The sequence below is a fragment of the Eleutherodactylus coqui genome, chromosome 10 (genome assembly GCF_035609145.1).
Source record: "Eleutherodactylus coqui strain aEleCoq1 chromosome 10, aEleCoq1.hap1, whole genome shotgun sequence".
Lineage (NCBI taxonomy): Eukaryota > Metazoa > Chordata > Amphibia > Anura > Eleutherodactylidae > Eleutherodactylus > Eleutherodactylus coqui.
In genome coordinates, this window is record NC_089846.1 from 114,836,340 (window position 1) to 114,980,518 (window position 144,179).

The following is a 144,179-nucleotide window of genomic DNA, read 5'->3' on the forward strand; positions in this document are numbered from 1 at the left end:
CTGCCGTTATACAATAGCGCTGTCTGCTGGCTAAAGCCAGTACTGCATGAGGTGACACATTGGATAGGCTCCGACAGCAGAGAGGCTGGCAATATACAGTAAGAGAACCCCGACGGATGTCTTCCAACATCGGAGCTGTACAGCCTTAAATCATAATGTCTTAAGACGTCAGACAGTGGATTGGAAAGGGTTAAAGCTTTTTTTGTTGTTGTTGAAAAAGTGACAAGATGAACTACTGCTAGTTTGTTACTTCGGCTAAGGCTTACATAGCAACATTTAGTCACCTGTGAGTCACAAAAAATTGCAACTTTATTGCCCGCAGCCTCAGTGACTCCATACGAGGGTATAGTTGTGGGCAACTTGTAACAAGATGAAGAATCCTGACCACACTAGAATTCTACAGATTGAGGTTCTCGTTTTCCAGTCAAAAAGGAACAAAAAAAATCAAAGGTTTCAGTAATGCCGTAACTTTATCATGACGCATGCGTGATCAACTGCAGCCAGAGAAGATGTTACCAAGATTAAAGTTGGATGGCTTCGTATAACACGACGTACCAGAAGTAGCTTATATACATCTATGCATATTCATGACCCCGATTATACAGTTCAGGAGACAAAGATTATGACAAATTTCAATTAGTTTAACTGAAAGAAGATCAGTAATGGTGGGACGACTGTAATCATTGATGAAGTATATCCCAATGTAGTCTAGGAGCCCAGGCTACAGCCAGGGATACTGGTCCTGGCCAGGATATACACCTGGGAACCTGCAGGTAGGTGCATTCTCTGCGCTAATGACCAATATCTTGCATCAAATGTTCCCATTGTGGCTGATCGGTATTCAGATTCATTGTTTTAAATTAAAATGAGCATAAAGGCCAGATCGCGTAGTGTGACCCTGGTCTAGAAATCACAGTTCATGTCATTTAGTAAATTGGGCATGTACCCATCCAGTACCTTTGAATTAGGACATAGGCACAGAGAATCTTGTCAGCGCAGTCAGCTGTGATAACAGCCTGCTCCCCTAATAACAGCTGATCGCTCAATTCTAGCAAGCTAGAATTCAGCGATCAGCGACTCAAAAACTGCACAATGTCCCTGCATTTAGACAGAACGAGAATCGCTCAAAAGACGGCTTTGAGCAATTTTTGAGCGATTCTTGTTGTGTCTAAAAGGGCCTTTGCTTGTATGCCAAGTCTGTATGTAAGGCTGCCTTCACATTTAATTGGAACCTCCGTTCAAAGGTTTTGTCGCAGATCCGGCACAAAATACCGGAAGAAATTGCGCTGCATGCAGAGGTTTTTCTTCCAGTAAAATGACAAGCAGCCAAGTGGAAACCGAATGGTCCCCATTATAGTTAATAGGGTCTGTGCGGCGCAGTTCGGTTCCGACACAAGACGGACCCGTTCGGCCAGGAGATTCGAACGGAGCAGGAAAACCTCCGATTGATATTGCGCTTGTTAGAATGCGATTTTCACTGCAATTGTGATACAAATTGCAAGAAAATCGCATGGTTTTTCAATAGGAAAATGGATTCACATGTGCGAGTTTTGTGTGTTACAAGACGCAGAAAAGAGCCCGTTGTTTCCAATGCATCTATTTACATGATCATTCTTCTTCTTGCTGCGTCGCTGCAATGCACAAAACTTGCAACGCATAAATATCGCACAGGAAACTTGCCCGCCTCGGGCTGGATTCACACGGTCAAGTGCAATATCCGTCCGAGAAACTCAGGCCGATATCGCACTCTTAAACCCACGATGACTGCGAGTGCAATGTGTTTTGTAAGAAAATCGCCCTGCGTTGCGGTACTTTCACGCGTATGAAAACGGCATGTTGTTTCAACAGTAAAAATCGCATCGTACTCATAACTCTCCCGTAGCAATTAATGGACGCGTTTCCGCAATATCGCAAAAATTAAGAAATGCTGCAGCTTTTCTGTCTCGTAACATTGAGAGAAAACGTGCAAATGAAAATGAACCCGCTTAAAGTAAAGGGTCCTATTTTTGTGCGTCTCGCAACGGATAAATCACACGTGTAAATACGGTCTCTGAGAGATATCAAAGAATACAGCAAAGTCATAACTGTCTGTTACATTCACAATTGGAGTGCTTCCCCGCAAGCCTTCTCGGCACTGATTGACAGACTGCTCTCTATCTGTGTATATACATGCAGCCTGTCAAGTACTGCTGACAGATGGGGGGTAAGTGCTAGACACTAGATGTAACTATGAGTTGTCCCATCAAGACACCCCTATACATATAACCTGGACATATGGATTACAATGTAGAGGGTCCCTTGTTAAAGACCCTTGTCTATTAGCCAGAGAGCTTTGGGGGACTTTGGAATATCCCCATGTCCCTGATTTCAAAGGGTGCTGGGTAGAGATGAGCAAGCATACTCGCTAAGGACAATTAATCGATCGAGCATTGCCCTTAGCGAGTACCTGTCCGCTCGGGAGCAAAGATTCGGCTGCCGGCAGCGGGCGGGGTAGAGCGGGGAGGGGAGCGGAGGGGAGATTTCTCTCTCCCTCTCTCCCCCCCTCCCCCCTGCTTATGGCCGCAACTCACCTGTCACCCGCGCCGCCACCCGAACCTTTGCTCCCGAGCGGGCAGGTACTCGCTAAGGACAATGCTCGATCGAGTAATTGTCCTTAGCGAGTATGCTCGCTCATCTCTAGTGCTGGGTAATCTTGCAATTTCCTTACAGCCAAGACAATTTTGCTAATAGTACAACCTATTTAAGGTAATCAGATTTGCATATTTGTCCAATAACAACTTGCATGCAGAAATATTTGCCCACTTTACCAACCCATGTTATATTCACCCCCTCTAAAAATTCTCCTTTCTTCTCCGACACGTCATTAAAAGTGCCATTGCATATTAATTTCACACCCAGATCCAGTCTTATTTTTGTTTCATTTGTCCAGTTTCCAAAAATGAACTAGTGCAATTTGCCAATATTATTATTTTTTTGGTTGCGATACCATAGTAGAAAAATTCACCAGTTCTTAAGAAAACTATAGGCGTTCCTTATAAAGTTCCTGAAGGGCGCTACTGACAATGCTACTTTAGATAGAGAATCCGTCTCATCATAGTCCCGTTGCGCCATCTTCTGCAGAGTGGCTGCACGACTGTTGTTATTATTGTTCACACCAGCCATTGCTCCCGCTTCCTCTTCTTCAGGACAACCTAGGAGTATCAGAAGGTTCCTATCCGTCTTCAGCCTTAGGTATTGCCAAGCTTTTTGGCCATTATAGTCCCGAATATGGATATCCGCATTGTATGCACCGACCAAAACTTTGATGAGCATGTCATGCCCCTGTAGTGCTGCAATGTGGAGTGGAGTTAAGCCACCACTAGCGCGAGTATTGATATCCAAAGAGTAACCGCTAGCACTTGCAAAATCCATGAGTTTTATTAAATCCTCGTGGTGACCATGTTTGGCAATCCAATGGATCACAGAGTAACCAGTTACAAAATCTCTTTTGTAAATCAAATTAGGATCCTCCTGTAGCGAATCCTTTAGTTCTTCGAAGTTGCCTTCTGCAACCATTATCATCCATGCATGCTCCACAGGGTCTAGTACTAAATCGCTGACCCCTGAATCTTGAGGCTGCTGTTCTGGACCATCAAAGGCATCAAAATTAGCTGCTGAGATCCATGCTCCACCAAACGGCAGTGATCCGGTTGCACTCCACAAGCTTCCTCTCATTCCTCTTTTCCTTTTGCTTATGGTGGCAGGTGACGGAGTCCTGCTCATGCTTTCCATCCTCTTCATGCTCCTTGCATCTCGTATAAAGGAAGATCTGTTCTCCACATCTACTTCTGCACTTGAGGTTGACTTCTTCATGCTGGTCTATAGTGACTGCCTCTTCTCTCCGGCTTTTTTCTTTAGGACTCCGCCAATCTAATACGTAAGAATTAATTTTCCTGCGCAGGTTTTCAAGAGGACTCAGTTGCATCAGTGACAAATATTCATATTTTTGGAACTTTCAAGTTGTCTCCTGCCTCCGAATGACAGGACATCAACCGACGTCTACAGGCATGAATCGCTATGACTTCTTCTTTAAGATGTTGCAAGCTGCTTCCGTTATCTGTTGGCATGTGACAAAGATATAGAAAAGCAGGAACAGTTATTTTAACTCTTCATTGGCAAAAGAATAAGTGTCCTCTGCAAGTTTCTTCTGTAAGAAGTCGAATTCTAAGTATTTAATCCCTACCCAAATCACCTACACTATCATCAATCAAGGACTGGATATTGAATACTGTATCTGTGTTAGGAAATCTACAGTTAGCTAATGAGAGATGAGGGGAAAAGAGGGAGCGGACGTGTACTTGAGAGTTACAAAGTCTATAAACCGATGTTTTGGTTTGGGGATTTTAGTTTAGTTTCTCCAAACTTTTTTCTAGATATGGGATCAAGATTGATCAATTCTTGATGAGTCTGAGAGGGTGCCGCCGGTCCACGAAACGTCACATGAGGACCTGCAAATACATGGAATAAAGGTAGGGGAAAAACTGGTTGATGGGGCAATCCCTTTTCTTAAAGAGGCATGAGACATATTTCTGAGCTCGACTCTTCAGTTTGTATTAAGAATGAATCCTGGATACAATAGACGCGTTTCAGAGCCGTTGCGCCCCTTCATCAGTATTTTAGCTGGGGACGCAAAGCCAGTATTGGTGTGTTCTCTTTACTCCAGTCCTCTGTAAAGAGAACACACTAATGTTAGCTGTGTCCCCCCAGCTAAAATATAGAGGAAGGGGCACAATGGTCCTGAAACGCGTCTATTGTATGCTGGATCAATTCTTAATAAAAACAGTCGAGCTCAGAAATACGTCTCGGGCCTCTTTAAGAAAAGGGATGGTGTCTACAACCATTTCTTTCCTACATTAATTCCAAGGAAATCCACAGTGGCTCTTGCCAAAACTGGTTTGTAGCACATTGTTTGCCAGGTTTCCTTGAGTCAAGTGAGACTTTGAAATTTTACAGTTTCAAAAGTGGTTGGTGCACAAATGTGTGATGTGGGTGCTGGTTAGGCTACTTTCACACTTTGTCTTTTCTGCATGTCTGAGATTTCCATCAGGAAGATTCCTGATGGAAATCTCAGCCGTATACCATTAACAGATGCCACTGCGCTATTTCATGCACTATAAAAGTAAAAATCACTCGCCAGTTGATTGGTGCGGGTGGGGGTTATGGTTCTGTATACCGTATGCACTAAAGACTAAGCTAAAGATGAAGTCTAGCCTTATTAGTCCAAGCTCTACAAAATACAGTACAGTGCAACAGTTTTAGGCAGGTGTAGAAAAAATGCTATACTGTAAGAAGTTTTTCAAAAATAGGGGATGGAAAACCGCAGAAGGGCTACGGGACCGAAAATCGTACAGAATAGAGCATGCTGTGTTTTTCTTGCCACAAACGGTGCTCCATAGAAGACCATTAGCGGTATTTGCTGCGGAATCCGGGGACAGCTGCTGGTCCCAGATTCCGCAAATCAAATCTGACCTTGTGCAGAAGCCCTTACCATGCAGAATTTTTTCCACATCTGCCTAAGGCCGCCTGCAGACGGGCGGGTCGGATCTGGCGGCGAGGATTCTTGCCGCGGGACCCGACCCGAGCGCCTACAGGGACCAGCGCGTACTCACCCGCGCCCCGCAGCTCCGGCTCTTTCATGTGCCGGCTGCCGGGCAGCCGGCGCATGCGGAGACCGGAGCCGGCGGCCGGGTGAGTGACGAGATTTCGCGCGGCCAAACCGCGGCCATCTGCATAGGATTGCGTGTGTTAACGCAATCCTATGCAGTCTTTGAGCGGCGGAAATCCCGCTGCGGGATTTCCGCCCGTGTGCAGGCGCCCTAATTAAACGTGTGCACAGTATGTATTTATCAAAAAGGTGTCCTCAACTTTTCAAGTGGGTCACAACTTTATATGTCATTGCAAACTAGAGTCCTTAGAGTTATTATTTTCGCTGATGGCAATAAGTCCACATACTCTTTTCCCAACCTGGTAGGCGGCAGTATCAGTAAGTGCGTGAGATGCACATCATGTAGACCGAGAGATGGTGGTAGAAAAATAACCATAACCCCTCCATGAGCCACCCGGATGGGACCCACGAGCTGTAGGGGACCACTGGTCTGAAGACACATGCAGCTCCTGATTCATTACAGTTTGTACTATTCTCCATGCGCTCACTATAATAAACAGTCTCCTCATCTTCTTATTGCCAGTTCAAAGACTATGGGGCAGATTTACACCACCTATTAGTTGACTTAGTTCTACGCAGGTTTTGCGCATTTTTGGTGCACAAGGTCCCATTAAGGCAACGCCCTCTTTCCCAGTAAGCCACACCCCTTTTCACATATGCAAAAAAAAAAGGGTCCAAAATGCAACATAAATGTGCAGCAAATTCTGGTGCAATTTTCAAAAGTATTTGTGCCAGAATTGTGCCCAACATATAAATGATACAAAATGTAGAAGCAACATCCTGATGGCACGAGCTCTATGGAACAAATAGATTGTTACTCTATAGGGTTTCCCTACGTTCTTTACTGCCACTATTCACAGTACTAGATTGAACATAAGATGATAGGAAAAATACTTCAATGTTTTAAGAACTGTTCATTTTGATTGGCAAGGACTTCAGGATAAGCTACATTGTCAATATACCAACTTCCATCTGAGCGTACCCCTAAAATTAAATCAGGGTATATTTTGACTTTTAAGTTCTGTTTCTTGGTGACTCTCGAAAATGCTACATACAACCTTCCATGAACGAACGCAGGGCACTAAAGATAAATTCCAACATTGTTGAAAGTCTGTCCCTGAGATTAGTTGATAGTAATCGCAAAGGCCAGTCGAAGTGGGCTGGTTACGATTGGTCCATCCAGCGCTGCTACATTTGGCTGAGCAGACCTCGATGAACCAATCACAGCCGTCCTGGAGGCAGGATTTTTGAATTGGATGAGCTGCGGCAGTCTGGTGATGAGTCGCGGCTCAGCTAATTCATAAATGCCGCCTGCAAGACACGCTGGTTATAATTGGTCCATCCAATGCTGCTGTGATTGGCTAAGCAGTGCGTGATGAACCAATCACAGCCATCGTGGAGGTGGGATTTTTGAATTGAATTCTCCCTTCAGCACCACCCCTCACCTTCAGCATCGCCCTGCTGCCCCTTCAGCACCACCCCTCTCCTTCAGCGCTGCCTGCTCTCCTTCAGCACTGCCCTGCTGTCCCTTCAGCACCGCCCATCTCCTTGAGCACCGCCTGCTGCCCCTTCAGCACTGCCCTACTGTCCCTTCAGTACCACACACTCTCCTTCAGCGCCGCCCGCTGTCCCTTCAGCACCGCTTGCTCCAGTGTAGCACTGTCTACTCTCCTTCAGCGCCGCCCGCTGTTCCTTCTGCACCGCCTGCTGCCCCTTCTGCACAGCTCGCTCTTTCCTTCAGCGCCACCAGCTCTCCCTTCTGCGCCACCCACTTTCCCTTCTGCACTGCCTGCTTTCCTTTAGCGCCACCCACTGTCCCTTCTGCACTGCCTGCTCTCCTTCAGCACTGCCTGCTGTCCCTTCTGCACCGCCTGCTCTTCTTCTGTGCTGCCCGCTGTGCCTTCTGCACCGCTTGCTCTCCTTCAGCGCCACCCGCTCTTCTTCAGTGCTGCCCGCTGTCTCTTCTACACCACCCCGCTGTCTCTTCTACACCACCCCACTGTCCTTCAGTGCTATCCCACTGTCTTTTATCGGATAACCTATTGGTTGCTATAGAAGAGTGATTTTACACACTGCTGTAGCAGCCTGTAAAACACGTTCGTCTGACCAAGCCCTTAGGGTGTATTCACATAGGTGAATGCAATGTAGGTCAGTGAAAAACATATTTTTTTATATGAGACTTAGCTGCGATTTTCATGCATGTCCGATATGTTTTTGCTATAAAGACGCAGGATATGCATCCGATTTAAATCCATTTTTCACACGTGTGAAAAAGATCGCATGAGGTTCCAATAGTAAAATGCTTTAAAAACGGATTGCCGTCACAGACAAACTTTCATAGCTTGTGAGTGCGATCTGGGTTTTTTTTAACACTGCCATGGAAAATAATAATAATTTGTGAACAAGAATCACCCCAAAATAAGACAGGCTGCGATTTTTCAAACTTGGACTATTAGTTTAAGAAAAAAATTGCTTGTGTGAATGACCTTATTCAAATGAATGGGTTCTTTTCGTGTGCAAGTTCTCAAAATTGGATGAAACTTGCATGGGAACATCACCTGCGTGAATAATACACCCTGCTGGGTGACAATATGACTAGGGCAATATCTTCTTGGGTTTTACATGTTCTTTCTCCATTCGCTTGAGCATATATTATCTACTCTGATTTACTCCTTCCTATCAATAACATGACATGGTTAATTGGCCTTGTATTCAATTGACCATAGAGTATCTATAAGTGCTTCAAATAAGAGAGACAGATTGTGAGCTCATAGGACAAGGCTGAATGTGAAGACATTTACTGAGTCCCACTCAGTGCTAGGTATACTGTATGCAATTGACTAAATAAATTAGACAGATAGATACAGGGGCGTAACTTGAGGCCGCTGGGGCCCTAATGCAAAATCTGTAATAGGGACCCCTAACTATAATACTTAAAGGGGTTGTCCCGAGGCAGCAAGTGGGTCTATACACTTCTGCATGGCCATAATAATGCACTTTGTAATGTACATTGTGCATTAATTATGAGCCATACAGAAGTTATAAAAAGTTTTATACTTACCTGCTCCGTTGCTGGCGTCCTCGTCTCCATGGTGCCGACTAATTTTCGCCCTCCGATGGCCAAATTAGCCGCGCTTGCGCAGTCCGGGTCTTCTCCTCTTCTCTATGGGGCTCCGTGTAGCTCCGTGTAGCTCCGCCCCGTCACGTGCCGATTCCAGCCAATCAGGAGGCTGGAATCGGCAATGGACCGCACAGAAGCCCTGCGGTCCATGGAGACAGAGGATCCCGGCGGCCATCTTCAGCAGGTGAGTATGAAGACGCCGGACCGCCGGGATTCAGGTAAGCGCTGTGGGGGTTGTTTTTTTAACCCCTGCATCGGGGTTGTCTCGCGCCGAACGGGGGGGGGGTTTAAAAAAAAAAAAAACCCGTTTCGGCGCGGGACAACCCCTTTAAGAATAGTGCAAGTCTATTCACATGAGGAAGAGAGACCTTATGGGCTCCTTAAGACTTAAGGGCCCGGGTGCAACTGCATCCTCTGCACCCCTACAATAACAGCCCTAGACAAATAGATAGATAGATAGATAGATAGATAGATAGATAGATAGATAGATAGATAGATAGATAGATAGATAGATAGATGGAATCATTTAGTTATAGCTATACCATTTCTACAATACATTATATGGCCAGGACTAAGTACTTACAGTTTTCCCGAGCGTGAAAAGGTGAGTCTGATCAGGAGTAGCCAGATTCCAACCTGTGGTCTGGACAATGTCCACGTCCCTCCCCTCCCAATCTAATAATCAAATGTCTTCCGTCTTCCTGTGAAGTTTGCCAATAGTCACTAACAGAAATAACAGCGGTTTCTTAGCTGTGACCTCTGTACCTAGAACAGGTCTGACTAGTCGACTGGTGTTCGCTCAGTCTCACATTCAGTATACATGAGCAGAGAACACAAGGGCAGAGAGGGAGGAAGAGAGCGAAATAACATGTATCCACAAGACAGAGGTCACAGGGAAAGGACCTTAGTGTAATGACTTACTTCCTTCATGAGTCCTTAGAGGAAAGAGCCACCCTTGTGAAACTCTGCATGGACTGTTGTCAAACTGCAACTTCTAGTGACACTTTATATGTATCATATTCATCGTGTTTACTGTGCAAACATTACTGGTAACACATAGCCGGCACGCCCATATAAATATTTATTTCCCGTTACTTATATAGCAGCGACATACTGCGCAGCGTGATTGTCATCAGTCTCACCGGGCCTTGTTCCCCCTGGAGCTCACTAATTAGCCTATCTTTAGGTTTTTGGAGTGCGGGAGGGCATACAATCTGCATAGCAGCGCCCAGTTGTCCATTTATTCAGACATTTCCAAGAGGAGTAATAGAGGGTCGGTACAATGTAAGGTTCTAAAAACATATTCTAGAGTAGTTATTTTATGAGAAATACAAAAATGTATGAAAAGAGACATGTCTATGGATCGGTGCGAACCATAGGCATACGCAATTAAGATTGCGTATAGGTGGCGGAATCACTTGCAACCTGCTTGGAGACCAGGCAGAAAAGCCAGAGGAATTCCATCTGGGGAAGGAGAGGAAGAGAGAGATTGTTTTCTGTGATCATTCGCAAGTAGTGATGAGCGAGCATACTCGCTAAGGGCAATTGCTCGAGCAAGCATTGCCTTTAGCGAGTACCAGCCCGCTCGAGAGAAAAGGTTCGGGTGCCGGTGGCGGGCAGGGAGCTGCGGGGGAGAGCGGGGAGGAATGGAGGGGAGATCTCTCTCTCCCTCTCTCCCCCCCGCTCCCCCCTGCTGACTGCCGCTACTCACCGCTCCTCCGCGCCGGCACCCGAACCTTTTCTCTCGAGCGGGCAGGTACTCGCTAAGGGCAAAAACTAGTTCCATGCAGCATGGCCTGGGAGGAAGAGTGAGAGAGATCTCTTTCTCTCTTCCCCCCGCAGCCCACCTGAGCCTGCTCGGATCACTAAGCAGTTACTCGAGAAGAGCGATGCTCGCTTGAGTGACTGTCTTACCGAGTAGGCTCGCTCATCTCTACTGATGAACAACCACTCACACCTACCCTGCATTGGGGTCGGTGCTTAGTATGATACTTGCACATAGATAAGGCTTGTATGGCTCCCTGCCAGTACCAAAGTCACATGTAGTGCCCCATGCAGGCTTACAGCCTATTAGTAATGCCCATATTATTAGACCAGACGGGCTGCCCCACCTTGGTACAAAGGGCAATTATAAAAACTAGTTTCATACAGCCTGGTCAAAGCCCAGACCTCAGTCGAATTGTGAATCTATGGCATGACTTGACTCTAAGTTAAAGGATTTAAAGCAGTGTTGCCTGGAAGAATGGGCTAAAATCCCAGTGTCTAGATGTAGTAAGCTAGTAGAGACAGACCCCAAGAGCGGCAAATGGTGCCTCTACAAAGTATTGACTTTCAGGGGGTGAATACTTATGCACATTAAAGAGATCTGTTTTTTTTTTGTTTTAATTAATATCACAACTACCCGAAAAATGCAATTTAATTCCAGGTTGTAAAGCAACAAAACAAGAAAAACACCAAGACGGGGAGGGGAGGAATACTTTTGCAAGTCACTGTATTCTTGAGCTGCATACCTATAAACAAACAGGTTTTCTTGCTCATAACCATCTATAACATTTTAACGACATTGTCCGCCTCATATATAACATTGCTGAACACAACTTCTGGTGCCTAAGATGTTAGAACATTTTTTTTTATATTTCTGGGTCGTAGATTCTGAAAATGGCATCCGTTTTTGCCCTCCTTTTCACTACAAACGAGTTGATTTCAATATTATATCACTATTAATAACTATATTATTTGAAAACATATGATATTGAAGGATATATGCCATGAAGCTTAGAGAGTGAACTACAAACACAAGTTTCTTCATTGGGACATGTCACTAAACTCTCGGTTCTGTGATTTCCGATGATGTCATGTTCCTGGACATTCACGATGGATGCTCCAACAGTAGGCTGTGTTACACGGCCGCCAGGCCGGGCCCCCACAGCTCCAGGATGAGGGCTCCGCCTCACCCGGACACCGTCACCCTTAGTGGAAACCCCATCTCTAACAGGCTGCCATCATATGTGTTTCCCATCGTCCACGGCACTGTTCTTCCATGATCCTTATTTCTTGGTGAAATCGTTCCCCATGTTCGCTGCTGACATCACTAAGACTCAATGGAAATCAATCCAAATAACTGTACAGATAGCGCAACTTGATATATATTCTCCATGAGTGCCCTGTAGTTAGCCGCCTTCTTTTCAAGAAAGTTCTCTCAATATTGTTTATAGCATCTTGAAAACGCTGGTCTTTCATGAGGTCCCTGATTTGAGGTCCATCAAATATACCTGCTTTTAGTTTCTCCATGCTCTCCATGCTCACCCCAGGAAACTTTCCAATATGATCTTTTCTCTGTCCACCAAATGTTCTGTGATATTTTTTTCCAAGAACCATGTTTTCTCCCAAAGGCCGCTGTCTTCTCACCAACTGTTAATCTTTGACTCTGCTGTCCCACAGACATAGACAACAAGGGCACTTCGTGTACCCACCCTGCTGCCCTAGAAGGAAATTTACCATTTTCAAATCCACACAGATGATCCAGTGGTGATGGCGATAGGCTATCCTCTCTAGGGCTGTGACTATTGTTGCCTGATCTTCCCTCATACTAACTGACTGACCAATAGGAATTGGCCTGAATCTGTTTCCATTATGCAGAAGTACACATTTTAGGCTGCGTTTAGAGCTATCTAAGGACAGCCGCCATTCGCTTGGTGTGGACTCGCTCGCATTCAGTTTCCTCTGTAACTTTTGCACCTTGTTGCAGAAAACAAAATAATTTTCTTTTGTGAAGAATGGCAGAAACTCTTCTTCTCTGTTGTGGTTTACTGAGATTTTAGATCCCGGTAGCAGTAAACTTTTTTCTGCCAGCCGGGAAGCTAACAACTTGGATGCTTTTTTGGGAAGATTTAGGTTTCTTATAAGGTCGTTCAATTCAATTGATTCAAACCCGATGCAGCTAATGAGGGTTCTTCAAAATCGCTGTCATGTTGCTCAGATTACTTTTTCACCAGCCGGTTCATCTGTTTTTTCGGAGAGCTCTGGAAGGCTGCTATATATTGGTACAGGTGTATCTGTGGTACAGGGCATTGAGCGGAGGTTAAAGGGGTTGTCCTGCGCCGAAACGTTTTTGTTTTTTTTTCAACCCCCCCCCCCCCGTTCGGCGCGAGACAACCCCGATGCAGGGACTTAAAAAAAAAACAGCACAGCGCTTACCTGAATCCCCGCGCTCCGGTGACTTCTATACTTACCGGTTGAAGATGGCCGCCGGGATCTTCTTCCTCCGTGGACCGCAGGTCTTCTGTGCGGTCCATTGCCGATTCCAGCCTCCTGATTGGCTGGAATCGGCACGTGACGGGGCGGAGCTACACGGAGCTACACGGAGCCCCATTGAGAAGAGAAGAAGACCCGGACTGCGCAAGCGCGGCTAATTTGGCCATTAGACGGCGAGAATTAGACGGCTCCATGGAAATGAGGACGCTAGCAACGGAGCAGGTAAGTGAAAAACTTTTTATAACTTCTGTATGGCTCATAATTAATGCACAATGTACATTACAAAGTGCATTAATATGGCCATAAGTGTATAGACCCACTTGCTGCCGCGGGACAACCCCTTTAAATCCTGATATGTCCACCCACTCCATTTTTTTTTCCATCTATGCCCTTTACATTCATCAAACAAAAGTAACAGAGTAATCGCTCTGGTTGCTCTGATCGTGCCAAACCATTGGTATATCAAATGTCATGCACTTCCTTTTCCCATTCCACCATTGTCGCAGGTGTTTTGCACACAATATATGGCGCCCAAGGCTTGTCTTGGTCCCCCAGTTTCACCGTGAAGTAAGCTAAATAAGCCCTTTTCACAAAGTCCGTGGTTATAACTCGTCTCTGCTGAGGGAATGTGTATTCCCTGCAAATGAAACAAAAAAACATCAGGATGACGGACACGTTCTTCTTGATGTAGCCAAATCTATGTCTGTAATGAAAACAAAACAGATGTGAACATCAGCAAAATCAAGGATATAAACACAAACAGTAAACAAATTCTGCTGCCAAAATAAAGTGATAATAATATCAGCAATATCTCAAAAACTAGAGATCGTACAAAGAAAAGAAAAGCATTTCTGGAATCAGCGGCACAAAAATACCCAGAATCAGGTAAAAAATTTCCAGGCACTAGGAAAAAAAATAATGTTTCCCGGTGTAATAAGTGCAGGGCAGTAAATATTGGGTATTTTGACAACTTACTAATAAAATGGGGCATCTTTACGTAGACCAGTGTTCTATGCACCAGTCTAAGTAAAGTTTGTACCAGAGAAACTATTGTATTAAGAAACGTAAGCCTCTTCATATATTTTGATTGTTCCCAGCAAGAGAAACCAGGTAATCTTGTAGATATGACACCTTTTAATGGCTAACAAAAATACATGATGCTATAGCGAGCTTTCCAACCTCTTAGGGTTCTTCATCAGGTATAATGAAATAGGTCCGAAGAGGCATGCATATATGTGACAAGGCACAGACATGGATGTGATTAATTTGCACTTAAAAGAATACCACCACAGGATGAGTAGAGAAATATATACATCAAAAAGTCCATCGTCTACAGCACGTGTCAAACACAAGGCCCGTGGGCCGAATCTGGCCTGCTGCCTTGTTCAATGTGGCCCGCGAGCATGGCCGGCATCGCATGCCGGCGGCCGGTCACCACAGCAGTGAATACCAGCGGGGAGCGTGGCTCCCCCGTGGGTATTCAGTCAGTGGCGCCAATCCCAGGCGCACACTGTAACATCGGTGTGCACCCAGGATCCTCCTCCCCCTCCCCTGGTTCCGCGAAAGCAGAAGGGAGGAGGCGTCGGACGTGCACACTGACGTCACAGTGTGTACCTGCAATCAACGAGCGCGACAGAGAGCAGCGGAGCAGCGGCATTTCTATAAGGAGGACGTAAGTATATAAGAGTAGGGGGTATAGGAGAGGAGGGTGGGAGCAAAAAAGGGATATAGGCAGAGTGGGGAATGGGTTCTTTCAGTGGCATAGGAGAACAGGGGGCGCTATTACTACTGGGGCTGATATAGGAAATACAATTAGTAATAGTGTCCCCTATATCGGCTCCAGTAGTAGTAGCATTACTACTGATGCCTCTGTAGGGGTCACTATTACTGCGGTGGCCACTGTAGGGGTCACTATTACTGCGGTGGCCGCTGTAGGGGTCACTATTACTGCGGTGGCCACTGTAGGGGTCACTATTACTGCGGTGGCCGCTGTAGGGTCACTATTACTGTGGTGGCCACTGTAGGGTCACTATTACCGCAGTGGCCGCTGTAGGGGTCACTATTACTGCGGTGGCCACTGTAGGCTCACTATTACTGCGGTGGCCGCTGTAGGGGGTCACTATTACTGCGGTGGCCGCTGTAGGGGGTCACTATTACTGTGGAGATCCCTGTAGTGGTCACTATTACTACGGTGGCCGCTGTAGGGGTCACTATTACTGTGGAGATCCCTGTAGGGGTCACTATTACTGTGGTGGCTGCTGTAGGAGTCACTATTACTGCGGTGGCCACTGTAGGGGTCACTATTACTGCTGAGGCCCTATGTAGGCGTCACTATTACTGCGGTGGCCGCTGTAGGGGTTACTATTACTGCTGATGCCTCTCTAGGGGTCACTATTACTGCGGAGACCCCTGTAGGGGTCACTATTACTGCTGAGGCCCCTGTAGGGGTCACTATTACTGTGGTGGCTGCTGTAGGGGTCACTATTACTGCGGTGGCCGATGTAGGAGTCACTATTACTGCGGTGGCCGCTGTAGGGGTCACTATTACTGCGGTGGCCGCTGTAGGGGTCACTATTACTGCGGTGGCCGCTGTAGGGGTCACTATTACTGCGGTGGCCACTGTAGGGGTCACTATTACTGTGGTGGCCGCTGTAGGGGTCACTTTTACTGCGGTGGCCGCTGTAGGGGTCACTATTACTGCGGTGGCCGCTGTAGGGGTCACTATTACTGTGGAGATCCCTGTAGGGGTCACTATTACTGTGGTGGCTGCTGTAGGGGACACTATTACTGCGGTGGCCGCTGTAGGGGTCACTATTACTGCGGAGACCCCGGTAGGGGTCACTATTACTGCTGAGGCCCTATGTAGGCGTCACTATTACTGCGGTGGCCGCTGTAGGGGTTACTATTACTGCTGATGCCTCTCTAGGGGTCACTATTACTGCGGAGACCCCTGTAGGGGTCACTATTACTGCTGAGGCCCCTGTAGGGGTCACTATTACTGTGGTGGCCGCTGTAGGGGTCACTATTACTGCGGTGGCCGCTGTAGGAGTCACTATTACTGCGGTGGCCGCTGTAGGGGTCACTATTACTGCGGTGGCCGCTGTAGGGGTCACTATTACTGCGGTGGCCACTGTAGGGGTCACTATTACTGTGGTGGCCGCTGTAGGGGTCACTTTTACTGCGGTGGCTGCTGTAGGGGTCACTATTACTGCGGTGGCTGCTGTAGGGGTCACTATTACTGCAGTGGCCGCTGTAGGGGTCACTATTACTGCAGTGGCCGCTGTAGGGGTCACTATTACTGCGGTGGCCGCTGTAGCGGTCACTATTACTGCGGTGGCCGCTGTAGGGGTCACTATTACTGCGGTGGCCACTGTAGGGGTCACTATTACTGCGGTGGCCACTGTAGGGGTCACTATTACCGCGGTGGCCGCTGTAGCGGTCACTATTACTGCGGTGGCCGCTGTAGCGGTCACTATTACTGCGGTGACCGATGTAGGGGTCACTATTTCTGCTGAGGCTGCTGTGGGGGTTACTATTACTACTGGTCCTGCTGTGACGGTCACTATTATGGTGGATACCTCTGTGGGAGTAACTATTACTACGGAGGTCTCTGTGGGGGTCACTATTACTACTGCTATTACTATGCAGGGCACCAAGGGAGGCATTATTTGGGACACAGGTGCTAAAGAGGTGGAAGGGGTTGGCTACTATCTAACCTGCTCCTAAAAGACATATTGGTCTTTTACGTAGGTGGCACACCGTAACATTGCTGGTGCACCAATTTGAAAATGTCCAGCAAGAGAAAAATTGATGCAGAAGGAAGACAGTTTAATGAAAGATGGGAGAGTGAGTACATGTTTGTGCTTCAGGGAGAAGAAACGCTATGTCTTTTGTGTCATGAGGCAGTGTCCGTGTTGAAGGAGTACAATATACAACGACATTTTGAGACCAAACATGGGACTAAATATGGTAAATATAGTTTGCAAGACAGACAACAAATTGTCCAAGAATTAAAAGGTAGACTGCAATCGCAGCAGAATATGTTTACAAAAGCTACACCCAAAAGTGATTCAGCGGTGAAAGCTAGCTTTATTGTGGCTGAAGAGATTGCACGAGCTTCGAAGTGTTTTTCGGAAGGTGCATTTTTGAAGCAGTGCATGCTAAAAGAGTGTGAGCAGGTGTGCCCCGATTAGAGATGAGCGAGCGTACTCGGTTCGGGTGTTTTTGAACTCAGGCACCGCTTTTTCTGAGTAACTGACTACTCGGACGAAAAGATTCGGGGGGCGCCGGGGGTGAGCGGTGGGCTGCAGAGGGGAGTGGGGGGGGGAGGGAGAGAGAGCTCCTCCCTGTTCCCCACTGCTACCCCCCCCCCCCCCGCTCCACCACGCTGCCCCCCGCATCTTTTCGTCTGAGTAGTGAGTTACTCGGAAAAAGTGGTGCTTGAGTGCAAAAACACCCGAACCGAGTACGCTCGCTCATCTCTAGCCCCGATCAGATGCAGAGTTTTAAAAATGTCAGTTTGTCAAGAAACACCATTGCAAACAGAGTTAAAGGGGTTGTCCCGCGCTGAAATCAAAAAAACAGACCCCCACTTAGTGCACATTTAAACAGCATCCATTTGTTATTTAAAAAATAAAAATTCGCTTACCTGGATCCCCGTTCTGCAGCTTTGAAGATTCTTCTTTTCTTCTTTCAAAGATGGCGCCACTGGTCTTTTCTCACGGTGCACTGCGGGTCTTCTCCCATGGTGCACCGTGGATGTTCTTCTCCAGTCTTGCATTCCACTGCCGATTACAGCCACCTCATTGGCTGATCGGCACCACGTGGCGGAGGCGGAGCTACGGTGACGCGGAGAAGAGGGAGGAGCCAGGACGCAGCTCGTGAGCCAGGAGGGAGACAGAAGAGGAATCCTTCAGTGCGCAAGCGCGACTGTTCGTGCGACCAGAGAAGAGGCTTGATTGTTGCCATGGAGACGGGACGCCAGCACCAGAGGGGGTAAGTGTATAACTTCTGTATGGCCAATATTTAATGCACGATGTATATTACAAAGTGCATTAATATGGCCATACAGAAGTGCATAACCCCACTTGCTGTCGCGGGACAACCCCTTTAATGAACTAGCAGAAAATCTGACAACACAGCTGGTTGAAGAGGCATGCAGCTATCTGGCTTTTTCGTTAGCCGTTGATGAAAGCACGGACAACACGGATACAACGCATCTATCTATTTTTATAAGAGGTGTGAAGGCGGACCTCTTTGTCACAAAGGAGCTCTTGGATGTAATTGCCATGCATGGGACAACAAAAGGGAAGGACATTTTTGATGTGGTGGAGAAGTCCATTACTAAACATAAATTACCCTGGGAAAAGTTGTTGGGGCTAACTACTGACGGCATGCCTGCAATGTGTGGAGAAAAAAACGGGCTTAGTTGGACTTATGAAGGAGAAAATGGAAAAAAGTAACTGCCACACACCTCTGATAACGTATCATTGCATTATCCATCAAGAAGCCCTGTGTGGAAAGGTTCTGGAACTGGATAATATCATGGCCACGGTCATGAAAACAGTAAAGTTCATTCGGGCCCTGTAGCTTGAATCATCGCCAGTTCCAGCTGTTTTTACAAGAGATGGACTCGGAGCATGGAGACGTGCCGTACCATACAGAACTAAGGTGGCTGAGCAGGAGCGCTGTCCTTAAACGATTTTTTGAGCTTCGAGAAGAAATTGCACGTTTCATGCAAAGTAAAGGAAAACCCTTGGCTGAGCTGTCAGATCCAAACTGGCTATGTGATTTTGCTATGTTGTGTGACATAACCGAACATCTCGCTCAACTGAATCAGAAGCTGCAGGGGCGCAAACAAGTAATCACACAGATGTCCGACATGACCACAGCTTTCCTGCGTAAACATCACCTATGGAAATCCCAACTGGACCAGGACAATCTTGCTCACTTTCCGGTTTGCCAGAGCATCTCAGCCTCAGTTCCTGGAGCTTTTTCAAGCATTCGATTGGCTATCAAAGGGAGTCGGTTAATTGATGAGTTTGATCGGCCCTTCTCTGACTTTAGAACCCAGCACTCAAGCTTTGCCATCGTTGACAATCCTTTCACCGCTGACGTCAACAGCGCACCCCATCACCTTCAGATGGAGTTGATTGATATTCAAAGCGATAGTGGACTGAGAGCAAAGTTCCAGGATGCTAAAATCGAGGACTTTTACCGTCTACTGCCCACTGCTTTGATGCCACAGCTCCGACTTCATGCTACCCGTGTTCTTTCCATGTTTGGGAGCACCTATCTATGCGAACACATGTTTTCAATAATGAATCTAAACAAGACCAAGCACAGATCACGCATCACCGATGACAACCTCCATGCAGTTTTACGGATCGCTGCAGCACAAGACCTAAAACCAGACATAGACACACTGACCATGGGAAAATGGTGTCAGACATCGAGCCAAAAAACAAAATAGGTAAGCATTTTTAAAAACTTGAGTTTGAATACATTTGAATGGTTGTGTTTGCATTTTGTTTTGTGTTTTGAATCGCTATGGTTCTCCGCTCGTGAAATCCGCGGCTGCGCTCTCCATAGCAACGCTATGGAAAGCGTTCACTGCGTTACCCGCGGTCAGATTATTGCCACGAATAACGCAATGAACAATTGCCTGTGGACAGGCAGCCTTACAATTACATTCGGCCCTTTGAAGACAACCATCAGGCTGATGTGGCCCTCCGTGAAAATGAGTTTGACACCCCTGGTCTACAGCCAGGCCATCAGATACAACTGGATCTGCTCCAACCCAACAGACAGACAGGAACATCTATGCCATCTTAAAAGGACAATTTTCCATCCCACCTCAGTTGATGACCAAATCACCAGAGCCACCAGGATACCCAGAAATCAACTACTCCAATACACAGAGAAGGAAGGAAACCCCTAGTAGTGGCCTGCAATTCACAGCTAGAGATGCTAAGGAAAACCACAAAGAAACTCCATCATACCCTACACAAGGCTCGGGAAATACAAGTAAAAAAAAAACGACACTGCGCATGAATGCCAGCAAATGTGCGCGGTCATCCAGAGTACAGTTAAGTAAAGTACGCAGGGTCACCGGCCAAGCTCACAGCCAGAATCCGCTGGTGCCTCCCACATGCGGAATCCAACCTGCTTAGTTGAGCCAGGCCTTAATGAATAAATACTGTAGCAAGGCAATACACAGAGTGGCCTGCAGGGAGCTGTAACAGGTCTTCTGTGTACTGGAAGGTGTGCTATTCAGCAGGGACAGCTGTTCAGTGTGTCTGGAGGAGCTTAAATCTCCAGACACATTCAGTCCCTATTTGGAAGCTGGGGCAGAGCTGCTGCTGAAAGCCAGAGCTAGGCTAGGCTCTGAGAAAGAGTTAGAGCTACTCCCTGAGAGGGAGGCTACAAGGAGGCTGAAAGCCAGAGAGAGAGGCTGCAGAAGCAGCATCAGAAGCTAGGAGTCTGAGGTCTGTCACAGACCTGACTGGGCCCGTCACAAGGTCTGACAGAGGAGGACGCCCTCTAGATGTTCCGGGTGGGGGATAGTGATAGAGACCCTGTGGGTTGTGAACCCTGCAATCATTGTATGTTACACAAGTGTTTGCTGCATATAAAATAAAAGCTTACAGACTCTAGAATTTGAAGTAATCCGGGTTTCCTGAGACTTTATGCAGGTAGTGCCAACCATCCTGAATGGAGAAGATGGCATTCCAAGAGCGAGTAACCCCCCCAGGTTGCCACAATACATTACCAGAAACAAGTGCATAACATAAGTACAGCATCAGAACCAAATTCATAACATAATTACATTACCAGAACAAGGCCGCCTGCAGACGGGCGGAAATCCCGCGGCGGGATTTCCCACGGGATTTCCGCAACTAAAAGCCTGCATAGGAGTGCATTACAATACGCACTCCTATGCAGACGGCCGCGGTTTGGCCGCGCGAAATGTCGCGCGGCAAACAAACCGCGGCATGTCCTATTTTTCTGCGGGGCTCGCACAGAAACGTCACTCACCCGGCCAACGGCTCCGGTCTGCGCATGTGCCGGCTGCCCAGCAGCCGGCATATGAAATAGCCGAGGCCACCGGGTGCGGGTGAGTACGCGCTCCTTCCTGCAGGCGTTGGGGTCTGGTCCCGCGGCGAGAATTCTCGCCGACTGATCCGACCCGCCCGTCTGCAGGCGGCCCAAAGCTTATAACATAAATACAGCAGCAGAATAAAGCAATTGTGTTGCAAGCAAGTTGATGGACTGACAGCAGTGCCTCGGAGAACCAGAAGGGTGAAAACAGCCAGGTGAAGGATAATTCATGTAGCTACTGAAGACGCTGCCGCACAGAGGAAAAATATCATCTGGACAGATGGACCTATGGAGACGATTGCCCCCAGCCTACATCCATCTGGTGCCTCCCCACAAGCTGGCATGGGGCCGTATGTAGCTAAAGCTGGCAATTGGCACTATTATATCACATGTCCCTCCATCAGTGGCCATTTGCAGGATGGAGCACCAGCGCTGTGCAGAAGTAAGACTTCATTGGCAAGGGGGTATGGCTTCATAATAAATGAGAAAGGTGCAGAGCGACCAAACACATTGGGGCATATATTGAATTTTGACATCAAAAAGTCACAATTTTAGCAGACGTGCCAAAATTAAGTATTCTAGAGTGTTTATGGAAGCCCAACCACTTTTTAAAGCACTCTGCCTGTCACATTTACTATCATTTACGCCAGAAGCTGGCATAGATTAACTGCAGTCTACGGCAGCTACCAACTGGCATAGATTGCAGTCTGGCACATGGAGGTACCGCTGGATGTTGTAAATGTATTGAGAGGCTTAACTATCTTAATACACTTGTCGCGCTTCCATATGCCACATTGTATCAGTAAGTTGCCAGGATACCCAATATCTCTTGTCCTGTACTTACGATGTAGAAGGCAGCCAACGTCTTTAACGATCAAGACATTTTTTGCCTTCAGTTCTTCACAATTTCTTGTTTTTATTTCCTTGTTGAGTGATTGTTCTCAGTAAGAGAAATCAAGTAATTTTCTTGTTGGCGTGGCTACGGAATATCTCATATTTTTGGAATAGTTGTAGATTTTTTAAAGAGATATAATTTTTTATAATAGCAGAACAGATTGAAAAAAATCCTAACTTTTATTTTTTGCTGTATCATTTTTTGTGACATGTAAAAAAAAGGTTTTATTTAAAAGTATTGTGTTCATTTTTTATTGTACCGCTTTGTTTACTTAATTACTATTTTGTTTGTTAAAATAGTCTCAGTTGGGGTGTTGAACTTCCAGACAGGATTCATACATGCAGCTGTTATTCCTTTCGGATCTGCTTCAGGCTGGGCTCACATGACCGTATGCTCATTACATATTACCTGCGCCGGTTTTGCACCCATAATTCACTGCAGCAAACTCCCATACACTTTCACTTTGCCGCTCCCCCCCCCCCCCATCATAAATTTTTTTTTTTTTAAATCGCACAATGTTCTATTTTGACATGTATTACATACGCATACTTGCCACGATAATGTATGGGGATTTGCAGCACGCAAAAAGTACGCATTGTCATTGTGAACTCCCTGCATGTTCGTGTACAGTACGCCGGAAACACGGTCGCAGTCTTCCAACATTATCTATAGTGTTGTAGAAGATTAGAACTTACTGTATTTGAACATCCATAAAAGGTTATATTTTGCAGAGCTTTTTAGCAGCAAAATGACAGCTTTATCTCCATTTAGGAATGTTGTGTTATGTACTGATAAACTACCACTAGAGGGCTCCCTAGAGACAGTGAAAGAAAGCGAGAAAATCTTAAAGGGGTGGAATGTTTTCAGTAAATTATGTTTATTGTGTAATTTTTTGTATCAATTTTGTATCGGTCTACAATTAAGGCCGGCTTCACACGGCCGTGACGGGCTCCGCCGCGGAATTCCGCGGCGGAGCCCGTCACGGCAGCCCCCCAGAGACCTCAATACTTACCTGCAGATCCGGCGTCCCAGGTCCCGCATGATGCTTCGGTGCGCATGCGCAATAAAGCACGTGACGCGCCGGCTGCGTCATATGACACGCCCACAGCGTCACAAGATAACGTGACGGACGGCTTCCATTGACTGCAATGGAAGCCGTCCGCGCGCATACCCGCGGCAAATAGAGCATGCCGCGGGTGAGTCCGGGTGATTTTATGGTGTGGAATTCCGCGGTGGAATTCCGCACCGTAAGCATTGTGCTATTAGGTTTAATAGAACCTAATAGCTGCGGGCAACGTATTACGCGGCGGAAATCCGTCTGTGGGAAGGAGCCCTAAAACGCTACTCCCGCAACGCAGCGTTTTACCGCTGTTGAGCCAAGAGCGACCCAGCCTATCACTGCGTATGGCAGCAAAATTGTACCTTTTGTGGCAGTGTATCTCACGCTCGCTGTCATGCGCAGTCCACCTGTGTGCTTTCACTGGCTGACGCCGGCGCTGGCTAGCCAATCAGAGCATTATCTTTGCTGGAGGCGGGAAATACAAGCCCCGCTTCCAGAAAGAAATGTTCTGCCGGCACGGAGGGCATCACGGCAGCCTGCAGGAGCGACGGGGACCCGCAAGTTGCATGTTCCCATCGCTCCTGCAGGCTGCTGTGATGTCCTTGAGCAACTTACAGGGTACAGCCAAATGTTGAGTGCCCGGCTCAGCACCCCCCCTCATCAGCAGCCTGGCACTGAATGTGGTACCAGCCTAACGGGGACCCTAGAGAAGGAGGACAACAACAGCCTGTGGATGAAGAAGCTGGTGTATGGTAACTGCAGGGGATGTGGGGGCTGCGGAGACAGGTGACAGTGGGGGAGGGGCTGCACTGTGGGGGGCAGCTGGTGGGAAGTCCTTCCTCAGTAACTTTGTCAGGTGTAAGAGAGAGTCAGCCAGTCCTATAGTCCGTCCATCCCTCAGTTATAATCTGTCTGTCCCTCAGTCAGTCAGTCCTATAGTCTGTACGTCTCTCAGTCAATCCTATAGTCCGTCTGTCTCTTAGTTAGTCAGTCAGTCCTTTAGTCCATCTGTCCCTCACTTAGTCAGTCCTTTAGTCGCGCTTGCCAATGTGTGATCCTCTATGGCCCCCTGTCCACGGCCGTCACGCTTGCGCAGAACGAAATTTTGGCACTGTGATAAGCCACGCCCCCAAACCACACCCCTTTTAAACCATGGCCAATATTTTTTCGTGACAAAGGTGGTAACTCTAGATGTGACAGGGAGGATTTACAGGATGATAGATGAGTCCACAGTCCTAGTTATCTGTGGGGTTCTGTTTCTGGCCACTCTTTTTCTCTCTCCAGCTCTCTACTGGTCAACTCTCACATTTGGAAGTAGCACTAAGTGCTGCATGGTGGCTCCTCTCACTCTCTCAGTCTTCCACATTAATAGCAAGGCGGCCTGGGTGAATAAGGCCCAGAGCACACATCCGGACATCGCTCAGCCTCTTCCATCATGGGGAACCTCATAGGACAAGGCACAGTTTCTCCTGCTCACTACCAGGCTTTCCCTTTCCCAGACTCCAACCAACTTGCAGACTTCTCCCTAGACTACCTTAGACTACTTTGCATTCCACCTTGCAAACACATATATGAAACATGATCACGTGACACAACAAGATACATTTTCCAGACATAACCCAGATGTTAACCCATTCAGTGCTGCAGAAGTGCAATACACATCACAAATGCACACACATTAAAGACACTGTCAATACCAATGCACAAGACAAACAATTAGCATTATGGAGGGGCCCTGTTAAATCTGGGCCACTACTGAATGATCGGTTCAAGAGAGGGTCGGTAGAGAAAGTGACTGTTAGGGCTCATTTAGACGAGCACTGTCTGCGTGCAGTATAGCTGCGTACAAAGATCGCAGCTATACTGCTCTAAAGATCGCGTGAATGGGCTAAATCCAGATACTTGGGGTAGCCCGTTCACACGATCTGAGGTGCGTGCTTTCCAGCTCCCATAAGAGTGTATGGAAAGCACACAGCAAAGATAGGACAAGTCCTATCTTTGTGCACACCATGAAGCACGTCCTGTGCGGGCCTCTAATGCAAGCCCTTCATCAATCAAATCCTGTTAATGTCCTATCCTCAGGATAGGTTATCAATCGTTGATCACTAGGGACCTGCCACTAGGGATCCCAATGCAGCAGGACCAGACATCCTGGAAATCAGCTGATTGTCCAACTCGCTGTCAGTGCAGCAGGGCCGAACACAGTCACCGGGGTTGGAAGTGTCATAGAGGGTTTCACTCCTTTTGATATCAATGGGAGTTGAAGCTTTCTATTACACTTTGGGTACTTCTGTCTCCGACTCCGGGGTTGAACATGGAAGTGTAATAGGAAGCAGCGCGCCCATTGATTTCAAGGGGAGTAAAGCTCTCTATGACACTTCCGCCAATGACCCCGATGACTACATCTGCCACTGCTGAGCTGACAGTGAGATGGACAATCAGGTAATCTCCAGGTATTCCAAGCAGTGGATCCTGTATTTGACCGAAAAACCACTTTAAGTGGAGAATGGCATTTTTCTCTAATAAGATATGTTACAAGTAGAGACGAGCGAACATGCTCGTTTAGAGCAATTACTCGAACGAGTATCGCTTTTTTCGAGTAACTGCTAGAGATGAGCGAGTATACTCGCTAAGGCACATTACTCGAGCGAGTAGTGCCTTAGCCGAGTACCTCCCCGCTCATCTCTCCCCCCCCCGCTCCCCACCACAACTCACCTGTCACCCGCGCTGGCCCCCGAATCTTTAGAGACGAACGGGGAGATACTCGGCTAAGGCACTACTCGCTCGAGTAATGTGCCTTAGCGAGTATACTCGCTTATCTCTAGTAACTGCCTACTCGGGCGAAAAGATTTGGGGGGTGCCAGGGTGGAGCAGGGTGTCGCAGGGGGGAACAGGGGGGAGCTCTCTCTCCCCTCCACTCCCCCCCACAGCCCCCCGCTCACCCCCAGTGCCCCCCGAATCTTTTCGCCCGAGTAGGCAGTTACTCGAAAAAAGCGATACTCGTTCAAGTAATTGCTCTAAACGAGCACGTTCGCTCATCTCTAGTTACAAAATTTCTTATATCCACTAGCACTATTGATTTACGGAACGTTTTTTGAAAGTACAGGGCATATTTAAGGGGAATCCTGAAAACAGTCTATATTGAATTGCCAACTTTAAAACGTGCTCAAAAATAAGACTCTTTCCACATTTTGTGACTGCAGCACTGGTTCCATCCTGGTCTTCGAGGACAGTGCTTTTCTATCCAGTTAAGACCAACATGGACGGAAACTATGGGAGACAGAAACCAAAGAGGTCTCCTCATATATTTACCCCTACGGTGCCCTTCTGGTTTCTGTCCCTATACAGTTTTCTACATAAAAGACTGAAATTGGGATTGAACCAATACTGGAGTCATAAAATGTAATGTGAATGATTAAGACATAGGTTGGAAATTAAGCTGAGGCCCTGATCTCTCGTGTGCCAAAGGGGATACAGTCAGATACACAATCCCACGGTATTAAACAAAGCTGGTAGCCTGTGCATAAATTAAATAATTTGGGTGAAAGCGTGCCTTGGCATAGTGAAATTGGGTCAGAGTTAAAGAAGCACTTGTGAACATACATTATTCCATCCTTGTACCCATCACCTGATTGTCTATCACACTTTGGACATCTTCTATGTATATTGCTTTTTTTCCATGTAGTGCAGCTTCCTGTCTGATGCTTCTCAGTCACCATCTTCATGTTGCTTTCAATTTGACTGTGTTCTGTGCTATCAATCCTATGATGCATTAGCACAGCATGAGCAACTACAGACTGTACCATCTTTGCCTGCTGGGAGGATAGTGTAAATATAAACTCTACATTCGCCTAAATAAGGTAAATAACATAAATGTACCATCATGGAACACGAGCTTCATCTTCTTCATTATAACTGTGTGACAGGAGCTTCTAATTAACAGAAGTCATATGAAAGTTACTATCCTTCCTCAGAAGAGCATGCGTGGTACAGTCCATGTAATCTATCACACAGGAAGTTTGGGTGACCCGTTGAGAGAATAGAAAGGCAAGTAATTTCAAGGGGGTCACCATGAGATCACATGACCCAAGTGAAGGGATTACTTTTCAGACAGAAACAAATAACTAAACAAGGTAATACTAACAGACTTATATATACTGAGCGCTGGTTACATAAGGAATTAAAGGGGTGTTTCTTTAAACGTTATGGACACCTTTGATAACATTTTTTTGGTTTGGTCTTAGCTATCTGCTGCACCACTCCATTCATTTCAATGGGGCAGACAGAAAGAGATATGGATGTGTAATTTTATAAGTATTTCACCCCCAGCAGTTTGAGGCGAGCGCTGTTCATTCTGCATGAAAAGAACAGAGATCATTCTAATTTAAACGGATGTTGCTCCGGTTCTATCGGGGCTACAGACACGTCTTTGGTATCATTTTAAAGCTAAAATTCTTGGGATGTTGTTAGCCCATACAGAACCACAACTACAGCCATTTGAAATGGGGTCGGGAATATAGCTCTGGTTTCAGTCGATGGAGTGAGGGGGAACCAGCCTGCAGCAGAGAAGATCTGCTATTCTGTAAGGTAGTAGCGCTACACAGTGCTCTCCCTTGGGCCGGCTGCACACGGGCAGATTTGCATTGTGGAATCTGGAGCATGCTATGGAAAAGCAGTTTTTCCTGCCCCAGAGCGGAAATCAATTGCGATTTTCTGATCACGGGGGGGAAAAAAAAAATCGCAGCATGCTCTATTTCTAGGAGGATTCTGCGCGGACGGCTTCCATTAAAGTCAATGGAAGTTGTGCGACCTGTGGCCCTTCTGCAATCATCATTGCGGAAAGGTCGCAGCATCCGCGGCATCGCCTAGTGATGGCGCGACATTATAGGTATTGCACATGTGTGCCGGCACGCTGGCACATCCGCAGTACAGATAAGAAGAATCCAGACAGGTACACAAGGGTCACCAGCCAGGCACAGGGTCAGATTCCGCTGTGGGAACCCGCATGCGGAATCCAACCCGGTCGTGTGCAGGCTGCCTTATACACCAGCGGCATATAGCTGCTGACAGAAATGGCTTACAGCCGCGGCCAGGAGAGGGAGAACAGAATGAGACATCACTGCCACACTGCGAGGGGATAGGGAAAGAGGTAGCAGTGCAGAAGATTTACCATGGATGCTACAGATGAAAGAAATGAGAGCGTGCAGCGACATTTCCGGCCGTTATTGTCTGAGATAAAATCCCTTACCCGGGTGGGGGTAAATGGACTTACAGGACTGTAACATAATAGTCGGGGTTGTGGCAATGCCTTGCATAAAAGGATTAATGACATATGTGTTATGTAGGCGTAATATAAAGGGTTAATCGTACATGGGATGTTTATAGGTGTTACACATATAGGGTTAATGACTATGTAAGGCTACCTACACATGTGGGAGATCGCCAATGTACGTTTTAGGCCGCTTGCAGACGAGCGGGTCGGATCCGGCAGCGAGAATTCTCGCCGCGCGATCCGACCCGAGCGCCTGCAGGGACATGCGCGTACTCACCCGCGCCTGGCGGCCCCAGCTCTTTCATGTGCCGGCTGCCGCGCAGCCGGCGCATGCGCAGACCGGAGCCGGCGGCCGGGTGAGTGCGTGCCCCGCAGAAAATTAGGACATGCCGCGGTTTGTTTGCCGCGCGAGATTTCGCGCGGCCAAACCGCGGCCGTCTGCATAGGAGTGCGTATTTTAATGCACTCCTATGCAAACTTTCAGTGGCGGAAATCCCGCGGCGGGATTTCCGCTCGTGTGCAGGCGGCCTTACATGTGGATGCGAGGCGTTTTTCTATCAAAAACACTTCCCATGACTTCAGGAAAGGAGCAATCCTCTGAAGCGGCTTTCAGACACGTGGGAGGATTGGCAAGTATTTCCCATTGCGGAAACCTCGCATTGCCTTCACTTACACATCGTCTGCCGTACAATGTGTTTTCCTGTCCCATTGAAAACAATGGGCGTTGCATTCCGAGGAACGCGTAAATATAGGACATTCCGCTCATGTATATGATTCCATTCCAAAGACTGGGGTTCATATTCATGTGAGATTTGTGCATCCCGCAACACACAAATCTCGGGCAACTTTCTTGGCCATGTGAAAGCGGCCTAAATAGGATAACATATTTGAAAAAGACTACAAGTCGAAACGTTATCCTGTATTGCCTGGGAGGATTAAAAGATTTTCTCTGAAAAACTGCACCTGAGATGCTGCCACTCTTTCATTGATATTAGCTAAAATATGACATTATTTATCCAGTCTGGTAAATTCCATAAAAAAATACCAAAATAGCAATTTTCTTATCATCTCACTTCCCCAAAACATGAGAAAATGGGCCCCCCTTTATGCTCCCACTCAGTAATAACACCCATTTCTTCCCCCATTCAGTAATAATGTACAATTAATGCCCTCACTTTTTACTAATGCCCCTGTATGCCCCCAGTCTTTAGTAGTATCCCCTTTATGCCCTCTCTCTAATAATGCTCCTCTATCACACTCTCAGTCTTGGGTAATGCCTCCAATACTACCGTGTTTCCCCTAAACTAGGACCCTGTCTTATATTAATTTTTGCCCCACAAGAAGTACAGGGTCTTATTTTCGGGGGTGTCTTTTACTCACCTAGCAAGCGCCATCTGGGTCTCTTCTGCCTGTATGCGGCGTTCTGGCAGGCTTCTGTTCAGTCCTCAATGCCGACGGAACATCTCTTGCTGGTGATAGGCCTTGAATACTCCACCTCCAGCAAGTGATTGCTCTGATTGGTTCAGGAGCGCCGCCTCAGCCAATCAGAGCCGGTGCTCAATGAACCAATCACAGCCATTCAATGATGTCATTCATGTAAATAAGCCCTTATTTGTATTATAAAATTAAAAAAAACAGTTTACTCAGCTCACCTCTTGCTCTACCCTCTAGTCTGGTCCACACTGCTCTGGTCTCCCCTCAATTCTGGGGTAGCATGATCATATGACAACTCTGGCTGATCCATGGCCTCAGCCATACCAGGAGAAGTCACCATGGGGGTTTGATCGGATGGAGAAGTAAAGGGAACATAAACAACTCCAGTCAGAAAGGACTCCACCTATGAAGACTGGGTATAATGTACTGTGTACAACTGTTATCTACCTCTATATGGCCACTGTATAGGGGTAATATTGTACCCACACACCATATCATGCTAACAACAGTGGTCATGGTATTGTTTGATATCAATATATGCATTTGAATACATTTTTTGTGTGTGGAGAAGGGGAGGGGGGCATACAGTAAGCCTTTGGACTTGTGCCTCTGATCTTCTCTAACCCTAGCAATGCGCTGGAAGCTATACATTTCAGCACTGAAGCACTCTGGACACCCACTACTCAATTGACTGAATGTGACTAGGATGTTGGAAGAATAATTCAATATTTGGGGCTCCACTTTTTTTTTTTTTGCTGAGGGCTACACTTTGTCCGAAGCAGGTCGTAGTGACAAGCGATAAGTCGTATCAGTTTACAAAAAAAGGTTGCTGGTTGATCAAAAGTCGCCTGGTGCGAAGTCACAGCTCTTCGTGTTTGAACAACTTGCAAATGAATTTGCATGTAGATCCCGCTCTGCATAAAAGCGGATGAACAACTGCCGTTCGTACGCTTCAACGACTTGTCTGTGGGACTATCTGAACGATAGTTGCTCCGTGTTAAACGTACTTTTAGTTGGTAAGTGCTCTTGCCTAAACAAGATAGCATTCTGTGCTACATGTCAAAATTAAGTGATCTAAGATAACATTTGTGAGCAAGTTATGTTATTCTGTACAAATCCATCAACACCAATAACCTGCGTGTTTAAGGTGATTTCTTTCAGATTTCCCATTTCTATCAAATCTACTTTTGGCTTTGGCTCCAAAAACTACCTTAACCCTTTGCAATCCAATTTTGGATTCGGTGTTTCCTAGGGTTTTTTTCTTTTTCTGCCATTATACAATGGCACCATCTGCTGGCTAGAGCCAGTACTGCGGTATGGGACATGCTGGAGAGGCACCCGGCAACAGAGCGGCCAGCAATATACAGTAAGGATACCCTGCCGGACATCTTCCGACATCAGAGCTGTACAGCCTTTAATCAGAACGTCTTCGGACGTCAGACAGTGGATCGGAAAGGGTTAATAACTGCCACAAAAACTGTAGTGTTAAAAGAAAACACAGGAAATTTACTAACACTGTCTAATAGAAAGTGAACACTTGAGCGACTTTTGGCCCAATATCGCACTTCTGAATGCGCGATTTATCCGCAAGGCGTTTTCAATTCGCGATGTTTTCACTCATGCGATGTTTTCACTCATGCGATGTTGCGTGGAAAAAATACGCGGCATGTCCTATCTTCCTGTGTTTTGCTCTTTTTTATTGCCCATGTCTCCCTATGGTGCCTTCATTTTATCGCAATGCATGTACTTGCAATTTTCGTGTAGTGCAAAATTACAATAAAAAAGCGCGAGAAAGTCGCAAGTGCTAGCAATGTTTTTGCGAGAAAAAGCAGCATTGACGCTCAAAAATTGCGTAAACAAAGACACGATTTTGCAGCGTTTTTCTCGCGGCGATATCATGATTGCCCATGTAAAACTACCCTAAGGGACCTTTCAGACAGGCAGAATATTTCCGAATTCGTTGCTGCGGAATTCTGCACCAAAATCCATGGAGCTAATTGCGGATTTTAATGTGGAATTTAGAACTTGCGGTGCAGGATGCGGAAAATTCCACAGGTGTGAAAGGTCCGTAACAGTGTATCCATATGGGATATGTTGTCTGCAGTACAATATCCTCAAGGAAACCTCAGTGAATTCTGCATGTATTATGTATGACTTTGCCATGAATCTCACTCCCTCAACAGAAAATCTGCAGCATAAATTAACATGCTGTAGACTGTGGCCACGTGGGGCAAAAATTATGATTTCCCTCAGTCGAATTACGTCTGGAAGATGTACAACATTTACAACAGCAGCAAAGTTGAGGAGATTCTAAAGGGTCACTCCGGCGATAACACATTTTTTCATCCCTGCCCCCCTCACCTGATTGGCTGTCACACTTTGGAAGTTTTCTATGTATATTGCAATCACTTCCCAGCAGTGCAGCCTCCTGTCTGATGCTTATTAGTTACCATCTTGTTATTGAGATTTCTCCATCCTTTTACTTCTCTAACAGCATCACATGACCAGCCTGTACAATCTCTGCCTGCTGAGAGGACACAGCCATTACCTTCTGTATTCTATATTCAGCTAAATAAGCTACAGACCATAAGTATACAGTCAGGAATAGAGATGAGCGAGTATACTCGCTAAGGCACATTACTCGAGCAAGTAGTGCCTTAGCCGAGTATCTCCCCGCTCGTCTCTAAAGATTCGGGGGCCGGCGCGGGTGACAGGTGAGTTGCGGCAGGGAGCGGGCCCCCGGATTTTTAGAGACGAGCGGGGAGATACTCGGCTAAGGCACTACTCGCTCGAGTAATGTGCCTTAGCGAGTATACTCGCTCATCTCTAGTCAGGATGCTTAACTTCCCTGTTTTCCCAAAAATAAGAGCACTAGGTCATATTTTAGGTGAATGTCTTATATTACTCTGCTAAACTCCCGCCCCCTCTCTGCCCCTGGTTGGCTTATGACAAGGGGAGGGGGCGCAAGCTTAGAAGAGCTAGTCCCTCCCCTTCTCCGCTCCAGCCTATGGAAGCTGCCGGCAAGGGAGAGGGAGCAGGACTTTAGCACTCTAGCTCCCACCCCTGTCCCGCCCTCTCCCATTGCAGACAGCCCACAAGGGGCGGAGAGGGGGACAGTAGGTGGAGGGAGTTTAGCAGTCACACTGTTAAACTCCCTCCCACCTCCCTTCTCCGGCAACTGTCATAGGCTCCCATAAGAGTCTATGGCAGCAGCCGCCGTATTCCAGCCGAAGATAGTTCCAGAGCTATCTTTGCTGGCCAGCGTAAAAACGTCTGGAATACACACCATATGCGCTATCTTTGCTGGCTGGACGTTTTTTACACATCGGATTACGCCCATCTGAACCTATGCATTGGCAATCAATGCATCAGATGGGTTGCGTATATCGGCTGGCCGTGAAAACATGGCCAATATACGCTCATGTGAAAGAGCACTGGGGGTTGTATTAGCCCTTAAATAACCAGTGTAACAACAGAATACTTTCACACCAGTGTTGAGGAAAAGAGTCCATTGGTGCCATTCCCAATCTTGTATTTGTAAAGAGGCTCTAATTATCAGTAACTGTGATAATTAGAGCCTCTTTACAAATCCCCCCCCCCCCTCCCTCCATGAAGAGCTTATGTGATAGAGTCCATTTAATATCATCATGTAGGAGTTATGCTTTCTGGAAAGTTGACTAATTTGAAAGAACGTAAAGCCAGGTAAGAAAGAAATCACATGACCCACCTGATGAGAAGAACTGCAGCATGTTCAGATACAAAGAAATAACTAATAGAGATGAGCGAGTATACTCGCTAAAGGCAATTGCTCGAGCGAGCATTGCCCTTAGCGAGTACCTGCCCGCTCGAGACAAAAGGTTCAGGTGCTGGTGGCGGGCAGGGAGCTGCGGGGGAGAGCGGGGCGGAACGGAGGGGAGATCTCTCTCTCCCTCTCTCCCCCCGCTCCCCCTGCTGACTGCCACAACTCACCGCTCCCCCACACCGGCACCCGAACCTTTCGTCTCAAGCGGGCAGGTACTCGCTAAGGGCAATGCTCACTCGAGCAATTGCCTTTAGCGAGTATGCTCGCTCATCTCTAATAACTAACCAAGGTAATACTAGCCAACTTTTTTATACCGGGGACAAGAGTTACATAATGATTGAAAGATCCACACATAATCCACAGATCAATTGAGCAGCGATGAAGATTTTATTGCCACAAATACATGACGAAATCCACGCTTCATATACAGATTTGTCGCTGATTTTTCTACGGATTTGACTTTGCATTCAGCTCAATTAGGGCTTCAGCACACTGGTGAGAGCAATATTGGGTTGTGATTCACGGCCCAAAATCGCTCTCGCAAACCTTCTAAAACCCCTGGATGTAAGGCGTTTTCATTTGAAAACAGCCTTGCATCACTGCACCAGCAGTGCTGGTCCCATTGAAAGCAATAGGAGGAGATCGCGATCCCCTGCTGCAGCTGTGACAGCTGCAGTAGGGGGATTCCTTGGATGTGAAACCCCTGGATGCTGTCACATCCAGGGGTTTAACTTTGTTCTCAACGGGGCTGGCAGCAGCGGCGCTGGCCCCATTGAAAACATAGGGAGAAAATTATGATGTCCTGCCGCTGCTGTGATAGTAGTGGCAGGGGATTCCTTCATCCCTGCGGGAAGTCCCCTCATCACTGAACACTGTGACAGCAGCGTCAGGGTGTTCAGTGATGAGACGATTCCCCGCAGGGATGAAGGAATCCCCTGCCGCTGCTGTCACGGCTGCATCAGGGGATCATGATCTTCTCCCATTGCTTTCAATGGGGCCGGCGCTGCTGCCGCCAGCTCCGTTGGAAATAATAGGCGATATCACAAAAAGATAGGACATGCTGCGATTTTATTTTCACGCAGTATCACAGGTGTGAAAACATCGCAATTGAGAATGAAACCATTGAAATTCATTCAATGTGAAGGCGCCCTTATTGAATTATGCTATGAAAATCTGCAGCAAAGAAACTCAAATGTTGAGGATTTAAAGGGGTTTTCTGGGCAAAAACTATTGATGACCTATCCTCAGGACAGGTCATCAATAGTTTTTCGCCATGGACCCGCTGTTCGGAGCTGATCGCCCGGCGTGCTGTCAGTACAGTGGGCCGGACATGCGTCATGGGGTTGGGAGAGGAACTGCCCTAGCTGGCTTCACTCTCATTTAGATCAATGAGAGTTAAGGCGGCTGTTACACTTTTGCGGCTGTCCCCAATGTCGGAGGTGGAAGTGCCGGAAGTGTAATAGCCACTTTAGCTCCTATTGATTTCACTGGGAGTGAAGCCAGCTAGGGCACTTCCTCTCCTGTCCTCTATGACGCACGTCTGGCCCGCAGCACTGACAGCGGCCCGGGCGGTCAGCTCATTGCTGAGGATCCCGAGTTGTATGTCCTCAGCGATTAACTATTGATGACCTACCTGAGTATAGGCCACCAATAGTTTTTTTGCTTGCCAAACCCCTTTAAATCTGCAACATTTGAGTTGCTTTGCTGCAGATTTTCCTAACATAATTCAATAGGTTGGGCGAAAGCAAAGTCACATCTGTCGAATTATCAGTGACAGATCTGTATTCGACACGTGGACTTTGTCATGTATTTGTGGCAGGCTTGTCATGTATTTGTGGCAGGCTTTGCTGGGGAGTTTGCCATGTAACTTCTCCTTGTGTGTCGGTACCATTAAATCTCATTCACTCTGCACCTACAGTAAGGCCCCCTGCACACGGGCGGGAAATTCTGCGGCGGGATTTCCCGCAGAATTTCCGCCCGTGGAAGCTGCCATAGGATTGCATTAAAAAACGCAATCCTAGGCAGACGGCCGCGATTTGTCCGCGTAAAATCACACGCGGAAAACAAATTGCGGCATGCTCTATTGCTGTGCGGGACTCGCAGAGCCCCCACAGAGATGTCACTTCCAGGCTGCCGGCTCTGCGCATGCGCCGGCTGGCCGGCAGCCAGCACATAGGAGAGCCGGAGCCGCGAGAGAGGTGAGACCTCTCTATTGGAATAACTAATCGGTTCCAGATGTGTTCTTTCTCCAGCAGAATTGCGCAGTGTTTCACGCATCTCCTTCGGTATTACGCGCCCATTTGCGCACCCCCATGGACTTCTATGGGGATCTCTGTTGTGCAAATACTCAAAAACTTAGAGCCTGTTCTATCTTTTTGGCCGAATTGCACGCTCAAAATCTGCGCATGTGAACGAACCCGTTGAGATCCGTGCGTTTTATTCACCACGTAATTTGGTGCAGATTTTGCGATTTTCGTCACTATGTGCGATCCTAAATGCTTTCTGCATGTGATTCCGCTACGGATTTTATGTGACCGTATCCTAAGTCATTAGAAAGCGCCGCAGTCCGTAAGTCGTAATACGGTTAAAGCACCGCGCCATTTCTTGGCACGTATCAACGACAAGCTATACGGTGACAAGTCACACAGCCGCCTGAAGCATCTTTGGCGCAAGGCTGACAGCACCAGTGCAGTAATGCGCAGGAGTGACGGCCAGCACCGGTCCACCCCTCACTATAACCCCCATCATCCACCCTCTGCACCTTCACACCACTCACATCTTAATGACATTTCAATGAAAAACGGGAAAGCCCACTGAGTCCACATAGGAGTCCATTTTTCTTCCTTCTCTTTCCCATCCCTGTATAGTAAGCGGTAACACACCAGCCATTACTGTGTTCCTCCCATCTAAATATGTCCTGTCCTAACGGCTACAAGTCATCCTCCACCTGCCCCTATGACACGGAGACTTTGGGATGTGTGAGGGGCGGCTCCCCCTCCCCGGCACTTGGTAGCGCCCAGATTGTACACAGTTTCTCTTTGTAGGTTTCCTGTTCAGTTTCTGTGAGGGGCTGACGATGGCGGCGACCGAGATAGCGCGGCAGATGGTGAGTGCAGCCATGGGTGTGTGTGAGAGGGGGCGGACATACGTGTGGACATGTGTGTTATATGTATGCACGGTGCCGTCATGCGTGAGGAGCGGCGGCATCTTCACCTCATCCTCACACGGCGGTTGTCGGGTGCCCCCCCCTCCCCCGGTGTGGTACAGTCTAGCGGCTCTGCTGCACCAGCCCGGTTGCCAGGCAGGGCGTTGGCAACGTACATGGCATAGGGGGAGACTGAGCCGCCAGAACTGTTCACATGGCAGGTGCAGCAGGGCTGCTCTCTCTGCATGGACGGCTCCCTGAGGGGGAGCGCCGCTCTTCAGGCACACTGGCTGCTGGGGAGGGAATTTGGAGGGATTTTGACCCCTTGGACCGATAACCGCGCATCCTTATCTCCCGTCTTATCACCTTTCTTATATTACATAGATATATAATAATTCCATATCCGCCGACGGCTTATATGTACGTCAAACTGTCTGAAAATTCATATCTCTCCTGAACCCGTCAGCCCACGTCGTCAGAACCGTTCGTTATCCATTCGCGCGAGAGAGACGTTCGGCTAGTTTCACACGGGTGATCGCTATATAGCCGTAAGAAAGTCGCGTGAAAAAAAAAAAGAATTGTCAGTTCAGGCAATTTTCTTTTTACCGTCTTCATTTGGGGAGCAAGAAAGGGCGAATCTCCGTGGGCGAATGGATCCGTTATATGACAAGACTGAACAGTGCGCAAAAACGCGTCCCATCGAGTATAGCGGGATCCGTTTTTGGTTTGCGCTCCGCTGTCCAGCATTTCACCGGACGAACAAGCGTTGCGTGTAGAGGCGGATTTTATTGTATCTTTTAACTGCAAAATTTCTTGCGTTTTTTTTTTTTTTTTTTTTTTTTTTTTTTTTTTTTTAAATTGCGGAATTCTATTTCCTTTATGTTAGAAATCCGCAACGGTTCCGTAAGACGTCCTTAAATCCGCACCAAAACCAATTTCCATTGCAGAATTTAATCCTGCAGTTTTGAAGTAAATGTGCGCAAATTTTAACTGGTGCGGAATTGAAGCCCCATAGGGATAATATTGTAACGTAGAAAAAATATCCGCACGGGCGAATTGCGTCCCTCGGATGGAGGGTTTGGGAGATGCAGCCGGCGCTGGTCCTGAAGCGTCTCCGATCTCTACAGGTTCTGAATGTACTTGTAGGGCTTATTCACACTAATGCATTTGCGCTGCTTTTTATTCGCCGCCTAATACGCAGTGAATAGAACCCATTGGTTTTAGTGGGTCGTTCACATGAGTGTATTTTGCGTGCGCATTTCGTTCGGACAAAAATATACGCAGCGTGTTCGATTTTCGTTTGTTGCGCACCAAAATAGCACGTATTAAAGCGAATTGCCTGTTGAAATCACTGGGAGCAGGCTTACGTGTTTTTTGGCATGAGCGAATGCGCATGGCATGTGCACGCAAAACATACAGTAAAATACGCAAAAAACGCAATACCCATTGCGCAAATGTGCTTACGCCCGTGTGAAGCCGGCCTTACAATCGTACTGCAGTACTTCTTCGTGTCGCAGAGGCTGCATATGATAAGCAGAGAAATAGATCATGCGGTGTGTTTTCTCGTGCGTAGCAATACGCGGTGCGCACACTCAGCTGCGCACGGACTAATGAAAGTCCATTGACTTTCATTTCCTCCATGAACCCATATGTGTGCGCTATGTACGTGTGATACGCGGTGAAAAGACGGTTGTGGACATGAGCCCCCACTTATTGGCCCCCGGAGAAAAATCGCTCATATGAATTATCTCTTTCAAATGAATGGGTTGTCTATTTTATGTTCTGCAAAAAATGGATGTTTTTCCTGCGTGTGCCGCTCGCTCCGTATTCAGTCCGTGTGTACGTCATTGTTCTCTGCATGCCGAGGGGTTTTCACGTCTGCAAAACGGACCCAATTCTTTTTTTTTTTGCCCCCCCCTACATCTCTTAAAAAAACATGGACTGCACACAGATGAAAAAAACAAAAGCTTGTGTGCCAGAGGCCGCACGCCTTACGCCATATTTACATGGCCGACTTTTCTCGCATATTTAGATTGATATATTACTCTCGCAGCGCATACTATTATCCCCCCCCCCATACATTAAAAAAAACACATGAAAATTCCGTGTTTGGCAACGCAATGTGTTTTTCTCACAAAACGCATGGCACTTGCATGAAAAGCGTGGCTTTGCAAGTGCGATATCAGTCCCAGTTTCTCAGACCAATATCGCACTCGCCCGTTTTAAATGTGCCTTAGGGCTTATTCAGACGACCGTATATCGGCCCGGTTTTCACGCCCGGCCCATATACTGTACGGTGTCACTCTCTGCAGGGAGAGGAGGCTGGAAGAGCCGGTCGTCTGAATAAGCCCTTAGAGAAACACATTTGCACCTCCGCTACCCTCAACGAGTAGAAAGTCTGTTTTGCGCTAATGATCTGAGGGCGGCTTCACACAGGATGGAAATGCTGTGGATTGTTTTGGTGGATTTGCTCTGGAAACATCTGCGGTGGAATACAGTAACAAGCAAACTGAGATTTTAACAGATTGTATCACTATACTGAGGACGTTCTCTGCTGTCCAGCATTCATGGTTTTCTTTCTTTATATACAGAATTGTTGTAGATTTTTCCCACTGACTTCAGTGGGGGCGGAATAAAAAACCGCCATCCAATCCTAGTATTGCTGATCCAAAGGTGCAACACTTGCCGGGCCCCCCACGCGTCTCTGTGTACCTCCACCCTAAAGTGCCGGCTTGTCCGTAACTTTTCTGTTTGTTTTTGATTATGAACTGTTACAGTCCACAAAAGCTCAATCTGCAACAAAATTGATACTTTGATACAAATTGCTCTGCAAACTTTCCAAGCAATTCTGATGACTGTGAACTTCATTCTGAGACTGCAGAAATAGAGCACTTGCTCTTGAGTCCCCTGTAGACTGTCCAAAGTATCCCAGCGCCCCCGTGGATTGGCGTTGTGCCGCCATCAAATAGGCTTGGCACCACTAGATCCATTTCTTCATGCTGAGATTTGTTCGTAAAACATATTGGTGAGCGGAAATGAACCTTTAAAAGACTTTCTCATGTGTTGTATGGTTGTTCTTCCTTCTGATTTTTTTGGAAACCAGAACCAGTACGAGAAGAAGGAACAGTATTTCCCAAAAGTCTCCTGTTTGCAGTTTTATCACTGCTTTGTGCATGAGCTGCACCTTTTAAAACTAAGTCCAGGATTGGATTACGTCCCGTTAGATTAGGAAAGCCTTTCCCGATGCAACAGGACAGGATCCCATCATTGGCACTAACTGTGATGTTTGCTCACCATGTGAGACAGTCCTGAGTGGCCGGCTAGTTTATCCTCCAGCAGTATTAGGTCTTCTTAGGAAAGCTGGCAGTGGCTTGAGAAAATGAACTGTGTAATGGAAAACAGCCACGATGAACGCAGCTGACAGCCGTACTCTGTGCTTCTGGTTTTATATTGTGGAAATTTAATTTTCTGTCTTTTTTTGAACGTAACGCATAATTATGGTTGTACTTAGTGAAGCACTTGCAGTCTCACCATGCGACCGTATGACCAAAAGGCTTGCAAGTTTGCAATTATAACGGGAAGTTGCTAATTTGGAACCGCTTAAATGATATCAGGAATTACAAGAAGACGGGTGCCATTGTTTTCTGTAAGGCTCTGCTGACCGGTGTGAGTGAGCATCCAAGAAGTAGACTATCTTGAACAACAGCTATATCTGCTGCGAGGACTGCATAACCATAGCAGATATCAGCTATGTAGGATTATTAACCACTTCAGGACTGCCCACTGTAAATATATGTTCAGATTTGTGTGCCATTTTGCAGAACAGTATATTTACATCCTTTCCGCTGATTGTAGCCCCCACAGCAATCCAAACACCCAGATTTTCATTTTACCAACAACCTCTGGACCTGGTGGCACCATCGGGACCTCAGCAGTTTAGGGTCCGAAAGATGATGTCAAAGGAAATCTGGGGACTGCTGCAGCCATCGCCCATTCTCCTGGCATCGTCAGTTCACATGCTTAGCACCGTGATGCCAAGAGTTCAAAAACGTGACATGACAGTGGTCACATGATTTTATTTTTTTTTTTGTGATATCACCTGCAGCGGTGGATCCTGGCGGCCGCAAAGGGTTAAGTATATCTCTGTTTATTATTTTCACATTTCCTATTGTAAAAACTTTCTTCAGTAACTCAAGAAGCCCTTTAAAGGGCTAGTGGTCTGGTGGATGGCACTGCCCGCTCCTACCATCAGCCAGTACAGGAAGTCATGACAGATCAACCTTGTACAGTGATGGAGAGGGAAAATATAATTTTCGTGTCTAGAAAACTAATATGTAAGCCTTGTGCTTATAGCTCTGTGTTGGCGTAATATGTTGGACAATGTACACATATTTGGCATTACTTAGCACACCCTAGTCATTAACCCTTTCCAATCCAATTTGTATCCTGGTTTTCCTAGGGGGCGTACAGTTTTTGTGCTGTTATACAACGGCGCTATATGCTGGCTAAAGCCAGTACTGTATGAGGTGACACGTTGGATAGGCTCCGACAGCAAAGAGGCTGGCAATATACAGTAAGAGAACCCCGACGGATGTATTCCAACATCAGAGCTGTACAGCCTTAAAGGGGTTGTCTCGCGCCGAAACGGGTTTTTTTTTTTTCTCCATAGGCCCCCCGTTCGGCGCAGGACAACCCCAAGGGATCTGTTTAAAAAAAGAAAAAAAAAACATATTACTTACCCGAATCCCCGCTCTGCGACGTCTTACTTCTTCCTTCACCAAGATGGCCGCTGGGATCTTCACCCACGATGCACCGCGAGTCCTTTCCCATGGTGCACCGTGGGCTCTGTGCGGTCCATTGCCGATTCCAGCCTCCTGATTGGCTGGAATCGGCACACGTAACGGGGCGGAGCTATGATGACCAGCTCTCCGACACTAGTGGCCCCATTCATCAGGAAGAAGACCGCACAGCGCGTCTAAAAACGCCAGAAGAAAGCGAAATTAGACGGCACCATGGCGACGGGGACGCTAGCAACGGAGCAGGTAAGTGAATAACTTCTGTATGGCTCATAATTAATGCACGATGTATATTATAAAGTGCATTAATATGGCCATACAGAAGTGTATAACCCCACTTGCTGCCGCGAGACAACCCCTTTAAATCATAATGTCTTCAGAGGTCAGACAGTGGATTGGAAAGGGTTAAAGGGGTTATTTCACCAAAGTGATTGAGTTGCCTATCCACAGATAATTGTCTGCTGGGACTCTGACGGATCACGAGTACGGTGTTAATAGTATGACCATTGCTCCATTCACTTCCATAGTCAGGAGGGGTAACGGCACTCCTTAGGGAGAGCACCAAGAAGGTGTAAGGAGCAATGTTACTCCTTCCAGCCCACATCACAGGCCTCTCACTAACCAAGCCAGGATCCTAGTGCACACTGACGAGGGGCAAAACCCCTGAAACAGCTGTCTGTGTATGGAGTCTGGCTTGTTTTTCAATTCCCAATCATTGCTCTACAGACACCTATAAAGTTGATTTGAAGGAATGCTGCCATCCAATAGGTGGCGCTGCAGAGGTATTGTTCCATCTTCCTTATCTGCAGTCACGTCTATGGCACTGATTGAGGGAGCTGCCTGCTGGACCATCTCCAAACAGTAAATGGAGTGGTGGCTATGCATGTGCAGCTCTGCTCCATTCACTTGGTGGACTTGGGGGTGCCATTCTTGTGTTCCCTGGGGGTCCCAGCACTTGAATCCTCAATGATCAACTGTGCTAGGTGATAAATGATTTGACCATGAAAACCTCTCTAAATGTTGTACTTCAATAATACATTGCACTTCTGGAGGGGTACAGCTAGAAAGTGCTGGGGTGCAATTCCAAACCTTTGAATGCTTCCCGCTCTCCTAGTAGTCCAAATAGATCAAAATAACAAGGGAATCAATGCAGAACAGAAAATGAAAAAATGTACAAATCTCAAATAATGGTCATCAAACCCCAATATTGCATGGTGGCTGCAGACGGGTATGGTACACCTATGGTCCAGATAGCAAGAACACATCACCAGCCATTGTGGAGTATATCGAATGGGCAGAGATGGCTCTAGAGGGGAACAGGGTGGCACTGTTGGGGCTTGATATGTCCTCCCCTTCTGATTTTTTTTGGTGTCCAGTTATAGCCACAACTGATGCAACCCCTGTAGTTGCGCTGCGGATTTCCGCTTGAATGTATATTAGATGGGTCCAGCTTTTAAATGAACTGCTGTTAAATAATGATACATGTTAAATGTCTTCAGGCCAGACTATTGGGGAAGATGAAATCAAGGTGTAAATTGTGAAGCAGCCACCCCGTCCTGTTAGCAGTGTGAAGTGTGCTTTGTATTCCCTAGTTGTGAATCTCCTCTTCTGGCTGTTGCACTGCAGCAGCGACCTTGCTGTCCTTTTCAATTAGTTCAGGGAGGAGGGTTTAGCAGGAAATAGTTGTATTGCCTTTGGGTAGAGTATGGATTTTGCACAGCATTAGATCTGACATGTAGAAGTGGCCAGTGGTAAATTTAGATTTGGGTACACATCGCCTGTCATACACTACCTAGAAAATCTATACTGTATTACAAACATGTGATTTTCTACATATTAGTTCTTTTTCCCCTACAATTAAATGCATCGGAGTAGGAATGTTCTCCATTATAAATCTGTCTGGCATGGCAGCATGTAGAAGTATAAATCTGGACCCGCCGCTGTGGTCACACACATCCTGCCTGGCATTCTGGCCTCATCCATGACTAAAATAACTGCATTATAATTGGATTTTGTTAGGAGTTCCCCAGATGACATGAAAGTCATCCCTACAGCTTTTGTTTTCACATGTTGTATAATGCAAGCATTTTATGCCTTTTTTGCTTGCAGTAGGCCTCATGTCCACGGCGGTATTGGTAAAGCATTTTAACGGTGTTTGTAAATATCAAGTCTGCCGGCAAAGACAGCATAAGCCTGCGAGTGTACTGTGCATGCCCACGTATGGGCTGCAGGTACCCACGTCACCCCTAAGTGACGATGCGGGAAGTACAAACAAACACAAAATACCTGTACTGCGCATGACCGCCTGTGGGCCTCCATGGTCATATGCAAGTGCTCTGACCCCTGTGTAGTGAACACTTGATGATGGTCCTTGCATGCTCAGTGCAATAAATGCAGTGTACACCATTCTAGGGGGAGGTTAGTGCAAGGCATTTTTGGGTTCTTCAGCTCCTCACAAGGTGTGGAAGTGAAGCAGCTGGTACGGAAATAAGGTGCAGGAAATGGTTTATACTGACGTCTACATTTTTTTCCCCACTTGTATTAGGAGGAAGCTTTCTATGCGACCGGCTTCTACAGGTTGTGGAGCTGCGGGGGTCACGTCTTTTGTTCTTGTTCAATTTTTTTGTTACTTTGTTTTTATTGTTTTGTATTTTTTTAATTTTTTTTTTATTGGCCACGTACATTGTCGCCCCGTGCTACGGTATATCATGGCATGACCTAAATATTCCACACCTGTAGGGGGCAGTACTGTAGGCTTTATAAGTTACTTAGACCACTCCTGGAGCAGGTACAACATTCAACATTTTATAGACATGGAGGGAAAGTTCTAAAACTGTCTAAACGAGAAATTGACTTCGCTGCCCGTAGCAACCAATCGCAGCGCAGGTTTCATTTCTCATAGGACTCTCTTGAAAAATATACGTTGTGCAGTGATCGGTTGCTACGGGCAGCAAAGCTAATTTTTCATTGACCGTTTCATACATCTCCCTCTTGTTAAGACGGACATTTACATTAAACTTTTACATGCTGCGGTCTCTTATGTCCCTGTAGATTTACGCTTTTGTATCCAGTCGGGTCGTACAGCCTTGACCATGAGGCCAGTGAACGTACAATGCTTTGTGAAGCCCAGCTAACGTTACGCTTGTAACGTTCGCTGATCTGCATTATTATTTGTATAAGAGTCTTCTGTATTACAGTATATACTGTACAACCCAAAGTTTATAATTCTGTTCGCCTCCATTGTGAGAAGAGGCCGGCAAAACAAGTGCGATAGAGCAGACCTCGCTGGAAGATGGGCTTGCTTCTGAGTGTCTGAGGCCTTAGTCACTCGGGCGTTTTTTCGCGCGATTTGCGGATCGCATGACGGAGGCGCATCCGCAAATCGCGTGACCGATGCCCAAAAATCTGCTCCTAGCCGCGTTTCATTAGAAATGGGCCGGAGCTGTCCAGCGCATTGCATTCAATGGAGCCGGCAATACAGCCGGCTCCATTGAAAGCAATGCACTGTGGGCGATCGCGGGATGAATTGTCGGGAAGGGCTTAAATATATAAGCCCTTCCCTGCAATTCATCCAGAAATGTGTTAAAATAAAAAAAAAATATATACTCCCCTTGTCCCAGCAGCCGGAGTACAGCGCGGCCGTCCTGCAGTGGGTGTGAAGGGGGTGTGAGTCAAAGCTGCCCCTGATTGGCTCAGGCTGTATTGCCGGCTCCATTGAATTCAATGGGCAAACATCGTTCTTCTCTACCACAGCTGTTACAGCTATGGCAGAGAAGAATGATTTGTCTTCTATATGTTCTCAATGGGGTCGGCGCTGCTGCCGCCGGCCCCATTGAGCGCATATAGAGAAGAGAACAGAGATCGCAGATAGGTGCGATCTGCGATTTCTGTCCTATAATTTATCGGACGAGCGCATAAAAAGCGCTCATGTGTCCGATACCATTGCAAAGCAATGGTTTTAATAAATCGCCGGACGCATGCGCAAATCGCGCGAAAAAACGCCTGTCTGACTAAGGCCTGAATCTCAAGTATTTGAAGTCAGCATATTATATAATACGGGCGCATGCAGTTTTGGCGCGCGAAAAATCGCATGTGCGTATTTAGTGCATATGCATTTCTTTGGCGTGTATTCACAGCGTTTTTCATGTATTCAAAAAAAAGCAAGAAGGACCAATTGATGTAGTTTTTGTTTTTCTTCACAGTGTCTCATGCTTCATGCATAAAAACGGTGAATGCGTATGTAACCGGCATATTTAGGCATCATTCACACGGCTGTAGGCATAGAACGCTGCAGGGGTCTGTGTAACGCCGGTGCACTGCGTATTACCATGTATCTGACGCACGCGATTATGTGCAGTGTGACCTGACTCCATTCACCGTGCACATAATACACGCCGAAATCACAGTCGGGCTTAAACAGGCAAATGTGTTTGCGCTTTGTGAAAGTCACGCCGGCAAACCGTGAAGAATAGGACCCATTGATTTCATTGTGTTTGTTCCCATGAGCGAGTTTCTCATGCGCAATTCCAGCACACGCGAAAAAATAGGGTCTACCTTATCTTTGTGTTTTACGCAGCAAACTACCATAAAGGTCTATGGCAGGTTCAAAAAATCAATGGGAAGGGTGCGACCCGGAGAAAGGGGAAAAAAAGACAGCTAGCCCTTATTAGGCTTTAATAGCCATTCAATTCTATGGAAAGGGAGTCACGTGCGTGTGTGAACTGGCGTTGTAAGCGCAAAAATTACATTACTGTGCGCTATTTTTACTTATATGCAATTTTCACGGGCTCGTTCAGGCAGGAGTATTTGTGCCGCGTATCACACACGTAATAATATGCTGTGATTTACATGGGATATGCAGACAAGCCTATTTTTCACATGAATTCCGGTCGCATGGAAAACATGCTGTATGTCCTATTTTGGTACATTATGGATGAGGAGTAGAAGAGGAGGGCGAACATAAGAGCAACGAGAGGTGGTCCCCGTGTACCAACGCTGGCCAATCCGCACCCTGGAATGGAAGGATTTGGCACATTCTAGTATAAACGGCTCTGGATGTGTCGGTGTTTGGGGAGTGAATCCTCGCCTTCTATGTACTCGCTTATCTGGTAGGCGCTACTGGCATGTTAGTCATAAGACTGTTCTTTTATGTGGTTGCTCTGTCTTAACTAATTGTATTAATTTCATCAATAGTTTTAGATTTAGAGCAGAGCTTTATTGATGTCTGGAACTAAATGAAATGTATTATCTTATTATGTACATTGAGGAAGCAGAAAAGCTCTGGGTGCCGATAGGGTTAGTTCAAACCTCCATTATTATTGACTACCAGGTGATATATTGTGTTGGTAACCTGCTGATACATGGGGTGTGGATCTTAAATCCACAGTGTCCTTTTAATTCAGTGTGGATTCCCATCTCTTCAAATGAGGGGGTGAAGTTCTGGTCAAAATCTCCACAAATTGCTGCAGCTTTCCTGCCGTGGAAAATCCGCAGCAAATTGTCTACATGCGGACATACCTTTTTTTTTTAAAGATTTTATCGCTGATTTACAGGATAGGGGATAAAATGTCTGATCCCTCAGGGTCCAACTGCTGGGACTCCCAGCAATCCCAAGGCCTGCACACCTGAGTGCAACATGTGAATGGGGTGGTGATGCACCTTCTTGACCTCCTCTTCATTTACTTCTGTGGGTCAAAAAGATTTTGCCGAGTGCATTGATCCTCAGCATTTGGTATGACAGTCTTGGGATCACTTAAAGTCTCAGCAGTTGGCCCCCAGTAATCACATATTTTACATTTTATCCCCTAAACTCTGGATAGGGGATAAATGTCTTCAAGTGACCTTTCCTGCGGGGCGGAATAGTCTGCACGATGTTAGACCGGTGGACTTTGGTGTGGAATTCTGCAGCTCCTGATTTGCCTGCGTCCTGCGGTGTAATTCCATCCTATTGGAAAAGTCCCTAGCTGGAGAACCCCTTTAAGTTCATGGTTCGTTTTGAAACTTGACACAGTTTCAGTTGCTTCTGGCTGTTCCAAGTTAGGGTGCCTGCACACGAGCAGAATTTCAAGCGCGTGATTTTAGGCACATAATCCGCCCCAGACCGCAGCCAATATACTCCTATGAGGATCCGCAGTTGTCCCCAGACGGACGGATTTGTATCGCGTTTTTTCACGCGAGTGAAAAAATCTGCGACCTGTTCTAATTTTGGTCGGATCATGCGCGTGAAGCCTCCAATACAAGTGAATGGGTGCGTTTTTTCACGCAGTACATCCGGAGTGCAGCTGCGGATGGAGTCACTGGTTGCTATGACTACAGGAAGTAGGCATGGTAGGAGGCGTCCCAACACACAGCACAGAGCTTCACAGGCACATTTCAACTGCAGATCTGTCCTTTCAGTCACCTCATCTACCAGAGAGCAGCCAGCAGACACCAGCCAGGGTGCACCCAGTACCTCCTTTTTTTCCTGGGGGGCTCTTCCTCCTCCGTTACCGCAGTACGTCCGAAAAAAGTTACATGGATCAACCATGCCCACAAAGACATCTGCTCACCGGGTGAAAGCATGTTGCCAGAATAATTTAACAGTGCTCACACAAGCAAGAGGGACAGAACGGAGTCTGGGTGTTGGTTTTTAAGCTGTTTTCCAGGGAATGGGCAGTTCTCTAGGGGTTGGGTTTACAATAAGGGTGTCTTCCGGATTTTTCTGCGCGGTTTTTTCCGCAACACATCCGCGTATATCCGCGCGTGATTTTTCACGCATCCGCACCTATCCGCAAGCACATTTAGGTACCATACGCGCGTGAAAATCCGCGAGTGGAATCCGGAATGCTCGTGTGCAGGCGGCCTTAAAGTTGCAGTCAGATTTTACTATACTGATACACACCCCAGCAACTACATGTTCATGGAAATCCAAGCAATTTGCCTTCTTTTCTGTTTGCCTCTCCCTTGGATTTACAGCAGTGGGTTTGATTACTGCACTTCCATTTCTGTCGCTCTTCTATTCAGCCGTCAAGGGAACATATAGAGACGGATAATCAATAGGGTTTTTTGTATAGAATCTAACAGTGATTGTGCGCGCTGGCACTAGAAGAGCATGATGTCAGGACAGAGACTGCAGTAATACATGTGCTTCTTCTCTATTGTCCTGCCATGACATCTGCCTCTGTCAGTGCCAGTGTACTTGGGCGCTACATCATCTTTCTTGCTCTGACAAAGAAGGAAAACCTGGACTTGTGCCATACTCGCTCAACCACTAGAAAAAATAAATATATACATACACTTTGTAAAGAAATAATAATAATCCCTCCTCTAGAAGAAGTTGTCGTTTTGCTGTAGAACTCGGCATGCAGTTACATCTCAGGCAGATATGCAAATGATTACTGTTGTGGTGATTAGATGAACAGTCTTTTCACCGGAGGCCGTAAGTGGTTCTAACCTCGGCCTGTAAAAAGGCTCTCAGACTGTGAGATGTTGGGACCAGTGGATACATGAGGGCATACAAGGCTCGGGACACCCTTGACAGTCCACCAGTAGAAAGGATCCAACCGTTTCATTACCTGCCACGTATCGGGTGGCACCATCGCTACAGGCTCCGGTGTATGTTGTAATTATTTCCAGGCACTTGGCGGAAGGACATTTGGTCTCACAGCACCCATTATGTGGTCTGCCTTTGACACCCACCCACTACTGTTTGCCTGCAGTGTCATGAATGATGAAACTAGACTGCTATGGAGTGGAACCGGGTTGTCTACGGCAACTAATCCAGGTTTAGTTTGGGCACTGGTGAAGGCCGTGTTCATGTCTGGAGATCTAGGGGTGGGCGCGTCAATCCTGCCTTTGCTGTGAAGCGGCACACTGCCCCCTGCTGGTGTGATGGTCTGGGGGGCTATCGCACACGACAGTCACCTCTAGTAGTGGTACGAGGGACAATGACAGCTCAGCGATATTATCAGAATATGCCTCTAACAACATTGGCACACTTCCATGGCCTGCCCGGTTACCAGATTAATGGCCAGTAGAACACTATGGAAACATCTGGGACTGCTTCAACAGCAGAAAAAATCCACATCATTTCGGCAAAAGGCACATAGTCAAAATCAGTGCAGAATGCGTCTAGAAATGAGCTGTGCTTGACCAGCTGATTTCCGCAGCCACAGCACTCTTCCTCACCTCCAAATTCTTCACACTGTCACCGCTTCCTGCGCCCCACGACCTCTAGCGGGCACAGTGCTGTTGGTAAGGTGATGCCAGTTATCACTAGTGGCCGTCGGGTGCTGGAAGCGCCCAAAGCGTGAAGAATTTGGAGGTGAGGGGGAGCACTGCAGTAATTAGCTGGTCAAACGCAGCTCATTTCTAAATGAATTCTGCACTGATGGTGCGGATTTTGACTGTTGGTCTTTGGCAGATGCGGATTTTGCCACAGAATTCTCCGCTGCGGAAACATACCCCCGATGCATCCGTCACGGCTGCCGTCGCATCCAGTGTTTACAATGGAAACAGTTCAGTGCTACGTGGCTCTGCAGATTGGCGGCATTGTGCTGTCCTCCAGATGTATTATCATACCCAGCCGTCACACAAGTATAAATATTTTGTGTAATAAACTTCTGTTATCACTATGGAGAGTTCCTTTCCCACTTCCAGCTTCTAAAGATCACACTGAAGGCTTTTTATCTTCTGCCTCTTGGATTTAGTACTAATGCTTTTGTTGTAAACTGTACCTTCTTAGCCGCTAACCCTTCACAGTCAACAAATGAGGCTGCCAGTAATGAACTTTGGTTGCATCTTTCAATAAAAGGCTTTTTGGGGAATTTTGTGGAACAGAATATAGATTTTTTTTTTTTTTTTTTATACAGTACTTCTACACGTAAATCAACTTTGCAAATAATATTGATTATGCAAAATATAAAATTATTTGTTAGGTTGGTGGCTATGTACCCTCGTTCTCCAAGTTGGTGATTAGGCCATAAATGTTTAAGATGGGAATACCCCTATAATTTATCAAATAGTGTATACAATGCATTTGGAAAGCCTTCAGACCTTTACACCTTTTTTACATTTTATGTTCTTGTGCAATTTAAAAAAAAAAAACGTTTCCCCCCCTCCACCATCATTCTGCACTCAATACCCCATAAATGACAAAGTGACAACAGAACATTAGACATATTTGCAAATATGTATTCGGAGCCCGTGCTCAGTACTTCTACACATGACTGTGTTGGTACAGCATATTCTGCATGCGAACTACACTGTAGCAATCTGCCATAGGTTCCCATTGCTGCCAATCACACATTTTGTAAAATACGTGTGCGATAAAGGAAAGGGATTTGTATAGTACCATTCTGCAGCGCTTTCAGGTAATTTATTTATTTACTATGCCAATACCTCCGACTGCAGACTGTGACATAGGCTACTGTATCACCGCGCCGATACCTCCGACTGCAGACTGTGACATAGGCTACTGTATCACCGCGCCGATACCTCCGACTGCAGACTGTGACGTAGGCTACTGTATCACCGCGCCGATACCTCCGACTGCAGACTGTGACGTAGGCTACTGTATCACCGCGCCGATACCTCTGACTGCAGACTGTGACGTAGGCTACTGTATCACCGCGCCGATACCTCCGACTGCAGACTGTGACGTAGGCTACTGTATCACCGCGCCGATACCTCTGACGGCAGACTGTGACGTAGGCTACTGTATCACCGCGCCGATACCTCCGACTGCAGACTGTGACGTAGGCTACTGTATCACCGCGCCGATACCTCCGACTGCAGACTGTGACGTAGGCTACTGTATCACCGCGCCGATACCTCCGACTGCAGACTGTGACGTAGGCTACTGTATCACCGTGCCGATACCTCCGACTGCAGACTGTGACGTAGGCTACTGTATCACCGCGCCGATACCTCTGACGGCAGACTGTGACGTAGGCTACTGTATCACCGCGCCGATACCTCCGACTGCAGACTGTGACGTAGGCTACTGTATCACCGCGCCGATACCTCCGACTGCAGACTGTGACGTAGGCTACTGTATCACCGCGCCGATACCTCCGACGGCAGACTGCGACATAGGCTACTGTTTTGTGTGTTTTGTTTTGTTTTTTGACCACTGCATAGGAAATAGAGCAGTCTGCTGTACTTTCCTATTCAGTAGTGAAAAAAGATGTCAACTCATCAGCTGAAAGGGCAACGCCTTTTGGCTTTTGTCAGGGGAATGGAGCCATATGGAACGTATGCATCTGGAGCGTACCCTGCAAGAGCCGTAGTTTGATTTACTGTTATTGAAGTGTGTTGCAGCAGAAGACCCGGCCCGTGTGTGTGATTTGTATTGCTTAGCTAAAACCAGCTCTAGTAATAATGTATACAGGGAACTGCAGCAAATGCTGACAATATATAAGCAACTGGAGGAAAAAACGATACTTTACTGCAACAGAAGTTCATTTGTAGCAAAATAAAAATCCTCCAAAGTGCCTGACACATTGTGCAGACGCATCACTCCAACTATCGCTAAAATGTTTCCATTGTCTTCTACTGAGGTTCTGCTTGCTTGAATGTATCCCGTGCTTTTGAGTTGAAGGATTTGTCTGGCAGCTTTGGTGCACTAAAGACTATAGCCGCTCTCATGAATGGTTCCCGCTGCTTCTTCTTCTTCCCTTGTTCCAGCTCATGTCCCCCGAACACTGAGCACCTGTTTTGTATGCGGCACAAAGCACCTCTGTGCAGATCTCTTCCCTGAGCGGAATATCTAAACCTCCTGCTTATTACACAATGTAAGATCTTGTGCCGGATCATCTGATTGATATGTGATGATGATTTCTTACACTTCGTGATGTGATGTGAATCTTCAATTTATTTCTAAATATTTTTGTCTTTCTTAACTTATTTTAGGGCGAAGGGTGTCGTAATCTACCTCTTTCTGGACATGTGGGATTTGACAGCATGCCGGACCAACTGGTTAATAAGTCCGTTAATCATGGCTTTTGTTTCAATATCCTCTGTGTGGGTGAGTACTTGCAGACCTGAGCGGCAATGATCCAATAGTTGTGTGAAAAGCACGAGGGGAGAGAGATTTCTGTAACTGTGCTAAAAAAAATGAGCGCATTCAATGGCCGGATATAGATGAATACAGTGTATTGTGTGTAGGACTTGTTTACTGCCAGCTACACAGTGCATGGTAACAAGTCAAGCCCAAGCTTCATGTCACAGCAGCAGTCACTTAATTTAATTGTGCATGAAGTAAGTTATAGTTATTGCTCAAATTTGGAAGAGTTGATATACCGAATAGGCAAATTTATCAATGATGTCACAGGTACAGCTTTTGGTAGTTAAAAAATATAATTTGATCAAGATTTGTGATTATTGTAGAATGAAAAATTGTGAAAAAATATCTCTAAGGGCTTATTCGGACAGGTGTGTATCGGTCGGGTTTTCACGCCCGGCCGATATAGGCTGCCCCTCTCTGCAAGGGGAGGAGGCAGGATGGGCGCTAGTGCACTGAGCTACCTCCCCGTCTCTGCCCTCTCTCCGCCCCTCACCACTGTTTGCAAAGGGAGGGGGCGGGACGGGGGCAAAACTTAACTCTTGCACGAATATGAACCCAATTCTTTTGAATGGAGTCATACACATGGGGCTTTTTTTTTTTCTCCCCGTATTGCATCGCGGTGCAGGGAAAAATCACGGTGTGTCCTAACTCTGGGCTTTCCCTCGGAACGTCTCGCATCGGCCTCATTGAAAACAATTGCCAGCACAGCAAGGAAGGCGAGTGCGGTGCGAGGTTTACCCATTGAAAACAATAGGAAAAACCCCACTATCCTCTACCGCTACTTTCCTGTCTGCAGCAGCAGTGACAGTGGGAAATGTGAAAGCGGCCTCAAATCGTCAGCTTAAGGGCTCTTTTACACAGAACGAATTCCGGGTGCTTTCGATTATAATCGTTCTTTTACTTTCTCACGAGAGGAAGGATCGCTCAGTGTATGGTGGTAAGGCGGGCCTGTGATCGCTCCGCCCGCCTGCCTCCATTCACCGTTTACACAGGCTGATTGTCATTTGATCATGCCTGCAGTTTATCGCTCACTGCTAGCCTTGACACTGAACGATTACCTTTCAGGTTCCCGCAAGAATCTGAAGGATATCATTTCAGTGTAAAAGGACCCTAAGTGAGCCGGTGGTCACATGTCTCTGGTATTGGTGATGCCAGCTCACTGCAGGGGAGTGGTGGGAGATCTGCTGAGGGGGTTATGTTTTGGTTCATGTTCATTCAGGACAGTATGCAGCTGCGCGCATTTTTTTATTTTTTATTTTATGAGGAGAATTTTGCAGAAGGTAAAATCGGTATTGTAGTAGTTAAAAATGTCGAGTACCGTCTCAAGGCTGCACAAATCTATAGGAAGTTAGCGTATGTGAAGGAAATACGGAATATATACATATTGCACATCACAAGCTGTTTAGACAGTCTGTCTGGTTGGTATGGTCTGCTACTCGACTTTTTACTGTTTCCTGAGCTCTGAGGTTGTGCAGTTTTATGTTTGTGGTAGAGCGCGCCTCACTTGTGTGCACTGACATATATGGGGTACTTTGATGTAAATCAATGTTTGCCTATGGAAATTTTGCCATGACTTACAGATGTTCTGAAGTTCTAACCTAAAAGGGTATGTAAGAGGGCCTCTAGGTTCTCAACATGTAGCACATGTGCTCCAGGGTATACATGCCATGTGTCAAGGGGCGCTCGTATTGTGCTCATGCTCTGATTCTAATAGCCTCCAGTATACAGTGATGTCATTTCTTAAGTTGTGGTGCTGTCAGGGTGATATATTTTATACTCTCCTCCTCTCCACATCCTCTACTGTCTTCTGCTGAAGTCAGCCGTGCGCACGCTCTTTCATACAAGTCTATCTGGGAAAGTGCACACATTAACCTGAAAGGAGTCAAATTTTGAGACTCTTGAAGAGTCTGAGGTTTTGCTTACGAACTCCACAGTTCTGGTTGTACCGCTATGTTTTGCGTACAAATAAAATGAGGACGGGGGGCGTGGCCAGCGACCAACATGGCAAGTCGCACTTGAGAGGTGCTCCCCAGGGGAAAAGCTAATCCTGCAAGAATCCTGACCTTAGGGTGCCGTAATAGGACAAAAAAGTCCTCTAAAACCTGCTGCAAGAGGCTGGGACGGAACCGGGACTGATTAGACCCGCCGAGCGTGCTGTGGAGCGGCGTGGACCGGCCCGGAGGTGAGACCGCGCCAACGCCCTGTCTGCTTCCCGCCGCTGCCGACGTCCAAAGTGGCAGCGCCGGAGACTTACCCCGCCGAGCACCGTTCTGAAAGACAGAGCTGCCCTTCTCCTCTCCCTCCGAAAAACAAGCCGACGCTTGCGGAGCTGAACCGTCGGCCCCGGCCGTCTGGGCGGCCACCTGGGGCCCCCCTCCCCCCCCCCTCCCGCGGCTGCGGGGCGAACACACTTACCGTCCCGACTGGGCGCTGCAAGAGGACGAGCGATCCTTCGCTTTGCGGAGCAGCCACCTCCGAATCTCCTCCCGGATTTGCCCCTCCTGCCGCCGCTGTGAGCGCCGCCGCCGGAGTGCCTGAGCCCGACCGCGGAGGAGACACAAGCGATCTCCTTCTCCTGCTGCAAATCCCCCTCCCCTCCTTTCCCGCGGGTCGAGCGCTCGCCGTCCCGGCTGGGCGCTGCAGGGAGACAAGCGCTGCTGTGTCTTGAGGAGCAGCTGCCTCCGAGCTTCCTCCCGTATCCCCTCCCTGCCGCCGCGGAGAGTACCTCCGCTGAAAACCTGAGCCCGACCGCGGGGGGGGCGCGGGCGGCTTCCTCGCCTCCCGGTACGCACTGCTGGGGACTGAATGATCATTAACCCCTGCGCTCCTGAGCGGCCGGCGGCCCGGAGACCGGACACCTCCCGAGGGACTGCGATCTCCTGCACCCGGCTGCGCCACCTACTTGCCACCTGAGACAACCCGGCCGACACGGGGTCCGCGGAGGGCCGTGGGCTGACGGTCTGAACGGCCTGACTGACCGGCTGGCGCCTTCTCCTCCGCTGCCGCGAAGACACAACGCACTGGGCCTGGTGGAACAGCCGTCCGGGCGGTCCCGGCGCCTGTTACTGGGCTTGACGATCCCTGGGAACGCGCTGCTCCCGGCTGTTCGGCGAAACAGAGCCCCCTTGCTGCCGCGGAGAGACAGAACTCTCGATTCCCCTGCCGCGGTTCGTCTGCCGCGGAGCTGCCGAGAACCGTGACTCGTCTAACCGCCCGGCACTTTCACCACCGCAGTGAACGCAACTCACCACACCCGGCTGGACGCCGGGGGCAAGACGACCTGCCGATCGTGATCCGGCCCAGCGGAGCCGGCGACAAAATCGTAAGTGGGGACAAAGGTCGGGGGACAACACCTAGCAGCGGCACGCCGCCGAGCTAGACGCCAAGCGCCTGGAGAGGAGAAGCCCAGATGGGGAAACCCCATCCCCTCCGAACTAATTTGGACTTGAGCCAACAAAACATAAAGTACCTCCCCACTCTATGACTCTCCCCTCTGCGGCTCTGTTGAGACCCCCTAACCGCTACAGAGGAGGCCGCTAAGACCCGACGACTATCCGGCTGAGCAACCTGAACTGACCGGAGCCCAAAATAAAATATTTCCCTATATTGATAACTCATCTCACCAGTACGCTAAACTCCGGAAGACGATCGAGACTCTGTGACAGTAAGGCCCCCGGAGATAACAATCTAAACTCTCTATTAGAACCCTCACAAGCTACCGGATCGACTAACCAGCCCCATAAGCAAGTAATCTTTTTCAGAAATACTCACACGTTCACATCACCAAAGAAACCGCTTACGCTTTCAGTCAAACACGTTAAATAACTGCCCGTGAACATGAGCACGCGCGCAAAAAGCGGCCCTGCGGCAGAGAGACTGAAAGAATTTTCACGCACCGAAACTCCGGAGCATACCCCTCGAGTGACACAACCCGCTCAAACAAAAGAAACCGAAGATGCATCTGGGCAGCCACCAGAACCAACAATGCGTCAACTCCTGGAGGCAATTAACACCTGCAAGTCCGCCCTTACAGATAAGATAGAAGAGGTCAAATCAGATGTAGTCCTCCTGAGACAAGATCTGCAAAATATGCGCGGCAGGGTGAGGGAGATGGAGGACTGCATTTCGAATGTGGAGGACTCCCTGCGTCCAATCCCCGCAACAGTTAAGAAAGCCATGAGAACAGCGGAATATTGTCAAGCAAAAACCGACGATCTTGAAAATCGGGCGCGCCGCAATAATTTACGCATAATCGGCCTACCTGAGAAGACAGAAGGCTCACAACCAGAACTCTTTGCGGAAAATTGGCTAAAATCATTGTTGGCGAAGACACCTTCTCTGCCCACTTTGCCGTGGAGAGGGCTCATCGCGTCCCGGCGAAACCACCACAGCCGGGCGCACCCCCACGCCCATTTCTAGCAAGAATTCTTAACTGCAGGGATCGCGACGCCGCCCTACGTCAAGCCAGATTAAAAGGCCCACTCAAACACAACAACTCAGTGATATCTATCTTCCCTGACTTTTCTGCGGACTTGCAAAAACAAAGAGCTACCTTTATGGAGGTTAAAAAGAAATTTAGGGACAGAAATATCCCCTATTCAATGGCATACCCAGCCCGTCTGCGCATTGCCGCAGAGGGAAAAGTAATTTTTTTACACTCTCCTACTGAAGCTCTGGAGTGGCTCGAAATGCATCCGGTGTCACCAAGAGGCGCCAACTCATAACATGTATAAATATGTATACTAAGTTGAAATGTGGCTGAGAAGCTTACTATTCCCCTGACCTACTGGTGGTGTGCCGGCCGTCCATGCCGCGGACCTGTAGCCCGGGACCTCCCGTGTCTCAACGTTACTTTAATTTAATAATTTAAGTCCACCAGACAAAGTCAGCCACCCATAGGCCACTGGGACCCTTTAACCCCCAGTAAGATCAGCTACCTACAGATAGTTTGTAGCTTAAGGTTTTCATCGACTCCTGTGTTTAGATTTACCGGAACCCTAATTTAGGGTTCCTACATTTATATTCAGACAGGATGCTAATAACCAATGGTTTAAACTGTTTTGAGACAATTGTTGTTATATGTTTTGAACTGTCTATGCCAATGACCCCCACTGCTCTGTACTTGCAAAGTCCTTCCCCCCGTCCTCCCCCAATTATAGGGGCGCCGATCGAGACCTATATTTACACCGATACCAATGTCTTTAAAATATCTTAGCTGGAATGTACGTGGTCTCGGCACAGCCCTTAAGCGCAGGAAAGTCTTTTCCTTTATTAAACAAACAAACCCCCATATCGTGTGTTTGCAGGAGACCCACCTCACCAGGGACAGAGCCAACACCCTTAAGAAGCCGTGGGTACAGTGGGCGGCCCACTCCTTTCACACACCCTCTTCCAGAGGCGTTACATTGCTTATACACAGATCCATAAGATGGAACCCTATTAATGTCCGTAAAGACCCGGAGGGTAGATCAATATTTGTGTATGCAGAAATAGATTCCAAACCATATGTCATCTTATGTATTTATAATCCACCACACAATAACCTCTCCCTCCTTCAGACGGCTGTGTCCTTCGCACACCAATACCCCTCAGTAGGAGTACTTTGTATGGGAGACTTTAATCTAGTAATGGACCCGACCAAAGACAAATTCTATGCCCTAGCTAACACAAATACAAGCACTAACTCCTCCCTCCGGCAGATAACCGAGAGCGTGGGTTGGGTCGACCTCTGGCGGCTACATCATCCCGACACCCTGGAATATACTTGCCACTCCCCCGGCCAGAACTCCCTCTCGAGAATTGACTATATATTCAGCTCCGCGGAAGTGGCGGTGTATCTTTCAGACGTAGCACATTGTCCGCGGGGAATATCGGACCACAGTCCGATACTCCTAACACTGAAATTTCCCCAACTCAAAATTTTGCCTACCTGGAAACTACACCCGTTTTGGCTTAAACTGTTGGACCCAGACGACCAAACTCCGTTCCATATATCCCTCTTCTTAGATGCCCATAATAACAATACCCACCCGGCCCTGAGATGGGATACCCTTAAAGCATACCTTCGGGGGTTCCTTAAATCAGCCATTACATATATCAAACAAACGACAGCCCAGGCGGACAGAGAGATAGAAAGCAAGACACTTGAGGCAGAAAAGACCTACACTGATAACCCCACGGACTCTAACAAAGAAGCATGGCTCAGTTGTTCCCGCCTCTACAAACACCAAGTTCACGCTAAGGCCAAACGTAAATTATTCTTTGCGAAGCAATATTACTTCGAACTAGGTAACCAATCCAGCCATTTGTTAGCCAATCTGATTAAACACGAGAAACACCTAAACACAATCCTTAAGATAAAAGATCAAAATGGTGCGGAGCTGACTGACGCCCCAGCCATCACAAATCGTTTTAAAGAATACTACGCTAACCTATATAGCTCACCCACAAATTTTACAAAGGCAGATATCCTAGACTACCTGAGTGACCTGACCTTTCCAACACTGTCCGAAGAACAGGTAGAGTTCCTGGAGGCCCCAATCACCCTAGACGAAATACGGCAGACAATCCGAGACATGGCACCTAATAAAGCTCCAGGCCCGGACGGCCTCCCGATTGAAGTGTACCGGAAATATGACGAACAACTGGCCCCGCTGCTATTAGAAACATTACAACAGGCCCAATTAGACCAATCCCTTCCGCCCTCGTTCTACGGAGCATCTATTATAGTCATTTTGAAACCAGACAAAGACCCCACAGACTGTAGCTCATACCGACCCATATCCCTGGTAAATGTCGATTACAAAATCCTAACAAAACTCCTGGCCACAAGACTAAATCAAGTAATCCTATCTATTATACACCCTGACCAGACCGGCTTTATGCCAGGAAAGTCCACAACAATCAACATACGGAGAGTACAGACAGCAATTCAACTGGGCAAACAGTTTAACATGCCCTGGGCATTGGTCTCATTAGACATAATGAAGGCCTTCGATTCGCTGGAGTGGACTTTCCTTGAGGCCTGCCTGGTTCGCTTTGGGTTTGGCCCCCAATTCTTACAATGGGTTAAAACCATTTACAAATCGCCAAGCGCCAACGTAATAGTAAACGGCATCCCATCCACCGAGTTCCGCCTCGCAAGAGGCACCCGTCAGGGCTGCCCCGCTGTCCCCGGCACTATTTGCCATGGCCATTGAAGCCATGGCAATCCGGTTGAGAAGCACCCCTGAAGTAACCGGCATTAAATGGGCGGGCCTTGAAAGTAAAGTGGGCTTATATGCGGATGATACAATCCTATTTTTGTCAGACCCTATAACCTCCTTCTCCCACGCTATGACCCAAATTGACAAATTTTCCCACTTATCGGGTCTACATGTCAACTGGCCCAAGTCCACAATTCTATATACAAATCCCGACCCAATAATAGACCCTTGTGTCGCCAGATATAACCTAGCCGTGGTTTCCACTTTCAAATACTTGGGAATATATATGTCCCGAAATCCAAACAACGCCATAAAAGACAATATCGACCCACTGCTCGGGAATGTCAAAAATAAACTAGAGCGATGGGCCAAATTACCGCTTTCGGTAGCTGGCCGTATAAACCTGATAAAGATGGCGATTCAACCTAAATGCCTGTATATACTACAACATATGCCAATAATTGTACCCAAACACATCTTTCAAGCCCTCAATTCCTTCACTACATCTTTCATTTGGAACTCCACACGATCCAAGCTTAGTCTTTCGACCCTACAAAGACTGAAGGAGCGAGCTGGAATGGCGCTCCCAGACCTGCACGTATATTACCTAGCCGGACAGCTACGCAACGTCCGGAGCTGGTTCCTAGAGCGGGAAATGCCCATCGCTGACCAATACCTGGCAAAACAAGTAAAGGGTAACAACCTTTTAAATTTCCTGGAATTCCCAGAACATACCAACCCTCCCGATATACTGCCACTTCATAAACTAGCTTTAAAGGTGTGGAGGGAGGCTAAGGCCATCCAACAGTACAAAGGAGTAATGTGCGAACTTCCCTTATGGAACAACCCCGGCCTTAAAGCCCTCCAGTCAGTCCCAGACCCTCAATATTGGAGGTCTTTTGGAGTGGTGTCGGTGGGAGACGTATATACAGACGGGAGTCTCCTCACATTTAACCAATTGCGGGAAAAAACACAGTCCCCACAACTTCAGCTATTTAGATACTTTCAGTTGCGGCACGCCCTGAACTCCCAATTCCCACCTACCTCCACAAACATATCCAAATACCCCACAATTGGTATCCTCAGATCCCAGGGACCCAAGGGCCTAATCTCGGTGCTCTACACGCACCTCCTTTCAGCCAAAACCGACCATAACCCACCCTCAGCCTACGATAGATGGAAGACAGCCATTCCGTCCTTAACACCGGAGGACTGGACAGATATATCCGAATCCCATCTCTCAGTTTCCCCTGCAGTCAACAATAAACTGATCCAGCTATATATTATCCACCAAGCATACCTCACACCCAGCCGTCTATATAAAATGGGCAACTCTTCCTCAAACTCCTGCCATAGATGCCGCCAGCCAGAAGCTAACTTCTGGCATTTGATTTGGGACTACCCCCTGGTAAATGGATTCTGGTCTGAGATTGTAGCCTTCATAAACTCACTACTACCATCCCCCCTTAATATTGGGATGGACCCTAAGACGATCCTATTTGGCCTATTGGAGGAAGAGGAATGGCCGTACCACACCCGCACCTTCCTACAGAAGACCTTATTCTTGGCGCGTAAAACAATAGCTACTTATTGGATGGCTGCGGGAATCCCTACGATCTCATGTTGGGTTCGGTCGGTGAACACAGTAATCTCCTACGAAAAAATTATTTACCAAAACAGAGGCTGCCCAAACAAATTTCAAAAAATATGGGATATCTGGCTGGATGCCAATTCCACTTTATCTGTAGAATGAACTCCCAGACTCATGTTCCCTCTTTCCATCCCACCCCCCACCCCCCCCATTCGCTCTCCTGAGCCCCCATTTACTAAGCAAATAGCAAACGCAGAGTTCCATCTCATAAAGAATTCATCCAATAGGCATAGACGGTTTGAGTTTAATTGTTTAAGTTTATCGCAACCCAAAAGAAAAAATGTACAAGGAAAATGTTATGTTATTACGTTCAAGCAAGTTACAACACAGTATGTACTATTTGTAATACCGAGTTTGTTTACCATATGATTTTATTATGTACTGTGCAAATTTTCCTTAATAAAGAAAATAAAGTTAAAAAAATAAAATGAGGACGTTACTCATAGAATGGTAGAGTTGGAAGGGACCTCCAGGGTCATCGGGTCCAACCCCCTGCAGATTTCACTAAATCATCCCAGACAGATATTTGTCCAGCCTTTGTTGGAAGACTTGCATTGAAGAAGAACTCGGCACCTCCCGTGGTAACCTGTTCCACTCATTGATCACCCTCTCTGTCAAAGTTTTTTTTCTAATTTCTAATCTGTGTCTCCTCCCTTTCAGTTTCATCCCATTGCTTCAAGTTTTTCCTTGTGCAAATGAGAATAGGGCTGATCCCTCTGCACTGTGACAGCCCTTCAGATATTTGTAGACAGCTATTAAGTCTCCTCTCAGTCTTTTTTTTGCAAGCTAAACATTCCCAGATCCTTTAACTGTTCCTCATAGGCCATAATTTGCAGATTGCTCACCATCCTGGTAACTGTTCTTTGAACTTGCTCCAGTTTGTCTGTCTTTTTTTATAGTGGGATGCCCAGAACTGGACACAGTATTTTGTTTTTCTTAACACATCCCAGAATTGTGTTTGCCTTTTTTGGCTGCTGCATCACATTGTTGACTCATGTTCAGTCTATGATCTATTAGTATACCCAAGTCTTTTTCAGATGTGCTGCTGCTTAGCCCAATTCCTATAATTCTGTATATGCTTTTTTCATTTTTCTTGCCCAGATATACGACTTTGCATTTCTCCTTGTTAAATACCATTCTGTTAGTCGCTGCCCACTGTTCAAGCTTTTGTAGATCTTTTTTAAATACTCTCTCTCTCTTCCCTAGTGTTAGCTATCCCTCTTAGCTTTGTGTCGTCGGCAAATGTGATCACTTTCTCATCAATTCCTACTACTCTTTGAGTACAACCACTCAGCCAGTTGTGAAACCACCTAACAGTTGCCTTGTCAATCCCATATTTGGTCATTTTTTTTTCAATATGGATGGTATGAGATACTTTGTCAAATGCTTTACTAAAGTCAAGATATACTATATCCATCACATTTCCCTGATCAACCCAGTCAGTGATACTATCATAGAAGGAAATTAGATTAGTCTGGCATAACTTGTTTATTACAAACCCATGCTGGCTCTGGTTAATTACTCCATTTTTCTCCAAGTACTTGCATACATGCTATTTAATAATTTGTTCAAAGATCTTTATCGGTATAGAAGACAGACTCGCAGGCCTGTAGTTTCCTGCATCCACCTTCTTCCCTTTTTTTTGAAGATAGGTATAATATTTGCTTTCCATCCGCTTTCTGAGAAAAAAACGATACAAAATAGGAATTTAAATGTTCAGCCTTCTCAACATCATTCTTAACCAATTCACCAGTTTCATCTTGTTAGCATCCAATAGCGTCTTTGACTTTTCTTTTGCTTTTGACATACCCCCCCCCCCCCAAATCTTTTTTTTTTTTTTTTTTTAATTGCTTTTGGCCTCTGTTGCAAGCCTCAATTCATTATTAGCTTTAGCTTTTCTGACATTTGCCCTACAGTTTCTGCAGACCACGTTATATTCTTCTTTAGATATTCCTCCCTCTTTCCATTTGATAAACCTATTTTTCTTCCTTTTTAACATGTGTGCAAGTTCTGTGTTCATCCATCCTGGTCTCTTTAAATGCTTCCCATTCTTCCTTCTTTTAGGGATTGTTAACGATTGTGCTTTGAGAATCTTATTTCACAATATTTCCCAACCTTCTTGGACGTTTCTGTCCTTAGGAACATCCAGCCATTGGATTCTTCTTATCCTCTTTCTGAGATCATTAAAATCTGTCTTTCTGAAATCCAACCTTGAGGTCTGAGTTTTCTCAGGTCTTTCTCTCCTTCTTATCCAAAATTCAAGGATATCATGATCACTGCCTCCTAAGGTCCCAGTCACCCTTACTTCCTCAACCATTCCCTTCCTGTTGGTAAGAATTAGGTCCAAGATAGCAGATCCCCTTGTTTTCTCTTCTACCTTTTGGTAGATAAAGTTGTCAGCAAGAGCGGATAAGAATCTGTTGGATCCATTACTTTTACCTGACAGAGATTCCTAACAAATGTCTGGATAGGTAAAATCTCCCATGATCACTATGTCATGCTTTTTTGAGAGCTTGGCCATCTTATGTACAAAAAGAGTTCATCCATATCTTCTGCTTGTCCAGGTGGCCTATAGTAAATTCCTACAATGATATCCTTTCTGTTGTTCTCTCCTTGTATTCTTACCCAAACAGTTTCTACAGAAACTCCCACGCTCTGAAGCTTGAATCTCTGTGGAGATGTATGCTTTCCTAACATACAACACGACACCTCCTCCCCTTTTATTAGGTCTGTTACTTATAAATAAGTTGTATCCTTCAAGCCTTGTGTTCCAATCATGTGTATCATTCCATTCCGTGATGCCTATGACATCATATTTCTCTTCCTGTGTTAGGAGCTCCAATTCTCCTTGCTTGCTTTCCATGCTCTGCTCATTTGTGCAAAAACATTTTAGTTTGTGATCGGTGTCTCTTGTTCCTCTACTTGCCTTCTGAATTTTTTTGTCCTTGTTCTTTCTTTCCACTTCTAATAGCAAGGTTTTCAAATGTATTAATTAGCTGGATATTTTTACCCAGCCTTTTACTTCCCTTCCCATAGTGTTCTAGTTTAAAGCTCTCCTAATGAGTGTCACATTTCTCATTCTCATAGTGTTTTTGTTTTTTCTTCATAGCCATATTGTAATCGACTCTTGGTGATCTACTTCTTGTGGTCTTGCAAATATCTAGATTTTAGTTTTTACATTTCTGCTTGGAAACCCAATTAGTATCAGTCTTCTGTAATAGCAGACAGTCAGGTGCCAGACTAAATGAATTTTACTGTAATGGATTTGTGGAGGTAAATTTAAATCAATGTGATCCTCTTGTAGTAATAGTATATATTTATGCATATTCTGTGCCGCACTAAATATTTCTATACTGCGCTTTAAGATTTCTGTTCAGCACATCATTCATTCTCGCTGTCAAAATCGTAAAGGCCTCTACAGAACCCCATTGGACCCCATTGTAAGTCAGTGGGGTTCATCGGGTTCTTTTTAGATCCATTGTACATTGTGAACACGACTCTTGTACTTTAATTCTCACAAGCAATATAACAAATGGCTGTACATGTAATGGCTCGTTCCCACCAACGTTAACCCCATTAGGGATTTCCATTTCTCAGTTTTGTTTATAGAGCACAGAAACTGCACTAAAATGCTTGTCCCCCCCCCCCCCCCCCTTCACCATTGAGTTCAATAAAAAAAAAAAGGCAACCTCTCCATTTTTATTCCATTTCCTTTTTGGTTTCCCTTTTAAACAGAACAAAGCGCAGTCTGCAGTCCTATTTGTTCAATTTTAAAAAGAAAAAAACAGCAAACGGAAAGGTTTCTGTTTTTGTTTTGTTTTTTAAAACCCATTGTAATCAATGGGGAGAAGAATGGAAATGTTAAATTTTTCTTTTTTTTAAAGTTTTTCTGCCCCCAAAAAAAAGGAACCGAGAAAAAGGAATACTTAACAGGGGTTAGTGGTGGTGGGAACGAGCACCAACACATCTGAAGGTTTCAGTTTATGGCAAAGGCTGTGGTTGGATTGGTTTGCTTTGGCATCTCAAAACCCTATACCATCTACTTCTGTTCCCATATCGGTCAAGAAAACAAGTAATTTCTGTAATTACTCTGATTCTGAAAAGTAGAAGAAGGTGAAAATCCTGCTGATTTTTCAGATGATAATGGTGATTACAAAAAAATGTATCTTCAATCCAGATGATATTGATGTATTGAAGTAATTAGAGCCACTCTTAACATGGATGAACCAAAAAAGCCTAAAACAATCCTAGATGAAATCTTTGGTGGTGTGGCAAACACACTTTCCCAGTTCACAAAAATAGTCATAAGCTTGTTTAAAAAGGAATGAAACAAGCCTGAAATGGGTCCTTTCATTCTGAGAGGTATTAAGAGACTTGATCCCTTCTTGGCGGAGGATTGTGCAGACCGGGAGGCAAAACCAAAAATGGATGTCCCAGTAGGTACATTTGTTAAATGTCCCTTCATAACCTTTAAGGACTAGAGATGAGCAAACGTACTCATTTCGAGTAATTACTCGATCGAGCACTGCGATTTTCGAGTACTTCCAGGTGAAAAGATTCGGGGGGGGCGGGGGGAGGCGTGGCGGAGCGGGGGGTAGCAGCGGGGAACAGGGGGGAGCCCTCTCTCTCCCCCCCCCCCCGCCCACTCACCCACGGCGCCCCCCGAATCTTTTCGCCCGCGTACAGAAGTACTCGAAAATCGCGGCACTCGGGCGAAAAAGGGGCGTGGCCGAGTAGGTTCGCGCATCTCTATTAAGGGCGCTACACAGTTAATAGATCCAATGGATGAAAAAGCAGAGAGTCTTTTAAAAAAAGACATGGGAGGCAACTTTAGCCGTACTTAAACCAGGAGTTGCAGCTACATGAGTGGCTAGGACTCTTAATGTCTGGTTAAATCAACTAAAATTACATATTCAGAATAAACGCTCCCATGAACAGATTCTACCGATTCTTAAAATGGCCACCAGATTTTTGGCAGACGCAACTGCAGAGCCGGTCAAACTATCGGCACATACTGCAGCCTTGTCTAATTCTACTAGAAGAGTTTTATGGCTTAAATCCTGGTTGGGAGATGTGGCTTCAAAAAATGTCTTGCGTTCCTTGCCTTTCCTTGGTTGGTTTCGGTTTGGGCCAGACTTAAACAAAATCTTGGAGAACGCTTCAGATAGAAAAAGAGGTTTTCCTGAAGGGCAAACTCAAGAAGCTAGCAGGGGGTAAAGGCAAAACGGAAAGCTGAGTAATGCTAAAGGGGGGGTAGAGGAATAAACTTCCTCTCCAACTACAATCTAACGGAAGATCAGAGATCAAAACCATGACGCCATACCAGTAGGGACAAGACTAGGGGCTTTTACGGGGCAATGGACTCGGCTCTGCGAAAATGCCTGGATTTCAAACATCATAAAGTGGGGATACCGCATAGTTCAGCGCATATATATATATATATATATATATATATATATATATATATATATATATATATATATATATATATAATTTATTTATAAACTTGGTATATAAGCATATTTAGATTTTACATATCATTGGTGGTATGGCAAACTGATTTACATGGTTCAAACTTGTCTCTTGGCGTCATTTATGGCTTATATTGTCAGTTTTGTGATTTATTAAGCTTTTTTTCATCCCGTAATGGATGGGGACTCGGTAGCCATCCATTTTAGAGCAATTGCCTTCCGGGCTAAGAAGAATACCTCCCACAGAAAAATGTGCAGGTATGTTCTCCATCTAACAAGCCAAATAGTGCTTTTTTTAGGATCCAGAGTAAGTGTACGGGGAGGGCAAGAGCGCAGATATGAATGTTGTTACCTCAGCCCCAAAATCGCTAATAGACAAACAATCCCATATAATGTGCCAAAAGTCAGCATTAGAATGATGACATCTGTGACACACTGTCAGAATTCTACCCATTCTATGTAGTCGTATGGGTGTAAGGTAAGATGGGTGTTGCATTTACAATTGTACTAGCCTATTTCTGACTGCCGGAGATGCCAATAGGTGGTATTCTGGTACATCTTGTCAGTCCTCCAATGTTCTGGTAGAAGAGCTTGCCATTTATTTTAAGCTGGCAATGGAATATGGATAATTCTGGCAGACAGTAAATGTGTATATAATATAGAAATCAATCCTTTGGGGCCTTGGGATCTAAAAATTCCTATGATGGGGTATTTAGAGATCTGGATTGTAGCAGCAGGGAATTTCACAATATCTTTTTGCACCCTCATCTCAGCTAACTTCAATTCAACAGAGAGTTAAGCATTGTATTGCAGTTGGAGTCGGTGATTCCAGTTCCTTTTAGCCGAACAAAGGGAAGGTCATTATTCTGATCTATTTCGTATCAAAAAACCCAATGGGAAATTTCGCATACCCATAAATCTAAAACCTCGGAACAAATCAGTAAGTTACAGAGGATTCAAGATGGAATCAATAAACTTGACAGTGAAATTAATAAAGAAGGTAGGCAACCTATTTCCATGTTGCAATCTAAACAAAACCTCAGATTTGCAATAACTATGGGAAGAGAAATACATCATTTTCAGTTCAAATGTCTACGTTTCAGGATATCTGCCCCCCCTTGTATCTTTGTGAAGCTAATGGTGGAACTAGTCACCATCCTAAGAAAAAAAATCAATTAGAATAATTACATATTTGGACGACATCCTGATTGTATCTGAAACTGAGGAGCGCTTAAATTCCCATCTGCTAATAACTATCCAGATAATAACTATCTTCTATCTCTGGGCGGGATAATCAACTGGGAAAGATCGTAAATGACTCCCAGTCAGAACAAGTCTTTAGTTTCATAAAGGTCTTCGTCTGTCTGATCCGCTGTGTCTGTTCTAGGGAAACTATCCTCCTGCATTCCAGCGGTAGCACAGGCCCAGTTTCATACAAGAACTCTCCAGAATGCAACTCTTTCTATCTGGGACAGGAAAGAGACTTCTTTAGAGAAAAGGATGGTAATGGGGAATACAGTTAAAAACTTTTCTACGCTGGTGGCTGTCTAACAACAATTTGATAAGGGGCATCAGTTGGTTTCAAGATCACAACAGATGCCAGTTCTTTCGGTTGGGGGGCTCAGATGGGCTACCTTTTTATTATCAAGAAACTTTGTCTCAGAACATCAAGCATCAGTCCTCAAATTTCAGAGAACTTCATGCAACATGGAAAGCCCTTCAGAAGCCGTCAAACCTTACCAGGAGTTGGCGTCTAAAAAGTATTCTCGTACAATATCGCGGCAGTAGCCCTTGTTTGCTACTAGGGAGGAAACGAGGCATACTTCTCTACAGAGCTTTGCACAAAATATATATTAAGTTGGATGGAGCAGCATATTCTTTCCATCTCAGCAACTCAACTGAAAAGAACCATAAATACAAAGGTAGGTTTCCTCAGTCGCAAAATATTGGATCCAGGGGAATGGTCTCTTGCCCAAAAAGTCTTTTAGAGACTAATAAACAAATGGGGAGTCCCTCAGATCTCTTTGCAGTGAGAGAAAAAAACAAATGGCAAAGTGAACACGTTTTTCTCAAACCACAAGATCATTTAAAGGGGTTGTCCCGCGAAACAAAGTGGGTCTATACACTTCTGTATGGCCATATTAATGCACTTTGTAATGTACATTGTGCATTAATTATGAGCCATACAGAAGTTATTCACTTACCTGTTCCGTTGCTAGCGTCCTCGTCTCCATGGAGCCGTCTAATTTTCGGCGTCTAATGGCCAAATTAGACGCGCTTGCGCAGTCTGGGTCTTCTTCTTTTCTCAATGGGGCTCCGTGTAGCTCCGCCCCGTCACGTGCCGATTCCAGCCAATCAGGAGGCTGGAATCGGCAATGGACCGCACAGAAGCCCTGCGGTCCACCGAGGGAGAAGATCCCGGCGGCCATCTTCAGCAGGTAAGTAAGAAGTCACCGGAGCGCGGGGATTCAGGTAAGCGCTGTCCGGTGTTCTTGTTTAACCCCTGCATCGGGGTTGTCTCGCGCCGAACGGGGGGGCTGTTGAAAAAAAAAAAAAAACCCGTTTCGGCGCGGGACAACCCCTTTAACTACGGTGGATGAGTTGACTCAGAACTGGGGCCACAAGCTAGTTTTAGCATTACCTCTGATTCCCAGAGTACTCCAAAAATTTCTTCACAAAAAATATATCCTTAGACTATTGTAGTCCTATTTTGGCCCGGAAGAGACAGGTTTTCCTTACTGAAGAATTTGAGCATCCAGGAAACCGTACATCTTCCAACCGTTCCACATTTATTGACCTAGGCTCCATCAAATCTTCATCTTTCAGCATGGATACTGAAAAATCCATAGTTTTAAGGAACGGCCTGTCAGAAAGGGTAATTTACCTTTTTAAAGTGTGGGAAAAAATTTGCATCATGGAGTGGTGAAACGAGGTTTCAACCATCAACTCCAAATCTTTGTATAATTCCTGACTGTTTTCAAGTCAGACTGGACATGGGCCTTTCCCCCTAGTACATTAAGGCTCCAGGTAGCAGCTCTCAGTGCTTTTTATAATGCTGAGGTCTCAGAGGTCACATGGATCTCTAGGTTTCTGAAAGTGGCAGACCTACTGAAGCCTAGAATTGAGAATCTATTTTGATCTTGGAATTTTAAACTGGGTCCCTAAAGCCTTCGCTTCAGCTTCCTTTGAACCTTTTGATTCTATACCAATTTTTAACACTGAAAACTGTTTTTCTACTTGCCATAACCACAGTATGAAAAGTAGGTGATGTTCAGGCTTGATCATTTCAGGACCCATTTTGTAGGGTCAGTGAGGAGAAATCTGTAGTCAAATTAGACCCTTTGTTCCTCCCAGGATAGTATTATCTTTTCATAGATCTCAGTATATATCCTACTTCCCTCCTTTGATAACCCAAAAATGACCAATAATGTAGATATTGACCAATAAGGTGTGGTGGAAACAGGCTGAACTGGATGGACATTATCCTCTTTCAGCCTAACATACTATGTTACCATGATACATAGAATCCACAAGCCAATGGAGGCATGGCAAAAATTAATGAATTCAATTCTTTGGTTGCAACAAGGGAAAAACTACAGCTAAGAGCTCGATTTCTAGATGAATTTGTCTGGCTATTATTGAGGTGTATATAAAGTGGTCAATAAACCAATCCCTGAAGGCCTTAAAGCCCATTCTACCAGAGCTGTGTCTAATTCATGGGCAGAACAGGCCTCAGCTTCCTTTGTTCAAATATGTACAGCGGCTGTGTGGAAGAAATTACATACTTTTACCAAACATTACAGGCTAGATATTCGGGCAAATTAAGACCTAGCCTTTGGACACTAGGTCCTTTCTGCAGTAGCCCCTCTGTAATTTTGTGTCGTTGGTACTTCTCAGGTGATGTTGTAGAGATGACTGGGGAAAAGGGGAATTGGACTCCTCTGTAAAGCTGGGTTTACACAGAACGCATGTCGGGCAAACTATGCCTGACACTCTTCCTTGCGTTTCCTCGCTCCTGTGCTCCTGCATGGGAGCTAGTAGTGTTGGCTCGCTCACAGAGAGGCCAGCAGGGTGGCAGGGCGGCTGCTGGAGAGTTCTCTTTTCTCGCTCCCCCGCCTCTCTCCATTGGCATAACACAGCAGCTGTTCAGTACTGAACGGCAGCTATTCAAACTGAACGAGGAGCGATCGGCTCAACATCTATCATTTATACTGCATAAACGATGAGCCGAACGGAACGGCCGCTGTGTTAAGTGAATGTAGAGAGGTGGGGGAGCGAGAGGAGAAAAAATCTCCTGCAGCCTCCCCGCTAAGAGATAACCATACTAGCTCCTGTGCCTGAGCTAGTGGTATGCAGGGATGAGTTTTGGGCATCGTTTGGCCGACACTCATCCCGTCTAAAAAGGGCCTTAATCCAGGTTACTGGAAGTCTCCACAACGGCACCCTCTTGCATTCCTGCAAAGCTGTATATATTCTAAATTTGATTCCTACCCTTGTCTGTCTGTTAAAAATCATTGAGGAGAGTGTGGGGGGGGGGGGGGGGGGGGCTTTTAAACCTCTGCCACCTCCTGATAGGTCAGGTAAAACGCACTCTGGTGGTGCTGTCATAGATGTCATGTTCGTGCGGCACAGGAGCACCACGCCCAGCACAGACGCAGGACGGCATTCCGACAAATGCAAAAAGCACTCACGATCCACTGCTAACTCAGACTACACTACTCCAAGTAGATAAATGGAGAAACCTGTCCCTACAACTCAGGAGAATGAGAAACCCTGCCTAAAAGCAGTGTAGGCATCCTGGTAAGGACGGCCCCACGGTCTTCATCTAGGACCTAACTATTCCTGACTAGGTACGTGGAGAAATGCACAAGACACAACAAAGAAACAGTGCAAAGACTAACAAACAGCAAAAGAAAAGAAAACCAGCACTTAAAGGGGTTGTCTCGCGAAAGCAAGTGGGGTTGGCTGGAATCGGCACACGTGACGGGGCGGAGCTACGCGATGATGCGTAGAAGGGGGCGGAGCCAGAACGCCGCTCGTGCCAGACCGAGCCGGAGGCAGAAGACCCTTCTGCGCAAGCGCGTCTAATCGGGCGATTAGACGCTGAAGTTAGACGGAGCCATGGAGACGGGGACGCCAGCGCAGGGAAGGTAAGTGAATAACTTCTGTATGGCTCATATTTAATGCACGATGTATATTACAAAGTGCATTAATATGGCCATACAGAAGTGTATAACCCCACTTGCTTTCGCGAGACAACCCCTTTAACTGACAGTGGAAAGCTTTTACCCAGGATAGAAGCTCCAGCCTGCTCTAAGGATTCCTCTAGCTGAACTGAATCAACAGCTAGGAAGAAAGGGAGGAGTAGGGATATAAAGGCCTCCACACCTCCTGATAGGTAGCACAGAAGGAACCACACCCCGAACCCTTTCCCACAGGTATGACTCTCAGATAGCATACCAGTAGGCAGCATCCAGGTAAATAGCAGCCCCCGCACAACATGTGTTAACCCGTGTCCTGCATAGTGGCAGGGTGACAGGTCTGTTTCTGTATCATGGCCACGATGCCATCGCAGCCAACCAGCTACGACAGTAGGGCCCTCCAGGAAACTGGATTATCGGTGAATCTAATTGCATTTTTTTTTCTTTTCTAGCTATGGGACTTATGTTTTAAGATTTGCAAACCTTCCGCGCAGCTCTTGTCCATTTGTGCCTGTTCCATTTTGTGAGCTGGTAGTATTCTTGAGGGAACTGAGCTGACTAAATATAGTTTTGTTATTTGGTAGTTTGGCTTTCCAGAATTCTTCTGCTGCCGTTATAACCTATTTTACATATGTTGTAAAATCCGCCTTTGCTTCTGAGAGGAAATGTGCTCTTTCCATTCACTATTTTGGTAATGCTTGATGTAATTGTGCGACTTGTTTTGTACGTTAGCAACAAGTCTGTGTATACATAACACCATTCATGCTCGCTAATAGGGATATTTACTGATGACTAGAACAAATCTTTGCTTCATAGGGCTGATCTTGTTTGAAATGTGAAATTTACAGAATTCAAAGAAAATAACCTTTAAACAATCCACGTTAGTCAAATTTTTTTAACCCCTTAAGGACCAAGCTGTTTTGTACCTTAAGGACCAGACACTTTTTAGGGATTTTACCCATGTCGCGGTTTTACTGCCCTGTTTTGTTTCCTTTAGCTACTAAAATTATTTTTACTGCGTTTTTTTTTTTCCATGACACATAGGGCGTTTTTTTAATATCTTTTTCACTGACTTTTCCCCCCCCCCCCCTTTTTTTTTTTAATTTTTTTTTTGTTTTATTGGGGTTAAAATGCTAAAACCAAATGATTAAAAAAAAAAGGTATAGTTAGTTGTTTGTTTTTTAAATTTAGTATATTTATGCTAAAATAAAGTATGGGAATGGGTTCCTCTATTTGTTTCGGACGTTTTGATGTATAGTATGTATGGTTTTTGGTTTACAGGGGGCATACGGCGACGGTTTTGATTGGCATTGATTTTAGGTTATTTTCTTATGTATATATTGTTTTATTCTGTAATATTGTTCTACTTATGTATGGAATTGTGTTTTTTACTAGCTATGCCCCCCATGACATCATGTAAGACCTCTTGGGGACATTCACTTTTTTTTTTAATTTGACACTTTCCCACTGTAGCTGGGGCATCCATAGGAGCCCCAGTTATAGAGGGAAAATAACCCCTGCAGTGACATTAGTCACTGGTAGAGCTGCCTAGGGTCTAGCATGACCCTCCAGCTCTGCTGTAGCAGGGAACCCCGTTGGTCACATGTCCCCACACCCGGCTTCCGTAGTGAAAGTTACACTGTACCTTCACTTTGAGTACACAGTGCTCAATCAGCACTGTGTACTCAGGGAAGCAGAAGGCAGAAAGGGTTAAAAAACCCTCCTGTCCTCTTTTCAGGGTTACTAACAGCTGATAACCTGTTCCTGCTCTGATTCATTGCAGAGCAGGAGGCTTAAAGCGTCGCCGGGAATGCAATTGCACCCAGGACCCTTATGGGGCCCACAAGGCCTCTCTTCTCCATATAGGGAGCCTAGTACTATGAATAAAGCATTCCAGTTGGGGGCCCTGTTACAGGTTTTGCATTGGGGCCCAGGAGCTTCAAGTCACACCTCTGCATTAAGGGGTTAAGAGAAGTTGGGGGCTCCAAGATAAACTTTTTCACCCAGGCCCATGAGCCTTTAGCTACGCCCCTGGAGGGGATCCTATATTTTCTAACACATTTACTGTCCAGACCAGACAGCTCATACAACTACTATTACAAAGCCTGAAATGCCTAGAATGCAAATAAGTAAAAAAATGGACACTGGTGCATCACGACATACTGAAAGAAGTGCCAATTACATTGTTAATGCCGCTGGTATAGGATGGGGCATAACTTGTGATTTAGCTTTGATGTAAATGCAAAGAGGTGTTCAATGATGAACTGACAGTGCATAAAAGTTTGAGACTGGCAATATTCTAACCAGCGGCATTCAACCTAAATAAAACTTCCGGTGTGTGGCATGGTTATCGTTGGGCATTATAAGAAGGGGGGGAAAAGACCTATAAAGTGATTTGCCCCTAATTTGAAAATGGCTACCGCTTGAGTGTTCGTGCACTTGGGGAATATTGGTTCTCATAACTTTGGAGCAAGCCTCCATTATTCCCATGAGTATTGTAGGGAGTGTCATGCCCCAACAGGATGCACTGGATCCGTAACCCCCGAAATGCACAACTGCACACAAAACAGTGGTAAACTATAAAGAAAACCGACATAAATGAAACAGCCTCTAAAGACCCTTTACCCAGGGAAGGGACCTGCCTATACACAGATAACCCACCCTGATAAGGGCGAACTTGACCACACACCTAGGCCACTAGCAGACCCTACGTGGGATAGGAGAATACCACAGAAAACAAGATGTAAATGATAACTGCAATACTTGGCTTGGAGAAGATTCAGGCAAACGGGAGATCCAGTACCAAGTTGTGACTTCAGAGGAAGACTGAAATTAAACATCATTCAGCTAAGCACGAGGCCAGGTTAAATAGTCCTCCCAAATTGCCCACAAGTGAAACCCAGCAAGTTTCACCTAATACCACTCCCACCAGAGCCGGAAGATGGAGAAACGCATACAAGACCTGTACCAGACTACTAGAAAGGAAGCGATCCCAGAACTGCCTGAAACAGAAGGTTTTTGGGCTCTTTGTGCCTCTAGTCCTCCTGAAATACAAAGGTTTTAGGCAGTTAGGGGAAAAAACACGCAAGGCAAGAATGCTTTCAAAAGTAGAAGTGTTAATAGTTCATTTTGTCAATTAACAAAATGCAAAGTGAATGAACAAAAGCGAAATCTAAATCAAATCAATATTTGGTGTGTCCGTTCTTTGTCTTCAAAGAATCAGTTCTTCTAGCTACATTTTGCACAAAGTCAGGGATCTTGTAGGATTATAGTCGGGTTTATGATTAACCAATTATATCAGACAGGTGATAATGATGATCATTTTCCTAGTTTTACAACCGTGCAGGCCATGGGAACAGCGACCTACACAAACACAACCTAAATAAGGACTGGAAGGAAGAATATGCATTTAAACGGACAACCCCAGCATAAATCGAATGTGCAAACAACCACAAAGACAAGGAACGCCAAAATACTTACCAAATGTAATACAACTCAAACAGATGGAAATATGAATGTTAGTACACAGTAGTGGTTTGTATTTTGGCCAGGATACGTAAGCTCATAAGCCCACGTCAAGGATCCTTATTGTCTTTTGTGTTCCTACTCCAAGAAGATAACTAAAACCACAAAGGGGGAACCCTAGCTACAAGTGGAGCGATCGTCCCAATAGGGACGACTCCATGCTGGAACCTCCAGGCCTGGCTCGCCCTTGATGATAATGGGCAGGAACACCAGACAAGGACCCAGAACCTCATGCATGCAGCTTGCACCAAAACAGAACATGCATGACTCCAAACACCAGAGTTCTGGGAGATAAATGGCAAAAATAACCAGCACCCTGTAGTAAGAGCAGCTTGTATTTATGTGCACAAGACCGATGGTGATTGGTTGGCTGGAGAATTCTACACCATCAGCCAGGAGGGTAGGAGGTGGTGGGGATGGTTGAGTAGATCAGAACAAAGCGGAGTGCAGGAAAAACTACTATAAGGCTGCCTGCAGACGGTCGGGTCAGGCGGTGAGGATTCTCGCCGCGGGACCCGAGCGCCTGCAGGGACCAGCACATACTCACCCGCGCCCGCCGGCTCCGGCTGTTTGATGTGCCGGCTTGCCGATATTTCGCGTGGCCAAATCACGGCTGTCTGCATAGGATTGCGTTTGTTAAATCAATCCTAGACTGGCTTCCAGCGGCGGAAATCCCGCCGCGGAATTTCCGCTTGTGTGCAGGCGGCCTAACAGAGTGCTGTAATTCACTCCAGGTGAATTTTCTGCTTTTATTAGCAGTTAGGGGAAACAACCAGCAGCAACTCAGAGAGAATATGAGACAGATGGGAGATAGCTGTGTACTATTGAGTGGCTGCGGTTACGCTACACAGCTTGTGAAAGGGGAGAGGGGATAGGGAGCTAAACTTGTGCACATTCATGAGAAAGACCAGCTGATTAGTGCTGGGAACCCACCAACCCAGAAACTTGAATGTAGGAGAACCTGCAAACCAAGTACAAGGCTTTGTAAATGCATGAGAAGGAATACTCAATGCAAAAAAAGTGCATAATTTTTTTTTTTTTTTCTGCAGGGACTTAGTAATATATGTGTGTATTGATTCTTCATGTGCAAAGGTTTCCGTAGCCTTTTAATTGTAAAATCACATTGACTAGAGTTTTTTTTAAATGTTTTTGTTTTATATAAAGTAAATTCTCCCTGATGTAGATTTATCCAGTATGTGTACATTTGTGAAGACTTTAGTCATTTAAAGACTGCTAACACTTTTTTGTGCTATGTTTTTAGGTGAGACCGGTCTCGGCAAATCAACTCTTATGGACACGTTATTTAATACAAAGTTTGAAGGGGAACAAACGTCTCATTCACAGCCTGGGGTTCAGCTGAAATCAACCACGTATGATCTGACAGAAAGTAATGTCCGGCTGAAAATGACCATTGTCAGTTCTGCAGGCTTTGGCGATCAGATCAATAAAGAAGACAGGTAACGCTGCGAATGTTTGGTTCTGCGATGATGGGTAATTTGTTAACAAGATGCAATGAGGTGGACTTTTTTTTTTTCAACCCTTTCCAATCCTGTGTTTGACCTCGTCCGACATTGAGATTTCCCTGCATAGCTCCCATGTCTCGTGAGGTCAGACACGTTTCTAACACTATGCAAAATAAAGCTTAGATGTCGGAGCTCTGTCCTGCATAGTGTTAAAAAACATATGCTATACACGTTCTATACAGTTGTAGGATGCCTCTGTATGGTACTGTATTACAGAGATGGATAGCTATCATTACAGAAATTAGAAATTAATAGTCTTATATAAATGTATGTAATATCAGTATACATATATTTACAGCATTATTACAAATGGTCTTCCTGATGTGAAACACAAATTGCCAGTAAAGTCATCATGACTGTTCATATTTATAGAGTCCACAATGCGCTTTCCAATCCAAATATAAGTAAGAGCTGGGGACTGTGCGGGTGGCAGGGAAATTGGATTGGAAAGGGTTAAGCAATTATTTTGGTTTTTGTCTTTTTAAGTTACAAACCCATTGTGGACTTCATTGACTCCCAGTTCGAGGCCTACCTGCAAGAAGAACTGAAGATTAAGAGAGTTCTTCATAATTACCACGACTCTCGTATACATGCATGCCTCTACTTTATTGCCCCTACTGGACATTCCTTGAAATCTTTGGACCTGGTGACTATGAAGAAACTGGACAGCAAGGTTTGTTCCTCAAATGTTCGCTTTTCACACATGGACTCCAAAAAAATCTGTATCGTTCTCCCATCTCATTGATTTCAGTGGGAAATCCACCCCGTAGTTCATAAAACTGATAAACCGCTGACATGTCATGGGGCTCATCCATTTGTGGGTTTGCCACATCTTCTAATCTGCTGTAAGAGTCACAGCTTTCTGGTACAGATTTCCATGCAAGTATTCTATTTCCTGTGTGCATTGGCTGCAGTGTAATCCTATATTTACTCAATATTTGGACAAATTTTAATGCTAAACAGTCTTTTTGTTTGATTTGCTGAGAACTGTGTTCTCCCTCTGTGTAGGTTAATATTATTCCGATCATTGCGAAGTCTGATGCCATTTCCAAGAGTGAGCTGACGAAATTCAAGATTAAAATCACAAGTGAGCTGGTTAGTAACGGTGTGCAGATCTATCAGTTCCCAACGGATGATGAAACCGTGGCAGAAATAAACGGAACGATGAATGTAAGCCTTACTCAGAACTTAGATTTATCGATAAGATTGTTTTTTACGTTGCACCTCACTAATTGCCAAAATGCCGATGTCTATTCATTTTATTCATTCTAAACCTATCCCAATTCACTGCATTGTACGCAGGTTGTGAAGTGCCTATTATCTGCCATGGCAATTCTGTCTCTAAGAGCCCTTTTATACGTGACTACTAGCGCCTGCCAGTCATCTCAATGACACCGGAGCAATGGAGGCAGGCTGTACCGGAGATCGCTGCTAGCCACCCACCTCCTTACTGAGTAAACGGGCATAGATGAACGACTGCCTGTTTATACAGGCTTAATGTCGTTTGGTTTTATGCCTGACCTATTATTGCTCAGTTTTGCGATCCAGTAAAGAAATGAATGATAATCGTCCCATTTTTAAAAGGGTCCTTTTAACTCTTTCCAATCCAGAATGTCTGATGTCTAAAGACATTCTGATTAAAGGCTGTACAGCTCTGATGTCGAGAGACATCTGGCAGGGTATATTACTGGCCGCTCCGTTGTCGGGGCCTCTCCGGCATGTCCCATACCGCAATACTGGCTCTAGCCAGCAGATGGTGCCATTGTATAATGGCAGAAAGAGAAAGCCCCCTAGGAAACCCTGACCCCAAAATTGAATTGCAAAGGGTTAATATTTTTATATGATTGCTCCATGGCAAGTTGTGTGTATGCTTGTCCAAGATTTGTTTTTAGGATAAACTGTACGTGTGAAATGCACTTATACAAAAAAATATTTACAAAACTCCTGAGAACCCTTTTGATATGTTGGACTTTGGTTCGCTGACCTTTTTATGTTTTATTTGGCAGGCTCACTTACCATTTGCTGTTGTTGGAAGCACAGAGGAAGCCAAAATAGGAAACAAAATGATGAAGGTTCGGCAGTACCCGTGGGGAACTGTACAAGGCATGTTCTTCTAATGTTTGTGTGTTGGCCACAACAATCCAACCCACCACTATCAACTGGTGTTGGAAGTGTAATATTTTGATTTTTAGTGTTCAAGTTGACTTAAACCATAAGAATTCTTCAAAAAAATTTGGTGTCTTGTTTTAGAAATGGCCGGGGGTCTGGGATGCTTAATTTATGTCACTAACTTTGGAATACACTCGCAATGCATTCTGGGAACCGACTGCTTTACTGAATCTGTTTCAGGTTGTAACACCAACCTTTTATATTTGCTTTTTCTAGTTGAGAATGAGACACATTGTGATTTTATCAAGTTGAAAGAAATGCTTATACGGGTGAACATGGAAGATCTGCGGGAGCAAACGCACACACGTCATTATGAGTTATACCGAAGGTGCAAACTAGAGGAAATGGGTTTCAAAGACACTGACCCTGACAGTAAACCATTTAGGTAATGCTTCCTTGTAGGATAGGTTTGCTTCCTAAGTGCTGTGGATGCTTGAGCATTGGAATTCCTTGGTGGATGGTTAAAGCACATGCATGAAATAAGTAGTATATACCTTTTAAAGTGGTTGTCCGACTTCTAGCTGTTTACTGCAGGAAGCATTCACATTCACTTCAATAGGACGCAGCTTGCAGTACCAATTCTGGCCACTGCATGATGTATGGAGCTGTCTGCTTACTGCAGCAAGACTCCTAGAAGTGGGACAACCCCTTTTAATCCAAGCATGTACTAAAAATCATTCCTATTGCTGTATTTAGTTTGCAGGAGACTTATGAAGCAAAAAGAAATGAATTTTTGGGAGAACTGCAGAAGAAAGAGGAAGAAATGAGACAGATGTTTGTACAAAGAGTCAAAGAGAAGGAGGCGGAGCTAAAGGAGGCTGAAAAAGAGGTGCATAATTTTATTTAATTTTTTTTCCCATAGGTTTCATGTTTTAGACGTTTCTACCTTCACTAATATTGACTTAGTTCTGTTAATACTGGCCTATTCATGAAACTATTTATATATTTGATATTGCTTTGATATGCAACACGAATCACAAATGGCCATCAGATTGTTTACTCACACCTCATTAGCACAAGATGATCTCTGATATCAGATGTCCTCTTGTCTTATTTTGGGTCTAGATTTGGCTTTTAGGGTTTGCTTTTAATTATGTGTGGACAAAAATGTTCCCACAGTATCCAGGAACTTTCTTAACTCCCACCATGCTTATCTTTGCTAAAGCCATTTAAGTAAACATCTTAAGATATTTCCCTTTTGTCCGTATTGATGAGTGTAAATCACTTTTATTATAAGTGGATTCCATTTTCGTGTATGATTCATGGTCCTTTCTGATATCTGTGCTGACCTTTCACCTGTGCTTGTGACCCTGCAGTATAGTAGGAGCTGACGTTTTTGTTATACATCTGGATTATGTTAAGACTAGAGATCAGCGAACGTACTCATTTAGGGCGATTTCGCAATCGAGCACTGCTTTTTTCGAATAACTGACTACTCGGGCGAAAAGATTCGGGGGGCACCGGGGGTGAGTGGGGGGTTGCAGAGGGGAGTGGGGGGGGGGGGGAGAGAAAAGCTCCCCCCTGTTCCCCACTGCTACCCCACACTCTACCACGCCACCCCCCGAATCTTTTCGCCCGAGTAGTCAGTTACTTGAAAAAAGCGGTGCTCGATTGCAAAATCGCCCTAAACGAGTACGTTCGCTCATCTCTAGTTAAGACTAGAGTTGAGCAAACGTACTCTTCCGAGCTTGATGCTCGTTCGAGTATTAGCAAACTCGATTGTGCTCTCTACTCGAGCGAGCATCATGCCGTGTTTGACCACGCCCCAAGTTTTGGCCCCTTCCCGCTGTGACATGTCAGTTTTTGCCCCTCCCCGCTGCGCCGCAGCGCATGTCAACGGCAAGTTGGCTGGCAGAGAGAGAGAGACAGACAGACAGAGACTCGGCACCCGGCGGGTCCCATACAAAAATGCACGAGTTTCCCATTGTAGTCAATGGGGTTCGTTACTCGAGTAGAGCTCTCAAATTTTACGAAAACCTCGACTCGAATAACGAGGACCCGAGCATTTGGGTGCTCGCTCATCTTTAGTCAGCACATCCTCCAAGAAGTACTACTTTTTAAATCTTTTTAAATAGCCCTGCGTTTCAGCTGACATTGATTTTTCAATGTGAAATTTCATATTGTCTATACTCGTAGGCACTCTTGTATTTTCTGTCTGTATGGCATCACTCCGTGTGAAATGTGAAGTACGTTTATTTTTACATATAAAGATAGGCTTTAAGTTGGATGCAATTCACATTTATCAACAGCGGGCAGCCATTAGTGTTGGCCTCCCTGCCTCCACCAAAACTGAAGCCCAGTCGTTGAACTGGAGTGGCATTCTTAATGGAGAGGTTAGAAGTAGTACACGACCACCTTACCTGTAATTGTCTGAGAAATATTTGTCTTTGATTTTAATGAAGCTTCATGAGAAGTTTGACCGTCTGAAAAAACTTCACCAAGATGAGAAAAAAAAGCTAGAAGACAAAAAGAAAAGCTTGGAAGATGAAGTAAATGAATTTAAAAAGCGGAAGACTGCAACAGAATTACTCCAGTCCCAAGCACAACAAGCGGGTGGATCACAGACCCTAAAACGAGAAAAGGAGAGAAAAAAGTAAGTAAACCAATCAGGGTGTAGCAGAGAGAGTGCACAGAGCATACTTCCAGTTTGTGATATCTCTGCAGAGCATACAGTATATTCTTTTAGAATTAGTAGCTCCCAGCTCAACCCAGTGACCAATGATAATATACTCCCTTCTAAATTCCTGCCTGAAATGTCATGGAATTTAAAAAATATATATAAAAAATGCCATTTTTTTTTTTTTGAGCAATCTGTTGCTTGTGATGAGGGGTTCCAACCTCAGTCCTAACATGCGGACAGCTTGACTGAGAACACAGGAAAATTCAGGAAAATACATCAATCTGTAAACACAGAATCGGTGAAACGTGTCTCCTACCTTGTAGATAGTGATGGCAGTGCATCAGTATCTGGACTAGATGATAGGATGCCTACTCAGAATGGTAAAGATATGTCCGTCAGGTTAAACATGGCACCGTGCCGGTAATGGACAAAAGGAAATGACTGAAGCGATGCCTGGTATGAGCAAAAGGGGAGGGGGTTAAGTTAGCCCACAGCAGACAGCCCCCCCCCCCCATGTTTTGAGAATCGGTGTGGGTCTTGGAGTTGAGACTTTCCCTACCGATCACATTTTGATCATCTATAAATGGGTGACAAAAGTCCGTTTTGGTACAACTCCTTAAGCTGTTAATATAGGGGCATTTTTTTTCTCTGATTTAGAAAGAGCTTCTACTTGCCCTTCTTTAACATAAGCGGGGAGCTTCACCTCCTCACCAAACCTATTACCTGCCCTTCTCTGTGTATTTGTGACATGCCCTCACCTGACACTTTTTACAACATTTCTTATGAGGAGATTGTGGAGGACGGCAGGTATTTGGTTTGGTGAAAAGACAAGGAGCTGCGTTTATTGATGATAAACCTACCAGAGAGGGTGGCCTTCTATGTGCAAGAGTGGATGGCGGGTTTCTTGCTGCTGACCAGAGGAAGCCCATGCCAAGTAACAACGTGTCATGGCTCCCACTCTCATACCCCCTGCTGTCTTATCCCGCACTACAGAAATGTGGGTTGGCGGTCTGCTAGATCTATTGCACATGTTTCCGTTTAGCAGGTAGGGGCTTGCAAGCCATGGGGTTGGGGACCTCCGGTAAACGCCATTGGGCAATGACCGTAAAACCAATTAGAGGTGAAGTGCATAACATTTATTATCTTGTTACAATGGCAACTGTCAAGTGGGGGGATAGCTTCAAAGTTGATGTGTTGAAGTAGGAAAGCTGGGCAAGTGTAAGGATCTGAGCAGCTCTGACAAAGGGCGCATTACGATTAGTGATGAGCGAGCATACTCGCTAAGGGCAATTGCTCGAGCGAGCATTGCCCTTAGTGAGTACCTGCCCGCTCAAAGGAAAAAGTTCGACTGCCGGCGGGGGAGAGCGAGGAGGAACGGAGGGGAGATCTCTTACGATGACTAGGTCAGAGAATCTCCAAAACAGCCGGTCTTGTAGGGTGTTTCTGGTATGCTGTAGTTAGTACCTACCAAAAGTGGTCCAAAGAAAGATTATTGGTGATCTGACCATAGAGTTATGGGTGCCCAAGACTTACTGATGTCAACTTGTAGGTTTCAATCTGATTTGAGCATCTGTAGAATTTATTGGTAAAAAAACCTCCAATCCATGGAGGCCCCACCTCACAATTTAAAGGACATAAGGGGTCGGCTAACGACATCTTGGTTTTAGATACCACAGGGCACTTTCGGGTGAATCTGTGGCGTCCATGGCTCGATAGATCGGAGCTGTTTTAATGGCACAAAGAACCCTATAGAATATTAGGCAGGTTAAAGGGGTTGTCCCGCGGCAGCAAATGGAGACGAGGACGCCAGCACCGGAGGGGGTAAGTGTATAACTTCTGTACGGCTCATATTTAATGCACGATGTATATTACAAAGTGCATTAATATGGCCATACAGAAGTGTATAACCCCACTTGATTTCACGGGACAACCCCTTTAATGTAATGTTCTAGCTGATTGGTGTACAAAGTTGAACTGTGCAGTGTTGAGTACTATGTGATGAATTACAATGGGGACCGGTTAACCGAGCCATACACATGTTGCCATGTTAATAACTTGTAGAGAACAGCATCCCTTTTATATACATAAGACTGTCAATGAATTCTTCCTGAAATGCCACCATCTGACAGGTTCTAATGTGTACGATCACCTTCATTCCTGCTGTCATCACCAGTTTAGCACTATTTCATTATATGCATTGGATACAAATTATATACATATGTGCATGTATGTTTTCACGGTGGGGTTCCATGCATTACACCATCCATTCTTGTTTGTTTTTTTCATTATTTACATTTTGTTACATACTCATCTACAGCATTGCTTTTGCCATGGACATGCAGGGTATACTGAGGGTCATTCACCTCAGAGGGGCAGCTAAGATCTATAAAGCTCTTTAGGGCAGGCAATGCAGTATCTTTATGACCATTTAGCCTACATTCTGTACAGTGACTAACAAAGAAAAGTGTCAGTAAGAAGATTGACACAATGCTTGGGCCTGTTACATGGCGGAGGCTTAGAAAAACCCGTAGACCTGTAGTAATGGTCAGCTGAGGGATCTCGCTGTGTAATCGTTACCATGTACCCTCAACTCATCCAATCGTGTATATTTTATTGTCCTTTTACACAAACTGATTAGCAAGCCCGAATTTTCCTCTGTGCATTCGTTCACCCAACAGTTGGACTGTGTAAGGCTGGGTTCACACAGGGCGGATTTGCCGCGGTTTTTCCCTTGCGGTTTTGCTGCAGAAGAACTGCTTCTGTGGCAAAACCGCTTCAAAGGTTAATTTGGGCTTGCGGATTTTTCTGCAGATTTTCGTGCGGAAAAATCCGCACGAGTTTTTTTTTCCGCAGCGCTTTTTTACTTTTTGCCGCATATTTGGTGCGGATTTGGCAGCGTCCATAGAGATCTATGGACAAAAAAGCGCTGCGGAAAAGACCGTAGAATGAACATGCTGCATCTTTTAAAACCGCGCCGCAGTTGCATTTCCGCACTGCGGCTGTGTGGAAAAAAATCCGTCCTGTGAGAACAGCTTTTTGGCAAATCTCATTTGTGCTGCATTGCACTGCAAACGCAGCGGTTTTGCTGCAGTGCGGATATGCAACGTCAATCCACGGCAAAACCGCCGCAAATCCGCACTGTGTGAACCCAGCCTAAAAGGACCAACAGTGATTGTTTCATTGAGCATACCCATGTTCAATGCTTGTCTGTACACTTCTCTATCGATATGAACAATCATTATGACAATCTTCTGGCTCTCGTCACGGAAAATTAAATGAGCTTCAAAAGACATGCATTCTGATCGGTGCTTGTCGAGGCCCATTTACACGTAACTATTATCATTCAAAATTTGTTCAAACGACCAAAAATGAGCGATATTCGTTACATGTAAATGCGGCCATTGTGCCGTTTTCATCTGAACAATTCCAGAAAAAAAAGAGTTGCACAAACCACAAAAAAGGAAACCCGGACTATAGTTCCAAGATAACCCATAAGACACACAATTTTTGTTCCTCCTTTTCAAAGGATGGCTGCAAGATTTCGACCAGTATACCACCGGCCTTTGTCAAAGCAGTCATGCTTTGAAATGGAGGAAGAAAAGGTTTTTTTTACTTTTCCACTGCATTGTTGTGCTGCTGCAGACTGTGTCTCTTATGTTTCATCTGAACGATGATTTTAAGGTGAACTTAAAATGATTCGTTCAGCACAGAGAGATATATGAGCATGCGGTGTTCTCTGCGGGAGTCGGGAGATTACATTGTAACCTGCTGACACCCACAAGGAGAACAATGCAGTGGTGTGCACAGCTGGGTGTGGGATTAATCACACGCTGGGCTCCACAAACAGCTCCTGGAGGCCCTTTTACATGCAAATGAAGATGATAACTTGTTAATGGCAATTAGTGGCCATTAACACTTTATGCAAAAAGATAGCTAACTTTCAATCGTTTGAAAGATTATCTTTGCATGTAAATGGACCTTTAGACTGGACTGAGAACTCGGACAGTCTGAATGGACCTTAAGATGTATGGAGTCGGGAGTATTTAGCACCTACATCCTACATGGGTATCTGTCCTCAGACTGCTTGAATTCTTCCCCTCAGACATACAAGTGTACCTGCCAACACATTTAGATGCTAGCTCCTGTCTATCTGCAATGTGATTAACAGTAGATGTTAGTTTATGGATCGGTTTCATCCACTCATTGTAGTTTTAGCAAAAATGAATACAATGTAAACAGCCAGTCTGTTGCAGAATCTACTTCTTCCTAGTGCTGCTCTTCATTGTAAATGACCCTCAGTTGTAATTATTTACTGCATGCAATTACCTGTTTTGTTTTCATATAACTTCATCTTTCCTATTAACATCTCACACTCCCATTCGTTGTTACTTGTGTGCTGTTTTTACAGTTAATTCTGCCGTTTGCTGCATGGCTCTGGTAAGCTGCTGTAAAACAAGTTAAGCTGGGGGAACTATAGCCTGATGTGCCAGCCTGTCATATGCTGGGTGTACTGACATAGTAATTGTAAGGGTTCATTCCCACGGGTAAGATCTTGCCATGTAATACGCGGTGAATGGAGTCAATGAAAGTACATTGATTTTTTTTCATTCACATTTGTGTACATTCGTTGCGTGTAATATGCATATGAAAGACTGCAGCATGCTTTATTTCACGGCGTATTACACGCTTACTGACCCGTTATTCTCTACGGGTAGAGTATTCAACGTTGTCCATACATAATAAATTGCGCAGTCCACTATCGCTGACGTACGTGGCTCCCAAAGTGGTAATGGGCTGCGTGATCCACAGAGCATTTTACACATACGCCCGTGGGAATGAGCCCTAAGATAGATATTTCAGCAGTGGACTTCAAAGTTAGCCTCAACCATTTCAGCGAATCTCTCACTGTATCCCAAAGTACCACTTCAGTGCTGTAGGACTGATGGAATAGAGGGAATGGTCTGTCACTACCGTATTTAACCCTTTCCAATCCACTGTCTGACGTCTAAAGACATTCCGATTGAAGTCTGTACAGCTCCGATGTCGGAACACGTCCAGCAGGGTATTCTAACTGTATATTACTGGCTGCTCTGTTGTCGAGGGCCTCTCCAGCATGTCCCATACCACAGTACTTGCTCTAACCAGCAGATGGCGCCATTGTATAATGGCAGAAAGAGAGAGCCCCCTAGGAAACCCTGAATCCAAAATTAGATTTCAAAGGGTTAAACCCATTGAACCTAGAATTAAACTGCTCAGCTTGCTATATTGAAATGTGCAAGGTAGTCTGTTTAGGAATAAAACTATATTTTTTTATATCTAGCCTCATTGTAATTATTAAACCGTACATAAATGTTCACAAGCTTGAATTCAGTATTTTGTAGTGCAGTATTTAACTTTTTTATATTGAGTAGGAAAGTGGAATCCTCCTCAATTTCCAGTAGTCTGCAGCCCCCGTAAGTGTTTGTACGCTCTATAAATGTTCGGAAACCTTTTTTTTTTTAGTCCATCTGCAGTAATAAAATCGTAGCCAAACTGCTTAACTTCACTCCTACAGATACTCCGTGACCAGTCAGGGGATGGAAACTAGGAAATAGAACTTTTCTGGTTTTCATCCTTTTTTTTTATTTGGTACTTTTCAGCGGGTTACAGTTTTCTCATGCGTCTTCTGGCCTCATGGTGTTAATAACCTCATCAGCCTAGATGTAAACAAATGCAGGAATTCTTTTTCTCTGCTGTGACATCGTCTTTCTATAGAAGCCGGTCTAAGGGCCCTTGTCTGCTGCAGAAGTGGCTGGATTGGGATGGGGACCGCTATGGCTGCCCTCCTCCATTCCCAATAAACAAGCAGTCGCTCATAGACGGACAAGGGCTTGTTTACCCGGGCCAATCGTCATTCAGTTTTTTATATCTGCCTAAACTGAATGGCGAATGAATTATCGTTCAGTCACTGGCCACATTTACACTGAACGAATATCATTCAGATTTCCGCAATCCAGCGAGAATCTAAACTATTATCAGTCCATGTAGAAAGGCCTTGATAAGATAGTAGCCATGTTTGTTATATACGACAATGGCTGTGATTGGCTCATCGGGTGCCGGTGCTCGATTAGCCAATCACAGCGCTCACTTTGCTGGAGGCGGGGTATTCAAAGCCCTGTCACCAGCAGAAGATCAGCTGTAAAACAAAGAGGACGCACCACCGCCGGAGACCAACGGGACGCCGCGGGCCAGGTGAGGATTTTTTTATTTTTTTTTAACGGGGCACTTTAGCTAGGTTCTATTATTTTCGGAGGAGGCCTTATATTTCAATCCTCCCCCGAAAGCCCAATAGGTCTTACTATCATGGTAGGACCTAGTTTCGGGGAAACACAGTAGTTCATGCTTCTGCTGTGTGTCGTAGTACGGAGTGCGCCTAGTGATGTGCTCAGGAATTATCTGTTTACTAATTGTTAGGAATTACTTTGAAGATTTTTTACTATGACTGTGAACAGTATATTTCCGTTGTAAACATGGAACTGTAAAACTACTTGTTTTTTTCTGTAAAAATCTCAAATATGTTTTGCCTGGTTATACAGTAGTTCCCAACTAAGTGCTAAAAAAAGTGTGATTGCATACTAATACCCTGCATTACGTACATTACCTGCATGCCATTACTTTTGACTCTCACATGTGCTTTGTCACTAGTGTTGTCTGCTGACCACTCATGGGGTTTTAGCTGTAAGCTGTGTTGTCTGATGCTGCTCATTAGAGATGAGCGAGTATACTCACTAAGGCTAACTACTCGAGCGAGTAGTGCCTTAGCAGAGTACCTGCCCGCTCGTCTCTAAAGATTCTGCTGCCAGCGCGGGTAAGAGGTGAATTGCGGCGGTGAGCGGGGGGGAGAGAGAGATCTCCCCTCCGTTCTTCCCCGCTCTCCCCCGCCGCTCCCCGCCCGCCGCCGGCCCCCGAATCTTTACAGACGAGCGGGAGGATACTCGGCTGAGGCACTACTCGCTCGAGTAGTTAGCCTTAGCGAGTATACTCGCTCATCTCTACTGCTCATCCTTTCCTGCTGACTTAGGCCAGGCTCACACAAACAGGTTCGATTCCGCATGCAGATTTCCACAACAGGATACCTGCGATCTTTAGAATGATCGCGGATGCAAACTGATGTACGCCTTGAACATCCTTTCAATCCTCACGGATCTCTCCTCCCCTCCAGTTGGCTTTCTATCTATTCTCCTTTGAAGTTGCATGCGTCTCCACCACTCATACGCAACGTTAATTATGTATGGGCGACAGAACACACGCATCCATTGACTTCAACGAGAGCCTTCCATGCGGAATCCGCACTAAAATAGAGCATACTATGATTTTTCTTCCGCTTGCGGGATACGCAATTCGTATCCGGGAGTGTGAACGAAAAAGCAAAAATGCATGCCTTTCAATGCCCACGTTTTACCGCAGGCGGCGATCACGGAATCTGCAATCCAGATCCACCCGTGTTAGCCGGGCCATACCTGGAGATTCTAAACTGCCATATATTGTGTCTGCAATGTTCGTATATTGAATGTCTCTATAGACCCCCATGAAGACCAAAATAGCGGGTTTTTGGTCCTTGTCGGCGTCGGGCTGATATACTCGCTACGTGCTTTTACCCACCTTCCACTGGATAGAAAACCACATTTGACTGCTCTTCTATATGCAGAAACTGCTGTCAAAGGCTAGTGAAGGTGTATGGGCGCCTTTTAGATTGGTCCATTACACAGTAGATGTCGATCTTCTTAGGTTTCCCAGGCGGTAATGGGGATTGTGAAACCTGCAGTGGCTGAAAATAATATCTAGTTTCTTCATATACACATGTCCCTACTTACAGCTCAGGGCGGCCATATTGGTTTATGCGCTACTGATGCACACAAACTGCTCTCCATTAACTTGTTCTCGGGTTGCATTGCAGAATTGCCCATTGCTTCTCAGTAGTAATAATCTACAGCAGCTCTGCTACTTGCAGTCTCCTTCGCTTGTACAATAAGCATGATGTCTTTTTTTCCTTTTCACCAGATGCATATACATGTTTTTTCCCTGCATAGTGTGCTTTCCAAGAAGGTTACAGCGAACGCAGAATGCCTATGTAAAGCTTCCTTTTACTGCCCCTCATGGAAATGTCTGGGGGACAATCAACTATTGTCCCAAGCAAAGTAGAGGAAGGAAAATGAGAAGAAAAAAAAAAAAAAGCTTTAAGGCATATTATGGGGAATTGGAAAATGTTTATAATTAATGATTGGCCTGTGACTTTCTGCTCATTGTTCCCTGTAGGGAATGTAGTTTAGTGTAATAATGCTCTTGGCCACTTTATTGCTGGCTGTTACTAGTCGCCTTGTTAAACTTGTATTCATGACATTGATCATATTCACTATGTTGACAAAAGTATTTTGACACAAATAGAAAATGATGAACTTTGATTTTATTCCCCTTTTTTCAATACAGTGTTGGGCGCCTTTGGCCTCAATGACTGCAGTATCCCTCCTAGGCTGCTTTCCATCAAATTCTGATATGTGGAGGGATTTACTTCCATTGCTCGAGGAGAAACTGCAGCTAGTGATGCAGGGGATGATGTACGTGTTGGGCGTGCAGGGATAGGACGGTCTTCACCAAATAGCTCAATGCCATTTAGATCCAGACTTTGGGCTGGTCAGTGAAGTTTGCAGATGTTCAAGCACTATGTCATACAGCACGCAGTGTTGAGGCTTGGTTTAAGGAGAAGGTCATGTTGGGAGAGACACAGAGCTGTACCGAAGTATTGCCATAAGGTAGGTAATGTCACATTGTCAAGAATTTCCCTGAACCCATTGTCATTGAGCATGGATTTCACTACAACCAATGGCCCTATATCACGTCTGCTTCAAGCGTGCAATTGCTGCAAACTGAACCAAAATAAAGTGAACTGCAAATGGGACTTGCGAGCAGACATCTAACAACGACTGACAAACATCCAAACCCTTACCAAGAATATCAACATACATAAGCAAATGGAATAGCTAAAGTATGCACAAGGTTTTGGTTCATATTTTGGCCAAGATACTTAAGCTCATGAGCCCACGACAAGGGTCCTCATCTCGTGAGTCCCTACTCTAACAAGACAACTCAAACCCCAGAGAGTCCTGCCTACAAGTGGGATGATCACCCCAATAAGGACAACCCCATGCTGGAACCTTGGGGCCTAGCTCATCGTAGAAGGTAAAACGCATACAACCAGAACACGGCACTGTTCACACCAACAGCCGCGAGAATCTCACCCAGAACCTCATCCATGCAGCAACACCAACCAAAACTTGCATGACTCCAAGCACCTGGATACTGGGAGGAATGAGAAGATAAATGACCGGCACCCTCTAGCAAGACGGGCTGCGTTTTATGTGCAGCAGACTGGTGATTATTGGCCGACTAGAGCAATACACACACCCACCTAGCTCAATCATCCCACACCTGTGGAAGTGTGTGCCTGGAAACCCATGAACTACAGGTCCCAGGAGCACAACATGACACCCTAGTCCTTCCTAGCAGCAACACCATAACAGAGCCTCCTCCAAACTTCACTTTTAGGCCTTATGTATACGACCGTATATATGCCACTGTTCAGCGGCGTCCAAAAATCGCAACCATGTGAAGCATTGGATTCCAATGTATTCATTCACATGAACTATTTTTGAGCATGTAAAAAAAATCGCAGCGGGAAGAATAGCACATCGACTACCGGTTTTGGTCGCTGATTTTATACACTACATCAAGAGATAGGTCTCGCATTATCTTTTGCTGAGAAGCTCCCATAAACTTCTATAGAAGCGGGGAGATAAAGGATGGCGATAGAGTTTAGCTGTGTCCAATGCTGGGAAAAGACAGCTGACTCTATTTAAGCATTAGCAGTCGCTCCGAGGATTTCTGCCGATCGAGGGATTTCCACGCAGTGTTTTTTTTTTTGTTTGTTTTTTTTGCCAATGCATAGCAGCCGTGTGAAAGGCAGAAAATATGAGGCTAAAGTTCGGGAAGCGATCGGGGCAAATCTTCAGTCATGTCATTTTATGACCCGTACGGGTGACCGTAAAAACGCGTACGGTCGTGAGGCCTTATGACGATAGTCGCATAAAAACCACTCTCCATGCAACCATCACGCCCAAGTGGGGCCATCTAAATGGAAGATGGTGAACCACAAAACCTGTTTCCACTCATGTCCAGTCCAAGAATGACGCTCCAAGCACCATCGAAGGCGCCGCTGTACATTCACTGTTGTGATATATACAGACGCTCGTCCGTGGTAATCCTTCACATGCCGTTCCCTATGGATGGTTCTGTGCTAATGGGTGTTCCAACGGCCTGTGAGACCTCCTGAGGGAGTGTTTCAGCAGATGTGTGTGATGCCTTCACAGCTTGTAGAAGGCTTCATTGTCCACGTTCTGTCAGTCTATGAGGTCTCCATGTAGTGCACCGCACACACCCGATGGTTTTCATGTCCCAATAACATGGCCAACAGTGGATAGGTTGCTCAGGTGACGTCCCACCACCAGACCCCATTGGTCATCTGTCAGCATTACACCTTATACCATCCTGATGGTTCCTGTACTGGGATATACTGTGTGATCCTCTCCTTTTATACCTAATGCTCACACATCCGATGTGCATATCCCCTTCACCAGACAGCACAGGATTGGTCGAGGTCCCCGATACTTTTGTCAACATAGTGTACATCTGTATGAAGCCTTTACTGGGTTTGACCCCGTGTGGGGCCAAATATTTGCAGATGTGCCGATTAAACATGGAGTACTTTTATTATACACATTTGAGTAAGATAAATTTACTTTATTGCTAGATTGTACTGGCTCCATCAGTTCTTGATGAAAATTGGTTTTGTTGCATATGGAAAAAATTGACCTTCACTTTGACAGACACTCACCAAATAGTAGTTGTTAGTGCCCATATCCACGGACGGAGTGGAATACGCCCGCGGATTACCGCCACGGGAGTACTGCATTTAAAAACGTGAGTGCCTGGAAGTGATCATGTAATCCCGAGGTCTCTATCAATACTATACTAATGGAAACCTTACGTGGCGGAAAAACGGGGTGAATTAGAACATGCCGCGATTTCTTTCCCGTGGCAGAAATCCGCAGCAGAATCACACATGTGACCACTGAGCTATTAGCTATGTTATTACGCTGTGGAAAACACAGCAGAAATCCGCCCGTGGGAATTGGCCCTTAACCACATAGTAAAGTTCTATTAAGCTGCAGGCAGCGGTGATGGGAAAATTCTTACTTTTGTGGCGTTGAGCGTATAAACGCTTCACCATGTTTATTAGACATGTGGTCATTGCCATAATTGACATGCATATACTGTATATTGTCCTGAAAAATGTAATACGGCTGTGTAGACTAAAAAATAAAGAGGTTAACCTCTGCAATGACAAGGGAGAATGAGAAGACGCCGCAGGTATAAGCTGTTGTCATCAAGACAATGGTACATCTACTGAGGAGCTGCTGCCCCGGCGTGCAGGGTGCACCAAGGCAAATGATGGCACAAATGTAGACCAGAAGCTGTGGGTATTAGTGTATCTTGACGCCACCAGAAGAACTGGTGGAGCCAAGATAGTAGGAGTTTGACAGGGGTTTGCCGCCCCCTCGTCATGATTGGCTGTCCTGCATTCTCCCCATACTGACCCTCACAGGTCCTGTAGCCAGCGCCATCCGCATTGCAGGAAGCTCAGAGCGCTAAAGGGCACTGGAGCACGCCGTGAAGGAAGGTGACCGCACTGCATGTGCACTTCACAGCCCAACTGTGCGACGGAGCGGTGAGTGGCGGCTGTCAGCAGCTGAGCGCCAACGTTCAGAGCGCTGTGCTGCTGCGCAGCGCTGAGTGCAGGTGTTGAGATCATGTCGCCGCTGTGGCTCACAGCTCTCAACGGCGGTGCTTGGCACTTTAAACGTACGGATTGCTCAGCGCTGCACAGCAGTAGCGGCGGCGGGAGGGGTGTGGGATTTATAGTCACCTATGAAGTTTCAGTGTTCGGCATGGGCAGCAAGAGTCAGCCAGGAGCAGGAGCTGCTTTGGCCGACGAAGGCTCCACAGGTAGAGTAGCAGCGCCCCGCTACAAGCCAGCTGAGGTGAACGCCAGGGACAAGGAGAGCGGAGATGCTAGGATGGCAGGTACAGTGAACGGCGCCCCAGAAGCAGGACCTTGTGAGCCACAGAAAGGGGACAATAACGTGCAGCCCATCACAAACGGGGCGGCAGCCCCCTGTCAAACTCCTTTTATCTTGACTCCACCACAACTTCCGGTGGCATCAAGATACACTAATACCGCAGTTGTGATGCTATGATTTGCCCGCAGCCTGAGAAAATATCCAGAAGTTATGAATTTTAGGATCTGTTCACGTCTTATCTGCAATGTAAGCGGATCTTCCAAATACAGTCCATACAGCATCCTATACATTTCTGTATAAGAGGATTTAACCGTAAACTTCTGCAACTCAAAAGACATACGTTCACCGGCAGGCTTCAGATATAAGGCCCAAATGTGCTATCAGAGAGACCTGTAGGATGGGGTTCATATGGGAGCTTCCATCTAACGTCTGCAGTGTCTTCTGCTGCCGGTGACAAGAGGCCCCCTTGTGGTAGATCTGTTATTGCAGGTATAACTTTGCAATTTCGATACCCTTTTTATCCCATTAAACGGACTTTGCCTTGCATGCTTTCTGTGCTAACCACTAGTTTTTTGTTTACTTATGATATCATTAATCCATTTTTTTGTTATTTCTGTTCACAGTTCTGGTTTCCTGTAACACACATCCCTTTGGCACATTGCATTGATTCCCCTATGTTCCTTTACCATATCATCTGCTCCCAACCCATCACCTTCTATTTCTTTGCATGAAAGCTTGAATTCTTGGCAGCTTGTAGAAGACGTCATGAGTTGTACGAGGACTAGCACCTACCTATGTTGTATCCCCTCTCCTTATTTTGCATTTTTTTGCATGTACTGCTAATAAATCCCCTTTAATTATGCTGCTCCTGGCATCCATCCAACCTCTCCTATCAATGTTGTTGAGCGCCTACCACAGACCTACAGCCCCACACTGAATTACTGTTTTTGACTAGTCCCAAAAAGATATTTGCTGTTTGTCTCATCTGTCAGTTTTCACATGTCAGAACTGCAGTAGTTTTCTAGGATCTCTGTTGGTTGAGGATCTGTGGGAAACTGAAACCGGTCCAGTACGAACGAGTATAGTCAGTTGTGTGGTTCACAATCACATTTATTAGTTTTTTTGATAGTTTTTCTAGACTAAAGTACTTATTTTTGTATGTTCTCAAACTTTGTGAAAGTTCCATGCGAATAAATAAACTTTATTATGTCCTTTTTGTTTTGTTGTGTTTTTCAAAGGTGCGCTATTACTATTCCACAAATCTCTTATATTGTGGCGTTGAGGTTTTTATGACATTTCAAGGCAATTTGTGCATTGCAAAGTTCTTTATTGTCTGTATGCATCTAAAATAGAAGCGAAGCATTAAGTGAATTTTCAAACAATCTTAACCCTTTCTAATCCACTGTCTGACCTCTAAAGACATTATGATTTAAGGCTGTACAGCTCCGATGTTGGAAGACGTCCGTCGGGGTTCTCTTACTGTACATTGCCAGCCTCTCTGCTGTCGGAGCCTATCCCACATGTCACCTCATGCAGTACTGGCTTTAGCCAGCATATAGCGCTGTTGTGTAACGGCAGAAAAAGAGTAAGCCCCCCTAGGAAAATATGGATACTAATTGGATTGGAAAGGGTTAAGGTAGTTTCACATCTGCACTAGAGGTTCCGCTTTCCTGCTCCCCGAACATGGAATCCCCGCTGCCAAAGGCTCAGTCTCTGGAGGGAACCGAACAGCACTACTATAATGTAGTCCGTCCGCTTTCTGCCCGGTTACCCAGGTGTGGACGGAAGAAAAAGCTCTGCATTTAGGGTTTTTTTTTTTGTCTTCTGGTATTTTGAGCCACGCCCGAGACAGAACCTCTGGCCGGAGGTTCCAATGCAGATGTACAAGTGGTCTTGGGCCGAGCTCATACGGCCGTGGCTGCTGCGCGTGAGCATACAGCAAACACACAATGACCTGCGTACTTGCAGCGTGCTGCCAATCCCCTTACACTTTCAATGGTACCGCTCACATGGTGCGTGTGAAAAATCTCTGCACGTATTATGCGCGCATACACGCCAGGATAGTGTATAGGGACTGGTGGCACGCAGCAAGTACATAGGTCATCGTGTACTTGCTGCGTCCTCAAGCAAAAGAGAGATGTGCGCCGCACGCCGGCAAACAAGGTTGTGTGAGCCCGGCCAAGTTTTTGTGGTCGAATGGAAACTTCCCCAAATATACAGGTAGTGAACTTAGAATCTTAGAATTAAGAGCAATAAAATATGCCAGTGTACGCGCAACAAAGGCATAGTTCATTCCGCAAAAACGCAGCACTCAGGCATGCGCAAATACTCTTACGTTCCTGTGAAGCTGGCCTTCCCTTTAGAGGAAACAATCCCAGGATGCCGACAGCTGGATCCCCTACCCCAGCTGTATTCTTTGACAGCTGTGGTAGGGAATTCTTTATTCCCCGGTGGGATGAAGAATTCCTTTGCTGCATCTGTCACAGATGTGGCAAGTACAGCAGGGAATTTTTTTTTTCCTCACGGGGATGAAGGAAACATCTGGCAGATGTGTTCGTCATCCCTGCGGGGACATGGCAGCGGCGGACAGGTAAGTGTTTTTGTTTTTTTTTAAACGCTAAAATTCTTGTTTTTCAGGGAAGAGCTTATGTAAAGCTCTTCCCTAAAAAACAATTCAGGGGTGCTGGCAGACCATTGTCTTCAATGGAGCCGCTGACAGAAGCCACGGCTCCATTGAAGACCATGCGTGCATTTCCTGTGGTGCACACACACGTCCTATCTTTACAGGCACGCACCTGTAAAACATGGACACGTGAAGGCACCATAGGGAATGCAGTGGTTGTAATAGAAGCGTGTTTTTGTGCGTCCGTATGCACGCACAAAAACACGCTGGTGTAAAGCCACCCTTAGACAGTATTGGTAAATGAGTCCAGCTGCATACAAACAAGGGTAAAAGGTTTTTAAAGGGGATCTGTAATAGCCTGTAGTGTCGGAGACCTTTTTTGTCTGAATGGCAGGCACATTTCAGGTTTTTTGTAATCGAGTATGCTGATTTCAAAAAGCAAGACGAAAAGAACCCCAGGAACGGCAAGTCTTGAAACAACTAGTGGGCACTTATGTGCCTGATGGTCGTTCCATGTAAAGCCACCCTTTATCGTTGGTATTATGGACAGGGTCAAACAATCTAGGTACCTATTTTCCTTAGAGGTAATAGTTGTGGTAGCTTTTTACCTTCGGCTAGCTAGTATAGCAATACTGTCCTACACAACTCATATTTTTTTATTTATATTTTATTTTTTAATGCAAATATTAAAATATATGTTATGGTGAATGTAGACGACCGGGTCGGATCCCGCTGCGAGAATTCTTGCAGCGGGATGCGGCCCGTGACCCACAGCTCACCTCCTCCCGGTGTCTTGTCTCTGCTCTATGTACCGGCTACTGCACAGCCGCACATCGCAGAGCCGTCTGCATAGGATTGCGTGAACGCATACAATCCTATGGCAGCGGGTACGGGCGGAATTTTTGCCCGTCTGCATTTATCCTTAGTTCTTTTCTCTTATGTATTAAAACCGTATTCAGCTCTTATTTCCCCTGGTGGTCCTCCCAGGTACTTGCTTACAAACAGCCAGCATGTGACTGCTGCAGCCAATTTATGGCCTTAGTAGTCCTGGGAGCCATGATGCCACCAGTATGGCGCATGGCTGCTGAGGCCCCTGACGAGTTGCAACCAGTCTTTTGCAAACAGACTGCGAGGACAATGCTTCAGTGCTGGTTTGCAAGGGGAAAGAAGAGGTGAAGAGTGTGTCAGTGGTTTTCTTTTAATTGTCTAGAACGTTTACAGTGATTTAAGGAGGAAGAAGGGAAAAAAAGACCCAAGTTGGATAGGACTTTTTTAAAATTTTGTGTTTTTGCACACTAATCCTTAAGGGTTAAACTACCAGCTCTTGAGTCTGCAGTACTTTACTTAGTATGCCATGGTATGGGAAGTACACACTCCGTATACTGTACTTTTGGGTGGTCCTTCTGAAAGTGGTACTGTACTGTGACTTGATGCATGCAGCTTCCTCAGAGATGATCACTTTGGACAATCTCTCTGATTGTTGTCTACTAGCCTGTGATATGTTCCACCCTGTGTTTAGAATTAGAAGCTCAACAGGCAAACATTGGTATGGTTTGTGTGACTTGCTGATCTACCCTTAGAGTTATCCAAGATTAGAACATTGGCTTTTTTTTCCCTCCCCCCCCCCTCCCCCCCCTCCTTCCCCAGAAACAGAACCACCCGAGTCTATGGTCTGTGAGGGGTATCGTAACTCGGGGCCATTTGAATAGGCAGCTACAGTACCAAACACTTCTCCTAGACCTGAAAGCTGCTGCTTTTGCTATAAAAATAAAAAACAGACCCTGTAATACCGTACTAGACAATGCCTTGTAGTGTACTTTTCTAATATATACCAGGCTTTCCTTCCACTACCATTTGCTGCTATTTGCACCCACTTTCATGTCTGTAAGTTATGATTTTCAGGTGGTCTTCCCCATTTTTCTATTGCTCCGCTGTTTGCATTACACTTTAAGGGAACCTGTGTGTAGCAAGCCTAGCATTCTGACAGCAGTTTACTGTCCTGACTTTCTTGCCCTTACTTCCCATGCTGCATTGCACTGTCTTTGGGCCAAGCAGCAGGGAAGAAGGATCTGAATGCCCACCCTTCTGCTTTCCAGGACAATCAGGCATTTGGAGACATTTTAGCCAAATACTTAGTAAACCCACAATAATGTGTGTGTGTGATTGTGTTCACACACACCCACACAAGGTAACCACAGGAGAGGCAGAGACTGTGGAGATCACAGTGGTGGCGGTTCTGTCAGCTTGCAGCCTGTAAGTGCAAGCAAGCCACCTGTGAAAGTAGCACCTCCCACTGTTGCAATCATCCCAATGCCCTTATTACTGAGGAAGCCCATACCTAACAACAGAGAGTGGATTACAGAGAAGCTGGAAGGGAGGCCCCTAGTGGCATCCACTTCAAATGTGACTTACAGTGGTAAAGCAGCAAAGTTTTTTATTAGCGCAAGTACTGTATATTGCAGAAGTAACGAGACTAACACAAGCTAGTTAGTCAGCAGAAGTTGTCTGAAAACTTAGTGCCTCTTTATGTTCCTGCGCTCGCCTTCTATAATGTCTAAATGACTCCTCTGTGCACATTGGGATTTCTTTATGATTGCTGGCTGTTACATTTTATTTACTAGTGTTTGGAAACTCCTTGCAGTCCTACGGTGGAAGCTGTTCCATTAAACTATTCATAGATGCTTTGTTTGTGTTTGTTCTTTATTTGGCTTTTACTAGAATTGTGTTCTATACAATTAATTATTTTTCTTTTACATTTTTTTCTTTCCAGTAACCCTTGGCTGTGCACTGAGTAATATTACTACTCTGATGGAAGATACCTTCCTAAAATTGCACCTGTGTCTTATGAATCCCTTTCATACTAGTATGCTTTTAAGGATCGTTGTCAATTTTTGTGCAGAAGTTCTCTTAAAAAAGATGAATTCGCCCTGTTTTTAGGTGTCAGTCTTGTAATGTTCTCCTGTTTTTTAATATTATGTGATTTTTTTTTTTTTTTTTTTTTTGCTATGTGAGAAAACTTTACTACAAGGGATTTTTGTAGACTCTTGAGATCGGTGACTTGCCTTGCTCGTCCATCACAATCTGTGGGATTGCCAGAGTCACAGGACAATCATATTGAAAATGGTCCATTTAGTTGGGCACCAATGGAATTTTCTGACATATAAGAATGTCCAAATTGGGGAACCCCATTAAGCATTGTGTATTTTGGCACTTTAAAAAAAAACAAAAAAACCTTTTAGATATTTATGTTAAAATTGTAAATGTTTCTCACTCTAAATGTTGGTATTTAACTTTAGTGTATAGATTTTATATGTAAGTGTAATTTACTTTTTAAATAAAATCGAAGAAACTATATCATTTTGAATTTAAAGAATTCGCCTTATTAAAGGGGTTGTCAGATTAAAATTTAAAAAAAAAGTTTTTTTTAGAAAAGTTTCACCTAGGGTGGAAAAATAATAAAGCGGTCATACTCCTCGCTGGCTGCTCCGGTCTCCGCTGCCTTATTTGTTTATAGGCTGCAGTCAGCCAATGATGTTTCATAAACCTGCAGCCAATGAAAGAGCTCAGCGACAATCGCTGAGCTCTGTCATTGGCTGCAGCAGCCTTTTTGGAGATGGGTCAGCAGTAGAGATGAGCGAGCACCAAAATGCTCGGGTGCTCGTTACTCGAGCCAAACTTTTTGTACTGCGCGAGAGGTCGTTTCGAGTAACGAATCCCATTGAAGTCATTGGGAGACTCGAGCATTTTTCATGCCGAACTATGCTTGGTAGCTACCTGCATTGTTCTCTGTCTGTCTCTCTCTCTCTCTCTGAGGTGCTCGAGTAAAGAGTACATTGAGTATGCTAATGCTCGCTCATCTCTAGTCAGCAGCCTGCAAAGATGACATCAGCAGCCGGAGGCTGCAGCTGCCACCAGAGAATGAGATAAGCGAGCACCAAGATACTCGGCTGCTCGTTACTCGAGCCAAACCTTTTGTAATGCTCGAGAGCTCGCTTCGAGTAACGAACCCCATTGAAGTCATTGGGAGACTCGAGCATTTTCCATGCTGACCCATGCCCAGTAGCTACTTGCATTGTTCTGTCTCTCTCTCTCTGTCTCTGTCTCTCTCTGTCTCTCTCTATCTCTCAGAGGTGCTCGAGTAACGAGTACATCGAGTATGCTAATGCTCGAACGAGCATGCTCGCTCATCTCTAGTCAGCAGCCTGCAAAGATGACCTCAGCAGTGGAGACTGCAGCTGCCACCAGAGGATGATCGGAGAGAGGTGAACCCTTTATGTTTCCACACCGGTGGACCCCTTTCTAAAAAACTTTTCTTCGAACAACTCCTTTAAGTCTCAACCTCTTTTGCTAATGTAGCTGGTCCTGCCATGCTGGTTACCATGGGGCCAACTTCAGGAACCCCGGGCGACCAACTGTCATTTCCAGACTAAGCCGTGGCAAACCACGTACTACAGGGTAAACGTAGTATAACATGCAGCCATTCGAGCATTTTGTGGTTTTTCCACTCTAGCTTCTAGGGTGGAAAGAACCCCTCCATGATGTCCACATGCCTAAATAGGGCATACGGAAAGGCGTTGTCTGATTGAGATGACCCTTTTGATCTTCAGCCAATCAGGTTATAATTCAATCTGATTGAAGAAGAGAAATGCACACCTACATGACAATGTACTGACCTTCCTCATAATTCGATGGTCTACTCTGTTTTTTGACATATTTTTTAGCACTTGCATTGTTACCGTGTATCCAGCCGGTTAGCACTTATTTATAAGGTGTAACCTTGATTTCTATTTAGTCGTCTGCTGTCTTACCAGCGAAGGAGGTTTACGAAAAAAATACACGTTAATTGTCACTGTCATACAGTTTTTTCCTAGAAGTGTATTTGTAAGTGTATTTGTATGGATTGTATGTCATGTTATATCGTTGCTTTATTCTGAGCATTCCGAAAAAATAAAATGTCTGTTGAGCGAGGTCGGGTTAGTCCCATTATTACGTGCAGAATGCTAAATGTTAATGTTTTTAAAGTTGGTCTAGGCTGATTATACCAGAAGTGGTGAAAAGTCAGAGAAGTGCATACATTGAAAGACATTTGTAAGAATGTCTCCCAGAGAAACGACAGATAATATTCTAAAACATATTAGCCGTAGAAGATCAGATGTGGACCTGCTGCACCTCGTCCCCATAGCCTCCACTAAGCAACATAGAAAGTACTTTAAAATATGACCACCTTTTACCATAATGTCATTTTTTTATATCCAAGAATATGCACTATTTCTAATTCTATCTTGCCTTTTTTTGAGACAGCACTTAAAATACACTGCATAGACGAATTGAAAAAAATTGGGGTTCTTAAGAGCTTAAAAGGGTTGTGAACTATCAACGGCCTATCCAAATAAGTAATTCATAGTAAATTGGTGGGGATTCGTTGCCGCCCCCCCTGCCGATCAGCAGTGCACCAGGCCGATGCACTCGGGAATTTTTCGGGAAGCAGACAGCTCCGTTCTTACTGTAGTGGCTAGGCTTGGTACTGCAGGCCAAGTTCTCTTGGAAATGCATGGGAACTTTGCTTGCAATACCAAGCCTAGCCACTACAGTAAGAACAGAGCTGTCTGCTTCATTCAGAAATAAGCTCAGTACATCAGCGTGGCAAACAGCTGATCGAAGGCAGTCTCAAGCAACGGACCCCCACCAATCTACTATTAATGACTTATCATGAGGGTAGGCCAGCAATAGTTTACAACTGGACAACCTCTTTAATGCAAATGGTTTTATTATTGACTTTAATGTAATAACAGTAAGCAGTAAGTTCCCAGGCTTCCCCTTTTGATGGCTCCTAGTAGCCAGAATGTTTTTGAAATCTATGACTCTGCTGGGATTTTGGAGTACTGTATCAGAAAGAAAGCCCTGACTGATGTAATAAGCTACAAATTCTGTGCTAATTCCTCAGTAAAATGTAAATGTTTTAAAAAAGCAGATAAATGACTGGATATTGACTTTAAAGGGGTTATCCGGGACATAGTATTCTGTAAAACCTCAATAAGCTTTCAGTATTAAAATAAATTAAATTTTCACCCTTCCATGCTCCGCCACCGCTGCCATCTCATTGGCTCTCCGGTCCTTGCTGATCTTCATTACCTGGTGCCGGTAGCCGACACTGATGCCCCCCAACAAAAGGGCCATGTGACTACTGCAGCCAATTACCGGCTCCCCCAGCTGGTGAATAGCTGCGGCACTCACGTGAGCCATTGTCAGGTTGTCATCACTCCCCTCCCAGATGTGCAGTATAGCAGGGACCAGAGAGTTGGCGAGACAGAAGTGGTGGGGGAGCACAGAAGGGCGAGTATCTTATTTTAATACTGCAGGTTGATTGTACTCGGGTAACCCCTTTAAGTTGGGTAGGTAAACTCTTGTGTACAAGGAACAAAGTTCAGGTGCTATTATTACAGGTATAAGTATAGGGTCACATGACTAGAACATTATCCTTCCTCTTAACAAATCACTGGTCAGACCACACATGGAATATTATGGACAGTTTTGGGCACCCATACTCAAGAAGGACATATCAGAGCTTGAGCGGGTTACAAGACTGGCAACTAAACTAGTAAACAGAATGGGCGGACTACAATGCCCAAAGAGCTTATCAAAATTGGGGTTATTTCGTTTAGAAAAAAGATGGCTGACAGGCGACCTAATAACTATATCGGGGGACAATACAGAGATCTCTCCCATCATCTGTTTATACCCAGGACTGTGACTAAACAAGGGGGCGCCCTCTGCGTCTAGAGGAAAGCAGGTTTCAGCACTGACATAGAAGGGGGTTCTTTACTGTAAGAGCAGTGAGACTGTGGAACTCTCTGCCTGAGGACGTGGTGATGGCAAACTCACTAAAGGAGTATAAGAGGGGCGTGGATGTCTTTCTTGAGTGTTACAATATTATATGTTCTAGTCACTAATTACTTCAGAAGGGTCGGTGATTCGGGGATTATTCCAATTGCCAGACTTGGAGTCAAGGAGGAATTTTTTCCCTTTAAATGAGGGAAATTGGCATTGGGGTAAATGGGCTGAACTGGATGTTTTTCTTTCAGCCCAACATACTAAGTTACTATGTTATTCCTCCCATGGGATTTGTCCAGATCTGGAAAGAGGGTCTGCTATTTTTTCAGACACAACGCCAGATCTGTCCATAGATAGTTCAGTTCTATTCACTTGAATGGAGATGAGATGCAATACCAGACACAGTCTGTGGACAGACGTGGCGCTGTTTCTGGAAAAACAGCATATCCTGTTTTTTCAAGTTATCAACAAACTAATTGCTTAAGTTCAGCTTATAAGTCCAAATGAGTTTTTCAGAAGAATTTCTTTTGATCTGAGTTACAGGATGCAGCATTCAAAGCATCCCTTCACATGAATGATCACCTGTATGGGTACATAACATTTCCAAGGCCAAGCCCCCATTCTCATGTGCCCCCTTAAGTAATGCCATCAGTTTAGTTAATTACCTTAACCCTTTCCAATCCACTGTCTGATGTCTGAAGACATTATGATTTAAGGCTGTACAGTTCCGATGTCGGAAGACATTCGTCGGAGTTCTCTTACTGTATATTGCCAGCCTCTCTGCTGTCAAAGCCTATCCAACGTGTCACCTCATGCAATACTAGCTTTAGCCAGCATATAGTGCTGTTGTATAACAGCAGAAAAAGAGTAAGCCCCCTAGGAAAACCAGGATACAAATTGGATTGAAAAGGGTTAGCCAGGGAGGAAATTCTTTTTCAAGTAGGCCCAGAATGGTGGAATAACATAAAAAGCCATTCCACCTCTACTCTTGTTCTGCCTAGGCCCAGTTCCCAACTTGTCTTCACTTACTACTTCAACAAAGGAGCAATGATGTCACCAACATGTGACCGCCTTCAGCCATATCAGTGAATAGCTGCAGCAGTCACATGTCCCGTTGTTGTGATATCATTTCCCTGCAGCTGAAAGTGAAGACCAGCAGCGAAACGGCCACTGGAGCAGCTGGGAGGCGAGTGTGGCTCCTGTTATGTTCCACCATTTCAGGTCAAAAATTTACTCCCTTGTTAACCCCTTTTAAAGTTGCACAAGTCCATGGATTCACATATTCAGTCCTCACTAGTTTTAGCTGACAGAACGTCTTCATAAATAAATGCATCCAAAGTGTTATGGCCGTGTCATCATTTTATAGAATTGTCCTGCAAAAAGTCTTAAAAATGAAGCTACAGCTGTCGAATAGCACATGACTGCTGATGACAGCCATTAGATTGCATGTAGCTACAATGGCTGATCTGATCAGCAGGCTCTGACATCTGATTAGGAATAGCCAAATTTGACTTTTATTGAAGTGCTTACTGTAAATGGAACAAGACTTGTTCACTTCCACCATGACATTTCATAAGTCAAGAGTCTGTTTCTTGGCCCACCTATTAAAAAGTAATTGAAGTCCTAATAATAATTAAATGAAACACTGTATTAACCCTTTCCAATCCACTGTCTGACGTCTGAAAACATTATGATTTAAGGCTGTACAGCTCTGATTTTGGAAGACATCCGTCAGGGTTCTCTTACTGTATATTGCCAGCCTCTCTACTGTCACAGCCTATCCAACGTGTCACCTCATGCAGTACTGGCTTTAGCCAGCAGATAGCGCCGTTGTATAATGGCAGAAAAAGAGTAAGCCCCCTAGGAAAACCAGGATACAAATTGGATTGGAAAGGGTTAAATAAGAGAAAAAAAACATTTGCTTGTGTAAACAATGTGCATGATTATTCTAGAAATGACTTGATGAAACGTGACTAGAGCTTGTAGTATTCTTCAGCTTTATTTCCTTCCTGTCCAAATGTTGACTTTCCAAGATTGATTTAGCTGAAAACTAAAATGTACTTACCTGTACTTAAAATGTTCCCTTGAAAAAGCTTCTGATCACGGGGCTCCGAGCAGTTGGCACCATCCACGTCTCGGAGGGATCTGCTATCTGAAAAATAATGATAAAAACAGATAATCACTTTAAAAGGGCTGTCCATGAAATGAACAAAATGTCAACCATCTATGCAACTTGTGAAAAACTCATCCTAAGGTGCCAGGTGCCCATGCACCATCAACAAGTGTCAGCTGTTTGCACCATACACACAAATCTTTGTCTCGAACCCTTGAGTGTTTAGTTGCTGCCAGACAGCTCTGGTGGCAGCTTGTCTCCTAAAGAACAAAAGGAGTGGGTGTTAGAATTCAACATCCTTGATCCTTCATATAACAGTTGCCGAGTTCACACCAAAACCTGCAACTAAAGGTCCATTTACACGCAAAGATGATCGCTCAAAATTTTGCATTAGGTACTATCAGCCTATTAGTAGCTAACTAGCTTAATTTGCATGTATTCAGAGAACAGGAGGTGGTCTATTCTCTAAATACATTGATTTTGTTCTGCTGGCTGCATACAATGCTATCCGCGGAGAACACAGCATGCCGTCCCTTTTATCAGGGACAATGGCTTTTATGCTGAGCTGAACTCAGCGATGGACAAGGAGTGCAGGGTAAGTGCACGACGCGCACATTTACACGCAATGGCTATCGCTCAAAAGCCGTCGTCTGGACGAATTTCGAGTGCTAATCGTTGCGTGTAAATCAGCCTTTAGTACTACAGGATTCTAATTAATGGGGGTTTAAATAAACCAAATTCACTCAAAATGAAAATATCTGCAGCAGATTCTTGGCATGATGCAGACTTTCCAATCTGTTGTATGCCCTAGCTCAGTGGTGGCGAACCTATGGCACGCGTGCCAGAGGCGGCACGCAGAGCCCTCCCTGCTGGCACGTGCCATCATCGGCCACTCACCACTTGTGAATACCGGCAGGGGCTGCGGCTCCCCTGCCGGCATTCACCCAGCTGCGCTGCTAGCGGCACTGATCCTGGCGCACAATGTCAGTGTGGGATCCTCCTCCCCCGACGTCTCCTCGGGGTACACGTATTAACATTTTCCACACCACTTCTGCCCTATTCAGCAATTCCAGCAACCTGATTGGTTGTTTGGGTTGGCTGATTCACCAAACAACCAATCAAGTTGCTGGAATTGCTGAATAAGGCAGAAGTGGTGTGGAAAATGTTAATATGCCCGGGGGGGGGGGGGGTGGTCACTGGTGTATTAGGTTGCCACCAGAAGTAAAGGGTGGTGACATGATGTACCTGTCAAGTAAATGATTCATGTCCGCTGAGGACATTTTGCAGTATTTCCGCATCCAAAAAGCAGTCAAAATCTGCACGCTGCCTATTTTGAAGCGGCCCTGTCCTTTTTAGAACGACGAGGGTAAAATCGTATGTCGTGATAAGCCCCGCCCCCTGACGTGTTGGCATTCTGCGATAAATAAGTGGGCTTTGGTTTGTAGTTTGGGCACTCGGTCTCTAAAAGGTTCACCATCACTGCCCTAGCTGTTGCAGATTTCATTTTAATGCAATAAGTGAAATTCGTAGCTAATCCTTAAATTAGTGTGAATTTCATTGCACATTGGGAAGTTTTAGGGTATGTTCACACGTGAATTTGATGCGAATCCACAACAGAATTGGTATCAAATTCTGCATCCTCTGGTGTGTATTCTGACGCAGAACCGCAGCTCATTTCACCCTTGCAATTGATAGGAATTTGATGCAGTTCTTGGTGCAGCTTTTCCAATCCCACTACATATGAACGTATCCTTAGTGCATATTGACAGCATACATTTTACGAGGGTTGTACGTGAAAGTAACCTTGGGCTATATTCCCTATATTCAGACACTGCAGACTTGCTGCAGAAATTTCTACCAGTATCCCATTTATCTGAATGAGGCTCACAGAAACCCATGAGCTTGCCACAATTCACCCCCATTCACATTCAGCGCAGGGAATGGTTTTTCAATGGATTCCTAACTTAATAACTGTTACAGGTTTATTCTTGTGCTCCGAATTAAAAAGTTTTACGTTCGAGCTGCTCGAAGAATCATAGACCTGTTCACACAGCATTTTGTGTAATCAACTGATTCTCTCTTAATTAAAAGAAAAACTGAAACATTTATGTTTTTTTAGACAAAGAAATTGAAAACAAGCCGATCAACACACTTTACTGATAAATCTGTATAGCTTATTATAATTCATTTGCTATCATTGGTTATTAAAACTTCAGCATAAGCAGACACGTAGATCTATAGGCAGGACCTTCTTTCCAGGTCCCACCCTGCCTGCTTGTTAGTTGGTTAGTCTTGAATGAACTACCTCTAGGGTTGCTATTAAGTATATTATACATATATAGCTATATAAACATTTCAAACTTGTAATTGGCAGTGTTTAGCAATAGAGATGAGTGAGTATACTCGCTAAGGCACATTACTCGAGCGAGTAGTGCCTTAGCCGAGTATCTCCCCGCTCGTCTCTAAAGTTTCGGGGGCCGGCGCGGGTGACAGGTGAGTTGCGGCAGGGATCGGGGGGGAGAGAGGGAGAGAGAGATCTCCCCTCCGTTCCTCCCCGCTCTCCCCCACTGCTCCCCGCCGGCCCCCAAATCTTTAGAGACGAGCGGGGAGATACTCGGCTAAGACACTACTCGCTCGAGTAATGTACCTTAGGCTGCAATCACACGAACGTATATCGGCTCGGTTTTCACACCGAGCCGATATAAGTCGTCCTCGTGTGCAGGGGGGGGGGGGGAGGATGGAAGAGCCAGGAGCAGGAACTGAGCTCCCGCCCCCTCTCTGCCTCCTCTCCGCCCCTCTGCACTATTTGCAATGAAAGGAGGCGGTGCAGGGGCGGGGCTAAGTGCCGAGAGAGAGAGAAAAAGCATTATTTTATTGAACAGCTTTATATTCTCCTAAATGGAGTCCAATTTCTGCTCCCTCGTCCTTCAAACCCCCTCGGTATGGGAAGGTGGGGGGCCTCAGCTGTAGTTCATCATTGTGCAGGCAGGAAGGAAAATATATAGTTAATTCCGCTCTAATCTGTGGAGCCTGTTGGGAACCTTAAAGTTCTCTAATTGCTTTCTTTAGCCAGCAAATATGTGTACAGGTTATAGATAGAACAAAGACAAGATGGCGTATGAGAGAACATTATGGCTTCTCTCACAATAACACAAATATATATTACCACAAAGCCTATTCCCTTTAAAGTGTACTTCCAGAGATACACTTAAAAACCACTTGGGATGTGCACCTTAAGGCCCTTTTAGATGGGACGAATGTCCGGCAAACGATGCCTGACACTCATCCCCGCACATACTAGCTCCCTTGCACCTGCACAGGTTCTAGTATCGCTCGCTCACAGCGCGGAAGCTGCAGGAGATTTCCCTCGCTGCGCTCCCACCGCCCCTCTCCATTGACATAACATAGCGGCTGTTCAGTACTGAACGGCTGCTATTTACACTGAGCAATCAGCGATCTGCTCATCGTCCATCGCAGCATAAACAATGGACGATGAGCTGATCGTTCAGTGTAAATAGCGGCCGCTCAGTATTGAACGGCCGCTATGCTAAGTCACTGGAGAGGGGCGGGGGAGCGAGAGGATAGAAATCTCCTCCAGCCTCCCTGCCCCCCTGCTGGCCGCTCTGTGACCCAGCCAGCGCTTCTAGCTCCTGTGCAGGAGCACGGGAGCGAGGACACAGAGACGAGTTTCAGGCATCGTTTGCCCGACATTCATCCTGTCTAAATGGACCTTTAGTAAATAAATTCAGTTTCATAACATAGAATTAAAGATTAAGCGCTGCATTCTGCTTGGTAGCTTTATTAACTTTGCAGGCTGCACACTTCATTTAAAGGGGTCGTACCAAGATTACAAGTTATCCCCTATCCACAAGATAGGCGATAACTTGCTGATCGGTGGGGATCCCATGTCCTACTCTGCCTGTCACTATGGGGGTCATTTCTTCCCCCGCAGTGACATTAGAATGAAAGGAGCTTGGCCGAGCATGTGCAGTCAGCACCCAATTCATTTCAACGGGGTTGATGGGAAAACCCAAATGCTTGCCATTTGGCTATCTCTGCCATAACATCGAAACTGAATATTGCGTTAGCGTGCTTGTGCGATCAGCGGTCCATTCAATCTTCTCACTGCAGGGGTGTAGTAACCCTGCAGTGAGGAGTACCGGGGACACAGAACCCTCGTTCTTGAGATTGGCAGAGGTCTCTGCAGTGAGACCCCTCACTAATCAGCAAATTATCCCCTATCCAATGGATAGGGGATAACTTGTAATCTTAGTATAACCCTTTAAATACAGTGCTGATTATAAGAAAACTTCAGTCCTTTATTTTCCTTCCTTCCTTCCTTCCTTAAAGGGGTTTTCCTCAGGATAGGTCATTAACAGTTAGTCACCATCGACCTGCTGCACAGGATACATGGCCATCACCTAAGCTTGGCTATCAGTGCAGTAGCCAGATATATGTTATAGAACACAGGACAGCAATTGGCCCAGTTGGCTTCACTCCCATTGAAATCATTTGAAGCTGAAGCGGCTATTAAACTTCGGTGCAACCAGGATGCGGAAGTGCCAAAAATGTGTAATAGTTGCTTCAGCAACTCCCATTGATTTCAATAGAAGTGAAGCCAGCAATGCCACCTCTGGTCCTGTCTCCTATGATACACGTCCAACCCGCTGCACTAACAACCCGGCTGGGAATCCCGTGTGGCGGGACCCCATCCGCAGGATAGGTCATCAACAGTTTTTGCCCTGAAAACCCCTTTAACAGCTGCAGTTGCTAAAATAACTTGAATAACTTACCCAGACAGTAGCTGCCTGTGTATCTGCAGAGGGACCATGGTAGCTAATAAGGTCCTTTGATTACAGCAGCCTCAGCTTTGCTCAAGCACTCTGCAGAAGTGCATGAAAAACTGTGTTAGCGTATAGGGAGGAAGTAAAGGTCTGCAGCACGAAGGACTGAGCTTTGCAGGGAAAGGTTTCACAAATAGTACTTTACATGAGGATCCAAGTGCACTAGGAAGTTTTCTCCACTGGTTGTATGCTTTAAGTGGAGTGGAATTTTGCATATCGTTTGATGAAAATGTTACTTTTTACATATCTCTGAAGGTCATTTTCACTTTTTTTTAACACTAAATATCTTTTCTTCCAATTGACTGAACCGTATTTTCTCTCCTGACCTCTCTTTCGTGATAATTACACCTTTTTTTCTCTCCTTTTCTCTCTATAGCTTCTTTTAATCTATCTTAACACCTGTCTAAAGGAGAAGACTGCTCTTTGTAGAAGATCTAGAGATCCTATTTTATCTGGAAATGAGAAAGGAAAATAGTTTCCAAAAGAACCGATAATAACCCTAACCATTGCTGTCAATAATCTGATCGGTGTTCTTCTGTAACTTGCATGGTATACATTGAGATGTTAGAAAACTGTTTAACATATGACGGTTTTACAATGTATGGCTAACACAACTCCATATTAATGTCCATCAGTAACAGGAGTACTTATATAGATATATATACCTGCCATTTTTGCTATGGATACTGGCTCATGTATATTATTTACCCATAGAGCGATGCTCAGGTTAATGTAACGAAAGCCATTTTTAAAGTAGTTTGGGGTAATACTCTAAAAAAAACAAAAAAAAAAACAAAGCAACAGGTCAGGGGAGGGAGGTGAATTTTATTGTCACAGTTGCAGTAATATCATATTAATGAGCTGCTTCGCTGAACACTATAGGATAACTTTGCAAACACATTGCTTTACTTATTTTGAACTGATTTTGAGTTACAGCATGTCTTACAGTTAGAGATGAGCGAGTATACTCGCTAAGGCAAACTACTCGAGCGAGTAGTGCCTTATTCGAGTACCTGCCCGCTCGTCTCTAAAGATTCGGCTGCCGGCGGGGAGCGGTGGGGGAGAGCGGGGAGGAACGGAGGGGAGATCTCTCTCTCCCCCCCGCTCGCCCCTGCTCACTGCCGCAACTCACCTCTCACCCGCGCCGGCAGCCGAATCTTTAGAGACGAGCGGGCAGGTACTCGAATAAGGCACTACTCGCTCGAGTAGTTTGCCTTAGCGAGTATGCTCGCTCATCTCTACCTACAGTCCATTCCAGTCTAACATTCCCAGCAATCCTTTCTGGTTGAGTGTATAATGTGTACAAAATAGTCTTAAAGGGATTGTCTCAGGACTCACGTTGGTGGCATATTTCTAGGTTATCCCACCAATGTCCGATAATTGGGGTTCTGGCTACTTGATTCCCACCAAACCTAAAAGAAAATGTTGCAGCTTTCTTTGACCTGTTATCGTCAATGCCTGATCATATGGCTGCCTGCAAAAAGCCAAGCTGAACTGACAGGAAACAAAGTAGCATGGTGCTTTTCTAGCATCGCACTGCTGCCACTTTGTTTTAACCAACATCGCTGGTCACAACATTTGTACCCCCACCAATCGGACATTGGTGATATATCCTAGTGATATGCCACTAATGTTTGCCCTGAGACAACCCATTTTGTATCAGAACATTACATAATAATAAAAGCTTAACCGGAGAATTTTAATTGTAACCCTGTAGTGAAATACAGACTGTACCTCAAGATCAGTTTAGAAAATAGTAAGGGTCCTTTTATATGAGCCTAAAGGTCCTTTTAAAAGGACCTTAAAGGTTTTTTTACGGGAAAAAACTATTGATGACCTATCCATATGATAGGTCTTCAATAGTTAATTGCCGGGGAGCCGCCACATGGGATCCCTGGCAATCACCTGATTGCCGGGCTGTTAGTGCAGTGTGTTGGACATGTGTAATAGGATACAGGACTGGAAGTGGCCTAGCTGGCTTCACTTCAATTGAAATCAATGGGAACTGAAGCAGCTATTACACTTCCGTCACTTCTGTATGCGACACCAAAGACAGTTGCGCAAGTGTAATAGCCGCTTCAGCTATTACACAGGTGAATGCTGGGGATTCCACATGGCCATCAATAGATTTTGTCCATAAAACACCTAAAGGAAACAGTATTTGCAAAGTTGCTGATAGATTATCTCTTGAAGTAAGGGGGTTGTCCAGTTGTAGACTATTGATGGGCTAACTCAGGCTAGGTCATCAATAGTAATTCGGCACAACTCCATCATCAGGAAACCCCACCAATCTGCTGTTCATGAGGCCGGTGTGCTCATGCACGGAGCTGAATCCTGCAGGAAGAAGACAGCAGTTATCCAACTGCATTGGCCAGGTTTGGTATTGCTGGCAAAGCTCAAGTGAATGAGTACTTTGCCGGCAATACCAAGCCTGGCCATTGCAGTGAGACCGGAGCTGTCTGCTTGCTGCCGACATCAGCTCAGTAAATAAACGCACCAGCCCCATGAACAGCTGATGAATAGAGGTTTTGTGTGATGGACTCCCGCTGATCTACTATTGATGACCTATCCTGAGTATGGACCATCAGTAGCTTAGAACTGGACAACCCCTTTAAATAGTGTCCAAAGAACCTTAGCTTTAAACTTGAAATAAAGTGCTACTGTCATGGGACAAAGACACTTAAAACAAGAGGCTCTATAAGATGCACATAAAGGGGTAAGTAATCTAGTATGTGCTAACAGCTCCCTATATACAGCCCCCAGAACTGATGCTTTGTGGGCTATATAGTGTGCCTGGTGTCTTTTTGGAAATAGTATTTGAGAAGAGCTCATATAATACTCATGCCAAATGCTGCACAAAATTCTGCTAGATTCTAGAATCTAATCCTCCCCCCCCCCCCCCCCCCCCCCCCATTCTTGTTCTGGAAGCTGTAAAGTGAGATTTCTCAGCACCCCCTACTTTAACAGTTTGTGGTGCCTCTGTCTGACACCAGCGGCACCCTCATTGAAAGCACACAGTTCATAAATCGAAATGTCAGCATGTAGAATTTTTTCTTGCAGGACACAATGCAACATTCAATATTTGGCACAAAAAAAGCTTTATTTACGCAAGTGTGGCATGGTCATCTAGAAAAAAAAGTTCATTATTTTGAGTTTGTTCTTTTTTTGTTAACCCTTTCCAATCCAATTTGTATCCAGATTTTCCTAGGGGGCTTACACTTTTTCTGCCGTTACACAATGGCGCTATATGCTGGCTAAAACCAGTACTGCATCAGGTGACACGTTGGATAGGCTCCGACAGCAGAGAGGTTGGCAATATACAGTAAGAGAACCCCCGACGGACGTCTTCTAACATCGGAGCTGTACAACACTAAATCATAATGTCTTCAGATGTCAGACAGTGGATTGGAAAGGGTTAATCAAAAAGTTGAGCCCTTCCCATTTTCAATATTTCCATCTTTTATTGATCTACGACCTTCAGCTGCGACCAGGGCTGAATGTAGCATTCACAGCAGGTAAGGTAGCTGACATTATCTTGTGGCATCTTGAAGAAGACCTAAATCTTTTGGAACAAACCTTAAACACTGTGTTGTCAATTTTTGTTTTTTTTTTCTTTCTTTTTTGGGTTACTGGTAGATTTTTTGTTTGTTTGTTAAAAGCCAATATTTAACATGGTTGCTTATTAAAGGCACACTGTAAAATTTTAACCAAAAATACCTCATAATGAGTAAAATACGTAAAAGCCTAAGAAAGACAAATGATGCAGGACGGCTCTATCCTTTTCCTTTCTTCTTGTCCTTCGCAACTTTTCCCTAGGAAACAAAACAGAAAGTGGATATTGAACAGCGATCTGCATCTTAATGCACATTAGCAATGAACTTGCCTACTGCTGGTGGAACATAATCAGCTCACCCGGATAGTTTCCTCCATGTACTTTAACGCCCACAAACAATATATGTATTAGTCCTTCTCTAAGCAGACGTCTACTGAGGTTTCCCAACAGTGTTTACAGTGTTTATTCTGCTCTTTTTGTTAAGTTCTTCCTAAGTCAAAGCTGGAAACATGTGGAACAGCTGCTGTTCCGGAACTACTAGTCCTAGCATCCATTACTTCCGGTTAATCCAATATGCTAGTAATAGTTATGTATGAACTGGAGAACATGGTGTCTAAGCCTGCTCGGTATGACAGTGTGTGGATGGTAATAATGCACTGTATACATATTTACTTTTGGACCAACACTATCTCACTTTCTGTACATTTTCAATAAAATAAACTCAATTACATTTGTGTCTTCCTAACTTTTTAATTCGCACATATAAGCTGTAGATGCAAAGTTACAGGCACAGCAGACGATGCTATGGGGCCTGAAAGCATTGGGGGTAGAGATGAGCAAGCATATTCGCTAAGGGCAATTGCTCGATCGAGCATTGCCCTTAGGGAGTACCTGGCCGCTCGGGAGCAAAGATTCGGCGGTGGGCGGGGAGCGGCGGGGGAGAGCGGGGAGGACCGGAGAGGAGATCTCTCTCTCCCTCTCTCCCCCCTGCTCGTGGCCGCAACTCACCTGTCACCCGCGCCGGCAGCCAAACCTTTTCTTCCGAGCGGGGAGATACTCACTAAGGACAATGCTCGATCGCAGCAGGGAACAGGGGGGAGCCCTCTCTCTCTCCCTCTCCCCCCCCCCACTCCCCGCTGCAACCCCCCACTCACCCACGGCGCCCCACCCCCCCCGAATCTTTTCGCCCGAGTACGGAAGTACTCGAAAATTGTGGTACTCGGGTGAAAAAGGGGCGTGTCCGAGTAGGTTCGCTCATCTCTAGCTGCCATCCTTACTGAGCTAGATTTAGCAGAATGTATAGCTATGCTCTACAGCAGCTTCATGGGCCATTCACACAATGGACAGGAGGGAACCCACTGACTTGTATGGGACACTGCTCCTGTGACCTGTGCAGAGGCCATTTTGCAGGGAGCGGGAGTAAATAATCACAGCTGATCGCCAATTGTGAGTAGTGGATCCTGCTGTCTATATACAGTCCTTAACTTTAAGTGCAATCCTGCCTATAGTAATATGACTGCATTAATGTTTTCTCTGCAGAACAGGATGTATCGGACTCGTATTAGACTTTTTGGTCAGTGTGAAAAATATGTATATTTAGGATTTAAAAAAAAAATAGATTATTATTTAACATTTTAAAAAATCTTAATAAATAATGTGATTTATATAATAAGTCATTTTTGATGGCACATTCCTTTTAGGAATAACTGCAGTATTGTTCCTTCAAAACAATCATCTCCTTGTAAAGTGACTGATTAATGGCTCGACAGAAAAGTAAGAAGAATCAGATCATGCACTGAAACCTTAAAGGGGTTTTTCAGAAAATGAAAAAAAAGTGAATTTAAATAAACTCCTACATGTTATTTACTGAAAATATGATTTAACCCCTTCATGACATGGCCTATTTTGGCGTTGAAGACCAAGCGATTTTTTGGTATTTTTCCATCTCCATTTTTCAAAAGCCATAACTTTTTTATTTTTCCGTGGACGCGGCCGTATAAGGGCTTGTTTTTTGCGTGGCGAACTGTAGTTTTTATCGGTGCCACTTTTGGGTACATAGACTATATTGTAAAATTTTTTATTTTTTTTTAATGATAGCAGAGAGAGAAAACGCATCAATTCTGCCATAGATTTTTTTTTTTTTTTTTTACACCGTTAATCATGCAGCATAAATGAGACTTTCCATTTTTTCTGCAGACCGGTACGGTTACAACGATATGAAAATTCTAACATTTTTTTTAGGTTTTCCCACTTTTCTGCAATAAAAACCCTTTTTTTTGGAAATCTTTTTTCTTTTCTAAATTGCTGCATTCAAAGTCACGTAACTTTTTTATTTTTTGATGTACAGAGCTCTATGAGGGCTTATTTTTTGCGAAACGAGCTGTAGATTTTATTGGTACTATTTTGGCATACATACGACTTTTTTGATCACTTTTATTGCGTTTTTAGTGAGGCAAAATGCTAAAAATTAGCATTTTGCCTCAGTTTTTTAGCTTTTTTTTTTAGCGTTTTTTTCGGTGCACAGTCAAAAGCATGTGCAACTTATTGTACGCATCGTTACGGACGCGACAATACCAAATATGTGGGGTTTTATTTTTTTTTTACCTTTTTTTATGCTAATCTGAGAAAAAGCATAAAAAATGGTTTTTTTACTCTTTTTTTTTACATTTTTTTTAATTCATTTTTTAAATCTTTCTTTTTTTTACACTGTTTGTGTCCCTCTGAGGGACTTTAATCACTGCCCTGATGATCGCTGTCATAAGGCATGGCAGAGCTACTGCTCTCCCATGCCTTATCGCTCATACAGCGATCTCAGGCATAGGCAATACAGGACGCCAGTGTCTGGCGTCCTGTTGCCATGGTGACAGGCCGGGCTCTCGCGATGACATCGCGAGTTCCGGCCGGAGACACAGAGGGAGCCGCGCTCCCGCTGTGAACTCTTCCCCTGCCGCGATCTACTTAGATCGCGGCAGGGAAGGGGTTAAAAGTGGCGGGCGCATCTCTGATGTCCCCCCGCTGCTGCAGCGAGACGCCGGCTGTGACTGACAGCCGGCTCCCGCTGCGGGATAGCGCTGGATCATATGTGATCCCGCGCTATCTCCAGGACGTAAGTTTACGCCCTGTTGCGGGAAGTACCCCGCTCCCAGGACGTAAACTTACGCCCTGCAGCGGGAATGGGTTAAAGTGAAACTCTGGATTAAAAAAAATAGATCCATTAAATGTCACCATTCTAACTCAGGAGAAAGCGCAGAGCTGCCTTAAAAAGATTTGAAAGCAGCAAAGATGGAGACAGAGAGACTCATTGCTAGAGACAGTAAGACTAACCCTAAATGAATAAAAAAAAGATTAATACTGAAAGTTTAGGCCCTTTAAAAAATAATGTAGGAAAAATTGTAGAGGGTGATTAGAAGAAAGCAAATCTACTAAAAAGTCTTTTTTCGCCAGTGTATTCCCTCAGGAAAATGAAATTTCAGGTGAAATGCAGAGTAATAAAGTAAACTCTCCATTCAGTGTCACTAGTCTAACCCAGAAAAAAGTGCAGAGCCATCTTAAAAAGATTAAAATAGACAAATTGCTGGGTCCCAATGGCATACACCCCAGCTTCTAAGGGAATTAAGTAATATGATAGATAGATCATTGTTTCTTATATTTAAGGACTCTATAGTGATAGGGTCTAATCCACTGGATTGGCACATGGCAAGTGTGGTGCCAATATTCAAAAAGGGGTCTAAAAGTGAACCTGGAAACTACAAGCCGGTAAGTCTAACTTCCATTGTGAGTAAAATGTTTGAAGGGTTTCTAAGAAATGCTATCCTGGAGGACCTCAAGGAAAATGGCTATATAATTACATATCAGCATGGATTTATGAGGGTCACTCCTATCAAACCAACCTGATCTTCTACGAGGAGGTAAGTTCTAGACTGGCCTGGGGAGAGTCATTGGATCTTGACAGATAAATGTAAGGTTCTGCACATGGGTAGAGGAAATACATGTCACCATTATACGCTAAATAGGAAACCACTGGGTAACACTGATATGCGAAAGGACTCTGAAATTTTAGTTAACTTTAAACTTAATTGGAGCAACCAGTGTCAGGCAGCTGCTTTCAATGCAAATAGGATCACAGGGTGCATCAAAAGAGGTCTAGGGGCGCATGACAAGAACATTGTTCTTCCTCTTAACTAGTCACTGGTCAGACCACACATGGAATATTGTGGACAGTTTGGGGCACCGGTACTCAAGAAGGACGTATCAGAGCTTGAGGGGGTACAAAGGCGGCAACTAAAGTAATAAATGGAATGGGCGGACTACAATACCCAAGAGGTTATGAAAAATTGGGGTTATTTAGTTTAGAAAAAAGTGGCTGAGAGGCGACCTAATAACTAGGTTGCCTTTCTTGAGTGTAACAATACTACATGTTTGGCTGCTCTCACACAGGCGTCTGCTAAAACGCTGCATTTCAACACTTTTTCGAACAGCATTTCCAAATGCATTCGACAGCGTTTTTAAATGCACCCCATCATTACAATGCGTGCTGAGGTGCATTAAAAAGCGCTGAAACGCACTAAAAAAAGGAACGCTTGTCTAAGGAGCCTCATTGAAATCAGAGGTGGCGTTTTACGGCATGTAGCGCGGCCTGAACATCTTGACACATGTCCATATTAAATAAAGGTGATTGTTATGGAACACAGGGACATCCAAACTCTTTGCAGACGTCAGATTTAAACCTAGGACCCCTGCCCCCATATGTAACAGTGCTAACCGCTGAGCCACAGAAGAACCTTTTCCTCCTCGTAGCGGGTGAGGTCCAATGCTGAGCAACTCTTCTGCAATCCCATAAATGGACATGACCATGAAGACAATACTAATTTGTGTAGAAACTTGTTAAATTCTTTATTTATGGACTAGGTCAATGAATAATGTGAACTGCTCATGATTTCATAAAGGAGAAGTCAGATACACAAGATGTTTAAAGAGCATCAAGATACAGTAAACAGCACCGGATTGTGATGTGAGGCTGAATGTCATAGAGACAGGACCCGAACTGTTACCCTACTGAGAAGACCATGAGAGCAATGCAGCACACACTAGGTATGTAGCTGGAGTAGTTTTCTGAAACGGAAAATTCTAAGACCATTATCTATTTTATCATAAATGTATTTTCAGATTAAAAACTGATGGAAAAACAAACAGAAAAAAAATTACCTTTGTATTTAACCGCTTTGGAGCTTTAATTAGAGACAAGCTTTCACAAGAATTTCTGCCACTATAAGTCCATTCCACCAATCTGTGGATGACTGTTCAGTTTAAATGCCAGTAAATTCCGTTTGAAAGTTCTAACAAGGCTTGAAACAAGGCCCTCCTGGACCAGAAGTGGATTATCGTGAAGACCTTGGCCTTGACCTGTCATATCTTCTGGACGCATCTGTAGCTCAGTGACAGAGGGGGAAAGGCCTCAAGTCATGAGCAGATCAGATTCCGCATGCGGATTTCCGCAGTCGGAGACCTGTGGAAACCATTTGCAGGAGATGGCGCATGTAATGTTTTTTACACACGGATGCCCTTTGGTCATCTGCTCGGGAAAAATATGCAACCCAACCTCCCAGCCTTTTCCCCACCTCCCTAATTGATTTTCACCTTGATATCCACAGTGCATCCACAATTGTATTTCCGAATGCACTGTGGATCTTCCACACTCATTGACTTCTATTGAGCCCCTCCGCATGGAATCTGCACTGAAATGGAGCATGCTGCGATCTGTTTCCTGCAACAAATGGTCCACAAATCAAATCTGCATGCTTAAAATCTGTTGCAGATGCCAAAGCTTCCCTATGGGCACTTTGAATTGCAGATCTTCTGTCTGGGCGACCCGTGCGGATTCTGCAAATCAAATCCGCCCGTGGACATTGGGCCAAACAGGTATAGGAATGTCCTTCCAGGAGAGGGAAAATGCATCCAAAGCTATAGGATCCCCTACCCTTCCTATTGGCTGCCGTTGCTATTACGTCCAACTCTGGCAACCCTCACTTCTCCACCAAGTGGCACAGTGGCGAGAGCGATATCAGATCGTGATTCAGGGTCAGATATCGCCCTCGCAATGCTTCGCATGAAAACAGCCTCGCATCACTGCAGGGCTGAAGGAATCCCCCATAGTGAGGAGAGAGAGGAGGGCAGAGCTACAGAGGATCTTCTAGAGATCTACCCATAAATGGAAATGTAGGGGGCGGGGCCAAAGGTGGCTTCCCTGAGAGGGGGCGGAGCTAGTCCCACCCCCTCTCTTGGCAAGAGAGGAATCACTATGAAAACCCACTCTAGCCTTGCCCCCTCTCTAGCTCTGCCCCTCTCACACCTGCCCTCGTGGAAGCCCTCTAGTTCCACCCCCTATCTCTCCGAATAACGGGAGCTCTCTAGGGGATCCCCTGTAGCTCCGCCCTTCTCGCTCTCCTTGCTATAGGGGATTCCTTCAGCCCCGCAGGCTGTTTCGGGATCTTTTCCCATTGCTTTCAATGGGGCCGACAAAGCTGCCGCCGTCCCCATTGAAAACAATGGGCGATATCGCTAACAGAAAGAACATTCCGCGATTTGTTTTCTGTATTGCAACGTGGTGCCACGCAGGAAAACATTGCAAATGTGAATGAACCCATTCAAAGAATGGGCTTCATATTTGTGTGAGACTTGTGTGTCTTGCAACGCATAACTCTCGCACGATTTTATCGCCATTGTGAAGGAGCCCTAACAGACAGAATTGGGCCTCACTTTCTGGGCTTCAGGTTCTTCCAGTTGAGAAGATCTGACAAATTCAAGCTGCCTCTGATATGAATGGCTGAACTTCTTGCCCATGAAGATGGCACCGAGCCCATTCTCTTCGTTGAGGTAGTAAATCGTCTCCAATTGTACACCCATCAAAATGTCCTGGAAATGTAACAGGGCTAGTCTCCCTGAAGGTCGATGATCTCCTGCTGTCTTGAAGAGGCTACACCTTCTGGGTCCACAGGTCCTCCAGGTGGGCACCCTATCCTCTGCCTGATGCATCTGTGGTTGGTACAACACATTCTAGGGGAGGAAAAGATTTCCCTGCTTCTAAATGTTCTTTCTTCAACCACTACCTCAAGGCATGCTTTGTCTTGAGGGAAATTCCAAATGTTTTGCTGGACCCTTTGACTCGCAAGTTCGTGCGATGCGATAAAACGAAGACTCCATAGGGAAACATGGGTGATAAAAAAGAGCAAACGAACAATCACAAAAAAGAGCAAATCGCAGAAAGATCACACACGCCACGATTTTTTTTCACGCAACATCGCATGAGTAAAAACATCGCAAATGTGAAGGAAACCAATGAAAAGCATGGCTTTCATTATTCTGCGTTTTCATGCCCTCTTGTATTTTATTGTCCGTGTGAAACCGACCCTACCAAGGCATACCTATTAACAATGGTAGATTGCAATGGGGGCGACAGGAGGGCCACTGCCACCCAAACCACCCTAACTATAATTTGATATTGGCTGCCTCCTAACATCCTACAGAGCAGCGCTCACAACTAGAGATGAGCGAGCATACTCGCTAAAGACAATTACTCGATCGAGCATTGTCCTTAGCGAGTATCTGCCCGCTCGGGAGAAAAGGTTCGGCTGCCGGCGCGGGCGACAGGTGAGTTGCGGCAGTCAGCAGGGGGGAGAGAGAGCTCTCCCCTCCGTTCCTCCCCACTCTCCCCCGCCGCTCCCTGCCCGCCGCCAGCAGCTGAATCTTTGCTCCCGAGCGGGTAGGTACTTGCTAAGGGCAATGCTTGATCGAGCAATTGCCCTTAGCGAGTATGCTCGCTCATCTCTACTCACAACTTCTCCCTCCAGGTGCCGTTGGAGAGAGGAGGCCACCTTCCCATCCCATAGGCCCTCCTCTTCAACAGACCCTCACCCTGGTGTTGACAGGGAGGCGGTGTGACCTGCTCTCCCTCACCCATGATGCAATTCGCAAGTTATCCTGACCTACAGGTCACAAAAAATCCACCAAAGGTGTGACCTGTGGGTCAAGATAACTTTCGAGTCACACCGCGAGACCGTTGACCTCCAATAGAGTGCGTGGCTACAGGGCTTCACATCAATCCTTGATTGTGTGACCCCTGTCGTGATTAAGATACGCCATGTAGCTCTAGCTTAAGCCTTGCAGAGGGAAATGTAAGCTTATTTATGGTGCTGTATCTATGTAGTAAGCTTGATTCTGGTATTGTCTCTATGTAGTAAATGTCAGCTAATGTTAGAACTTTTGGCCGGCTGCAGATGATCGTATTTAGTAAAAGGGATCCGTAATATTGGCGGATTACAACCGTATGTCATCAGTATTTGCCTTTTCCGTGTAGCACGCAGCGTGAGCCCTATACTTTTGTAGTGGCAGCATATGCAACGCTGTCCATATGCGATACATTGTGTGTGGGCGATGATACATACGCAACCGCTATGGGACGGAACGGGGAATTAAAAAAAAAAGACAAAAGTCACACTGTGCATAACCGCGAGCGCTAGATACTCTGTCATGCAGAGCGCACTCGCTGCTATACGCCGTGATAGCCGACTCTCTGCCGGCTCATGGGCCCTCACACAGACCGGTAAAACACTGCGTGACCAGCGCAGAATTTTACGCATACGGTCATGTGAATGAGCCCTTCCTGCGTATTTGCGCAGGGACAGAGCACATATTAAACTAATTACACTAATTGCCCATTTCAATGAACATCTAAAACATGCAAATAAGGAAAATAGAACTAATATCTCTGCAGTGCCACCATCCAATAGGTGGCGCTGCAGAGGGATTAGTTCCATTTTCCTTATTTGCATAAATTACCCAGAGGAACTTGCCTGGCCTTATAAGTCTCCTCACTCACCTTCTAGGTGTCCCCACACCTCCCCATGGGGAGAGACTATACCCTCCCCCGAACCACTCAACCCCTAGGTGTCTCCACACACTTTTTGGGTGCTCTCCTTAAGGAGACACAGCACCCGACCTGACCTAAATCTAAAACAAAAAATATTCTGGTTTAGGCTCTATTCACACGGGGGCAATAAAAACTGCACTTAAAAGTGCATTAGTGAAACTGTGTGATTTTACTAGATTTGCATTAAAATGTGCAAAAAATGCACTTTTTGGTGTGTTTGTTTTTATTACAACTGAACTGCCCCGTGTGACTGGAGCCTTAACACGTCTTCATTTGCTCCATAATTCCATCCGCGTTCATTCCTAGTTTTCACGACTTCGGTAGGAATCTGCAATGTCGAACTCAAAAAGGAGCTAGACAAAACATGGAATGCTATGGTGTGTCCAAACTTTTGACCGGTACTTTAGGTACACGACCCTTTATGAACTGACTTTTTTAAAGAGTTGTACAGTTTTTGCGCACGGCCAGGCGGGTGGTGTAAGAAAAAAAAAATCAGAGAAACGTCTTTTCACATGTTATATCAAATATGGCGAACCAATCACACGCATCAGTGTGCCGCACCTGCGCAGCAACACCCCTCCATACAGCAGCTTACACACTGAGGGACGTGGCGCCTACGCCTGCCCTTGTATTTATTTCAGTTAGTATGGCCGCCTTCTATGATTCTTCATAAATCCTAACATGATAAATCCTCCCCCCTGAGTTGCACCGACACAATGTTGCACTGAACTGGCCATGTGTGCTGCCAAAACACGCGTACTGATGTAGGAGGTTAGACGTACGGCCGCTAGGTGTCGCTGTGGCGTTAGGACACAGGTGAGGCCGTGTGACACAGCCGGTCTGTGCGCTTCCTGTACTCTTCTGTACACAGCCCGGCTCTATGGTTCCTGCACGGCTCCGCGTGAGACGTCATTGACGCTCGTTGTTCAGTGCGTCTCCGAGGCTCGGAGCTCGTCCAGTGGGGGGCGCTGCGGCCTTCACTCCGCTGTGCAGCCCGGGCCATGGCCTCAGCACATAGAGGAGACCCCGAGGCGCCGGTGTCACTGGACCGTTACCGGCAGTACCACGAGAATGACAAGCAGTGGGCCGGCCGCAGGGAGTTCATGGCCCGCCATATGCACTTGTACCCCGGCAGGAAGATGGACCAGCTCATCGCCCTGTCCGTAGTGTGGAGCAACATCGTCTTCATAGGGAACCGGTGAGTGCCGCCTGTGGGGGGCGCTGAGGAGCTGCACACTATATGGCTGCAGTGCAGCTCAGCTCCATCGAAGTGAATGGGAATGGGCTGCAGTACTGGACACAACCTTAATGACAAGGGTGGCGCTGTGTTTGCAGTATGGCAGCCATGTTTTTTTAAAACTCTGGACAACCCTTTAACCCCTCAGTGACCGCCTATTGTGCCTGATGTGATTTTCATCATTACATGACATATGTCGCTGACCTAGTCGTTTGAGGGCTATTAACGGGGCGGCTTGTATATATTACACGCCGGGGGTATATAGTGCGTTGTAGAACTCTTATTACATTGCAATATCCGCTCGCGGAAATTAAATGGCGGCCTGTTCTATTCTAGTATGGATTCCGGACGGACTCCTTCCATTGACGTCAATGGAAGCCGTCCGACCCGCCGCCCGTTCGCAGTTGCCGTTGTGGGTGTCATCGCCGAGCGTCGGCGCGGGAAAAACGCAGAAAAAAAATCTGTAGTGCGCCTGTCCGATGAGGAGCACCCGCTGTACAGGTTTGTGGGGGGTCGCCGGCCGCGGTCAGGGCCCGATTCCGCGGTGGGCTGCTGCAGAATCCGCTCCAGTCGTGTACGGCCGGCCTGAGGCTTGGTGCTTACTACTGTATTCGGGACTGTGTGCGAACCACTGGCAGCGCACGGCCCCATAATAGGCCGGCGTACCTGTGTGCTGCCCCATGCCAGCTGCGCCAAAACCTCCCGGGCACAGCCCGCACTCATGCTCGTATAGTTGCCCTATAGAAAGCATGGCATGCGTGAGATTGATCGCCGCGGATCACGCTATGACAAATCACCCATGTACAGGGGCGGGGGAGGGCAAGGAGAGAAATCTCCTCCAGCCGCCCCGGCCCCCTGCTGGCCGCTCTCAGGGAGCCAGTGATACTCGCTCCTGTGCAACAACACGACAGAGTGTGCGGGAACGAGTGTAGCTCATCGTTTGCCCCACATTCGTCCCGTGTAAATGGGCCTTAAGTGTATGGCCAGCCTGGAGTCAAGTAGCAATGTATACAGGAACGTGTGGCACAGAATACAGTCCCAAGCTCTCGCTCACGACCTGAAGGTTGTGGGTTCAATCGCTGCGTGGTTCAGGTAGCCGGCTCAAAGGTGACTCAGCCTTCCATCCTTCTGAGGTCGGTAAAATGAGTACCCAGCTTGGTGGCGGGTAATAAATAAATAACCTGAACGCTGCGGAATAAGATGGCACTATACAGATAACAAGTCCCTCCCGCTGTGTGTAGGTAAATACACTGACTGTGTTTTTTGTATTTTCGCTCTTATTAGGTATGGTGAGCAGTTAACACAAAAAGTCCACCAGATGGCCGATGGAATTGACATTGGTGAGATGCCATCATACGAGCTCGTGCCCGGGGCCAAGGCAACGAAAAGACCTGCTACTACCGATGCCGGTGGGTCTCCAGTGATAACTATTGCTGCTGTGTCTGTTTGTGTCAAACACTTAAAGGGGTTGTCCCGCGAAACAAAGTGGGGTTATACACTTCTGTATGGCCATATTAATGCACTTTGTAATGTACATCGTGCATTAATTATGAGCCATACAGAAGTTATTCACTTACCTGTTCCGTTGCTGGCGTCCCCGTCTCCATGGTGCCGTCTAATTTTCAGCGTCTAATCGCCCGATTAGACGCGCTTGCGCAGTCCGGTCTTCTTCTTTTCTGAATGGGGCTGCTCGTGCCGGAGAGCGGCTCCTCGTAGCTCCACCCCGTCACGTGCCGATTCGAGCCAATCAGGAGGCTGGAATCGGCAATGGACCGCACAGAAGACCTGCGGTCCACGGAGGGTGAAGATCCCGGCGGCCATCTTCGCAAGGTAAGTAAGAAGTCACCGGAGCGCGGGGATTCAGGTAAGCACTATCCGTTTTTTTTTTTAACCCCTGCATCGTGTTTGTCTCGCGCCGAACGGGGTGGCTATTGAAAAAAAAAAAAAATCGTTTCGGCGCGGGACAACCCCTTTAAGGTGTCATCGTCATTTTATGTACTTTTCTTAAATCTAGTGCAATAATAGGGAATTATAAGCTATTCTGCAATACGTTGAATCGGCCTATTCTGTACATTCTTAGTAGAGAACCTGCCATGCAGCTAGGGAAATCCATCTTCAGCTAGCTGTATAGCTGAGTCCGGAGCGGTCTTCTGCACTACGCCACAACAATGGGCGAACACCGAAGGTAAAATGTAAAGCCTCATGCTTTATTAGTAAACAGACTGCAGAACTCTTGGCATGCGGACCATCAAAACACCAAACTGACGCGTTTTCGATTCCGTTTGAGTCCCTAATAGAGATGAGCGAACGTGCTCGGCCACGCCCCTTTTTCGCCCGAATTCCGAGTACTTCCGTACTCGGGCGAAAAAATTCGGGGGGCGCCATGGCGGCACGAGGGGTAGCAGTGGGGAGTGGGGGGGGAGAGGGAGGGAGAGAGAGGGCTCCCCCCTGTTCCCCGCTGCTCCCCCCCGCACCGCCACGCCTCTCCCCGCCCCCCGAATCTTTTCACCCGAGTACTGACGTACTCGAAAATGGCGGTACTCGGGTGCGTAAGTACTCGAAACGAGTACATTCGCTCATCTCTAGTCCCTAACCATAACTGTGTGCTGCACCGAAGTAACAAAACAAGGAGACATGCGGCAAATACAACCCCCTAGAGGCACCTCTTTACTGACCTCACTAATGGGTTTTAAACCTGCATGTACATCTTTTTAAGAGGGTGACTTGGCTGACAACTGACAGCCAGGATCCTGCTCTAACAGCCAGGAGAGGACAAACCTCAGATCCTGGTAGTTTAACCCCTTACCTGCTACAATCAATAGCAACTGCAGCATGTAAGCGGATGACAGGGAGAGGGGGCTCCAACTGTCACCCACTGGTGCCCCACACTGTGATTGCAAGGTACCAATGGGTTCCTATGGCAGCTAGAGGCCTGACAAAGGCCTCCATGTCTGCCATGTAACTCACCCTTTTCGGCCCCGCCTCCCACAGTCCAATAGGCTGCCGTCATAGACATAATAGAATGCATGAGTAATGCAGTGTACGATCCAAGCTGCCGCGTCTTCAACTCCCCTTGAGGTTAAAAAAAAAAAAAAAAAAGTGTATTTAAAAAAAAAAAAAAAGTTCAATAAAGTTTTGGTCTAAAGAAAATAATCTAGTATAAAAAAATACACATTTTCCCCACAAAACTCCTTTTTAACCCCCTAAGGACACAGACCCTTTTTTTTCTTCCCATTTTCAGTTTTTGCTCCTCCCTTTTAAAAAAAAAATCGTAGTTCCTTTATTTATCCATCGACGTCGCTGTCTGAGGGCTTGTTTTTTGCAGGACGAGTTGTAGTTTTCAATGGTGCGATTTACTGTACCATATAATGTACTGAAAAACTTTTAAATTCTAAGTTCAGTAAAATGAAGGAAAAAAACCCCAAACTCGACCATCTTTCGGTGCATCTTGTTTCTATGGCGCACAAACTGCAACAAAAATGACCTGATAACTTTATTCTGTACAATTACTATGACACCAAACTTTTTTTTCGCTGTACTATTTTTATTTTTTTCAAAGAGATTTCATTTTTTAAATTATTTTCTGCCCCCATATTATAACAGGCAAGGCTTTAAAAAAAAATTTCTGTTGACATAATTGTGCGGGCGAACATTCTTTGCGGGGCGTCCTGTTTGCGTTGGCACCATTTTAAAATGCATACGACTTTTTGATCGCTTTTATTTCCTTTATTTTCTCAGAGACCAAAAAAAGCGCATTTCTGGCCGTACGGGACCCCCCAAAAATCGTCCGGGGCATTTAAAAGGTTAACAGCCGGCGGGTGTCAGCTGTAAGAAACAGCAGATGCCCGCGTTGTATGGAGCCACAATCTCCCTTCAAACATACCCTGACGCTGCAGGACGTAAATGTACGTCCTATTGCGTTAAGGGGTTAAATGGATAAAATGTCAGACAAAGTTTTTTTAAAAAAAAATACATAGTAGATATTATTGAGTTCGAACAGACCCTCATTACGGAAGGGCCGCGGAACGAACAACTTCCATTGACGTCAATGGAAACCGTCGGTGTGGAAAACCGCACAGAATGGTGCATGCTGCAATTTTTCTGCCATGAGCGGAAAATTCCACTTGTGTGCAGGAAGCGGCGGGTCTCCATAGGAGGCTATGGGCGGTATTTGCTGCAGAATCTGAGGGCAGCCGCCAGCCCCGGGTTCTGCAAATCAAATCCATCCGTGTGCAGGAACCCTTAGAGTGGGGCATTGCTGATTCAATCGCTCACACATATTGAGCACAAGATACATTGCAGCATGTTCTATCTTGGCACATATTACACGGGTATACACGCCAAGCTAGGTCATGGGATTAGCGGCCCACAGCAAGCACGCACTGTTCATTGCATACTTGCTGTGTGCTACACGTGTGTTTCATGTGCGCAGTACGCCGAAAATGATGGCAGTCTGAGCCCGGACTAAGCTTGCACCTACTTTTAGACAGTATTAGTAAATAAGCCCCATTGTTTGTGAACAGGTTGTAACGAGTTATGAGGCACCATGGGGGAAATTTCCTGACCCTGGCATTTCCTGCGCCGGGCTTAGTAAGATTTCCCGCAGTCCGCTGAGTACTTGAAGAGAGCTTAGCTCTCGGCGCTGAGCAACTCTTCACGAAATACGGCAGGCCTCCTTGCTTTACCCTCCGTATTCACCCGATTTCGCTCCGTGCGACTATTTTAGGAGTACTTTGAGCAGTGGAAAAGGAAACCTAAAATAGGCGAAAAACAACGTGTTGAAAAGAAAAAAAATCACTGAAGCCGAACACAACCGTCCCCAACAATGCCAACTGGTATACCGCCTCAGAAGGGTTCCACAGACAGTCACCTAACAGAAGCCGGTACAGGTAGCACCCAACACACCAGAAGAAGATCCCCGTTTCTTTTGGGTTCCCCCTCCTATGTGTATCAATAAAAGCAGCCATTATTAATAGTGTTGTTTGGAACTTGCTGAGTCTGCACTGCGGATTGGAGTGCAGGCATAGTGAAGAAAAGAGCTTTTATACTCCGCTATGCAGCTAGTTGAAGATGGACTTCCCTTGCAGCTAGGAGATTAGCTCCATAGCCGAAATAGGAGGTTTTCTACAAAAAATCTACAGAATAGGCTGATTAAACATATAGCAAAAATGCTGAAAATCACTTGTTCTCTACATTAACATGGTATGTAAGGCTGAAAAAAGACACATGTTCATCCAGTTCAGGCTGCCCCCCCCCCCCCCCCCCCAATGTTAAAGGGGTTGTCCCGTGAAAGACAGTGGGGTTAAGCACTTCTGGTTGGCCATATTAATGCACTTTGTAATATACATTGTGCATTAAATATTGGCCATACAGAAGTTATTAACTTACCCCCTCCGGTGTTGGCGTCCCCATCTCCATGGTGCCGACCGAAGCCGCCTTCCCCCTCGATTAGACGTGCTTGCACTGTCCGCTCTTCTGTTCTGTTGAATGGGGCCGCCCCATTTAAGGGAAAATATCCTTCCTGACTCAAATCTGGCAATCGGAATAATCCCCGGATCAACAACCCTTCAGAAGTAATCAGTGACTATAAGATGTAATATTGTATCGCTCAAGAATGGTGTCCAGGCCCCTCTTGTACTTTTCTAGTTAGCTCCCCATCACCACATCCCGAGGCAGAGAGTTCCATAGTCTCACTGCTCTTACAGTAAAGAACCCCCTATGTTAGCGTAGAAACCTATGTTAGCGTAGAAATCTTTCCTCTAGATGTAGAGGGCGCCCCCTTGTTACAGTCACCGTCCTCGTATAAACAGATGATGGGAGAGATCCCTGTATTGTCCCCTGATATATTTACACATAGTTATTAGGTTGCCCCTCAGACGTCTATTTTTTTCTAAACTAACCCCAATTTTGATAACCTCTCTGGGTATTGTAGTCCGTCCATTCCATTTATTAACCTAGTTGCCCGCGTTTGTACCTGCTCAAGCTTTGATATGTCGTTCTTGAGTACCGGTGCCCAAAACTGTCCACAGTATTCCATGTGTGATCTGACCAGTGACTTGGAAAGAGGAAGAACAATGTTCTCATCATGTCCCCCTAGAGCTCTTTTGCTGCATCCCATGATCTTATTTGCATCCCCAGGTTCTATGCCATCCCCGGGTTAGACAAGTGACATATAGTGGAGTTTACTTTATCACTCTGTATCTCATCTGACATAGCTTTTTCTTCAGTGTATTCACAGAGGAAAATGAAATGTAATAGATTCGTTTTTTCCTTATTGCCCTGTACAATGTCTCCTACACTATTTATTGAGGGGTCGACACTTTCGGTATTTCTCTTTTTACTATTTATATAGTTGAAGAACAGTTTACGGTTAGTTTTACTCTCTTTGGCAATAAGTCTTTCTATCTCCATCTTTGCTGCTTTTTATCTGATTTTCACATAATTTTATTTTTTCCCTTTTAGGTTTTTAGTACTTCTTCGCTGCCTTCTTGTTTTTTGTTTTCTTTTTGCTGTTTATTGACCCCTTTACATCTTTATTGAGCCACAATCTTATTCAAAAAAATTACATTGTTAAAAAAAAAAAAAAAAAAAAAAGGAAGTTGCGGTTCCTCTTGGATAGCCGAGAAAAATCCCCCAGAAATCGTAGAGCGAGCGAAGGTTTCATCCAATAAACGGCAAAAGATAAATTTCAAAATGGAAGAAGCCGTTGGAGCAGATCAGCCGCCAGACGTCATGTCTGAGCCAGCTATAAATAGTTAATGAATTATTAATTTGCTATAGTTGTAAATGTCAAGTTGTGATTCATCAATGTTGGCAGGAGGAAATAAGAGCGGAATCGGCCATTAGGTGACGCCTAAACGATGTACACAAGGAAACAAATGAATGCGGTATTGATCGTGATTTTCTGAAATAGTCTTGTACTTTTAGAAACCTCTCTCCTACCTATTTATACAGACATGGAAGATGGGGCATATCAGTAGAGGGGAAAGGAAAGGCCCAGTATGAGTGTCATTTGGGCACATACAGTCCTACGATCGCTCCATGTAAATGGAGATGAACGAGCACTGATCGACTTGCAAAAATGTTGATCGGTTCATCTCGGTCACAGATGACTGTTGCTGAAAGGATCTGTCATTACTACAAAACAATTTGGAATGCAGAAGTCACAGGTTGACATGAACTCTTCTGCACCTCCTGATTATTAACCCCTTAAGGACCAAATGCGGTAAATTTACAGTGCTTGGTCCTGGGCTTCAATCCCGGCCGATAGCAGTATGGTGTGGGTTTAAAGCTCCTGCAATCAAGCAGAAGCAGGTCCGGTACTCGGCTGCCTGACACAGTTGAGGACCCAGAGTAGAAATGGTTTTTACCGCTTCTGCCTTCTCCTTTCCGGGCTACATAGCACTCAATGATCGCTATGTACTAAAGAGTGTAGGCAGAAGTGTTTCTTCCACTATGCAACTCTGTGATAACGTGACCACCAGATACCCCTGTCACTGCAGAGCTGCAGGGTCCCGGCAGACCCTTAACGCTCTGCCAGTAACTATTGTCACTACAGGGGGATGTTGTGAGATTAAAAAAAACAAACAAACATGTAAATGTCCCTCAGGGGTCTTATATGAAGTCATAACGTTAAAATAAAATAAAAAGCCAACTAAAACGGTCACAATATGCACCCTGTAATCCGAGACTAGGCAAATTATATATCAAAAGGCCCCAAAAAAAGAGAGAAACCCCTTCTCATACTTTATTCTAGTGTAAATATACTAATTTGAAAAGTAAACAACTATAAAAATTTAAAAAAATCATTTTTTTTTTTTTGCTTTTTTACCAAAAGAAAAAAGGGAAAAAAAAAAGAAAAAAAGGCTTTGAAAAAAGATATTTAAAAAAGACCACACAAGTACAGCCTCAAAAGTGTTTGGTTCTTTAGGACCAAAATACCCTGGTATTAAGGGGTTAAAAGAGCCTCCATCAGCGCTGGCATTCTCAACTCTAATTTTTAATTTTTTTTTAACCAAAAATAAGAACCGTTCACAACATGTTGGAAGGCAGACATGTGGTGAGATCCTGTCCTGCCTAAATATGGAAATCTCATAATTACATAGAAAACGTAGGTTTAATAATTTGCTGAAATGATTAGATGAAACTGTAGAACCTTTAGTTCCCCCCCCTCTCCAAGTTGTTTTCCTCCTGACTTCTTGGAAACGTTTTCCCCTAAACCATCTCCCGTGGTCATTTAGTCTTTTCCTGCGTGGCGCTGTACCGCAGTGATCCTTTTTCTTTCTCTCCACACTGTGTGAAAGGGGCTTTAAAGGGAACCTCTTTCAGATGTAAATCTGCCCGCACCATTTAAACACTGATGAAATAATCCGATAAACACTTACATTGCTGATCACGCTGTGTCAACCTTACCTATTTTTACAATGCCTTATACAAATTACGGGCGATCGAATCCGGTGGACGGCCTGCACCGTTCGTGGTAGGCTGGTTGAACCGTCTTTGCATCTCTGCAAGCGACTTGGAGACTTTCTCACGTCTTCACAGCCGCTGTCAAAGTATCATGTGTGTGCGGTCTCCTTCAAGACTGTACATCTGTTGGTCGATCCATGCCTTCCAACTGTGCATGCGCCGGTGTCTGAGGTCACAGCACACATGCGACACGTGAACGGCGGCTGTGGGAATGTCTCCACATCAGGGGCATTTCCCTGCCCTCATTCCACCGGCTCTGGGTGACAAAACTGACACTAGGGCCGCGTGCCTGATGATGCCATTCAGCAGCTCGCATCAGCCGGTGACCAATGAAGACCACTGGGGAGCAGGAAAGGTGATTGACTTCTGTTACTACCGCAGGCTGAGCAGGTTCTTCAAAAGACGAATGTCGCTGGACTTCCCCTTTTAACCCTTTCTAATCCACTGTCTGACGTCTGAAGACATTCTGATTGAAGCCTGTACAGCTCTGATGTCGTAAGATGTCCGGCAGGGTATTCTTATTCTATATTACTGGCCACTTTGTTGTCGGGGGTCTCTCCAGTATGTCCCATACTGCAGCACTGGCTCTAACCAACAGATGGTTCCATTGGTGCCATTGTAAAATGGCAGAAAGAGAAAGCCCCCTAGGAAACCCTGAACCCAAAATTGGATTGCAAAGGGTTAAGTTGTAAGAGTTCTGCTTCTTTTCATAATTCGTGCCAAAGATATACTTTTACCAAAAACAGTATTATATTGTCCGTGTTTATGTAGTTTGGTACAGTGATCTTCCGATGCAATAATGTCCTTTTTTTAAATAGTGAAAACATTTCAAAAGCTATAAAATGTTTTATATTTTTCACTTGCAGCAGCAGGAGAACCTCAAAAGAAGAAGTTCGGCCCACGGCCACGGTTCGAACCCGTACATTTTGTAGTAAGCACAATAGAGGAAGACAAGCAGTTTCAAGTAACTGAAAAAACAAGTAGTCAAGAAAAAACCAACCTGCCTCAGACTTACAATACATTATTAGTGGTCAATGACCACTCGGAGGCAGAAAAGTCCTCAGAGATGGAGTTGAATTCCAGCCCTTATGTATATGATGCGAATTTCGAAGAGCAAAGTAGAAGTGACTGCAGTAACTTCATGACCAAAATGGAGCAGGATTACTCCGCCAAGTTCGAATCTCATTGTTCAAATGTGTCCAAAGATTTCCGTTCAAACGTGCTAGATATGTGGAAGGACATCAACCGGCAGGGAAGAAAAGGCATTGGTTTTGTAAAACCACCAAAGAAACCGGGTAAATTTGGAAAGGACACCGCATCTAGTGACTTTGGCCGTAAAATACAAACATTGGATAAGCCCACTTTTATCGACAAACTGTCTACTATTGTGAAACAACACACGGAACATCAAATGTTCATTGGTAGCACACAAATTAACTACACCCGCATGTTAACCCAATCTGTTCAGGCATGTAAAACAAATCCAGAATATATTTATGCTCCCGTTAAGGAAATGCCTTCGAGCAATCTCCCAAGACTAAAAATTCCCCAAGATGGCTTTGCTTGCGAAGTGCGATGCCAAGATGTTTACTTAGCTACAGGGTATTCACGGACCAAAAATGGGGCTAGAGACCAAGCGGCCGAGCTGGCCATACAGCTCCTGGCAAAGCCCATGTTGAGAGTGTTAACTGTGACACGAAGGTTTGGCAATGGTTATCGTGAAGACCTGGTAGTGTGCTCTAGTGATTCGCCACAGGCCGAATTCCCACCAGCTCTGAAACAAGAAGACGGACATGTCAATGAAAGTGCCCCAGCCGGCCAACAGAGTTTTGAGACCTCAAAATATGCATCAGCCAAGCCATGGTCAGAATTTATTCTCCTTGAAAATGCGGGCGATGCGATAGGCATTTTGAGCAATTCGGCCACTTACAACAAAATGACAGTTGAATACAAGTATGACAGGATGCCCAAGAACGTATGGCAATGCAGTGTATATGTGCAAGACCATTTTATAGCTGGAGCACTTGGAAATAAGAGAAACAGCAAACATGCTGCAGCCAGAGAGGCCGTCGGGCTCTTGAAAAGTTTGCAGCCTAACCAGCAGAAATCTAGACAGGCCAGACCCACCGGCAAGAGTGCCGAAACCTCATTAAAAGATATTGTGATTTGTGAGAGCGATGCAAATGCTGTTTGCACTCTGAATGCCACCGCTCAATTTAACAAGGTGTCCATAGAATACGTGTTCGAGAATTTGTCCGCCGTTGACCGGAAATGTAAAGTATTCATCGAGCAACAACTCATAGCAGAAGCCATTGGGGCTAAGAAAACCGTAAAGCGTGATGCTGCAGAGGCCGCTTTGATGGCCTTAAAGAAGACCCAACCAGTGATCATTAACAATCTGAAGAAGGGCCCTGCAGAAGATGCCATTTCTCGAAATCAGATCCGAGGTGTGTCAAATGCAGAGGCATACAAACAACAAATCAAAGAGGACAATATCGGAAACCAACTTCTAAGGAAGATGGGATGGACGGGTGGCGGCTTGGGCAAGGAAGGTGAAGGAATTGCAGAACCAATTGCTGTAAAGGAGCAGTTCAGTCGGGAAGGCCTCGGCTTAACGACAGTGAACCAAAAGATCACTAAGACGGACGTTGCAAAAATTATCAAAAACTATGCTTTCTCTAACAGTCAGGAAGACTTAACATTCTCTAGGGAACTGAGCAACGAAGAAAGAAAACATATACATCAAATGGCTCAGAAATTTGGACTTAAGAGTAAATCCTACGGATCAGGTACTCAAAGGTTTCTGGTAGTAAGCAGAAAAATGAATAGGAAAGATCTCCTCCACCAGTTACGACAGGAAGGTCAGGTTGGCTCTTACACTCTACAACTGCCCAATGAGTAGCGAACGGCTGGTGTCTCTTTAGGGTGATATTCATTCATTTACAGCAGAGGTCCCCAACTCCAGTCCTTAGGGACCACCAACAGGTCTTGTTTTCAGGATATCCTATGATAAGAACCCCTGTGGCAATGTCTGAGGCACCGACAATAATTACATCACCTGGACAACACTGAGGAAATCCAGAAAACATGACCTGTTGGCGGTCCCTGAGGACTGGAGTTGGGGAACACTGATTTACAGCACTGTTTTACATTGTCCACTCATGTAAAGAAGAAATAAATGTTGGTTTTACCCTACTTTACGGCTCGAAACCTAGGCAGGGGGTATACTTTTAATTGGAAATGCAAGACTTAATATAAAGAATAAGTGATCGCCAGTCTTGAACACTTCTGTTCTCAGTATTTACTATCGTGCATTGGGTTTTTATGTTTAGTAATTTCTTATTGTGTTTGGTAATATTTTGTGAAAAGATGTTTTGCCAAGTTCCAGGTTTTTAGTTGAGATCTAATTTTTTAAAATGGCAGAACTTCTAACATGGGGTGGTAATCTGAACAAGGCTTCATACCAATGTTAAAGCAACGTCCCGAGGTTCAGAATAAAATTCTGAATTGGTCCTGGAGCGGAGGGGCTAAATTACCCAGAGTTGATCTTCTGCATCGGCCTACTGATCTACCGCTTGCAACTCCTGTTCAAAATGGCCGATGCAATTTTCCGACTACTTAATTCCTACAGTGCGTTTTGGTAGTGTAAGGGTCCTTTTACATGGAGCAGTTAACTGCTGGAACAAGTGAATGATTCGTTTGCTTTTAATTAATTTTCTTGTCATCCTAGCTCGTTCAATCTATCGCCTAGGAATGGTTTGCGAATGATTGCCTTTAACACGCAACGACTGGCAATCGACGTACAATATTTGTTAAGAAATAGAAGCGAACAAATTTTATCCTTCATCATTCAATCGTTGATTGTGTTTCCACTGCATGATTATCATTCGTTTTCACCCGATTCAACGAATATTTGAATAATCATTCATTTTAAAAAGGTCCTTATACTACTTATGTACTATATCTGCTCTCTGATTGGTTAGCATTGAGCAGGCCTGTCCAATCAGGCAGCAGTGTGCATTAGCTAGTTTGAAAATTGTAGTGGCCATCTTGAAATGCTGAAAACAGGGCCTGAAGCCAGTGGATCGGAGGAACATTTATTAAGGTCCACTGCCGGTAATATACACCCTCTCCCTCCGGGTCCAGAACAGAATTGCGTCCCGATGCTGGAAGGACGCGTGAAATGCCATCTTTTTTTCATCTCTCATTATTGGTTTGGAAATAAATACTGTTACCATTTTCTTGGGTCACTTTTTACATTTATGTTATAAAAAAAAAAAAGACTTTTCTAGGCACGACGGTTCAGTGGATATTTTGTATGCACACACTTCAGACCACGGTTGTATCGCTCCATACAACTGCAGCGTTGTACTGTACCTCCGTACGCCTTCAGTATCAGATGGAGACCGAAGTTTGTTTTTTCTTTCCCCGATACAAATAAGAATGCATTGGACACCCTAGTGCAGACCCCTTCTCACCTAGAAGCCCCCGTAGTACGGAGCCCTGCGTTGCAATAAAACAGATATGCAGATACAGGTTTTATTCTCTTACGTTACATGTTTTGTCGTACTATTTCCTCTAATAAAAAGGCGACGTCAGATGGTGAATATGTATGGTTTAATTATATTTTTCAACATTGCATCCGTTTTTTTTGTGGTAACCTCAAGGACGAGAGCAAATTTAAGTGGTACTGTTGGAAATAAACCATGCAGGTATGAACAATGACTAGAGATGAGCGAGTATACTCGTTAAGGCACATTACTCGAGCGAGTAGTGCCTTAGCCGAGTATCTCCCCGCTTGTCTCTAAAGATTCAGATTTATTGTACACGTCTTTACGAACGTGGCGATACCAAATACGTGCCATTTAAAAAAAATTTTTTACCTTTTTTTATGCTAATATGAGAAAGTATTTAAAAAGGGATTTTTTACATTTTTTTTTTTTTACATTTTTATTTTTATTTTTTTACACCACCTATGCCTCTCTGGGGAACTTACATCATAGCACTGATGATTGCTGTGATAAGGCATGGGAGGAGTTCTGTCCTGCCATGCCTTATCGCTTATACAGCGATCATAGGCTCTGGCAACACAGGACGCCGGTATCGGGCGTCCTGTTGCCATGGCAACAGGCCGAGCTCTGCGATTATAGCGCGAGAGCCCAGCAATAATAAACTAATAATAATAAACTTTATTTGTATATAGCGCCAACATATTCCACTACATAGATCGCGGCAGGGAAGGCAGCCCTGACAGCCAGCTCCTGCTGCAGGAGAGAGCGAGATCAGTCATGATCTCGTGCTATCCCTATGACGTAAGGGTACGTCATTTTGCGGGAAGTACCCCAATCCCATGACGTACCCTTAAGTCATGAGGAGGGAAGGGGTTAATAATGATAGTGGGAGTTGGTGTGTTTATACAATGAGCTGATTTCTACAGGAAGCAGACAGCTCTATTCTTACTGCATTGGCCAGACTTGGTATTTCAGGTCAAGTTCCCATTAATTTCAGGGTTGCAATACCAAACATGGCCACTGCAGTAAGAATAGAGCTGTCTGCTTCCTGTAGAAATCAGCTTAGTGCACACAGGCCCAGTGAACAGCCGATTGGTGGGGGTCCCTGGCAACGGATCCCCGTCAATTTACTGTTAATGATTTATCTACAGTCTACAAATGGACAACCCATTTAAGGTGATCATATACATTAGATGAACGTCGGCTCAACCTGTCGATAATTGAGAAATCGGATTACCATGTGTTGGGGGAGCCATGACTTTTTCCAGTAGACAGATAGTGGGAAGGAAAGAAAGTTCGGGCATGTTGGGTTATAACGTGTCTTGATGAGGTAATCTGACAGCGATGTATTGCCTTCTCTCTATTGAGAACACATGCACACGTGGGAGGAATAGCTGTTGGACAAATATTGGTACGGACCTCCTTAGAGAAATGAGATGTGAAAGCTGAGGGGCTACTGCTCAACTTCTCATTTAATAACTCAGTTGTATTGTTGCATTGAGCGTTGCTGTTGGTCTTTACAACTGTACTGGGATGGACTCTCGAGAGAAATTTAGGCCCCCTGTCCACGAACGTGATTTCATTGGCGGTAAATCGCTGGCGAATCACACCGTCTGAAGCTTTCCATAGCGTTGCTATGGAAAGCGCCGGCCCCATGTCCACAAGCTGAGAATTATTGCAATTCTCCGCTCGCGGCAGGCATGCTGCAAATTGCCACGATTCTCCACGGTCAGCCTCTCTGTCAGAGAGGCTGACCGGCAGAGATTCATCTGCCGGCTTCTGCTCCCAGGCGGCAGCTTCCGCGGTGGAGATTCGCTGCTGGACTTTGCAACGCCCGTGGACAGGGGGCCGTACACACACAGATGATCGTTCAAAATTTGTCAGAAACTGACAGTCTTGAGTGATAATTTGCATAAGTCCGAATGGGCTCAATCAGCCCTTTAGTTCTTCATTTGCATGTATTTAGAGAACAGCGTGTGGTCTGTTCTCGAAATACATTTCTATTGTTCTCCAGTGCCTGTTAACAGCTGTTCAAGAATATTATCTGCGCTGCCCCCAAAGAACACAGCGTGCGGTCAGTCTTGCGGGACGAGGATTTGATGTGGACCTCAATTCAGTGATGGTCGAAAAGTGCACAGTAAGTGCACGATGGGCGCACATTTACACACAATGACTATTAACTCGTGGATAAATCTGACTTGGAACTGCAAATCATGCCATCCGAAATACGAAGCGCATAAGAAGGTGGAGGTATGTTTTGAGTGTATTCTCAGAAGTTAGGAAAAAACTTTTATGTGTTGGAGTTCATGCCTACGGCCATAAGCGTAAACCGCTGTGGGTCTCCCGCAGTGTTTTACACATTCCAGCCCATACGCTGTGCAAAGGGTCAGCAGAGACCGTGTATGGGCTGAATATAGCACTGTGCATGCCCGTGAATCACATGCGCAGTCTGATTTTTTTTTTTATTTCTCTTGCGTATGCATAGGCAGTGTCCACACGACGGTGTGCATGGATCAATGAAAGTCCATTCACCGTGTATCATGCATACGTGATGCATGGTAAAAACACGATCGCTGACATGAGCCCCAATACTGCCACATTTGTATATCTTACCATATTTGGGTGATGAGCGCATGCACAAATACACTCGCAGCAATGGAGCATATTTTTGCATGAACGAGTGGAAATTTTTTATTTTTTTTATATATTTTTTTTTACTGATATTTCACACAATTGTGCACAGTAAAAAAAAAAAAACAAAGATAAGTCCTGCCCTGTCTTTTCTAACTCTTGTACAAAGTATGTGCGATAAGATAGGGCAGGGCCTATATTTTCTCGCGAGTAGTAAGTAGTATTGTGCGAGAATCACGCTAGTGAAAATGAAACCAGTGAAATCAATTATTTCGTTTTGTCACATTTTGCAGATGTGATTTTTGCACTTGCAGGAGACTCGTGTCTAAATGGGGGGGGGGGGGGGGGAGGAGGGGGCACAACTGCACAATATTTTGTTTGCTTTTACGACATTCAAGATGCAGCAAAAACGTTAGCATTATTCTGGGAGTTAGTACAATTACCTCAGTATAAAAATTTATATAGTTTGTTAAATGTTTTAAAAACAATAATTTGCTTTGTGTGCTCATCTTTTTTTAAATTTTTTTTTACATTTTTGCATAGATCTGGTTGTGTGAGGACTTGCTTTTTGCACAGTGACCTCTAGTTTTATTACCATTTTTTGGATCACTATTTTTTGTTGGATTCTCAGTTTTTTGAGTATTTTTTTTTTTAAGCTGTGGTTTCCCAAATTCGCAGTAAGGCAACTTTTTTCCCCTTCTTTGCAGCAGCTTCAGCAAGCCATGACAAAAGACCATAATATCTTTATTGTGTCGGCTGAGTTGCACAAGGTTTTTTAAGAAGAATATGTTGGTTTTTTTTGTGGTTTTTTTTTTTAGTGTGCAAAAGTAATAATAAACTTTATATAGCGCCAACTTATTCCGCAGCACTTTTAAGCATGGGGGAACACAGACAATACAACAATTACATGTGATTATACAATCAGTTTGAAACAAATGGACTGGGGGTGATACAGGAGTTGCAAAATGTGGAAGGGGAGATGAGGCATGGGGGGGGGGGGGGAGAGAGAGCGAGAGAATGGGCAGAATGTGAATTACATGTGGAAATCAGTTATTAGGAAGAAAACGGGGTGGATGCGGTAAGGAGGGGCAAGGGTAGATGTGGAGAGCCATGGGGGGGACTAGGTCAGGAGATTTGAAATGCCTCCCTGAAGAGGTGTGTTTTTAAGGTGTGTCTGAAATTTTGTGCACCAGGGATTGTCCAGATGCCTTGGAGTAGAGTGTACCAGAGGATCGGTGCTGTTCTTGTGAAGTCCTGGAGGTGAGTATGTGAGGTTTGTATTAGAGGGGTATTTAGTCTGAGAGTGTTAGCGGATCGAAGTGTGCGGGCTTGGTGGTGTACGGACAGGAGGGAAGCGATGGCACTTCCCTCCTATCTGTACACCACCCAGCCCCCACACCAGAGATTGGAGCTGCAAGAGGATAATTTGCATATTCTCTGCGCATTCTGGGAAGAGCCAAGAGTCACTGTAAATGGGAAGACTGCTGGGATTAGCCGGGTCTAGCTGCTTGGAGGGCATTGCCAGACCGCGTGCCGTTAGAAGTTGTATACTTAGTACTATCTCATAGGTTATGTATCGTCACTACAATTCTTGACTTTAACTGGACATTAACTAACAACATGGAAAAGAAGAGGAGCCATAGAGTGAGGTGCAACGTATGCTATATGTTTACAGACCTATCAGAGGAAAAGCCAAACTTCACCTGCCAGAAATGCAAGCTTATGTCTCTACTGGAGGAAAAGGTGCGTAGTCTTCAGGAGAGAATAGCTACAATGATACTTAATAAGAAAGGCGAGGATTTTCTTGACAGAGCAGAAGAAAGTCTTCAAAATGTTGAAAGAAAAAAAATGTCCAGTGTACCTGCAGAAGCAGAGGAATAGAAGCGTGTGACCGAAAGAAGCAGAGGGATCAGGAGTCAGCCAGCAACCATACCAGTACCAAGTTCTCACACAGGGAGGCATGGTACTGGTTCCTGAGCGGAAGGAGAAAGGTACAGCAAGAAATGACTCTACCTACAAAGAACAGAAGAGAAAGATGTACAGCAAGAAATGACTCTACCCAAAAAGGTCAGAGCAGAGGAGAAAGAGGTACAGCAAGAAATAACTACCCAAAAGGATTGAAGAGGAGAAAGAGGTACAGCAAGAAATAACTACCCACAAATAACTGAGCAGATGAGAAAGATGTACAGCAAGAAAAGACTTTACCCACGAAGAACTATAGTAAGCGCACAGTGAAGAAGAGGAGAGTGGTAGTTGTGACGGATTCCCTATTGAGAGGAACAGATGCTGCTGTCTGCAGAGGTGTGCTGTCTAACAGGTGCACAAATCAAAGCTGTGTCTGATAGGTTGTCAAGACTCTTCAGTCCTACAGAACACCACCCATTCCTACTAATACATGTAGGGACAAATTACAAAGTTGCAAAAAAAGGACCTTGCAACTACCTGCAAAGACTTTAAAGACCTTGGAAAGAAAGTGAAGGAACTAGAACACAGGTGTAGTCTTCTCATCTATCCTTCCAGTGGATGGCCATGGAATTAGAAGATGGAACAGGATTCTAGATATGAACAGCTGGCTACGTCAATGGTGCTGTCAGCAAAGATTTGGATGCCTAGACCATGGAGTGAATTACTTATATGATGGACTGCTTGCTAGAGTCGGGTTGCACCTTACAAAAACAGGTAAGCATATATTTGCTTCACTCATTAGGAGAGCTTTAAACTAGAACAATATGGGAAGAGAAGTGAAAGACCAGGAAAAAATATACAGCTAATTAATACATTTGAGAACCTTGCTATTAGAAGTGGAAAGAAAGAACAAAGACAAAAAATTCAGAAGGCAAGTAGAGGAGCAAGAGACACCGATCACAAACTAAAATGTTTTTACACAAATGCACAGAGCATGGGAAACAAACAAGGAGAATTGCAGCTCCTAACACAGGAAGAGAAATATGATGTCATAGGCATCACAGAAACTTGGTGGAATGATACACATGATTGGAATACAAGGCTTGAAGGATACAACTTATTTATAAGAAACAGACCTAAAAAGTGGAGGTGGTGTTATGTTGTATGTTAGGAAAACCTTAATCTCCACAGAGATTCAAGCATCAGACCATGGGAGTTCTGTAGAAACTGTTTGGGTAAGAATACAGGGGAGAGAACAACAGAAAGGACACTATTGTAGGCATTTACTATAGGCCACCTAGACAAGAAGGTGGTATTGATGAACTCTTTCTACATCAGATGTAGAGTTGAGCAAACGTACACTGGAGAGATGCTTGTTCGAGTATTATCATACTCAAACGAGCATCACGCAGTGTTCAACCCCCGCCTCAGTTTTTGGCTTCTCCCCACTGTGACGTGCCTGTTTTGGCCCCTCCCCGCAGCGCGCGCGTCAACGGCAACTTTTTTGGCTGGCAGGGAGAGACTTAAAAAAAAAATGCTTGGGACCCGGCAGCCCACATACAAAAATGCTCGTTTCCCATTGTAGTCAATAGGGTTCGTTACTAGAGTAGAGCTCTCGAAGTTAATGAAAAGCTTGACTCGAATAACGAGGACCCGAGCATTTGGGTGCTCGCTCATCTCCAATCAGATGGCCAAGCTCTCAAAAAAGCACAACACAGTGATTATGGGAGATTTTACCTATCCAGACATTTGGTGGGAATCTCAGGTAAAAGTAATGGGTCCAACAAATTCTTATCCACTCTTGCTGACAACTTTATTTTCCAAAAGGTAGAAGAGAACAAGGCAACAGGGAGGGAATGGTTAAGGAAGTCAGGGTGGCTGGGACCTTAGGACCTTTGGATGAAAAGGGAAGACCTGAGAAAACTCAGACCTCAAGGTTGGATTTCAGAAAGGCAGATTTTAATGGACTCAGAAAGAGGATAGGAAGAATCCAATGGCTGGATGTTCTTAAGGACAGAAATGTCCAAGAAGGTTGGGAAATATTGCGAAATGAGATTCTCAAAACACAATAGTTAATCCCTAAAAGAAGGAAAAATGGGAAGCATTTAAAGAGACCAGGATGGATGAACACAGAACTTGTACACGTTAAAAAACCTAGAAAAATGTGTATCAAATGGAAAGAGGGGGGAATATCTAAAGAAGAATATAATGGGGTCTGCAGAAACTATAGGGCAGAAAAGCTAAAACTAAGTGTCAGAAAAGCTAAAACTAAGTGTCAGAAAAGCTAATCCTGAATTGAGGCTTGCAACAGAGGCCAAAAGCAATTAAAAAAAGAATTGTGGGGGGTATGTCAAAAGCAGAAGAAAAAATC

The 144,179-nt window shown here is 45.3% G+C and overlaps 3 protein-coding genes and 1 pseudogene across 7 annotated transcripts; 3 read left to right on the forward strand and 1 right to left on the reverse strand.

Moving 5' to 3' along the window:
* Window positions 1-2,655: 2,655 nt before the first annotated feature.
* Window positions 2,656-9,644, reverse strand: SOWAHD (sosondowah ankyrin repeat domain family member D). The gene is made up of 2 exons (XM_066579877.1): window positions 9,409-9,644; window positions 2,656-4,096 (listed from the first exon to the last, which is right to left on the reverse strand). The coding sequence occupies exon 2, from the start codon at window positions 3,850-3,852 to the stop codon at window positions 3,001-3,003; it is 852 nt and encodes a 283-aa protein (XP_066435974.1). The 5' UTR covers window positions 3,853-4,096; window positions 9,409-9,644; the 3' UTR covers window positions 2,656-3,000.
* A 7,223-nt stretch (window positions 9,645-16,867) lies between these two features.
* On the forward strand, window positions 16,868-19,551 carry LOC136581129 (general transcription factor II-I repeat domain-containing protein 2-like; annotated as a pseudogene).
* Window positions 19,552-36,674: 17,123 nt separating this feature from the next.
* SEPTIN6 (septin 6) lies at window positions 36,675-111,545 on the forward strand. Of its 4 annotated transcripts, none has more exons than XM_066581750.1 (10): window positions 36,675-36,748; window positions 52,474-52,588; window positions 76,942-77,137; window positions 77,690-77,876; window positions 78,212-78,373; window positions 79,210-79,306; window positions 79,589-79,757; window positions 80,069-80,201; window positions 81,775-81,965; window positions 110,953-111,545. In XM_066581750.1, the coding sequence occupies exons 1-10, from the start codon at window positions 36,719-36,721 to the stop codon at window positions 110,960-110,962; spliced, it is 1,290 nt and encodes a 429-aa protein (XP_066437847.1). In that variant the 5' UTR covers window positions 36,675-36,718; the 3' UTR covers window positions 110,963-111,545. The 4 variants fall into 4 exon arrangements, with proteins under 4 accessions (XP_066437847.1, XP_066437844.1, XP_066437845.1 ...); XM_066581747.1 differs by lacking the exon at window positions 110,953-111,545 and adding an exon at window positions 99,559-101,753; XM_066581748.1 differs by lacking the exon at window positions 110,953-111,545 and adding an exon at window positions 94,789-95,376.
* A 12,389-nt stretch (window positions 111,546-123,934) lies between these two features.
* NKRF (NFKB repressing factor) lies at window positions 123,935-137,368 on the forward strand. Of its 2 annotated transcripts, none has more exons than XM_066581752.1 (3): window positions 123,935-124,253; window positions 125,577-125,701; window positions 133,628-137,368. In XM_066581752.1, exons 1-3 carry the CDS (start codon window positions 124,057-124,059, stop codon window positions 135,661-135,663), a joined length of 2,358 nt encoding a protein of 785 aa, XP_066437849.1. In that variant the 5' UTR covers window positions 123,935-124,056; the 3' UTR covers window positions 135,664-137,368. The 2 variants fall into 2 exon arrangements, with proteins under 2 accessions (XP_066437849.1, XP_066437850.1); XM_066581753.1 differs by having other exon boundaries at window positions 133,631-137,368.
* Window positions 137,369-144,179: the final 6,811 nt, after the last annotated feature.

Excerpts from the sequence above, each read along its gene's own strand:
- SOWAHD (XM_066579877.1), bottom strand. The coding sequence starts at position 3,852 with ATGAAGAAGTCAACCTCAAGTGCAGAAGTAGATGTGGAGAACAGATCT.
- NKRF (XM_066581752.1), top strand. The coding sequence starts at position 124,057 with ATGGCCTCAGCACATAGAGGAGACCCCGAGGCGCCGGTGTCACTGGAC. Across the intron at positions 124,254-125,576 it reads ATCGTCTTCATAGGGAACCG|GTATGGTGAGCAGTTAACAC; the intron begins GTGAGTGCCGCC and ends CGCTCTTATTAG. Across the intron at positions 125,702-133,627 it reads ACCTGCTACTACCGATGCCG|CAGCAGGAGAACCTCAAAAG; the intron begins GTGGGTCTCCAG and ends TTTCACTTGCAG.
- SEPTIN6 (XM_066581747.1), top strand. The coding sequence starts at position 36,719 with ATGGCGGCGACCGAGATAGCGCGGCAGATG. Across the intron at positions 52,589-76,941 it reads TTTCAATATCCTCTGTGTGG|GTGAGACCGGTCTCGGCAAA; the intron begins GTGAGTACTTGC and ends CTATGTTTTTAG. Across the intron at positions 79,307-79,588 it reads CCCGTGGGGAACTGTACAAG|TTGAGAATGAGACACATTGT; the intron begins GCATGTTCTTCT and ends TGCTTTTTCTAG.